At 60.9% G+C, this 124,997-nt stretch overlaps 11 protein-coding genes and 3 long non-coding RNA genes across 21 annotated transcripts; 8 read left to right on the forward strand and 6 right to left on the reverse strand.

The window, feature by feature from the left end:
- Positions 1–25,308: 25,308 nt before the first annotated feature.
- Positions 25,309–34,829, reverse strand: TGFB1I1 (transforming growth factor beta 1 induced transcript 1). The gene is made up of 6 exons (XM_065044300.1): positions 34,625–34,829; positions 34,007–34,180; positions 33,566–33,647; positions 32,926–33,074; positions 28,075–28,152; positions 25,309–27,985 (listed from the first exon to the last, which is right to left on the reverse strand). Exons 1-6 carry the CDS (start codon positions 34,811–34,813, stop codon positions 27,884–27,886), a joined length of 774 nt encoding a protein of 257 aa, XP_064900372.1. The 5' UTR covers positions 34,814–34,829; the 3' UTR covers positions 25,309–27,883.
- Positions 34,830–34,942: 113 nt separating this feature from the next.
- On the reverse strand, positions 34,943–46,013 carry LOC135576929 (serine protease 53-like). Of its 5 annotated transcripts, none has more exons than XM_065044272.1 (15): positions 45,882–46,013; positions 43,475–43,534; positions 43,094–43,126; positions 42,451–42,619; positions 41,707–42,011; positions 41,194–41,357; positions 40,178–40,397; positions 39,771–39,927; positions 38,967–39,199; positions 38,079–38,218; positions 36,295–37,715; positions 36,079–36,183; positions 35,452–35,483; positions 35,193–35,290; positions 34,943–35,079 (listed from the first exon to the last, which is right to left on the reverse strand). In XM_065044272.1, the coding sequence occupies exons 2-11, from the start codon at positions 43,524–43,526 to the stop codon at positions 36,708–36,710; spliced, it is 2,481 nt and encodes an 826-aa protein (XP_064900344.1). In that variant the 5' UTR covers positions 43,527–43,534; positions 45,882–46,013; the 3' UTR covers positions 34,943–35,079; positions 35,193–35,290; positions 35,452–35,483; positions 36,079–36,183; positions 36,295–36,707. The 5 variants fall into 5 exon arrangements, with proteins under 5 accessions (XP_064900344.1, XP_064900346.1, XP_064900347.1 ...); XM_065044276.1 differs by lacking the exon at positions 45,882–46,013 and adding an exon at positions 44,182–44,383 and having other exon boundaries at positions 34,944–35,079; XM_065044274.1 differs by lacking the exon at positions 35,452–35,483.
- LOC135576937 (vitamin K epoxide reductase complex subunit 1-like) lies at positions 44,556–46,177 on the forward strand. Its single transcript, XM_065044303.1, has 3 exons — positions 44,556–44,743; positions 45,032–45,141; positions 45,902–46,177. Exons 1-3 carry the CDS (start codon positions 44,580–44,582, stop codon positions 46,096–46,098), a joined length of 471 nt encoding a protein of 156 aa, XP_064900375.1. The 5' UTR covers positions 44,556–44,579; the 3' UTR covers positions 46,099–46,177.
- A 2,159-nt stretch (positions 46,178–48,336) lies between these two features.
- Positions 48,337–52,627, forward strand: BCKDK (branched chain keto acid dehydrogenase kinase). Of its 3 annotated transcripts, XM_065044286.1 has the most exons (12): positions 48,342–48,476; positions 49,181–49,348; positions 49,506–49,574; positions 49,744–49,854; positions 50,151–50,198; positions 50,400–50,519; positions 50,638–50,736; positions 50,816–50,889; positions 50,999–51,127; positions 51,379–51,468; positions 51,658–51,807; positions 52,253–52,627. In XM_065044286.1, the coding sequence occupies exons 2-12, from the start codon at positions 49,184–49,186 to the stop codon at positions 52,395–52,397; spliced, it is 1,200 nt and encodes a 399-aa protein (XP_064900358.1). In that variant the 5' UTR covers positions 48,342–48,476; positions 49,181–49,183; the 3' UTR covers positions 52,398–52,627. The 3 variants fall into 3 exon arrangements, with proteins under 3 accessions (XP_064900357.1, XP_064900358.1, XP_064900356.1); XM_065044285.1 differs by having other exon boundaries at positions 48,337–48,472; positions 50,151–50,519; XM_065044284.1 differs by having other exon boundaries at positions 50,151–50,519.
- A 1,510-nt stretch (positions 52,628–54,137) lies between these two features.
- FUS (FUS RNA binding protein) lies at positions 54,138–70,601 on the forward strand. The gene is given in 18 exon segments (XM_065044283.1): positions 54,138–54,790; positions 58,640–58,664; positions 58,753–58,904; positions 61,585–61,723; positions 61,823–61,980; positions 63,296–63,458; positions 65,284–65,318; positions 66,085–66,117; positions 66,682–66,788; positions 66,862–66,954; positions 66,956–66,992; positions 68,385–68,480; positions 68,581–68,616; positions 68,619–68,694; positions 68,993–69,104; positions 69,107–69,128; positions 69,609–69,762; positions 70,438–70,601. Coding segments are annotated over 18 exon segments (1,491 nt in total). The 5' UTR covers positions 54,138–54,777; the 3' UTR covers positions 70,478–70,601.
- On the reverse strand, positions 63,553–63,828 carry LOC135576939 (uncharacterized). The gene is made up of 2 exons (XR_010468586.1): positions 63,699–63,828; positions 63,553–63,654 (listed from the first exon to the last, which is right to left on the reverse strand). It is a non-coding gene; the product is annotated as an uncharacterized LOC135576939 (long non-coding RNA).
- Positions 70,602–70,938: 337 nt separating the features above from the next.
- LOC135576925 (serine protease 33-like) lies at positions 70,939–76,717 on the forward strand. Its single transcript, XM_065044267.1, has 7 exons — positions 70,939–70,951; positions 71,154–71,378; positions 72,171–72,212; positions 73,552–73,714; positions 75,435–75,739; positions 76,060–76,229; positions 76,691–76,717. The coding sequence occupies exons 1-7, from the start codon at positions 70,939–70,941 to the stop codon at positions 76,715–76,717; spliced, it is 945 nt and encodes a 314-aa protein (XP_064900339.1).
- An 841-nt stretch (positions 76,718–77,558) lies between these two features.
- On the reverse strand, positions 77,559–85,036 carry KAT8 (lysine acetyltransferase 8). Its single transcript, XM_065044287.1, has 11 exons — positions 84,802–85,036; positions 84,038–84,112; positions 83,797–83,960; positions 83,129–83,182; positions 82,404–82,568; positions 81,130–81,219; positions 80,246–80,386; positions 80,038–80,131; positions 79,338–79,488; positions 78,426–78,580; positions 77,559–77,792 (listed from the first exon to the last, which is right to left on the reverse strand). Exons 1-11 carry the CDS (start codon positions 85,019–85,021, stop codon positions 77,728–77,730), a joined length of 1,374 nt encoding a protein of 457 aa, XP_064900359.1. The 5' UTR covers positions 85,022–85,036; the 3' UTR covers positions 77,559–77,727.
- Positions 79,405–80,366, forward strand: LOC135576942 (uncharacterized). The gene is made up of 2 exons (XR_010468589.1): positions 79,405–79,537; positions 79,593–80,366. It is a non-coding gene; the product is annotated as an uncharacterized LOC135576942 (long non-coding RNA).
- A 783-nt stretch (positions 85,037–85,819) lies between the features above and the next one.
- Positions 85,820–90,984, reverse strand: LOC135576930 (zinc finger protein ZFP2-like). Of its 2 annotated transcripts, XM_065044279.1 has the most exons (6): positions 90,900–90,984; positions 90,695–90,744; positions 90,158–90,216; positions 89,645–89,713; positions 88,265–88,744; positions 85,820–88,138 (listed from the first exon to the last, which is right to left on the reverse strand). In XM_065044279.1, the coding sequence occupies exons 4-6, from the start codon at positions 89,708–89,710 to the stop codon at positions 86,924–86,926; spliced, it is 1,761 nt and encodes a 586-aa protein (XP_064900351.1). In that variant the 5' UTR covers positions 89,711–89,713; positions 90,158–90,216; positions 90,695–90,744; positions 90,900–90,984; the 3' UTR covers positions 85,820–86,923. The 2 variants fall into 2 exon arrangements, with proteins under 2 accessions (XP_064900351.1, XP_064900350.1); XM_065044278.1 differs by having other exon boundaries at positions 85,820–88,744.
- Positions 90,985–93,245: 2,261 nt separating this feature from the next.
- LOC135576936 (translational activator of cytochrome c oxidase 1) lies at positions 93,246–101,738 on the reverse strand. The gene is made up of 7 exons (XM_065044302.1): positions 101,526–101,738; positions 98,416–98,527; positions 95,727–95,923; positions 94,643–94,749; positions 94,385–94,560; positions 94,135–94,339; positions 93,246–93,492 (listed from the first exon to the last, which is right to left on the reverse strand). The coding sequence occupies exons 3-7, from the start codon at positions 95,917–95,919 to the stop codon at positions 93,268–93,270; spliced, it is 906 nt and encodes a 301-aa protein (XP_064900374.1). The 5' UTR covers positions 95,920–95,923; positions 98,416–98,527; positions 101,526–101,738; the 3' UTR covers positions 93,246–93,267.
- Positions 97,567–117,876, forward strand: LOC110364832 (integrin alpha-X-like). Its single transcript, XM_065044271.1, is given in 32 exon segments — positions 97,567–97,713; positions 98,409–98,511; positions 98,595–98,698; positions 98,786–98,841; positions 99,826–99,940; positions 100,883–101,013; positions 101,566–101,711; positions 102,758–102,911; positions 103,861–104,011; positions 104,761–104,834; positions 104,976–105,108; positions 105,730–105,878; positions 107,105–107,452; positions 108,929–109,059; positions 109,152–109,306; positions 109,894–110,048; positions 110,312–110,443; positions 111,313–111,386; positions 112,305–112,446; positions 113,148–113,297; positions 114,017–114,096; positions 114,172–114,249; positions 114,398–114,470; positions 114,935–115,009; positions 115,011–115,041; positions 115,205–115,284; positions 115,935–116,042; positions 116,502–116,594; positions 117,370–117,387; positions 117,389–117,458; positions 117,461–117,480; positions 117,583–117,876. Coding segments are annotated over 32 exon segments (3,471 nt in total). The 5' UTR covers positions 97,567–97,655; the 3' UTR covers positions 117,667–117,876.
- A 497-nt stretch (positions 117,877–118,373) lies between these two features.
- On the forward strand, positions 118,374–121,594 carry LOC135576940 (uncharacterized). Its single transcript, XR_010468587.1, has 2 exons — positions 118,374–118,466; positions 121,375–121,594. It is a non-coding gene; the product is annotated as an uncharacterized LOC135576940 (long non-coding RNA).
- Positions 121,595–123,010: 1,416 nt separating this feature from the next.
- On the forward strand, positions 123,011–124,915 carry ARMC5 (armadillo repeat containing 5). The gene is made up of 2 exons (XM_065044301.1): positions 123,011–123,382; positions 124,090–124,915. The coding sequence occupies exons 1-2, from the start codon at positions 123,082–123,084 to the stop codon at positions 124,311–124,313; spliced, it is 525 nt and encodes a 174-aa protein (XP_064900373.1). The 5' UTR covers positions 123,011–123,081; the 3' UTR covers positions 124,314–124,915.
- The last annotated feature ends 82 nt before the right edge of the window (positions 124,916–124,997 follow it).

A 124,997-nucleotide genomic window follows, 5' to 3' on the forward strand; every position in this document is an offset into this window, starting at 1 on the left:
ACCCTAACCCTAACCCTAACCCTAACCCTAACCCTAACCCTAACCCTAACCCTAACCCTAACCCTAACCCTAACCCTAACCCTAACCCTAACCCTAACCCTAACCCTAACCCTAACCCTAACCCTAACCCTAACCCTAACCCTAACCCTAACCCTAACCCTAACCCTAACCCTAACCCTAACCCTAACCCTAACCCTAACCCTAACCCTAACCCTAACCCTAACCCTAACCCTAACCCTAACCCTAACCCTAACCCTAACCCTAACCCTAACCCTAACCCTAACCCTAACCCTAACCCTAACCCTAACCCTAACCCTAACCCTAACCCTAACCCTAACCCTAACCCTAACCCTAACCCTAACCCTAACCCTAACCCTAACCCTAACCCTAACCCTAACCCTAACCCTAACCCTAACCCTAACCCTAACCCTAACCCTAACCCTAACCCTAACCCTAACCCTAACCCTAACCCTAACCCTAACCCTAACCCTAACCCTAACCCTAACCCTAACCCTAACCCTAACCCTAACCCTAACCCTAACCCTAACCCTAACCCTAACCCTAACCCTAACCCTAACCCTAACCCTAACCCTAACCCTAACCCTAACCCTAACCCTAACCCTAACCCTAACCCTAACCCTAACCCTAACCCTAACCCTAACCCTAACCCTAACCCTAACCCTAACCCTAACCCTAACCCTAACCCTAACCCTAACCCTAACCCTAACCCTAACCCTAACCCTAACCCTAACCCTAACCCTAACCCTAACCCTAACCCTAACCCTAACCCTAACCCTAACCCTAACCCTAACCCTAACCCTAACCCTAACCCTAACCCTAACCCTAACCCTAACCCTAACCCTAACCCTAACCCTAACCCTAACCCTAACCCTAACCCTAACCCTAACCCTAACCCTAACCCTAACCCTAACCCTAACCCTAACCCTAACCCTAACCCTAACCCTAACCCTAACCCTAACCCTAACCCTAACCCTAACCCTAACCCTAACCCTAACCCTAACCCTAACCCTAACCCTAACCCTAACCCTAACCCTAACCCTAACCCTAACCCTAACCCTAACCCTAACCCTAACCCTAACCCTAACCCTAACCCTAACCCTAACCCTAACCCTAACCCTAACCCTAACCCTAACCCTAACCCTAACCCTAACCCTAACCCTAACCCTAACCCTAACCCTAACCCTAACCCTAACCCTAACCCTAACCCTAACCCTAACCCTAACCCTAACCCTAACCCTAACCCTAACCCTAACCCTAACCCTAACCCTAACCCTAACCCTAACCCTAACCCTAACCCTAACCCTAACCCTAACCCTAACCCTAACCCTAACCCTAACCCTAACCCTAACCCTAACCCTAACCCTAACCCTAACCCTAACCCTAACCCTAACCCTAACCCTAACCCTAACCCTAACCCTAACCCTAACCCTAACCCTAACCCTAACCCTAACCCTAACCCTAACCCTAACCCTAACCCTAACCCTAACCCTAACCCTAACCCTAACCCTAACCCTAACCCTAACCCTAACCCTAACCCTAACCCTAACCCTAACCCTAACCCTAACCCTAACCCTAACCCTAACCCTAACCCTAACCCTAACCCTAACCCTAACCCTAACCCTAACCCTAACCCTAACCCTAACCCTAACCCTAACCCTAACCCTAACCCTAACCCTAACCCTAACCCTAACCCTAACCCTAACCCTAACCCTAACCCTAACCCTAACCCTAACCCTAACCCTAACCCTAACCCTAACCCTAACCCTAACCCTAACCCTAACCCTAACCCTAACCCTAACCCTAACCCTAACCCTAACCCTAACCCTAACCCTAACCCTAACCCTAACCCTAACCCTAACCCTAACCCTAACCCTAACCCTAACCCTAACCCTAACCCTAACCCTAACCCTAACCCTAACCCTAACCCTAACCCTAACCCTAACCCTAACCCTAACCCTAACCCTAACCCTAACCCTAACCCTAACCCTAACCCTAACCCTAACCCTAACCCTAACCCTAACCCTAACCCTAACCCTAACCCTAACCCTAACCCTAACCCTAACCCTAACCCTAACCCTAACCCTAACCCTAACCCTAACCCTAACCCTAACCCTAACCCTAACCCTAACCCTAACCCTAACCCTAACCCTAACCCTAACCCTAACCCTAACCCTAACCCTAACCCTAACCCTAACCCTAACCCTAACCCTAACCCTAACCCTAACCCTAACCCTAACCCTAACCCTAACCCTAACCCTAACCCTAACCCTAACCCTAACCCTAACCCTAACCCTAACCCTAACCCTAACCCTAACCCTAACCCTAACCCTAACCCTAACCCTAACCCTAACCCTAACCCTAACCCTAACCCTAACCCTAACCCTAACCCTAACCCTAACCCTAACCCTAACCCTAACCCTAACCCTAACCCTAACCCTAACCCTAACCCTAACCCTAACCCTAACCCTAACCCTAACCCTAACCCTAACCCTAACCCTAACCCTAACCCTAACCCTAACCCTAACCCTAACCCTAACCCTAACCCTAACCCTAACCCTAACCCTAACCCTAACCCTAACCCTAACCCTAACCCTAACCCTAACCCTAACCCTAACCCTAACCCTAACCCTAACCCTAACCCTAACCCTAACCCTAACCCTAACCCTAACCCTAACCCTAACCCTAACCCTAACCCTAACCCTAACCCTAACCCTAACCCTAACCCTAACCCTAACCCTAACCCTAACCCTAACCCTAACCCTAACCCTAACCCTAACCCTAACCCTAACCCTAACCCTAACCCTAACCCTAACCCTAACCCTAACCCTAACCCTAACCCTAACCCTAACCCTAACCCTAACCCTAACCCTAACCCTAACCCTAACCCTAACCCTAACCCTAACCCTAACCCTAACCCTAACCCTAACCCTAACCCTAACCCTAACCCTAACCCTAACCCTAACCCTAACCCTAACCCTAACCCTAACCCTAACCCTAACCCTAACCCTAACCCTAACCCTAACCCTAACCCTAACCCTAACCCTAACCCTAACCCTAACCCTAACCCTAACCCTAACCCTAACCCTAACCCTAACCCTAACCCTAACCCTAACCCTAACCCTAACCCTAACCCTAACCCTAACCCTAACCCTAACCCTAACCCTAACCCTAACCCTAACCCTAACCCTAACCCTAACCCTAACCCTAACCCTAACCCTAACCCTAACCCTAACCCTAACCCTAACCCTAACCCTAACCCTAACCCTAACCCTAACCCTAACCCTAACCCTAACCCTAACCCTAACCCTAACCCTAACCCTAACCCTAACCCTAACCCTAACCCTAACCCTAACCCTAACCCTAACCCTAACCCTAACCCTAACCCTAACCCTAACCCTAACCCTAACCCTAACCCTAACCCTAACCCTAACCCTAACCCTAACCCTAACCCTAACCCTAACCCTAACCCTAACCCTAACCCTAACCCTAACCCTAACCCTAACCCTAACCCTAACCCTAACCCTAACCCTAACCCTAACCCTAACCCTAACCCTAACCCTAACCCTAACCCTAACCCTAACCCTAACCCTAACCCTAACCCTAACCCTAACCCTAACCCTAACCCTAACCCTAACCCTAACCCTAACCCTAACCCTAACCCTAACCCTAACCCTAACCCTAACCCTAACCCTAACCCTAACCCTAACCCTAACCCTAACCCTAACCCTAACCCTAACCCTAACCCTAACCCTAACCCTAACCCTAACCCTAACCCTAACCCTAACCCTAACCCTAACCCTAACCCTAACCCTAACCCTAACCCTAACCCTAACCCTAACCCTAACCCTAACCCTAACCCTAACCCTAACCCTAACCCTAACCCTAACCCTAACCCTAACCCTAACCCTAACCCTAACCCTAACCCTAACCCTAACCCTAACCCTAACCCTAACCCTAACCCTAACCCTAACCCTAACCCTAACCCTAACCCTAACCCTAACCCTAACCCTAACCCTAACCCTAACCCTAACCCTAACCCTAACCCTAACCCTAACCCTAACCCTAACCCTAACCCTAACCCTAACCCTAACCCTAACCCTAACCCTAACCCTAACCCTAACCCTAACCCTAACCCTAACCCTAACCCTAACCCTAACCCTAACCCTAACCCTAACCCTAACCCTAACCCTAACCCTAACCCTAACCCTAACCCTAACCCTAACCCTAACCCTAACCCTAACCCTAACCCTAACCCTAACCCTAACCCTAACCCTAACCCTAACCCTAACCCTAACCCTAACCCTAACCCTAACCCTAACCCTAACCCTAACCCTAACCCTAACCCTAACCCTAACCCTAACCCTAACCCTAACCCTAACCCTAACCCTAACCCTAACCCTAACCCTAACCCTAACCCTAACCCTAACCCTAACCCTAACCCTAACCCTAACCCTAACCCTAACCCTAACCCTAACCCTAACCCTAACCCTAACCCTAACCCTAACCCTAACCCTAACCCTAACCCTAACCCTAACCCTAACCCTAACCCTAACCCTAACCCTAACCCTAACCCTAACCCTAACCCTAACCCTAACCCTAACCCTAACCCTAACCCTAACCCTAACCCTAACCCTAACCCTAACCCTAACCCTAACCCTAACCCTAACCCTAACCCTAACCCTAACCCTAACCCTAACCCTAACCCTAACCCTAACCCTAACCCTAACCCTAACCCTAACCCTAACCCTAACCCTAACCCTAACCCTAACCCTAACCCTAACCCTAACCCTAACCCTAACCCTAACCCTAACCCTAACCCTAACCCTAACCCTAACCCTAACCCTAACCCTAACCCTAACCCTAACCCTAACCCTAACCCTAACCCTAACCCTAACCCTAACCCTAACCCTAACCCTAACCCTAACCCTAACCCTAACCCTAACCCTAACCCTAACCCTAACCCTAACCCTAACCCTAACCCTAACCCTAACCCTAACCCTAACCCTAACCCTAACCCTAACCCTAACCCTAACCCTAACCCTAACCCTAACCCTAACCCTAACCCTAACCCTAACCCTAACCCTAACCCTAACCCTAACCCTAACCCTAACCCTAACCCTAACCCTAACCCTAACCCTAACCCTAACCCTAACCCTAACCCTAACCCTAACCCTAACCCTAACCCTAACCCTAACCCTAACCCTAACCCTAACCCTAACCCTAACCCTAACCCTAACCCTAACCCTAACCCTAACCCTAACCCTAACCCTAACCCTAACCCTAACCTAACCCTAACCCTAACCCTAACCCTAACCCTAACCCTAACCCTAACCCTAACCCTAACCCTAACCCTAACCCTAACCCTAACCCTAACCCTAACCCTAACCCTAACCCTAACCCTAACCCTAACCCTAACCCTAACCCTAACCCTAACCCTAACCCTAACCCTAACCCTAACCCTAACCCTAACCCTAACCCTAACCCTAACCCTAACCCTAACCCTAACCCTAACCCTAACCCTAACCCTAACCCTAACCCTAACCCTAACCCTAACCCTAACCCTAACCCTAACCCTAACCCTAACCCTAACCCTAACCCTAACCCTAACCCTAACCCTAACCCTAACCCTAACCCTAACCCTAACCCTAACCCTAACCCTAACCCTAACCCTAACCCTAACCCTAACCCTAACCCTAACCCTAACCCTAACCCTAACCCTAACCCTAACCCTAACCCTAACCCTAACCCTAACCCTAACCCTAACCCTAACCCTAACCCTAACCCTAACCCTAACCCTAACCCTAACCCTAACCCTAACCCTAACCCTAACCCTAACCCTAACCCTAACCCTAACCCTAACCCTAACCCTAACCCTAACCCTAACCCTAACCCTAACCCTAACCCTAACCCTAACCCTAACCCTAACCCTAACCCTAACCCTAACCCTAACCCTAACCCTAACCCTAACCCTAACCCTAACCCTAACCCTAACCCTAACCCTAACCCTAACCCTAACCCTAACCCTAACCCTAACCCTAACCCTAACCCTAACCCTAACCCTAACCCTAACCCTAACCCTAACCCTAACCCTAACCCTAACCCTAACCCTAACCCTAACCCTAACCCTAACCCTAACCCTAACCCTAACCCTAACCCTAACCCTAACCCTAACCCTAACCCTAACCCTAACCCTAACCCTAACCCTAACCCCTAACCCCTAACCCCTAACCCTAACCCTAACCCCTAACCCTAACCCTAACCCTAACCCTAACCCTAACCCTAACCCTAACCCTAACCCTAACCCTAACCCTAACCCTAACCCTAACCCTAACCCTAACCCTAACCCTAACCCTAACCCTAACCCTAACCCTAACCCTAACCCTAACCCTAACCCTAACCCTAACCCTAACCCTAACCCTAACCCTAACCCTAACCCTAACCCTAACCCTAACCCTAACCCTAACCCTAACCCTAACCCTAACCCTAACCCTAACCCTAACCCTAACCCTAACCCTAACCCTAACCCTAACCCTAACCCTAACCCTAACCCTAACCCTAACCCTAACCCTAACCCTAACCCTAACCCTAACCCTAACCCTAACCCTAACCCTAACCCTAACCCTAACCCTAACCCTAACCCTAACCCTAACCCTAACCCTAACCCTAACCCTAACCCTAACCCTAACCCTAACCCTAACCCTAACCCTAACCCTAACCCTAACCCTAACCCTAACCCTAACCCTAACCCTAACCCTAACCCTAACCCTAACCCTAACCCTAACCCTAACCCTAACCCTAACCCTAACCCTAACCCTAACCCTAACCCTAACCCTAACCCTAACCCTAACCCTAACCCTAACCCTAACCCTAACCCTAACCCTAACCCTAACCCTAACCCTAACCCTAACCCTAACCCTAACCCTAACCCTAACCCTAACCCTAACCCTAACCCTAACCCTAACCCTAACCCTAACCCTAACCCTAACCCTAACCCTAACCCTAACCCTAACCCTAACCCTAACCCTAACCCTAACCCTAACCCTAACCCTAACCCTAACCCTAACCCTAACCCTAACCCTAACCCTAACCCTGTACCCTAACCCGTACCCTAACCCGTACCCTAACCCTAACCCGTACCCTAACCCGTACCCTAACCCGTACCCTAACCCGTACCCTAACCCGTACCCTAACCCGTACCCTAACCCTAACCCGTACCCTAACCTGTACCCTAACCCGTACCCTAATCCTAACCCGTACCCTAACCCGTACCCTAACCCGTACCCTAACCCGTACCCTAACCCTAACTGTAATGTGTACTGTAACTGTAACCTGTACTGTAACTCTAATGATTGTACTCTCACCCTAATGAGTGTATTGTTTCTGTAATGACTGTACACTAATCCTAATGACTGTGTTGTAACGTTATCCTGTGTGCTAATAGTAGTTGTAATCTGTAGTCTAAGCTGTGTTGTGTCATGTATGTTGTCTTTGTCCTGTAAGGAGTACTGTATGTTGTTTGTTATTGTTTATTGAGTTTTTAGTAGTTATTAGTGTTGTATTTTCTAGTTTTTTGAGTTTTTGTATATTTAGTTGTTGTTTGTTTTTTATGTTGGGGTTTTTTTTGTGGGTTTTCTATGTATTGTATTTTTTAAATTGATTGGTGAAATTTAATTGTTTTGTATTGTGTGAGAGGTTTTTCTGTAGGTTTTTTGTTTCTGTAATGTGTCCTATATTTTGTGTTATGTGTTAGTTTTTATTGTGTTTTGATGTGTTTGAATTTTATTTATTGTTGAGATTTGTGTTGATGTGCATGGTATTGTTGGTTTTTTTTTCTTTTGTGATGTGTGTTTTTGTTAGTATTTGAGTATTGTTTTTTGTTTTTCTGTGTTTTGTTTGTTCTTTGATTTTTTTCAGTTTTCATTGTCTGTGTTGATGTATTTATTGTTATTTGTTTTTTGTGGTTTTTTGGAGTGTTTGTTTTTTTTATTGCTGTTTTTTTTTGAAGTTGTTTGTGATATGTGTTTTTTTATTTGAATGAGTTTTTTTGTGTTGCTGTTTTTATTTTGATTGACTTTTGTTGTATAGTTGTTGTTTTTGCTTTTTTTTTGTTTTGTTTGTTTGCTTTTAATGCTGAGTTTTTGTTTTTGTTGTTTATGGATTTTATTGTGTTTTAGTTTTGTAGGTTTTTTTTTTTGTTTGAGAGTGGTTATTTTATTTGTAATATTTTGTATTTTTATAGTTGTTTTGTTTTGTAGATGTTTTGTATTTGGTAGTTTTAAGTGAAGAATTGGTTTTGCTGTATTTCTTTATGTTGTTTTGAGCTGTTTGTTTGTTTTTTTGTTGTGTTATGAGTTGATGGTTCTTGAATTTGTGGTTATTTTATTGTGGTTTTTGTTTTTTTCATGGATTTTTTTTGTATGGAGAAGTGGTCTGTTTTTGTTTTGTTTTTCTATGTAAGGTGTGTGGCAGTGTTTCATGTATTGGATGGTTTTGTTTTTTTTTTTTGTTTGATTTTTGTATTTTTGTATTGCATTGTTGTGTTGTTTCATTTTTATTGTATGTTTTGTTGTATTTGTTGTAAGTTGGTTTTTTGTGATTTTTTGTGTGTTTATTTGTTGTTGTTTTGTTTCTGGAAATACCTTTTGTTTTGTATTGTTGTTTTGTTTTTTTTTTTTTTTTGCTTTGGTGTAGGTATGTTTTGTGGTTGATTTTGCTTATTTTCTGTTTATTTTGTATGTTTGTTTTTTTTTGGTTTGTGGTGGTGGAGAAAAAGTTTTTTTATCTAATTTGCATATTTAATTGGTTCATTTGCATAATTGGGTGATAATTTCCATGACCAGGGGGAGTAGTCTCTAATTATTGATTGTTTGTTTATTAATTAGGGAGTACTCCCCCTAGTCCTGGAAATATGGTGGGTTTGGGCTAGAGTGGTTTGTTTATATGTGTACATAAAAGAATAAAAATAATAAGTTTTGTGCAGCAGTAGGGCTTTGGATGCTCAGGGGGAGTACATGGATTGGATATTTTTTATTTTTTAACTCCCCTTAAGCATCCAAAGCCCTACTGCTGCACCTAAAAAACCAAATAATTTATTGTGCTAAATAAAGAACTATTTCTACCTGCCATGCAAAAAGAACTCTAGAGTAAAAACACACTCAAATACATTCAACCTGAACAATCGGTCACCTCAAACTCCAACACACACACAGCACAAGACAGAAACAAAGTCAAGCACACACACAACACAGGACAGAGACAAAGTCCAGCACGCTCACAGCACAAGACAGAGACAAAGTCCAGCACGCTCACAGCACAAGACAGAGACAAAGTCCAGCACGCTCACAGCACAAGACAAGACAAAGTCCAGCACACACACAACACAAGACAGAGACAAAGTCCAGCACACGCACAAGACAAGACAGAGACAAAGTCCAGCACACAGCACAAGACAGAGACAAAGTCCAGCACACGCACAACACAAGACAGAGACAAAGTCCAGCACACGCACAACACAAGACAGAGACAAAGTGCAGCACACGCACAACACAAGACAGAGACAAAGTCCAGCACACGCACAACACAAGACAAAGTCCAGCACACGCACAACACAAGACAGAGACAAAGTCCAGCACCCGCACTAGACAGAGACAAAGTCCAGCACACACACAACACAAGACAGAGACAAAGTCCAGCACCCGCACTAGACAGAGACAAAGTCCAGCACGCACACAACACAAGACAGATACAAAGTCCAGCACGCGCACAAGACAAGACAGAGACAAAGTCCAGCACGCGCACAAGACAAGACAGAGACAAAGTCCAGCACGCACACAACACAACACAAAGTCCACCACGCGCACAACACAAGACAGACAAAGCGCGGTGCACGCTCACGGTCACAAACTACGCTCTCTCAAACTCAGGTACGTGCACAAAACATCAACCTGTCGCTCCGCTCGGACCAAAAAAAGACACTGGACGACAGAAAGGCGTGTCTGCTTTATTACCTTTGTGATGGCCCTGAGGTAGGACTAACCTCCTCAAACCACATAGTAAAGCATCATAACTAACTCTTTATTTGATATGAGCCAACAAATGAGAAATTGGTTTTCTAGAGACTGTTCCATAATCACAATTCCCATAACATGAAAAACTCTTCCGTATTACAGCTTTTAGACAAAATGTATCACATGGCAAAAGGCTAAAGAGAAAATCATTAGTTCCGGTACAGACCCGTTACAGCGTTTCTCACCCGACGGCGAGCGTTAAACAAACTCTCAGTTCGCGTGTACGTTTGAGCGCGCGGCGGATCGGACTCGTCGCCGTTACGACTCTTACGTCGTTTTGTCAAAATTGACGTGCCGAACATCAAACGCGCACCTTCGTTACGCTTTCAGGGTATTACAATGAGAACACATTCAAGGTATTAAAATTATTTAGAACACATTGGAGATATTGCAATTACAACAGAACGCAGAAAACCCAACTCACCTTTTTCAGAGCTTTTCTCACATCCCGTTACAGATGATAACACACTTCTATTTCAACCCTGTCCCTGTCCTCGGCCGTTTACTCACGCTACTCCTAGGCCGATCGCGAACGCCTTCCCGGACCTCTCCCTAAACGAGCGTCCTGACGAGGACCGACCGTGGCCGCTGTGAAGAACGGGTGTCACCGGAAAGGCTGTTCCTGGGATCCTCGACAAAAACCCTGCCTCTGAAACCACCGTCCCAGACTGACCTGAATATGAACTTTGGCAATTACCTTGACTAGACCAAGCACGGTGGACCTGGACTAAAACGCTCTGCTGAAGGCGGTGGATGGACACGTGGGGAAGGAATCCCCTGGCTGGTGTTTTAATAATCTACTTGAATTTTTTTTTGTCCATTTTCAGGTAAAATAAAAAAACACCCTAGAAAATAAAACATACAACCCCAAACCACAATCATACCAGATCACACAGCTACACCACACCACTCACTCACATACCAAACCCACCACACACTCGCACGGCAACCATTCTCCCGGCTGACACCCTCGCCCCACATCCACGTCACCCCACAGGAACACCGTTCCCAGGAGGCTCTAAACGCTCCCTGCCTGCCTAAACCCCCAATCTCGGCCCAACCCACATCCAAACTTCGGCAATGAACGTCACCTCGTGGAGAGACCGGGAGGAAAAAAAACAACCCAGCCAGGGGAAACAAGAAAATCCCCCAGCTGGAGTTTTTTTATTCTATTTTGGATTTTAAACTTAGCTTAAAGAAAAAACCATTAACCTGCAAAGAAACAAATACAGGACCAAAACGCAATCATTCCACGGCACTCAGCTAAACACACCGCTCATACACCTACAGACACCGCCGTACGCTCGCGCCGCCCCGGTTCTCCCGGTGTGCCTGGACCCCGTCTCCTCGCGGCCCCTTGGGAACGCCGTTCCCGGAAGCCTCCAATATGACCCTGCCTGCCAAAACCCCGGCCCGATGGGCGCCCGCGGCCTAACCTTGGCGATGAACGTCGCCTCGCTGAGCGGCCGGGACCGGGGAAAAAAAAACCCAGCCGGGGGAACGGAAAAAAAAATCCCCCGGCTGGGGTTTTTTTATTCTATTTTAAATTTAAAATTTAGCTGAAAAGAAAAAACCATTAACCTGCAAAGAAACAAATACAGGACCAAAACGCAATCATTCCTAATCACTCAGCTAACCACACCGCTCATACGCCTACAGACACCGCCGCACGCTCGCGCCGCGGCCCTTCTCGCCCTGTGCCGTGACCCCGTCTCCGCATCGCCCCTCGGGAACGCCGTTCCCGGAAGCCTCCAATGTGACCCTGCCTGCCAAAACCCCGGCCCGATGGGCGCCCGCGGCCGAACCTTGGCGATGAACGTCGCCTCGCTGAGCGGCCGGGACCGGGGAAAAAAAAACCCAGCCGGGGGAACGGAAAAAAAAATCCCCCAGCTGGGGTTTTTTTATTCTATTTTAAATTTAAAATTTAGCTGAGAAGAAAAAACCATTAACCTGCAAAGAAACAAATACAGGACCAAAACGCAATCATTCCACGGCACTCAGCTAACCACACCGCTCATACGCCTACAGACACCGCCGCACGCTCGCGCCGCGGCCCTTCTCGCCCTGTGCCGTGACCCCGTCGCCCCTCGGGAACGCCGTTCCCGGAAGCCTCCAATATGACCCTGCCTGCCAAAACCCCGGCCCGATGGGCGCCCGCGGCCGAACCTTGGCGATGAACGTCGCCTCGCAGAGCGGCCGGGACCGGGGAAAAAAAACCCAGCCGGGGGAACGGAAAAAAAAATCCCCCGGCTGGGGTTTTTTTATTCTATTTTAAATTTAAAGTTTAGCTGAAAAGAAAAAACCTTTAACCTGCAAAGAAACAAATACAGGACCAAAACGCAATCATTCCTAATCACTCAGCTAAACACACCGCTCATACGCCTCAGACACCGCCGCACGCTGGCGCCGCGGCCCTTCTCGCCCTGTGCCGTGACCCCGTCTCCGCGTCGCCCCTCGGGAACGCCGTTCCCGGAAGCCTCCAATATGACCCTGCCTGCCAAAACCCCGGCCTGACGGGCACCCGCGGCCTAACCTTGGCGATGAACGTCGCCTCGCTGAGCGGCCGGGACCGGGGAAAAAAAAACCCAGCCGGGGGAACGGAAAAAAAAATCCCCCGGCTGGGGTTTTTTTATTCTATTTAAAATTAGACATTTACCTGAAATGCAAAAACCATTAACCTGCAATAACAAGTAACTACAACCCCAAAACACAATATTACCACATCACACGACTCTAACGCACCACCCATTCGCCTACCGACACCACCGCACCGTCACACCGCACCCATTCTCTGCCCTTCTCGCCCCGTGCCTTCGCCCCGTCTCCGCGTCGCCCCTCGGAAACGCCGTTCCCGGCGCCCTCTAAACTCGCCCCGCCCGGCGAAACCCCGCTCCCGGCCGGACCTCGGTCCGCACGTTGGCGACGAACGTCGCCTCTCGGAGCCGCCGGGAGCGGGGGAAAAAAAAAACCCGGACGGGGCGGGGGGGATAAAACCCCCCAGCTAGGACTCTCTTATTCTTTACCTTCGGAATTTACCTGAAAACGGAAAAAAATTTGAACCTCCGAGGACAAATAACTAAAACCCCGAGCCACGTTCGCTCGAGGTTTCACGCTACCCGAACGTGCTGCGCGTCATCCGCCGCACCGACCCTTTTAAGTACGTGTCTCAAGCTAATTGTCAGAACGGGAAAAGAGTTTGGACTTAATTCCCTTGCCGTCCTTCGTACAGTTCTTGACCACGGTGACCTGTTCCTCCGTGGCTTCCCAATCGTGGCAGTTACCGCAAGTCGGTTCCTCTGACGATCCGGAACTCAAACTCGCCCCGCGTCTCCGTCGCTAAGCGCCGACTAAGAGCCGACGACGCCCGCGACCCCGCCGACGTCGCTTCGTCTCGGGTAACCGACTCGGGGCGCGGCCGACCGAGAGCGGCGTCGGATCGCTCGCGCTGTGACGTCGTGCGATGCGATGGCGAGGGACGCTATCGCTTGCTAAGTGGACAAAATACGACGATCAAAATCAGCTGGAACTTGATTCAGAGTAATTTCTACGTGGACAGTAGATGCCAAAGGCTAGAGAGAGGCCTTTCCGTTGAGTCGTGAGGTTCAGAACGGACCCCCTCGCTTTCTAGACTCCTCCCCGGACGGAAGACTGGGTGCGGCTGGATCCGAACGTAGCACCGCGCTGGATCTACGGTTTGGCTCCCAGACTCACGGAGGATAGGGGAAACACCTAAAATATTATATTTACATAAGGCCAAAGGATTGTGTGTTTACAACTCATTCCTTATATCACTCAGCCTGATTTTCAGATTGGCATCACTCTACACCTCGACATCCCTACCTCCCTTCCGTGGACGTGGGGACGGGTGGGTTGATGAGGCAAAAACCGTGAAAATAAATAACCTAACAGAACGGTACGGCGGGAAGGCTGACCGGGGCTGCTGCTGCTGCTAAAATCCTGGCCAAGCTTAGAAATCCCTGGGTATTTATACCCTTACAAACTATTCACCCACCCCTCTACATTGTGATTCAATCCAGTAGCAATAGCCGAGTCTGGTCTTCTTGCTTCTCGGTAGATCCTCTGCGCTGATCTCAGACTGGACTTGGCTCCTCGCAGCTGTAGATATTGTTTACTATTCGTAGGAGCTTCCTGCCAGCCTCAAATGTGGCATTTTCACTGAAATAAACCTAGTTCTTCACAAAAGTGTAAAGCGGGCCTTATCTCACGAGTGCTGATCAGAGTCTGTAGCTGCTTTTGTTACCATCAAAAAAAGGCTATAACTGAGTGTTACATAGCCTAACAAAATGCCTTTTTACAAGTAAGGGACTCGTATTGACAATGTGATCACCTGCAAAGAAAAAAAAAATTCATTAAAACACACTTCGTCTCTGAAAAAACAGCACACCACAGAAAACGCTAGTCAGTGTTCTTAGTAACAACAGCAAAACACCACTAAAAGGACTCTTGACTCCCCTGCCCACAGCTACTCCATCCCACGTTACTGCACGACCTCTGTCTACGCAATTGAACACGTCAGCATATTAACCGTGAACTCCTAGACCTCAGTCCACCCGCCCCCGACTGCACGCGTCCGGGCAGAGCGGCTGCGAGCCAAATGCGCACCCGCTCAGACAGACTCTCCACAGAACATTATAGACAACACGATGGCAACGCCACCAACAACACCCGACGATGACAACGACTCCAAACCAGACACGCATCGATCAAAAGAACCTGCAGGGACGCAGTGGTGTACAATGAGCCTCCACTACAACCCCAGAAAACAAAGGAGCCAGTGGGGAGGCGAGGAGCCTCTACTGCAACCCCAGAAAAATGAGAGCCGAACATTACGGCCTCTTATGAGACGGCGGCACTGGCGCAAACACACAGAGACGGCGGCACTGGCGCAAACACACAGAGACGGCGGCACTGGCGCAAACACACAGAGACGGCGGCACTGGCGCAAACACACACAGAGGCGGCGGCACTGGCGCAAACACACACAGAGGCGGCGGCACTGGCGCAAACACACACAGAGGCGGCGGCACTGGCGCAAACACACACAGAGGCGGCGGCACTGGCGCAAACACACACAGAGGCGGCGGCACTGGCGCAAACACACACAGAGGCGGCGGCACTGGCGCAAACACACAGAGACGGCGGCACTGGCGCAAACACACAGAGACGGCGGCACTGGCGCAAACACACACAGAGGCGGCGGCACTGGCGCAAACACACACAGAGGCGGCGGCACTGGCGCAAACACACAGAGACGGCGGCACTGGCGCAAAAGCTTCGAGATGCTGGGAAGAAGTGCCAGTCCCCAAGACTGGATGGGTAGAAAGCAGAGCTGCCAACGCAGCCCTCAACTACGCCGTAACACGCAACTGACCAGAAACATCCAAAACGCAAGGACCTGCCACGCTTTCAACTGCTGATACGACAGAACCGGCACCCAATTGGCGCTACGCCAATCGGCACCGGCGTTGCAGATCCCGGAATGGCACCTGAGTAAACTTTTGTGTCCCTCGAACGGGATGAGACCCCAGGATCGTCACACAGGCACAAGGCAGGCTTCCCGAACTACACAGCGACGCAGACGTTGGCTGGAGCTGCCCTGCCCGGCGCACGCTGGCATCGCGCTGTGAAATTCCCTGGACCCCTCACCTGCCCAAGGGAGACTGTTCCCGGATAACCCTTGCCCCGAACGGAACTTAACCCCCCTCCCTGCAGTTTTCAGCCCCTTCCCAGGCCCCCAGCCTCCACTTAGCTTTCAGAGGGCCAAGAAACTGAATCCGTCTTCAACAGAAGAAAACGCCACTTGCGCTGACAGGGATATTCCAGCATCACCGGGTTCCTCCTCAGCATCTACAGCAACACAAGAAAACACACGCTCGCTAAGCAGAGCGAGCGCACAGTATAAAGGCACGAGGCACATCTTCCCTTTGACACCACGCACCGCCCCACCTGCTTACTGGACGGCCCTTGCCCTTAGCGGAGCTAAACCCCCCGTCCCTGCGACTCCCGGCCCCTCCCCAGCCCCCGTGCCTCCACTTAGCTTTCAGAGGGCCGAGGGACCGAACCCATCTTCGGCAGAGGAAAACGCCACGCGCGCTAACGGGGATCTTCCTGCGTCGCCGGGTTCCTCTTCAACATCTACAGGAACACGAGAAAGCACACGCTCGCTAAGCCTTGCCGGCACACGGTGCCGTGGGGTAGACTCCGACCCCTTCCGCGACACCCGCCTCCCGCTTAGTTCCACGGCGTTCCGTGCCGCGGGCGCGGTCACAAACCCTCATCGCTGGTGACGCCTCAGACGGCGAGAAGCAAAAGAACTGTAGCTCTTTGAACGAATCCCTGGCCCCACGCTCCTGCTCGCCCCTACCACGGCTCCGTGCTCACCTTGCCAGAGGAGCTGCGCTGCCGATACCCAGCTTTCCATTTTGCTTCACTCCTAGAAAAGAGAGAAACGACCAAACTCAGCTAGAGCCACACGGCACAGCTTCCTGCTCCCACCACGCACCGACCCGCTTGCTTACGGCGCTCGGCTCGCCTCCTCCGTCGCTCGTTCGTGCTGAGTTGTCCCTCTGCATCTGAAATCAAGGTATTCAACAAGTTACCCAGGAGCTCATCAACAGCTTGACCATTCCACAGGTCTGCTCTCTATTCAGGAATCCCACAAGAAGGTCTAATTGAGTCCCAAAGACCACTGGGGAACGGACTGTCTGCCCCCCTGCCCACGGCTACTCCGTCCCAGATGACCGCACAACCTCTGCCTACGCAGGATAACGTGTCCACAGATCAATCGTGGACTCCTAAACTCAGTCCGCCCGCTCCTGACTCTACACCTCCGGGCAGAGCAGCTCCGAGCCAAACGCGCACGTGCTTAGACAGATGCTCCACACAACATTATAGACGACCCGACAGCAATAACACCAAAAATGCTCCACAACAAAAATTACTCCGAACCAGAGACGGCAACGATAAAAATAACCTGCGGGGAGGCAGTGGGGAGGCGAGGAGCCTCTACTGCAACCCCAGAAAAATGAGAGCCGAACGTCACGGCCCCTTATGAGACGGCGGCACTGGCGCAAACACACAGAGACGGCGGCACTGGCGCAAACACACAGAGACGGCGGCACTGGCGCAAACACACAGAGACGGCGGCACTGGCGCAAACACACAGAGATGCTGGGAAGAAGTGCCAGTCCCCAAGACTGGATGGGTAGAAAGCAGAGCTGCCAACGCAGCCCTCAACGACGCCGTAACACGCAACTGACCAGAAACATCCAAAACGCAAGGACCTGCCACGCTTTCAACTGCTGATACGACAAAACCGGCACCCAATTGGCGCTACGCCAATCGGCACCGGCGTTGCAGATCCCGGAATGGCACCCGAGTAAACTTTTGTGTCCCTCGAACGGGATGAGACCCCAGGATCGTCACACAGGCACAAGGCAGGCTTCCCGAACTACACAGCGACGCAGACGTTGGCTGGAGCTGCCCTGCCCGGCGCATGCTGGCACCGCGCTGTGAAATTCCCTGGACCCCTCACCTGCCCAAGGGAGACTGTTCCCGGAGAACCCTTGCCCCGAACGGAACTTAACCCCCCTCCCTGCAGTTTTCAGCCCCTTCCCAGGCCCCCAGCCTCCACTTAGCTTTCAGAGGGCCAAGAAACTGAATCCGTCTTCAACAGAAGAAAACGCCACTTGCGCTGACAGGGATATTCCAGCATCACCGGGTTCCTCCTCAGCATCTACAGCAACACAAGAAAACACACGCTCGCTAAGCAGAGCGAGCGCACAGTATAAAGGCACGAGGCACATCTTCCCTTTGACACCACGCACCGCCCCACCTGCTTACTGGACGGCCCTTGCCCTTAGCGGAGCTAAACCCCCCGTCCCTGCGACTCCCGGCCCCTCCCCAGCCCCCGTGCCTCCACTTAGCTTTCAGAGGGCCGAGGGACCGAACCCATCTTCGGCAGAGGAAAACGCCACACGCGCCAATGGGGATCTTCCTGTGTCGCCGGGTTCCTCTTCAGCATCTACAGGAACACGAGAAAGCACACGCTCGCTAAGCCTTGCCGGCACACGGTGCCGTGGGGTAGACTCCGACCCCTTCTGCGACACCCGCCTCCCGCTTAGTTCCACGGCGTTCCGTGCCGCGGGCGCGGTCACAAACCCTCATCGCTGGTGACGCCTCAGACGGCGAGAAGCAAAAGAACTGTAGCTCTTTGAACGAATCCCTGGCCCCACGCTCCTGCTCGCCCTTACCACGGCTCCGTGCTCACCTTGCCAGAGGAGCTGCGCTGCCGATACCCAGCTTTCCATTTTGCTTCACTCCTAGAAAAGAGAGAAACGACCAAACTCAGCTAGAGCCACACGGCACAGCTTCCTGCTCCCACCACGCACCGACCCGCTTGCTTACGGCGCTCGGCTCGCCTCCTCCGTCGCTCGTTCGTGCCGAGTTGTCCCTCTGCATCTGAAATCAAGGTATTCAACAAGTTACCCAGGAGCTTATCAACAGCTTGACCATTCCACAGGTCTGCTCTCTATTCAGGAATCCCACAAGAAGGTCTAATTGAGTCCCAAAGACCACTGGGGAACGGACTGTCCGCTCCCCTGCCCACGGCTACTCCGTCCCAGATGACCGCACAACCTCTGCCTACGCAGGATAACGTGTCCACAGATCAATCGTGGACTCCTAAACTCAGTCCGCCCGCTCCTGACTCTACACCTCCGGGCAGAGCAGCTCCGAGCCAAACGCGCACGTGCTTAGACAGATGCTCCACGCAACATTATAGACGACCTGACAGCAATAACACCAAAAATGCTCCACAACAAAAATGACTCCGAACCAGAGACGGCAACGATAAAAATAACCTGCGGGGAGGCAGTGGTGAGGCGAGGAGCCTCTACTGCAACCCCAGAAAAATGAGAGCCGAACGTCACGGCCCCTTATGAGACGGCGGCACTGGCGCAAACACACAGAGACGGCGGCACTGGCGCAAACACACAGAGACGGCGGCACTGGCGCAAACACACAGAGACGGCGGCACTGGCGCAAACACACAGAGACGGCGGCACTGGCGCAAACACACAGAGACGGCGGCACTGGCGCAAACACACAGAGACGGCGGCACTGGCGCAAACACACAGAGACGGCGGCACTGGCGCAAACACACAGAGACGGCGGCACTGGCGCAAACACACAGAGACGGCGGCACTGGCGCAAACACACAGAGACGGCGGCACTGGCGCAAACACACAGAGACGGCGGCACTGGCGCAAACACACAGAGACGGCGGCACTGGCGCAAACACACAGAGACGGCGGCACTGGCGCAAACACACAGAGACGGCGGCACTGGCGCAAACACACAGAGACGGCGGCACTGGCGCAAACACACAGAGACGGCGGCACTGGCGCAAAACACACAGAGACGGCGGCACTGGCGCAAAACACACAGAGACGGCGGCACTGGCGCAAAACACACAGAGACGGCACAAATACGAGAAGCTGCTACAAGACTTAGAACCTTCAAGATGCTGGGAAGAAGTGCCAGTCCCTTAGACTGGATGGGTAGAGATTAGAGCTGCTGTTGCAGCCCAGAACTACACCATAAAACACAACTGACCATAAGTGTTCAAGGTGCAAGAACCGTGTACCCTTCTGACTGCTGATTCAAGAAAACCAGCAGCCGATCGGCGCTACGTCGATCGGCACCGGCTTTCTGGACCCCGGGATGGCGCTTGAAATTACTTTCGTGCCCCTGGAGCACGACGATACCCCGAGATCGTCTGACAGGCACGAAGCGGGCTTCCCGAACTACACCACAGCAGACGCGGGCTGGAGCTGCCCTGCCCGGCACGCGCCGGCGTGGCACTATAAAGTTCCCTGACCCCATTTCTCTGCCCAAAGGGGACTGCTCCTGGACTGCCCTTTTCTGCCTCAGAACTTAAAACCCTCCCTGCAGTTCCCAGCCCCTTCCCAGCCCTCATGCCTCCACTTAACTTTTAGAGGGCCGAGGGACCGAATCCATCTTCAACAGAGGAAAACACGACGTGGGCTGTGATCTTCCTGCAGCTGTCACTTCCTCCATCGTCACCTACAATAAGGAAAGCAAGGACATGCGTACGATTAGGCACCCAAATAACATTTATCGGTACTAGCCTACAAGTCATTGCTCACCTTGGCTGAGTTCCGGGAGGTACGTTTGAATGACCTACCGGGGACCGCTGCAAAGGTTCTGGAGACAAGACACTCTTCTAGGAGAAGAGATTATATTAACAGCTATTAATACAGCAATACAAACCGAAAAACAACACTCCATCTTCATCGTGGTCAGGAATTATTGGAAAATGCAGAACACCTGGGACTGAATCAACAAATGAAACACAATGACAAACAAACTTTCTACTGCAGCTGCTACTGAACCCTTCCTGCGCCCGAAGCTCTCACCTCAAAGGGACTCCTCCGCTTCTCCTGAGACGGCTGCCCACGTAGCTTAAACGGCTCAAAACCTGCCGACTGCCGAAGGAGCGACAGAGAACCGGCACCGAAGGGGTCCTGGAGCGGAATGAGCTCCCTACCTGGGGACTGGGGCTCAAATACCCTGAGCCCCGCCCACCCCTTCCCACAATGCCCTGGGAAAGGGGAGGGATCAGTCACCCCAGACCCCACCCACCACCTTATCTAATTACCTGGAATCTCACTAGAAATGACAGCACCTGCACTTTATTACTGCTCTTGCACTTGCAATGTGACTAAATACAGATTTCAACCTAGATTTCCTAGGGAATAGATAGAAACAATTATATTACTAATAAAATTGTGTATTGAAATTCCCTATAAAAGGGGTCAGAGGTAAGTGTCAAATGTCAGAGGTCAGCACTGTAGGGTCTGAGGTCAAGAGTCATATGTCAAGGGTCATAGCTGAAAGGGCACATGTAGATGGTCAGGGGATCAGACTCAAAATGCAGTGGTCAAAGGTCTAGTGTCAGAGGTCCAAGGTCTAAGGTGGAAGGTCATGGGATCAAAGAACCACAAATGTCAAAGGTCACCAGAGATCAAAAGGTCACCTGAGGTCAAAGGGTCACCTGAGGTCAAAAGGTCACCACAGGTCAAAAGGTCACTAAAGGCCAAAAGGTCAGAGGGGTCCCCCACTGTATCCTTGGCTCCCGAAAACCAGGGTCCCCGTGACATCCTTTGGGTGTCCCCTAGCCCCTATAGACTCTGCCCCCAGCCCCCCCGAGCCCTCGCTTTCAACACCAGGGATGGGGCTGTGTCCCCAGACAGCACCCCAGCCCTGTCCCCCAGAGAGCAGCGACAGCAGTAAAATCCATTACTTTAACGGACTGGGGGGCAAGGGGTGAGCCCCCTGCGAGGGCGAAAAATCACGGACTCCACACAAACCCATATGAATTCACACAAAGCCATTTATTACAGAAATAAGCCTCCTGATATATGCGGTTATGTCTTGATCACGCGTCCACGCTCCGAGCGTGCGTTAGCTGATTGGATATTGTCTATGTTCGACAGCCGTCCACGCGCCCGAGTCTCGCTGTTGATAGGTCTGTTGATTTACGTCGTGTTTTCGGCTTTCTGAGATGGCCTTGAAATTCCTGGGGGCCTGGCTAGTTCAGTAACAAATCTCCGTCTAATAGAAACCCATCCACACATTGACTTCAAGAAAATCCCTCGAATCTCTCACGATGCCCCCATTTTGTCTTTGAACCGGCCGGGCCTTGTTTACAACGCGCTGATTCATCTTTGAAATAAGCCGTGCTTATGTCATTAATCACATGTTGTATGCTGCAGCATAACTGCATTATATGTAATTGTAATTAATAAGATCAAACAGCTACCCAGCTATTTCCAAGCTTTTAAAACATTTGTCAAACCCTAATTCTACTAGGACCATCTTATTAACGTACTGTTTCAGTTTGTCTGAAGTACTATACATAGATTCTGAAGGATCGGACAACTTAATATGACGCATTCTCTCAAATTCTTCACAACCGTGACCTAGTGACAAAAGAAAAGAAAAGATCTACAGGGAATCGGGCGGCGTGGGAAACGCGGCATCTGTGGAAGAAAAAGTAAGAGTGAAAAGTACTCTGCGGCTGGCTGCACGAACAGGAAGATTTTTGGAAAAAGAAGCGGTGGGGCGTCTTTTACTATTGGCCCAGCGGAAGGGGAGTGTCCGATCGAGGGACGGATTTTTTCTCCCGGTACGTGGGAGGAGATCGGGACCGAACTGTGGGAAGCGGTCACGAGGGGGAGCAGCGAGGCCCGCGACCTCGCCGGACCCTGGCGGCGGGGGGTCAGGCGGCCGACGGAGGATGTCTCAGGGGAGCCGGAAGCGTGTGCCGTCCCCTCGGAGCCGCCTGCCGCGAGCTGCCCCTGCTCCGAGAACTCCGAAAAATCGATACCCCTGGTATGTCCCGTATCACATTTGGAGTTCTGGAGCAGAGAGCAAATTAGACCCGCTGCACCCTTTGAGCCATCGCCTGCCTACGAAGATGAACGGCAGCAACCGGCAAGTTTCGACGAGCCGGGACGAGTTAATCCAGCTGACGGGCCTTTGCCGGAGGACCCGATGGAGCGCCGGGACGGAGCGCCGCAGATTCGCCCTGACTTCCGGGAGGAGAGCCGTGTGCGGAGCCTGAGTGACTGACTGAGATGGCAGGAGAGCAGATGCAGGAAGTTTTAAAAGCTAGGAAACCATCAGATGGCAGTAATGGCAAAACTTCGTGGTTAATAGCATGTAAAAAGGCATCATACGCAATTAGGGATGGGTTAGAGGCGATTGGCAGGGAATGTGAAAAACGGGGAAAACGGGAACTGGAGGGGCGGAATTGCACCTCGCTCCTGAGGAGCTCCGTATTAAAAAGGAGCAAATACATAAATGGGCTGGACAATGTGCAGAGGATGGGATGTGGTCTGTGCTTCTGTAAGAGAAGCGGATGAATATTTGAGAGCGCGATATGGAAAAGGGCTGGAGACTGGGTCAGCAGATCTATTTACAAATATGCGACGACTTACTGATCTGCAGGGAAAGACAAGGGAATTGTGTAGGAGTGATAGTAATGATAATTTGGGTGCTGCCCCTATGCATCAGGGTAGAGATACTCCTCGAGATGACTCTCGTAATGCAGGGCAACGCTCACAATGGGTAGTCGGGGATGCGACCGTTGAAGGGATTATGTTACCTGGCGGTATTACATCGATGCCAGCGCACGTAAATAACAGAGGACAAAGGCAGTGGTCGCCCTTTGATTGGAAAACGGTTAAGCGATCGCAAACTGCGGTTATGCGATATGGTATGGATAACAGGCGTGTGATGCAGCTAATGGATTCATTTTTCAAGGGGTGAATACAAACTCCAACAGATATTAAGGCACTGATAGAGTTATTGCTTCCCCCAGTGGGGTATTTGCTGTTCTTGGACAAGTGGCAGGGGAAGGTGGAATTGGCAGTATTAGAAAATGTTCCTTTACCAGCTGATGATCCATTGCAATCAGCTAGCATGGACCGATCACCGGATCGTGGCGACATGCGGATGGTGCCGCTGGGGTGGCGCTTCCTCCGAGGGTTTTGCGGCGAGGGCTTGCTGTGATGGCAGTGAAGGAATTACCGAATATAGGTAACCCTGTACCACCCTATTCTACAATAAAGCAGGATCCTGGGGAGCCATATATAAGTTTGTGGACCGTTTAAAAGAAGCTATAGATGCTTCTCCTAACCTGACTCCAGAGGCAAAAGCTGCGGTGGGGAAAGATTTGGCCATGACAAATGCAAACACTCAATACCGACAGATATTAGCCGGCTTGGGAAAAACAGCTTCTCAGGCGGAGACGGTGGAAGCTTGTACACGGGTACCGATTATGCAACAGGAGGTAGAAAAGGCAAAAATACACGCTCGAGCCGACGCTGAGGGTTCGGCTGCAGCGTTTTTAGCCGGCGATGAAAGGCCGAAGCCCTTCTTGTGACGGCCTAGCGTGTTTTACTTGCGTACAGACGGGACATGTTAAAAGAAACTGCCCTTGATACGCTTAGCAGCGTTACAAAAATGGCATAACTGCTCAATTAATCCGGTAGCAGATTCTCTTTATGTTGTGGGAGTTATACAAAGACTACGTAGAGCGCTTTTGCGGCGAGTTTCCAATGCCTTGTTTTTTGAAGCATTGTTAGATTTGTGGAATGTGTTAGATTATAGGACACTGCCAGTGTTTAGAATGCATATAAAAAGCCACTCTAACCTACCAGGTGGTCTAGTTGAGGGAAACAACGTTATAGACAAATTAGAGCAGTGACAGAAGTATCTCCTTTTGAACAAGCCAGACAGGCTCACGAGTACTTCCGTCTATCCTCAGCATCGCTCCAAGAGCGGTTTGCGCTGACCGAGGAACAAGCTCCATCTGTTGTTACAGCTTGTCCCGATTGTGCCCGCATAATGCCTTTGCGACAAAAAGGAGTAAATCCTCGGGGCTCGCAGCCAGGCCAGTTACGGCTAACTGATATTACTGAATTTGCACCGTTTGGCCGACAAAAGTACATTAGTGCGATCGTAGATACCTGTTCAGGACTGCTGCGGGAGTCCTCAGCAAATGCAAAAGCGGTAAAGCATTATTTATTATGAGCTTTTGCTGTCACGGGTGTTCCTACACAGATCAAAACAGATAATGGTCTCCCATATCGTTCTGACACACTTGCAACCTTCCTCGTCCGGTGGAATGTACAACACCCGTTTGGTGTCCCTTATAGTTCTATTGTCCGGGCAATTATCGAGCGTGCACAGGGCACCCTGAAAAGTCTTTCATGTGTTTTGAAAAAACAAGGGGGAATTGGTCTCAGTCCAGAAGAGGTTTTGATAAAGGGACTGCATGTGCTGAACTGGCTGAATCCTAAAAGTGAGACTAAAATGGAACCTGTTCTTATGCACCATATAAAAAATGTCAGAGACTTTCCCAAGAATGTACTTAAGGTTATAGTGTGTTTAATCTGACAACGCAACAATGGGAAGGTCCTACATGATTAATAACCTGGGGAAGGGGATATGCTTGTGTTTCTACAGGTAACCATAAACATTTGTGGATCTCAATGAAGCGGGTGAGACCTTCCCTAGCGAACAAATAAGAAACTTACTACAATTATGACAACCCTTAACCTCAAAGGTGTTGAGCGGCAATGTGAAATGAATGACAGACGATCGCTGGGGGGGTCCAATTATGAATTTACTAGAAGCGCGTGGTGGTATACAAATTACAGCAATCAGTGACTTGGCAAAAGTATGTTACAATAGCACAAAACTTATCAATACATTGTCAGCAAAAACCCTTCTAAAAGCAGTGGATTGGCAACAATTAGTAACTGTAATGCGAAACTTAACAAGACTTTAGCAGCAGAACTTAAACATATAAATACCATTGTAAGGAAAAGGAAGAGAGAGAGAGAAGAGGAAAACTAAGATACCAGAAAAAGAAAGGCAGAGAGAGAGAGACAAAGAGTAAGACATCACCACTCCACAGGCACGTCGGTCCTGTGACGACCTCTGGAGTGGGGGACGCGTTGAAGATTTACATGCTGGTGACCTGTATCGTACGTGAGGTTGTTTAATAAGCCGGTTCATTTACATGCAAGATAGTATAAGGCGGTTCATCTCCTCCCTCTTCTCGCTCTTCCTGCTAATTAGGAAGACTCTTCTGGAACGCCTCTGGGGTCTTCAAACTAGGAGAAGTTCACGGTACTGAGCAGAAGCGAGATGTCTTGCCCGTCAGGGGTAGCTGTTGGTTCGTGGTCTCTTCTGGTAGTTGGCTGTTCGACAGATGGTTCATCTCTATCATCCCAATTAGGCCGTGAAACCTTTCACGGCAACACTGTCAATTGTCCTTATCTTCCAAGGCGTCTGCCTTCATAGCCATAAAACTTTGGGAAAGATAAGATGAGGTGTCATCTCTCTCTTCCTCCCCACGTAACAAAAACCAGATGTTTAAGGCATAACAAGGTCTTAGTTCTGCTAAGCATGGGGGGCAGTGCTTCAAGATTGTCACACCACTTTGTAAAACAGAGCAGCGATTGATTTTGTGTTATGGGCCACGGTCGCAGCTATATTTTAAGTTCAAACAACACATACAACCAAACTCTTCATAAGATAGAAGATTTGCAGAACATTAAAATAACAGAAGATGTTGGGTTTTCTGAGTTGGATACCCTGCTGGTTAAAAGGAATATTGAAAATGGAACTGTTCTTGTTAATTGTAATCATATTAGCCTTAATGTTCTTAATCTGTATGCTTTGAAGACAGTGTGAAATACAGGGTATTTTTTATTTAATAAAATATTAACGAGGGGGAGATAGCGAGGCAGAGTCCCCCCCCCGCCCCGGGGGGATGGGGTTGTCGCCAGCCTGGCTGAGAGGTGAAGCCAGAGACAAGAGAAACAAAAGGAGCCCCATGAGAAGGTAACAGTGAATGAGCAAGCGCCAGACACACGTGTGCAGAGCACGTGGACAGTGCATGCAGCCTATCACGTTATTGTATAGCATGTGATACAACCAATCACATTGTTGCAAGGCACGTGGAGAGAGCAGCTTTGTATAAAGTCCGACAATAAAGTGAACTCGGTAAACATCACATTGGTGTCTCAGGTCCCATCTGTCACATGGAAAAGTGACAATACAGTCCAATAGCAATAGCTGACTCTGGGGTCTTCTTGATTCTCAGAGGATCCTTTGTACTGACCTCAGACAGGTAGTTGATTAGAGCAGCTGTAGATACTATTTACAGTCATATTAACAATGTGGTCACCTAAAAAAAAAAAAAAAAGTTAGAATACTCTGAAAAAACATCACACTACAGAAAACATTAGTTAACAACAGTCTTGAGTATGAACTGTAAAACACCAGTACAGGGAATGTCCACCCTCCTACCCATCGCAACTCCGTGCCAGATGATCATACAAACTTTGCCTACGCAATTTAATATGTCAACAAGTGAACGGTGGACACCTAGAGCTCAGTCCACCCACCCCGACTCTACAACTCTGGGCACAACAGCTCCCACCCAACATGCACATGTGCACACCAAGACTCCACAGAACGTGATAGACCACATGACTGAAACAGCACCAAAAATGTTCAACAACAAGAACGACTCCAAGAAGAGACATGGCATCGATCAAAACAACCTGCAGGGAGGCAGTGGGAAGGCAAGGAGCCTCTGCTGCAACACGAGAATAAAAAGGAACAGAACTCCACAGTCCCTTATGAAATGGCACCGCCACAACAAACAGAGAGAGCAACACCAGCGCAAAAAGCTGCGGCAAACGCTAAAAACTTCAAGATGCTGGGAAGAAGTGCCAGTCCCTTAGACTGGGTGGGTAGACAGCACGGCTGCCGGCACAGCCCGGGACAACGACACAAACACCCCTGAACAGAAGCGGCCGAAAGGCAAGAACCCACCTCGCTTTTGGCTGCCGACACCAGAAAACCGGCGCCCAATCGGCACCAGCGTTCCAGATGCCGGGATGGCACCCGAGAGGCCTTTCGTGCCCCTCGAACGCAACGAGACCCCAGGATCGGCTGACGGGCGCAAGGCAGGCTTCCCGAACTACACCACAACGCAGACGCAGGCTGGAGCTGCCCTGCCCGGCACACGCTGGCATCGCACGGTAAAGGTCCCCGGGCCCTTGACCCGCGCCAAGGGCGCGGTTCCTGGACGGCCCTTGCCCTTAGCAGAGCTAAACCCCCCGTCCCTGCCATTCCCGGCCCCTTCCCAGCCCTCGCGCCTCCACTTAGCTTTCAGAGGGCCGAGGGACCGAACCCATCTTCGGCAGAGGAAAACGCCCCGTGCGCCAACGGCCGTCTTCCCGCGTCGCCGGGTTCCTCTTCAGCGCCTGCAGGAGCACGAGAAAGCACGCGCTCGCTAAGCCGCGCCGGCACACGGCGCCGCGGGGCAAACGCCGAGTCCGTCCGCGACACCCACCTCCTGCTGAGCTCCAGGGCGGTCCGGTCGGCGTGTCCTGCCGCGGGCGCGGTCACAAACCCTCAGCGCTGGTGACGCCTACGACGGCGAGAAGCCAAAGAACTGTAGTGCTTGGGACCAACCAGAAAGTTGCCACTTTCCCCTTCATCACCCACAATACAAAAACACATACACAATAATGAGCACTCAGATCATGGTTGTCCGTACTAGTTCCCTCGCTATTCCTCGCCTTGATGGAGTTCTGGGAGTTACATTTGAATGATCTACCAGGGTCCACCGCACACTGCAAAGGGTCTGTGGACAGCACACTGTTCTGTGGGTGATCAGGGAGGCGATGAGCCACCCCGTAGCTTGAAAGACACTCTGCCTTATGGTCCTGCTGCTTCCTTCAGAAATGCTAAAACTCCACCTGCAGATACGAGATGCTCATCCTAACCCCTGGTAGATAACCTGAGCATCCTAGGAGGAGAGATTGTATCAGCAACTTGTTACACACCAACACAAACCAAGAATTAACACCCCATCTCCATTGCTATCAGGAATTTAGGGAAAACACAAAGTACCAGGAATTGATTCAATAAATGAAAATTAGTTACAAACATATTTTCAACTACAGCTGCTATTGAAACTTCTCTGCTCCTGAAGGTCCTACCTCAAGCAGACATCTCCACTTCTCCAAACACATCTGCCCATGTAGCTTAAACAGCTCAACAGCTGCCGACTGCTAAAGGAGCAGCAGAGAACCAGCACCCAAGCAGCCCAGGAGCAGAATGAGCTCCCCACCTGGGGACTGGGGCTCAAATACCCTGAGCCCCGCCCACCCCTTCCCACAATCCCCTGGGAAAGGGGAGGGGTCAATCACCCCGGCCCCACCCACCACCCTTATCAAATCACCTGGACCCTCACTGGAAGTGACAGCACCTGCACTCCTGTCGGGCTCTGTCAGACACTGTTGGTTTTTGTGAAGCCCTGTGAGACCTGTTGGGTCTGTCAGGCTGTGTCAGGCTTTGATGGGCTCTGTAGGGCCCTGTGAGACCTGTTGGGTCTGTCAGGCTGTGTCAGGCTTTGATGGGCTCTGTAGGGCCCTGTCGAGACCTCTTGGGTCTGTCAGGCTGTGTCAGGCTTTGATGGGCTCTGTAGGGCTCTGTCGAGACCTGTTGGGTCTGTCAGGCTGTGTCAGGCTTTGATGGGCTCTGTAGGGCCCTGTGAGACCTGTTGGGTCTGTCAGGCTGTGTCAGGCTTTGATGGGCTCTGTAGGGCCCTGTGAGACCTGTTGGGTCTGTCAGGCTCTGTCAGGCTTTGATGGGCTCTGTAGGGCTCTGTGAGACCTGTTGGGTCTGTCAGGCTCTGTCAGGCTTTGATGGGCTCTGTAGGGCTCTGTCGAGACCTCTTGGGTCTGTCAGGCTGTGTCAGGCTTTGATGGGCTCTGTAGGGCCCTGTCGAGACCTCTTGGGTCTGTCAGGCTCTGTCAGGCTTTGATGGGCTCAGTAGGGCCCTGTCAAGACCTCTTGGGTCTGTCAGGCTGTGTCAGGCTTTGATGGGCTCTGTAGGGCCCTGTCGAGACCTCTTGGGTCTGTCAGGCTCTGTCAGGCTTTGATGGGCTCTGTAGGGCTCTGTTGAGACCTGTTGGGCTCTGCTGAGCCCTGTCAAGATTTCTCAGGCTCTGTTGAGACCCCCAGGGCTCTGTCATACACATTGAGGCTCTATCAGGAACTGACAAGATTTGTCAGGCCCTGACGGGTCCTGTTGGGCTCTGCCAAGCTTTGTCAGGCTCTGTGAGGACCCGTCAAGCTCTCTCGGGCCCTGTCGGGCTCTGTCGGACTTTCTCCAGCTCTCTCAGGCCCTGCCTGGCTCTGTTGGTCTTTCTTGAGCTTTGTCTGCCCCTGTCATGCCCTGTCGGGTACATGGCTCGGCAGGGGAGGGGAAGGAGTTGTAGGTCTGTAGGCCACACCCCCTGCAGGGAGCCCACCAATGGGGGTGAAGTGTGGGTCAAGGGGGAGGAGCCCAGCTGGGAGGGTGGGGTACTTGGAAAGGGGGGGGGCCTGGTTGGGGTACACCCCTTCGGGTGTCAGAGCCTGACAAGTCCCAACAGAGCCCGACACGGCCTGACAGGGCCCCACAGAGAATGACAGAGCATGACAGGGCCTGACAGGTCCTGACAGGGCTTGACAGGGCCAGACAGTGCCCAACAGGGCCTGAGAGAGCCCGACAGGGCCTAACAAAGCCAGACAGGGCTTGACAGAGGCTGACAGGGCCTAACACAACCTGACTGGGCCTGACAGAGCCGAACAGGGCCTGTCAGAGGCTAATAGGGCCTGATAGTGCCGACAGGGCCTGATAAGGCTCGAGAGAGCCTGACAGGGCCCAACAGAGCCTGGCAGAGCCTGACAGAGATTGACAGAGCCCGACAGAGCCCGACAGGGCCCGACAGAGGTTGACAAAGCCTGAAAAGGCCCAACAGAGCTTGACAGAGTCTGACAGAGCCCGACCGGGCCTGACAGAACCTGTCAGTGCCCAACAGAGCCCGACAGGATCTGACAGGGGCCCACAGAACACGACAGGGCCTGACATGGCTTGACATGGCCCAACAGAAACTGTCACAGCACAACAGAGCCTGACAAGGCCTGACAGAGCCTGACAAGGCCATACAGACACCGACAGAACCCGACAGAGCCTGACAGGGCCCAACAGGGCCCAACAGGGCCCAACAGGGCCTAACAGGGCCTAACAGGGCCTAACAGGGCCTTGTAGTGCCAAATAAAGCCTGACAGAGCCTGTCAGGTTCTGACAGAGCCTGACAAGTCCTGACAGAGCCCGACAGGGCCCGACAGAGCCTGACAGGGCTTCACAGAGCTTAAACAGAGCCTGACAAAGCCCGGCAGAGCCTCACAAGGCCCGAGAGGGCCCGACGGCTCCTGACAGGGCACACAGACCACGACAGGGCCTGACAAAGCTGGCACTGCTGGCAAAGACACTAACAAAGGCACTAACCCTAACCTAAGCCTACCCCTAAGCATAAGACTAACCCTAACTGTAACCTAAGCCTAACCCTAACCCTAACGTGACCATGACGCTGACCGTACCCCTGACCCAAAACCTAAGTTAAGTTTAACCATAACCCTAAACCTCAGCATACCCGTAACCTAAGCCTAACCCTAACGCTACGTCTAACCCTAAACCAAACCAACCCTAACCGTAATCCTAACCCTAACCCGAACCATAACGGTGACCATAACCCTAACTTAAGTTAAACCATAACTCTAAACCTCACCATAACCATAACCTAAGCCTAAGCCTAACACTACATCTAAACCTAAACCAACCCTAATCCTAACCCTAACGCTACGTCTAACCCTAAACAAAACCCAAACCTAACCCTAACAGTAATCCTAACCCTAAACCTAACCCTAACCCTAATCCTAACCTAGCCCTGGCTCTGACCGTAACCCTGACACTAAACCTAACTTAAGTTTAACCATAACCATAAAACTCAGCATAACCGTAACCTAAACCTAACCCTAACGCTACGTCTAACCCTAAACCAACCCTAATCCTAACCCTAACCCGACCCTGACCCTGACCATAACACTCACCATAACCCTAAGATTTGTTTAACCGTAACCCTAAACCTCACCATAACGGTAACCTAAGCCTAACCTTAATGCTAAATCTAAACCTAAACCAACCTTAATCCTAACCCTAACTGTAATCCTAACCCTAACCCAGCACTGACCCTGACCGTAACCCTGAGCCAAAATGTAACTTGAGTTTAACCATAACCCTAAACCTCAGCATAACAGTAACCTAAGCCTAACCCTGACGCTACGTCTAACCCTAAACCAAACCTAAACCTAACCCTAACCCCAACCCTAACCCCTAACCCCAACCCTAACCCTAACCTATCCCTAACCCTAACCCCAACCCTAACCCAACCCTAACCCTCACCCTAATCCTAACACTAACCCTAACCCTAAGTCAAACCTAACCCTAACCCTAACCCCAACCCTAACCCTAACCCAAACCCAACCCTAACCCTAACCCCAACCCTATCCCTAACCCAACCCTAACCCTCACCCTAATCCTAACACTAACCCTAACCCTAGCTCAAACCTAACCCTAACCCTAACCCTAGCCCTAACCCCAACCCTAACCCAAACCCAAACCTAATGCTAACCTTAACCCCAACCCTAACCCCAACCCTTAACCCAACCCTAACCCTATCCTAACCCTAACCCAACCATAAACCTAGCCTTAACCCAACCCTAACCCAACCCTAACCCTAACCCAACCCTAACCCTAGCCTTAACCCAACCCTAACCCTAATCCAACCCTAACCATAACCCTAACCCAACCACAACGCAACCCTGCCCCCCCTACTGTTATTTTGGGATCACCCTGTGATGTGAGGCACCAAAATCCCTCCAATCCGATTTCAAATGCCGACACTTTGGGGTGTTTTATTGTCCATGTTCAGCCGTGGGGACCCCGGGACCCATCACTGGGGACACCGGGGACACTGGGGACACGCGGCGGTGCCGCTCGCAGACGGGGCGCCCGTTGTCCTCGAAGAAGGTGCCGCTGGGGAATGGGGAGGAGCATACCTGGGGACATGGGGACATTAGGGATACGGGGACGTGGGATGTGGGACACCAGGGATGGGGACACGCAGGGAACATGGGGACACCGGGGTCCATGGGGACACCGGGGATCACAGGGGTGATGGAGACATGGGGACACCGGGGACACCAAGGACCAGGAGACGTGGGCCGGGGGGACCCCAGTGACACAGAGATGCAGGGACACGGGTGGGGGTGTCCCAGGGGACACGGGTGGTGGTTCCCAGGGTGTCACCTGGCAGACGAAGCACCGCGGGTGCCACAGCCCCCCCATGGCGGCCACGAACTCGGTGACAACGGGACCCGAGCAGCCCGGGCAGCGCGGGGAGAACAGGAGCGAGAAGTCGCGGGGACAGAAGGGACGGCCGTCCTGCTCCACGAAGCCTGCGGGCACCGTGGGGACACCACGGGGACGTCAACGGGGTGGGACATCACGGGGACATCATGGGATCAAGGGGACACCACGGGGACGTCAACGGGGTGGGACAGCATGGGGACATCATGGGATCAAGGGGACACCACGGGGACGTCAACGGGGTGGGACATCACGGGGACATCATGGGATCAAGGGGACACCACGGGGACATCACAAGGGCATCATAGGGACGTCACAGGGCCATGGGGATGGGGGGACGGGGGGGACATGGGGGCGGGGGGACAGGGGGACAGAAGGACCGGGGGACAGGGAGACATGGGGACAGGGGGTCGGGGGGACACGGGGATGGAGGGACAGGGGGATGGGGGAACATGGGGACAGGGGGACAGGGGAATGGGGGGACAGGGGGACGGGGAAACGGGGGGACATGGGGACAGGGGGATGGGGGGACGCGGGGACATGGGGGGACATGGGGGGACATGGGGACAGGGCCACCCACCCTGGTCCCCCAGGGGTTTCCCGCAGTGGGCGCAGCAGAAGTGCTGCGGGTGCCACGTGTGTCCCAGCGCCGTCACCACCTCCTGGGGACACGGGGACGTGGGGACGTCACCCCGGGAGCTCCCGCCCCCCCCGTGTCCCCACACGGCCTCCCATGACCCCCGTGTCTCCCCAGTAGGTCCCACATCCCCCCGACCCCCCATAAGGTCCCATGACCCCCCATAAGGTCCCATGTCCCCCCATAAGGTCCCATGTCCCCCCACATCCCACCATGTCCCTCCATGTCCCCCCATATCCCCCCAGAAGCTCCTGACCCCCACATCTCCCTACGACCCCCCATAAGGTCCCATGTCCCCCCACATCCCCCCATGTCCCCCTATAAGGTCCCACGTCCCTCCATGTCCCCTCACGTCCCCATGATCCCCTGTGTCCCCATTGTCACCTGCAGCACGGGCTGGTGGCACTGGGCGCATTTGGGGGCAAAGAGGCGTCCGTAGTCGGGGGGGCAATAGGGGACCCCCCCCCGCTCCAGAAACGGGGACCCCCCCAGGGCCCCCCCGCAATGGCCGCACACCAAATGTTCGGGGTGCCAGAGGCGCCCCAAAGCCACCAGAGCCTGGGGGGGACATTAGGGACACCCTCCAGTTGGGGGACACCCCCACTTGGAGAGGGCACCAAAGGACCCCCCCGTTTTGGGGGTTCAATGAGGGACCATCCCCATCTTGGCCCCACTGAAGGGGCCTCCAAAGAACGCCCAATTTTGGGGTTCACCGCAAGAGCCCTCCCCACAACATTGGGGGTTCCCCACCAGCCCCCCCATTTTGGGGTTCACCAAGTGGCCCCCCATGCTGAGGTACCCAAACACCCCCCACACTTTGGGGTCCACCAACAGACCCCCCATTTTGGGGGTTCAATGAAGAGCCATCCCCATCTTGGCCCCATTGAAGGTACCTCCAAAAAAGCCCCAACTTTGGGGTTCCCCACAAAAACCCCTAACTTTTTGGGGTCTCCCTCACCTTTGGGGTCCCCCCCCGCCCCAGGGGGGCCCCCACAAACCTACCTTGCCCACGATTGGCCGCCGACAACCCCCACAAACCCCCTTGTCCTGCGTGGGGACTCCCCGATTGGCCAGGTCCTGCTCCAATGTCACCAGAAGCTCCTCAAGGTTCCCCCCGCTGGGACCCCCCATTTTTGGGGGGGGCTGGGGGGGAAATGACCCCAAAAGAAACTTATGGGGGGGAGGGGTCATGTGGGGGGGGAAACACCCCAAAACCCCCTGGGACTTACGGGGGGGTGAAGGTTGAAGTCGGCGAGTGAGGCCATCAAACGGTCCAGCTCCTGCATGGCCGATGAGGGGGGCGCCCCCAAATTTCTACGGGGCATGGGGGGAGTTTTGGGGTGAAAATGGCGGGTTTGGGGGGGTCGGGGGGTGGGGAGGTACTCACTGCGCCCCAGATTTGGGGGGAGGTGGAAGCTCTGGGGTCTTCGTGGGGGAGACGTGGGGCTCGAGTTCAGCTGGAGGGGGATTTGGGGCGATTTAGGGGGTGATTTTGAAGGGTTTGGGGGTGATTTGGGGGGATTTCAGGTCTGATTTGGGGGTGATCTGGGAGTTTTTGGGGTGCCGGTACCTGCGGGTCCCCCCTGGGTGCCGTCCAGGTCCTGCAGGAGGCGCTCGAGCTGCCCCAGGGTGGGCGGGGCCCGGGGGGGGCGGGGCCTCCACACCGAGCTGGGGGAGGAGACACGGCCCCGTGGCCCCAATGGCCCCGTGGCCCCATTGTCCCCATATCCCCATTGTCCCCAAGGTCCCCATTGTCCCCATTACCCCATTGACCCCATTATCCCCAATTTCCCCATTGTCCCCCAATGTCCCCATGTTCCCCCCCAGACCTGTAAAGCTGCTCCGTGTCCCCCCCCGGCACCTGGGGACAGAAACATTGGGGGTTAAATGGGGACATGAGACATCGTCACCCCCCAGTGCCCCCAATGTCCCCAGTGCCCCCAATGTCCCCGGTGTCCCCCAGTGCTCCCAGTGTCCCCGGTGCCCCCAATGTCCCCGGTGCCCCCCCAGTGCTCCCAGTGTCCCCAATGTCCCCAATGTCCCCCAGTGCTCCCGGTGTCCCCCCAGTGCTCCCGGTGTCCCTAGTGTCCCCAATATCCCCAGTGCTCCCAGTGTCCCCAGTGCCCCCAATGTCCCTAGTGCCCCCAATGTCCCCAGTGCCCCCAATGTCCCCCAGTGCCCCCAGTGCTCCCGGTGTCCCCAGTGCTCCCGGTGCCCCTAGTGTCCCCAATATCCCCAGTGCTCCCAGTGTCCCCAGTGCCCCCAGTGTCCCCCAGTGCTCCCGGTGTCCCTAGTGTCCCCAGTATCCCCAGTGCTCCCGGTGTCCCCGGTGCCCCCAATGTCCCCAATGCTCCCAGTGTCCCCAATGCTCCCAGTGTCCCCAATGTCCCCAATGCTCCCAAGTGTCCCCAATGCTCCCAGTGTCCCCCAATGCTCCCAGTGTCCCCATCGCTCACATGACCGTAGGGGAGTGGTGGTCGGGGTGGGGGGATGTCCCCGCCGGGGGGGGGAGGGGGGACACGCCAGCCGTGACGTCATCTCCAGGTCAGCCAATAGGGCGTCTGGGGAGGGGGTGTGAGGGGACCCAGGAGTTCAGGAGGGACCCAGGCGTCCAGGTCCTCCCCCCCACCCCGCCCAGGACCGACGGACGGACAGACGGACGCAGTCCTTACCCAGGTCCTCCATGGCTGGGATGGGGTGTGGCCCCCCCGGGTGACGTCACTGCACGCGGGCCCCTTGGTGGCCTTGTATGGAAGCAGCCAGACGCCTGGATCCCCCCCCCGGACGCCTGGGTCCCAACCCGGGAACCGGCCGCATGCAGGATACGGGGAGGGGCCCGAACTCCTGGGTCCCTCCCGAACTCCTGGGTCCCTCCCGAACTCCTGGGTCCCCCCCCCATGAACTCCGGGACTCCGAGGGCTGGAAACCCCAAAACTGGGGCTGGAAATCCCCCCAAAATGGGGCTGGAAACCCCCCAGGTGTGTGGCGCAGGGGGTGGGAACCCCAGGAAGAGGCAGCGACTCTGCTCAGCCCCCCAATTTATTGCTCAGAACTCCTCCCTCCCCCCCCCCCAAAAAAATGGGGGTCAGGCCTGGACAAAGCATTCCAGGACACCTGGGTCCCCCCCGGACACCTGAGTCCCCTCCCGGATGCCTGGGTCCTCCCAGGATTCAGGGTCCCCCCAAGTGTCGGGGTCCTCGGGGAGCTGGGCCTGGCGCCAGGTGGCAGGGTCCCCCCGGCCGCCTGGGTCCTCCCGGCCGCCACGGTCCCCTGTAGTTTCAGGGTGCTCCCGGATGCCTGGGTCCCCTGTGGGGTGGGGTTTTCCCCGGACACCTGGGTCCTCATTGGCTTTGGGGTGCTCCAGGAGGCCTGGGTCCCCCCGGATGCCTGGGTCCCCTGTAGTATTGGGGTGCTCCCGGACGCCTGGGTCCCCCTGGACGCCTGGGTCCGCAGTGATCCTGGGATCCCCTGTAGTATTGTGGTCCTCCTGGATGCCTGGGTTCCCCCGGACGCCTGGGTCCTCAGTGGTCCTGGGCTGCTCTGTGATTTCAGGGTTCCCCCGGACGCCTGGGTCCCCCCGGACGCCTGGGTCCTCTGCAGTATTGCTGTTCTCCCGGACGCCTGGGTCCCGCGTGGTTCCAGGGCTCTCCCGGACGCCTGGGTCCCCTGTAGTATTGCTGTTCTCCCGGACGCCTGGGTCCCGCGTGGTTCCAGGGCTCTCCCGGACGCCTGGGTCCCCTGTAGTATTGCTGTTCTCCCGGACGCCTGGGTCCCGCGTGGTTCCAGGGCTCTCCCGGACGCCTGGGTCCCCCATTGTTGGGGTGTCCCCCCAGTCTCCAGGCTCCTCCCAGCTGTCGGGGTCCCCCCAGATGTCGGGGTCCCCCCCGTCCTCCTCTTCCTCCTCTTCCTCGCGGGGGTCGGGGGGGGTCTGGCTGAAATAGGCCTCCCGGGTGACCCCCAGAATCCAGCGCTCGTATTGGGGGGCGGCTGTGAACTTGGGGGGGCCCTGGGCCCCGCAGCCCCCCCCGCCGGCCACCCCCAGCAGGAACCAGACCCCCCGCTCCAGGCAGAACAGGGGGGACCCCGGCGGCGCCTGCGGGGACACCCCAAAGTCAGGGGCATGGCAGGGGGGGACACCCCAAAAGTGGGGATGGAGTGTCCTGGGGTCACCCCCCCCCAAAGGGAGACACCCCGAGGGACCCCAAAACATCCCAAAAGGGACCCCAAAAAGGGACATGAGGACACCAAGGGACCCCAAAAAGGACCCCAACCCACCCAAAAGGGACCCCAGAATGGGACATGGGGACTCCAACACGGGACCCCAAAACCCCCCTAAAAGGGATCTGGGGACCCCAGAAGGGACGTTTGTGACCCCCCAAAGGACCCAAAAGGGACATGGGGACCCCAACCCCCCCCCCCAAAGGGACATGGGGACCCCGGGAGGCCATTTGGGCACCTGGCAGGCGCTGTCGCTTTCGGGGCCGGCGACACAGACGGTGTCAGGGTGGGTCGTGGCCCCCTCGGTGTCCCCAGCGTCCCCGCAGGACTTGGCCATTGTCACCTCCACGCTGAGCAGCTGCTCGGGGACCCACGGGCCTGGGGGACACAGGGGACATGGGGACGGGGGACATGGGGATCATGGGGGGACAACACGGGGATCATGGGGGGACAAAGGGATGTGGGGATCATGGGGATTTGGGGGGACAGGGGACATGGGGATGTGGGAGGACACGGGGATGGGGGGACAATGGGGATCATGGGGATGTGGGGGGACACAGGGACAGGGGACATGGGGATTTGGGGGGACACGGGGACAGGGGAACATGGGGATGGGGGGACAAAGGGATGTGGGGATATGGGGGGACACGGGGACACAGGGACATGGGGATCATGGGGATTTGGGGGGACACGGGGACAGGGGACATGGGGATGTGGGGGGACACAGGGACATGGGATCATGGGGATTTGGGGGGACACGGGGACAGGGGACATGGGGATGTGGGGGGACACAGGGACATGGGGATCATGGGGATTTGGGGGGACACAGGGACATGGGGATCATGGGGATGTGGGGGGACATGGGGGGACATTTGGGGACATGGCGGGGGACATGGGGATGTCACCGGGCGGGGACACAAGAGATGGCAACAGCAGGGATGGAGGTGACACTGAAACTGGCGACACCAAGGTTGGGGACATCAGGGCCAAGAGTGACACCAGGGTTGGAGACAACAAGGATGGAGGTGACACCAGAAATGGGGACGCCAGGGACGATGGGGACACCAGGGACGATGGGGACACCAGGGACGATGGGGACGATGGGGCTGCCCCCGGTGCCACTCACCCCGCGTCCCCAGGAGGGTCCAGCAGCGCGTCCCCGGGGGCGGGCGGTGGTCCCCGTAGGGCAGGCAGAGCGGGCGCAGGCTCCTCCCGAGCTGCAGGGGGCGCTGCAGCCGCAGCAGCGCCAAGTCGTGGCCCTGCCCGGCACCCACGAAGGCGCCGTGGAGCTGCAGCCGCGACCCCGCGCGGGCGGCGCCACCCGCGGCCACCACCTGCCAGCCCTGCGGGTCCTGAGCCCTGCGGGAACCGGGACGCCGGGGTCCCTCCTGAACGCCTGGGTCCCTCCCGGACGCCTGGGTCCCCTCCTGAACTCCCGGGTCCCTCCCGGACAACTGGGTCCCCTCCTGAACTCCCGGGTCCCTCCCGGACAACTGGGTCCCCTCCTGAACTCCTGGGTCCCTCCCAGACGCCTGGGTCCCCTCCTGAACTCCTGGGTCCCTCCTGGACACCTGGGTCCCCTCCTGAACTCCTGGGTCCCTCCCGAACTCCTGGGTCCCCTCCTGAACTCCCGGGTCCCTCCCGAACTCCTGGGTCCCCTCCTGAACTCCCGGGTCCCTCCCGGACGCCTGGGTCCCCTCCTGAACTCCCGGGTCCCTCCCGGACGCCTGGGTCCCCTCCTGAACTCCCGGGTCCCTCCCGGACGCCTGGGTCCCCTCCTGAACTCCCGGGTCCCTCCCGGACGCCTGGGTCCCCTCCTGGGTCCCTCCCGGACGCCTGGGTCCCTCCGGGGCGTGGGGCGCTGTGGGTGGGTTTCGTGGCTCCCAGCCCCCGTCCCGGGGGTGTCTGCGGGTCCCGCGGGCGCACTCACCCGATGAAGCACTGGGCGGCCGTGAGCACCCAGCCCTCGGCCACCAGGGCCCCCCCGCAGCGCGGCCGCCCCGCCAGCAGCAGCGTCACCGCCCAGGGCCAGGCCGGCCGGGGCGGGAACGGGGGGGACAGCGGGGGCCCCCCCTGCATCCCACAGCCTGCAGGGGAAACAGGGTCACACGGGGCGCCTGGGTCCCCCCCGAACGCCTGGGTCCCCTCCCGAACTCCTGGGTCCCCCCCCCATGAACTCCTGGGTTCTCCCCCCATGAACTCCTGGGTCCCCCCTCCCGATCTCCTGGGTCCCCCCTCCCTGAACGCCTGGATCCCCCCCCCGAACGCCTGGGGGTCCCCCCCACCCCGAACTCCTGGGTCCCCCGCCCCCCCGAACTCCTGGGTCCCCCAGCTCACCCAGGCACAGCCCGTCCTCCAGCCCAGCAGGGGGCGCCTCCCTGGGGCTGGGCGGGAAGGCGGCAGGCGGGAGGTGGCGCCGCAGCCACCGCGCGTGGGCCGGGAGCCCCGTGGCTACAGCCGGCCCCCCCGCGCGGGCACAGCCCGCCGAGAACGACAGGACCCCGGCCTGGACCCACCGACCGCCGGACAGACACACAACCGGGCCCCCCGAGTCTGCCTGGGGGACACAGCCATGGAGACACCATGGAGACACCATGGAGACACCATGGAGACACCATGGAGCGTCTACAAACCCCATAGAGACACTATAGAATGTCTACAAACCCCATAGAGACACCATAGACACTATAGAGCGTCTACAAACACCATAGAGACACTACAGAGCACCTACAAACCCCATAGAGACATCATAGAGACACTACAGAGCGTCTACAAACCCCATAGAGACACCATAGACACTATAGAGCGTCTACAAACACCATAGAGACACCATAGAGACGCTACAGAGACACTATAGAGAGTCTACAAACCCCATAGAGACACCATATAGCATCTACAGGTACCATAGAGACACTTAGAGACACCATGGAGACCCCTACGGACCCCACCGAGATCACATACAGACCCACATACATAAAACAGCCCCCCCCTGAGTCTGCCTGGGGGGTACAGAGCACCTATAGACACCTATAAAGCCCTGTGTATCCATATAGAGCTCTATAGAGCCCCATAGACCAGCCCCAGTGCCCCCAAGTCCACCTGGCACCCCCATAGGGCCCATAGCCCCTCTATGGATTCTGTAGGGGGCTCTATGCATTCTACAGGATCTGTAGGTGAGCCTATGGATTCTGTGGCATCTATAGGGTGTTCTATAGGTCCCTGACAGGCCCCATGCCCCTCCTGTCCGCCCACACTCACCACCCAGTGCCCCGAACCCCCATAACGCCCACACCCCCCATATCCCTATGGGGGTTCCCTGGGGTCTATAGGTGCGTATGTGGTTCTATAGGTACCTGGCAGGCCCCGTGCCCCTCGGTGCCCCCCGCGCACACCATGCCGCGCCGGGCCGGCCGCTCCAGCTCGCGCCGCCGCAGGGTCCCGTGCAGACAGTTACAGGTCGGGGGGCTCAGCAGGGACAGCGCCACCTGCTGGAGGGGGGACCCCGCGGGCAGGGACACTGCGGGGGGACATGGACAATGGGGTGTGGGATAATGAGGACAATGGGGACAATGGGACAGGGAGACATGGGGACAGGGGGACAATGAGGACAATGGGGACGGGGGAAAATGGGACAATGGGGGCAATGGGAGAGGGGACGGGGGGGAAAATGGGACAATGGGGACAATGGGACAATGAGAAAGGGGACGGGGGAAAATGGAACAATGGGGACAATGGGACAATGAGACAATAGGGACAATGAGACAACAGGGACAATGAGACAACAGGGACAATGAGACAATGGGAACAATGGGCCATGGGGGCCATGTCCCCCACCAAGAGGACCCAGGCATCCGGGTGCCCCTCACCGTTCTCGGCCACGTGTCCCCAGCCGGTGACCCAGCAGGTGGTGCCGTACGGGAGGGCGTGGCCGGGGCGGGGCAGGCACACGGGGGCCACGCCCGAGCCCGGCCCCGCCCACAGCGGCTCAGCCAATCGCAGCAGGGCCAGGTCGTGACCGCCAGCCACGCCCCGGAAACCAGGGTGAACCAAGATGGCCGACAGCGCCCGCTGCTGCCCGCTGACCTCATCGCTGACGTCATCGCCATCGGCCAATCGGAGCTGCCCGGCCACCACCTGCCACGCCCGCAGCTCCGCCCGGGGGCCTGAGGGGCTGGGGGGGGAAGGGGGACAATGGGGGAGGGGGGGACGAGGAGGGACGGGGTGACAATGGGGAGGGGATGACAATGGGGGTCTGGGTGTTTCAGGGGGGCTCAGGGGGGCCTAACAGGGGTCTACGTGGCCCAATAAGGTTTTAGGTGGCCCAGTAGGGTTCTGGGTGGTCCAACCAGGTTCTAGGTCGCCCAAGGGGGTTCAAGGGATCCCAGTGATGCTCTAGGTAGCCCAATAAGGTCCTAGGTGGCCCAAAGAGGGTCTGGTGGCCCAAAGAGGGTCTAGGGAGTCCAGTGAGGGTCTGGGTGGCCCAAGGGGGCTCTAGGGAGCCAAATGACATTATAGGTGGCCCAGTGATGCTCTAGGTGGCCCAGGGGGGTTCCCGGGCTCTCCCAGGACCCCAGGGGGTTCCCCAGCCCCCCCTAAACCCCCAGACTCACCCTATGAAGCAGTGAGCGGCCGACAGGACCCATTGGGGGGCGACCAGGGTCCCCCCGCAGAAGTGCTGCCCCCGCAGCTGCAGACTCACCTGCCACGGCCACTGCCCGGCCCTGGCGGCCGAGCCCCCGACCACGCGGCCCCGCTCGCGCTGCCGCCCGCACTCCAGCCCTGCCAACGCACCCGCACGCCTGGGTCCATCCCCCCAGGACACCTGGGTTCCCCTCCCCGGATGCCTGGGTCCCTTTGGAGAGGGTCCCCGGACGCCTGGGTTCCCCCCGCACGCCTGGGTCCATCCCCCCAAAAACCTGGGACCCCCCCGGGACACCTGGGTTCCCCTCCCCGGATGCCTGGGTCCCTTTGGAGAGGATCCCCCGAACGCCTGGGTCCCCTTAGGGGAGGGGGTCCCCCAGACGCCTGGGTCCGTTGCTCCTCCCCCTCCCATTTCAACCGTCCTGGGGGTTGTTGCGACAGCAGGAAGGGGATTGCAACAGCGGGGGGTGGGGGATGGGGTCCCTCCCGGACGCCTGGGTCCCCTCCTGAACTCCTGGGTCCCCCGGGACTCCTGGGTCCCCCCGGACTGGCAGTGGGAGGAGCCATGGGGCTGCTCATGAATATGCAGAGGCTCATTTGCATGTTTCTCACCTGGGGGAGCCTCCCCAGCTGGAATTTCAGCGTCTGTGGGGAAAATTAATGCATAAAAATGGTGGTGGCAGAACCTGGGAGCCCCCCCCGCTCCCCACCGAGGGACCCAGGCGTCCAGGAAGGGACCCAGGCGTCCAGGAAGGGACCCAGGCGTCCGGGAAGGGACCCAGGCGTCCGGGAAGGGACCCAGGCGTCCGGGGTTCATTTTTGGGGGCGATGACCTCAGGATTTTGGGGGGTGGTGACGCCATTGCCCCTTCCGGTCTGACTGGTCCAGCGGGCACCTCGCCCGGATGCCTGGGTCCCTTCCGGCGCCGGACGCCTGGGTCCCCTGGGGGGTCACCCTGCCCCCCCCTCCCCCACCCGTGTCCCCCCCACTCACGGAGCAGCAGCAGCAGCAGGAGGGCAGGGCCGGGGGGGGCGGGGCTCCGCATGGGGGGGCCTGGGGGGGGACACAAGGGGTTGGGGGTCAATGGGGGTCTGGGGGGGTCATTGGGGGTCTATGGGGGGGGATCTGGGGGTCTACGGGGGGTCATTGGGGGTCTCTGGGGGGTCATTGGGGGTCTCTGGGGGGGGATCTGGGGGTCTATGTGGGTCTGGGGGTATATTGGGGGTCTATGGGGGGATCTGGGGGTCTATGTGGGGTCTGGGGGGTCTCTGGGGGGGTCCCTGTGGGTCTGTGGGGGTCATTGGGGGTCTATGGGGGGTCCCTGGGGGTCTATGTGGGGTCATTGGGGGTCTCTGTGGGACTGGGGGTACATTGGGGATCTATGGGGGGGATCTGGGGGTCTATGTGGGTCTGGGGGTACACTGGGGGTCTATGGGGGGGATCTGGGGGTCTAGGGGGGTCATTGAGGGTCTATGGGGGTGAGTCTGGGGGTCTATGTGGGTCTGGGGGTACATGGGGGGGTCTCTGGGGGGTCCCTGTGGGTCTGTGGGGGGTCATTGGGGGTCTATGGGGGGGATTTGGGGGGTCTATGGGGGTCTGGGGGTACACGGGGGGTCTCTGGGGGGGTCCCTGTGGGTCTAAGGGGGGCCTGGAGGGTCCGGAGCGGTCCTGGGGGTCTCCTCGGGGGTCCCCATGGGTACCTGCGTGTCCGTGTGTCCGTGTCCGTGTGTCCGTGTGTCCGTGTGTCCGTGTGTCCGTGTGTCCCTGACCGCGTCCCCGTGTGTCCCCGGTCGCTGCCGCCGCCTCGTCTGCCCGGCGTGGGCCCCGCGGCCGCTTTTTAACCCCTCGGCCCCGCCCGGACGCCTGGGTCCCTTCCTCTGTGGGTTCCCCCCTCAGCGTGCACTACAGTTCCCAGCGGCAGGGAGGGACGCGGCGGCCGGCCAATCAGCGCGCGGGCCGCCTCAGCGAGGGCGGGAGGTGCGGCGGGCGCAGAGGCCAATCAGCGCGCGGGGCGCCTCAGGGCGGGCGGGGCAGTGGGAGGAGCGGCAGGAGGTTTGGCCCAATCGGCGTGCGCGGCGGGGGGGGGGGGGGCGGACCAATGGGAAGGGCGGCGATGGCGGCGCGCGCGGCGGTGTGCCTGGCCGGGCTGGCGCTGTCGCTGTACGCGCTGCACGTGGAGCGGGAGCACGCGCGGGACCCCGGATACCGCGCCGCGTGCGACCTGGCGCCCGCCGTGTCCTGCACGCGCGTGTTCGGCTCCCGGTAACCGGGAAAGGGGGGGGGGAAGAAGGGGGGGGAAAACGGCGGGGGCGGGAACCGGCGCGCGGGTAAACAGCGCCACGCGGCGCGGGGGGCGGGGCTTTGGCGGCGGCCAATGGCGTGCGGCCGAGCGGGGGGGCGAGACTTCGCGGCGGCCAATGGCGGGAGGAGCGGGGGGAGGGCTTTGGGCGCTAAGGGGGCGGGGCTTGGGGCGTGGTCATGCGCGCCCGCATCGGCAGGTGGGGGCGTGGCCACACTCAATGTATGGGCATGGTGGGCGTGTCTCGGCAGGTGGGGGCGTGGCCTCGGGCTGGTGCAGCCGCTGCTGGGTCCCGACAGCGTGGCCAACGTTCCCAACGGCGCCATCGGGGTCGCGTTCTACCTGCTGCAGGGGCTGCTGGGTACGGGCCCCGGGGCACTGGGGGCACTGGAGGGCACTGGGAGCACTGGAGGGCGCTGGGGTCACTGGGAGCACTGGAGGGCGCTGGGGGCACTGGAGGCACTGGGAGCACTGGAGGGCACTGGGGGCACTGGAGGGCGCTGGGAGCACTGGGAGCACTGGAGGGCGCTGGGGGCACTGGAGGCACTGGGGGCACTGGAGGGCACTGGGAGCACTGGAGGGCGCTGGGGTCACTGGGAGCACTGGAGGGCGCTGGGGGCACTGGAGGCACTGGGAGCACTGGAGGGCGCTGGGGGCACTGGAGGCACTGGGGGCACTGGAGGGCGCTGGGAGCACTGGGGGCACTGGGAGCACTGGGGGGCACTGGGAGCACTGGGGTCACCCTGGGGACACTGGGGGACCCTGGGAGCACTGGACGGGCACTAGAGGGCACTGGGAGGGCACTGGGAATGCTGGGGACACCCTGGGGACACTGTGGGACCCTGTGAACCCATCTCAGAGACACTGGGGGGGGGCACTGGGGACCCCTTAGGGACACTGCGGGGGGCACTGGGGACACGCTGGGGACACTGGAGGACCCTGGGAGCACTGGAGGGCACTGGAGAGCACTGGGAGCACTGGGAGGGCTGGGGACACCCTGGGGACACTGGGGGACCCTGGGGACCCTTAGGGACACTGCGGGGGGCACTGGGGACACTGCGGGGGGCACTGGGGACAGTGCGGGGGCACGGCGGGGCTCACGGGTGCTGCCGCGTCCCCAGGGCCGGCGCGCGGGCGCGCGGTGACGCTGGCGCTGCTGGGCTCGTCGGCGGCGGCGCTGGCGGCCTCGCTGTGGCTGGCGGGGGTGCTGGCGCTGGTGCTGCGCGACCTGTGCCTGGTGTGCCTGGCCACCTACGTGCTCAACGCGCTCCTGCTCGTCCTCAACCTGAAACGGCTGCGGAAACACAAAACCGCCTGAAATGAACCCAAAGTGGGGGGGGGGCACCTCATCCCGGTCCCCAATAAAACAGGGGGGGTCACCTCGTCCCCAAAAACCATGGTGGTGTCGCCTCCTGTGTGAACAACGGGCTCCGGATGGGCCCCAATGTACGGCGGCTGCGAAAGCACAAAACACAAAGGATTGAACCCAAAATTCAGGGGGATGCACCCGTGGGGTCACCCGATCCCCCCCAAAACATGGGGGTGTGAGGTCAATGGAGGAGTTTGCTTTAGTGGATGAGGACTGGGTTAGGGAGCAATTAAATAGTCTGGACATCCATAAACCCACGGGTCCGGACGGGATGCACCCGCGGGTGCTGAGGGAGCCGGCTGAAGTCACTGCTGGACCGCTCTCCGTCATCTTTGCCAAGTCTTGGGAAACGGGGGAGGTGCCCGAGGACTGGAGGAAAGCAAATGTCACTGCAGTCTTCAAAAAGGGCAAGAAGGAGGACCCGGGTAATTACAGACCGGTCAGCCTCACCTCTGTCCCTGGGAAAGTAATGGAACAGCTTCTCCTTGGTGCCATCTCAAGGCATATCAAGGATAAGAGGGCTATTAGGGGCAGTCAGCATGGCTTTACCAAGGGTAAGTCGTGCTTGACCAGCCTCATAGCCTTTTATGAGAATGTAACAAGGTGGATGGACGATGGCAGAGCGGTGGATGTGGTCTATACCTTGACTTCAGCAAAGCCTTTGACACAGTCTCCACAGCATCCTCACAGCTCAGTTGAGGAGGTGTGGTCTGGACAACAGAGCAGTGAGGTGGGTTGCAAACTGGCTTAAGGAGAGAAGCCAGAGAGCGGTAGTCAGTGGTGCGGAGTCCAGCTGGAGGCCAGTATCCAGTGCAGTGCCTCAGGGGGCAGCGCTGGGGCCAATGTTATTCAATATATTCATTAACGATTTAGATGAGGGAATAGAGTGCACTGTCAGCAAGTTTGCTGGTGACACCAAGCTGGAGCAGTGGTGACACTGGAGCTGTGCTGCCATCAGAGACCTGGACAGGCTGGAGAGTTGGGCGGGGAATAACCTGATGAAATTTAACAAGGACAAGTGTAGAGTCCTGCACCTGGGCAGGAACAACCCCAGGTTCCAGTATAGGTTGGGAAATTACATATTAGAGAGCAGTGTAGGGGAAAGGGACCTGGGGGTCCTGGGGACAGCAGGGTGACCATGAGCCAGCCCTGTGCCCTTGTGGCCAGGAAGCCAATGGGACCTGGGGGGGCTAGAAGGGGGTGGTCAGTAGGTCAGAGAGGTTCTCCTGCCCCTCTGCTCTGCCCTGAGGAGACCACACCTGGAATATTGTGTCCAGCTGTGGCCCCTCAGCTCCAGCAGGACAGGGAACTGCTGCAGAGAGTCCAGCGCAGCCACCAAGGTGCTGGAGGGAGTGGAGCATCTCCCGTGTGAGGAAAGGCTGAGGGGCTCTTTAGTTTGGAGAAGAGGGGACTGAGGGGTGACGTTATCAATGCTTATAAATATATAAAGGGTGGGTGCCATGAGGATGGAGCCAGGCTCCTCTCGGTGGCAAACAATGACAGGACAAGGGGCAATGGGTGCAAACTGGAACACAAGAGGTTCCACTTAAATTTGAGAAGAAACTTGTTCATGGTGAGGGTGGCCCAGGCTGCCCAGGGGGGTGTGGAGTCTCCTCTGCAGACATTCCAACCCGCCTGGTTCCTGTGTAACCTCAGCTGGGTGTTCCTGCTCCAGGGGGGGCTGCACTGGGTGAGCTTTGGAGGTCCCTTCAGTCCCAAACATACGGTGGTACTGTGTCACCTCAGCCCGGTCCCAAACGAAACAGGGGGGGTCACCTCGTCCCGAACGCAGCGGTTTCACCGTGTGTGTCACCCCCCGCCCAGGGAAGTGGGGTGCTGGGGGGGGACACCCCAAAAAAGGGACCCAGGCATCCGGGACCCCTCACGAGGGGACCCAGGAGGGCGGGGACCCCCCCTGTTCCCGCCCCCCCAAAACAGACCCAAGCGTCTGGGACGCCCTTAGTGCCCCCCCAAAAAAAACCCAATTCAGATCTTGGGAACCCCTACCTGAGGGGCAACAGGTGGCTTGGGGACCCCCACGAGGGGACACGGGTGACGTGGGGACCGCAACACTCGCGGGGTCCCCCTCGGGACTCCATTTCCCGCCCTTCACAGATGACGGCGGCTCCTCCCCCGCCGCGCGCCGTTCCCGCCCTTTCGGGTCACGTGTCGTTCCCGCCCTCTCGGGGAGGGACGAACCATTCTGAGGGGAGCGGGGGGGGGTGTGGAGGGACGGGAACCGTTCTGAGGGGAGGCGAGCGGGCAGGACCACTCTGAGGAGAATCCCGGGGGGGGCGAGCGTTCCGGACGCCTGGGTCCGCTGGTGGGTGAGTCGTGGGGGGCGCCCGGACGCCTGGGTCCCTTGTTTTGGAGGGAGAGGGACACGACACACGGGGACTGAGGGGACAAGGGGGGACCCGGACGCCTGGGTCCCTTCTGAGGGAACAAGGAGGGGCCCAGACGCCCGGGTTCCTTGTGGGCCCGGAACTCCTGGGTTCCCTCTGAGGGGACAAGGGGGGGGCCCGGACTCCTGGGTCCCTTTTCGGGGGGGCTGGAAAGGGGGCCCGAACTCCTGGGCCCCTTTGAGGGGCGTGGGGCCCGAACTCCTGGGTCCCTTTGGGGGGCGTGGGGCCCCAACTCCTGGGTCCCTTTTCGGGGGGGCTGGAAAGGGGGCCCCGAACTCCTGGGTCGCTTGTGGGGCGTGGGGCCCGAACTCCTGGGTCGCCTGGGGGGCGTGGGGCCCGAACTCCTGGGTCCCTTGGGGGGTGTAGGGCCCGAACTCCTGGGTCCCTTGTGGGGCGTGGGGCCCGAACTCCTGGGTCCCTTTTCGGGGGGGCTGGAAAGGGGGCCCGAACCCCTGGGTCCCTTGTGTGTGTGGGAGGGTTGTGAGTCCCTGTGGGTCCCCGTGTCCCCCCCACCATGAGGGGACCCCGGCGTCCGGGAGGGACCCCGGCGTCCGGGAGGGACCCAGGAGTTCAGGAGGGACCCAGGTGTCCGGAAGGGACCCAGGTGTCCGGTTCCCCCCGCCCAGGAGATGCTGCGGCGGGTCCTGGGGGGCTGCCGGGGGGTCCCCGTGCCCCCCCGCCCCCCCTCCCGCGCCGCCACCGACCAGCCCCCCCCGGCCGACTTGGCCCGCGAGCGCTCCAAGGCCGTCACCTCCTTCTACCACCAGCCCGCCATCGACGCCGCCGCCGAGAAGGTGGGGGGACCCCGAAAATGGGGGGTGGGGACGACCTGAAATCTTGGAGGGGGACCCAGGCGTCCGGGGGCGAAGCTCTGGACTGGGTGTCCCAGGGTTCTCGGGGGACCCAGGCGTCCGGGTGACGTCCCCCCACTGTGTCCCCCCCAAAATGCAGCCCTCGGTGCGCCTGACCCCAACCACCATGTTGTACTCGGGGCGCTCGCAGGACGGGAGCCACATCCTGGTGAGTGGGGGGGACCCCGGCGTCCGGGAGGGACCCAGGCATCCGGGTGGGTGGGTCCCTGAGAACAGGGGGAACCTCCCAGTGGCTTTGGGGTCCTGTGTGGGTTTTGGTGGACCCCGGTGTCCCCCCTGAGGGACCCAGGCGTCCTGCTGTGCCCCCCCCCTTGCAGAAAAGCGCGCGGTACCTGCAGCAGGAGCTGCCGGTTCGAATCGCCCACCGCATCCAGGGCTTCCGCGGGCTGCCCTTCATCATCGGCTGCAACCCCACCATCCTGCACGTGGTGAGGGGGGACCCAGGCGTCCGGGGGGAACCCAGGAGTTCAGCAGAGGGTGGGGGGAGGGGGGTGGGAACTAAAGTTTCAGGTTATGGGGGGGGGGGTGGAGGAAAGAAGGGGACACTGAGGTGAGTGGGGAACGGATTAGAGGTGACACCAAGGGAAATGGGGGGACCTAGGTAGACCTGGGGGATCCCAGGAGTTCGGGGAGGGACCCAGGAGTTCGGGGGGGGACCCAGGAGTTCAGGGCGGGGACCCAGGCGTCCGGGTGCTGACGTTTCCCCCCCTCCCCCCCCCCCCAGCACGAGCTGTACATCCGCGCCTTCCAAAAACTGAGCGACTTCCCAAGGGTGAGTGTCACGCGGTGCCCCCGTGTCACCCTGACCCTGTCACTCTGTGTGCACGTGTCACCCTTGTCCTCGCCTGCCCCATCCTCACGTCACCCCCGTGTCCCTGTCCCGTGGGGCGGGGGTGTCACCGGCTGTCCCCATGTCCCCGGGGTGTCCCCGGGATGTCCCCACGGTGTCCCCGCGGTGTCCCTGTGTCCCCAGATCCAGGGCACAGCGGACGAGGCGCGGTTCTGCGCGCTGCTGCGGGAGCTGCTGGACGATCACAAGGACGTGGTGACGCTGTTGGCCGAGGGGCTGAGGGAGTGCAGGAGACACATCCGGGTACGCCTGGGTCCCCCCCCGAGCTCCTGGGTCCCCCCCCGACCTCCTGGGTCCCTCCCGAACTCCTGGGTCCCCCCCCGAGCTCCTGGGTCCCTCCCGAACTCCTGGGTCCCCGCAGGACGAGCAGCTGCTGCGGCCGTTCCTGGACCAGACGCTGACGTCGCGGTTGGGGATGCGCATGTTGGCCGCTCATCACCTGGCTCTGCACGAGGACAAGGTCCCCTATACACCCTATAGATCCCATAGGTCCTATAGGGCCTCCCCCTCACCCCCTATATCCCCCTATATCCCCCCAGCCCGACTTTGTGGGCATCATCTGCACCCGCCTGTCGCCCAAGAAGCTCATCGAGAAGTGGGCCGACTTTGCCCGGTGAGGCGCCTATAGATGTCTATAGGGGGGCTGTGGGGAGCCAAGGGGTCCCTATGGGGCTGTCGGGGCTTCTGTGCACGTTCCCGGGCGTGCCTATGGCTTCCTATAGGCGCCTGTGCGAGCACCAGTATGGAAACGCCCCCCGCGTGCGCATCAACGGACACGTGGCCGCGCGGTTCCCATACATCCCGCTGCCCCTGGACTACGTGCTGCCCGAGCTGCTCAAGAACGCCATGAGGTGCGGGACCTATGGGGGATATAGGGGCGTACGGAGGGTTATAGGGGGTACAGGGGTTATAGGGGCTATAGGTTCCCATCTGTCCCGCTGCCCCTGGACTGCCTGAGCTGCTCAAGAGGTATAGGGGCTGGGGAGGGATGGGGGCTATAGGGTGCTGGGAGGTGTATAGGGGCTTATAGGGGACTGGGCGGGGGGGGATAAGGGCCCATAGGGCGCGTGGGTCTATAGGGTGTGTGGGTCCCTGTTCCCAGGGCCACCATGGAGTGCCACCTGGACACCCCCTACAACGTCCCCGACATCGTGGTGACCATCGCCAACAACGACATCGACCTCGTCATCCGGTACGGACAGACACACGGACACACGGGGGTCCCCGGGGATGGTCCCCATGGCCGCGTGTTCCCCGCAGCGTCCCCGTGCTTGGTTCCCCAAGTTCCCCCCGGTCTCCGGTGTCCCCACGTTGGTGTCCCCATGGGTGTCTCCTGTGTCCCCACGGTCAACGTCCCCACGTGTTTGTCCCGTGTCCGCAGGATCTCGGACCGTGGGGGGGGGATCCCGCACGAGCTGCTGGACAAGGTGACCCAGTACCACTTCAGCACGGCCGAGAGCAGCGCCCAGGACCCCCGCCTGGGGGGGCCCTTCCGCCAGCTCATGGACCTCAGCAACAGCCCCATGCACGGGTAGGGACACGGGGGTGACCCACGGGGGTGACCTGTGGGGTGCTGTGAGCTCAGCAACAGCCCCACGCACGGGTAGGGACACGGGGGTGACCTGTGGGGTGTGAGCTCAGCAACAGCCCCACGCACGGGTAGGGACACGGGGGTGACCTGTGGGGTGTGACCTCAGTAACAGCCCCACACACAGGTAGGGAAACAAGGGGTAACACATGGGGTGGTAAGACTGAGGGGTGTAGCCGAGGGGGTGTAACATCTCAGGGTGTAACCCGCGGGGTGGTGACACCCGCAGGGCGGTGACCCGGTGGAGACCCAGTGGTGACCGGGGGTGTTTGACCCTGGGGTGGTGACCATGGGGGGTGGTGACCCAGGGGGTGTGACCCATGGGCTGGTGTGACCCCCGGGTGTGACCCCCGGGTGTGACCCACGGGGTGTTTCCCACGGTGCGCAGGTTCGGGTTCGGGCTGCCCACGTCCCGGGCGTACGCCGAGTACCTGGGGGGGTCCCTGGCGCTGCAGTCGCTGCAGGGGGTGGGCACCGACGTGTACCTGCGGCTGCGGCACATCGACGGCAAGGCCGAGAGCTTCCGCATCTAGGGCTGGACCCGCAGCACCCGCAGACCCCCAGCGGCAACGCGGAGCTGAACGCGGGGCTGCAGAACCCGGGCCCGGGGTCACTGGGCATCGCGGAGCACCGGCCGGTTCATCTCGGTCAACGTGGAGATCAGGATGGACCTGGAGAACATCCCCGTGTTGGACACTGCTCACCATGGACCTGGAGAACATCCCCGTGTTGGACACTGCTCACCATGGACCTGGAGAACATCCCCGTGTTGGACACTGCTCACCATGGCCCTGGAGAACATCCCCGTGTTGGACACTGGTCACCATGGACATGGAGAACATCCCCATGTTGGACACTGGTCACCATGGACATGGAGAACATCCCCATGTTGGACACTGGTCACCATGGACATGGAGAACATCCCCGTGTTGGACACTGCTCACCATGGACCTGGAGAACATCCCCGTGTTGGACGTTGGTCACCATGGACATGGAGAACATCCCCGTGTTGGACACTGGTCACCATGGCCATGGAGAACATCCCCGTGTTGGACACTGGTCACCATGGACCTGGAGAACATCCCCGTGTTGGACACTGGTCACCATGGACATGGAGAACATCCCCGTGTTGGACACTGGTCACCATGGACATGGAGAACATCCCCGTGTTGGACACTGCTCACCATGGACCTGGAGAACATCCCCGTGTTGGACGTTGGTCACCATGGACATGGAGAACATCCCCGTGTTGGACACTGGTCACCATGGCCATGGAGAACATCCCCGTGTTGGACACTGGTCACCATGGACCTGGAGAACATCCCCGTGTTGGACACTGGTCACCATGGACATGGAGAACATCCCCGTGTTGGACACTGCTCACCATGGCCCTGGAGAACATCCTTGTGTTGGACGTTGGTCACCATGGCCCTGGAGAACATCCCCATGTTGGACGTTGGTCACCATGGACCTGGAGAACATCCCCATGTTGGACACTGGTCACCATGGACCTGGAGAACATCCCCGTGTTGGACACTGCTCACCATGGCCCTGGAGAACATCCCCGTGTTGGACACTGGTCACCATGGACATGGAGAACATCCCCGTGTTGGACACTGGTCACCATGGACCTGGAGAACCTCCCCGTGTTGGACGTTGGTCACCATGGACATGGAGAACATCCCCGTGTTGGACACTGGTCACCATGGACCTGGAGAACATCCCCGTGTTGGACACTGGTCACCATGGACATGGAGAACATCCTTGTGTTGGACGTTGGTCACCATGGACATGGAGAACATCCTTGTGTTGGACACTGCTCACCATGGCCCTGGAGAACATCCCCATGTTGGACGTTGGTCACCATGGACCTGGAGAACATCCCCGTGTTGGACACTGGTCACCATGGACCTGGAGAACATCCTTGTGTTGGACGTTGGTCACCATGGACATGGAGAACATCCTTGTGTTGGACGTTGGTCACCATGGACCTGGAGAACATCCTTGTGTTGGACGTTGGTCACCGTGGACATGGAGAACCTCCCCATGTTGGACACTGCTCACCATGGACCTGGAGAACCTCCCCATGTTGGACGTTGGTCACCATGGAGCTCCAGGATCTTCTGAAGCAGCTTCTCCTGGTGCATCTCGGTCATTGTGGAGGTCCAGGAGCTCCTGGAGCCCCTTCTGCTGGTGGATGTTCATCCTCATCGCGGTCCCCGTGGACCTGGAGACCCCCGGTCACCATCGTCCCCCGTGCAGGTCAAGCTGGGCCTAAAGTCCCTGTTCTGATTGGTCACTGACCCTGGAGACCCTGCTCTGATTGGTCACTGATGCCCGAGCTCCGCCCCCTCATTAGCAGAGCCTCATTAAAGCTGCAGCTGCCACCAGAGGCCAGGGGGAATCATTGGGGACCCTGTAGGCGCCCCTATACTTTGGTCCCCAGCCCTATAGGGGACACTGGAGGTTCTCTGCACATCACTCCCCAGCCCTATAGGGGATACCCAGCCCTATAGGAGGCCTTATGCATCACTCCCCAGGCCTATAGGGGCCAGTGGGGCCTCCCAGCGGCGCAGCAGAGCCCGGCAGGGGTCGCTAGAGGGTTCCTATAGGGCTCCCGCGGCCGCCATAGGGCTCCTATAGGTGTTCCATAGGCTCCTATAGGTCCCTACGAGCGAGCGGCGGGGTGTCTCCCCGAACCACGTGACCCCAGTGGCTCCGCCCACCTCCCGTAGCCCTTTGATTCCCCCTCAGCGGACGGAACCATCGCAGCACCGCGGGGCGGGGGGGAAAAGCGGTTCCCCCCCTCCCCCCCCCCGCCCGGAAGTGGCACGCGCCGGCCGAGGTTATAAAAGGCGGGCGGGGGCAGCGGGGCCGCAGTCGCCACGTGGACGGGGAAGCGCAGGGGCCGCGATGGCGTCCAACGGTACGGGGGCAATTGTGGGGGGGTCCTAATGCCCCCCCATTAAACCGGGGGGGGGTCCCTAGTGCTCCCCTTAAACCGGGGGGGTGGGGGGGTCCCAACAGGCACCCCTCAACCCGGGAGACGGCGCTAAAACCGCGGTGGGGGGGACCCTAAAAGTGGGGGGGTGGCCCCGCGGGGTCCTAGTGCCCCCCCCCACAACCGCGATGCCGCTTGCGCTCGTTTCGTTTTTAAAGGATATTTTATTAAATTGAGCGGGTTTTTGTATTTATTCGCCAGCTTGGTAACCGTGTAACTGATGAATTTTGTGTTTGTTTGGGTTTTCTTTAAATTGGGGGGGGGGGGGCGGACAAAGCGCTGATGGCGCACAAAGCGGTGGAAGGGGGGAATTAAAACATAAACCTCTGGATTAATATATGAGAAGTTTATGGATTAAAGTGTAAGAAGCGCGATTTAGAGGGGAAAAAGGAAAGGGTGGTTTTTTGGGGGGGGTGTATTTAACGGGCCCGTTGGCGCCATTTTGTGCGGGGCGTTTCCCGCCGGCGCCATTTTGTGCGCGCGCGCGCTGCCGCAGTCCCACATCCGGGCACTTCCCGCCTTTTAAATCACACCCCCCCACACCCGCCCCCCCCCCCCACCCCGGGGCTATAAAATTAATGAAAGCCCCAAAAAATAACCCACTCCCCCAGGAAAAATTAACACTAGGCGTTAAAAAAGCGCCTCCCGGGGGGGGGCTGTGGGGTTTAAGAGCTTTATTGGCGCCTGAAACCCCCCCGGGGTCGTTGTGAGGGCGGCCGCTCCGTCCCGCCGCCATTTTGTGAGGGGCTCGGACCCCCTTTTGTTCGCATAAACCCTCAAACTCCCCCGTTTTTGTGCCTTAGTTCGGCTTTTCGGTGCCGAATAAACGATGTTGTTCGCTTCGGGACACAAAATCCTTTGTGTTCGTTGACACACGTAACGATTTTGGGGGTAAATTTCTGTCAGTTTGCTTTAAAAAGCGGCTGCTTCGCTATGGGGCGGGGGGGGGACCCCCTTTTATTACACAAATCTGAAGAAAAATCCTGTATTTCCATTTGTCTTTAAACGCACAACAGTTACATTCATCATTTAGGGGTGTTTTTAAGGGGGATTTTCCCTTTCAAAGTGGGTTTTTCGCTCCCTGAGAGGGATTAGGACCCGCAGCCCCAGTCTTGGCTCTTCCCCTGGTGAACTAAGTCACTGTATTGAGAATCTAACAGCGGTAATTTTAATACCAAGTAACTGGGGGTCGAACAGGGCTCTGCGTGCTCATTGAGCCAATTAACGGCAGGTTTGGATGTATTTGGGGTATTTACCCTCAGATTTGGGATTGTGAGAGGGATCAGTATTCACGTATTGCATCTGATTAACTAATAACGTCACGTATAGAGTTGGCAGCGCTGAATGTATAGGATACGTTTGCGTTTAATGTCTAATAACATCAAGTATAGAGTTGGCAGCACTGAATGTATAGGATACATTTGTGTTTAACGTCTAATTAATAACGTCGCGTATAGAGTTGGCAGCGCTGAATGTATAGGATACATTTACATTTAATCTCGTGTGTTGTGTCTGATTGATAATATGAACTAGAGAGTTGATAGCACTGAACGTATAGGATACATTTACGTTTAATGTCTAATCAATAACATCAAGTATAGAGTTGGCAGCACTGAATGTATAGGATACATTTGTGTTTAACGTCTAATTAATAACGTCACGTATAGAGTTGGCAGCGCTGAATGTATAGGATACATTTACATTTAATCTCGTGTGTTGTGTCTGATTAATAATATGAACTAGAGAGTTGATAGCACTGAATGTATAGGATACATTTACGTTTAATGTCTAATCAATAACATCAAGTATAGAGTTGACAGCACTGAATGTATAGGATACATTTGTGTTTAACGTCTAATTAATAACGTCACGTATAGAGTTGGCAGCGCTGAATGTATAGGATACATTTACATTTAATCTCGTGTGTTGTGTCTGATTAATAATATGAACTAGAGAGTTGATAGCACTGAATGTATAGGATACATTTACGTTTAATGTCTAATCAATAACATCAAGTATAGAGTTGACAGCACTGAATGTATAGGATACATTTGCATTTAATCTCCTGTGATGTGTCTAATTAATAATATGAAGTATAGAGTTGGCAGCGCTGAATGTATAGGATACATTTGCGTTTAGTGTCTAATAACATCAAGTATAGAGTTGACAGCACTGAATGTATAGGATACATTTGCATTTAACGTCTAATTAATAACATCAAGTCTAATTAATAACATCATGTATCGAGTTGATAGCACTGGATGTATAGGATACATTTGCGTTTAATGTCTAATTAATAACATCAAGTACAGAGTTGACAGCACTGAATGTATAGGATACATTTACGTTTAATGTCTAATTAATAACATCAAGTATAATAACATCATGTATAGAGTTGCTAGCACTGAACGTATAGGATACATTTGTGTTTAATGTCTGGTTAATAACATCAAGTCTAATTAATAACATCACATATAGAGTTGATAGCGCTGAACGTATAGGATGCATTTGTGTTTAATGTCTGATTAATAACATCAAGTGTAATTAATAACATCACGTATAGAGTTGGCAGCACTGAACGTATAGGATACATTTGCGTTTAATGTCTAATTAATAACATCACGTATAGAGTTGGCAGCACTGAACGTATAGGATACATTTGCGTTTAACGTCTAATTAATAACATCACGTATAGAGTTGGCAGCACTGAACGTATAGGATACATTTGCGTTTAACGTCTAATTAATAACATCACGTATAGAGTTGGCAGCACTGAACGTATAGGATGCATTTGCGTTTAATGTCTAATTAATAACATCACGTATAGAGTAGGCAGCACTGAACGTATAGGATACATTTGCGTTTAATGTCTGATTAATAACATCACGTATAGAGTTGGCAGCACTGAACGTAGAGGATACATTTGCATTTAATGTCTAATTAATAACATCACGTATAGAGTTGGCAGCACTGAACGTATAGGGTACATTTGCATTTAATGTCTAATAACATCACGTATAGAGTAGGCAGCACTGAACGTATAGGATTCATTTGCGTTTAATGTCTAATTAATAACATCACGTATAGAGTAGGCAGCACTGAACGTATAGGATACATTTGCGTTTAATGTCTAATTAATAACATCACGTATAGAGTTGGCAGCACTGAACGTATAGGATGCATTTGCATTTAATGTCTAATTAATAACATCACGTATAGAGCTGACAGCACTGAACGTATAGGATACATTTGTGTTTAATGTCTGATTAATAATATCAAGTGTAATAACATCACGTATAGAGTTGGCAGCACTGAACGTATAGGATACGTTTGCGTTTAATGTCTGGTTAATAACATCACGTATAGAGTTGGCAGCACTGAACGTATAGGATACATTTGCGTTTAATGTCTAATTAATAACATCACGTATAGAGTTGGTAGCACTGAACGTATAGGATGCATTTGCATTTAATGTCTAATTAATAACATCACGTATAGAGTTGGCAGCACTGAACGTATAGGATACATTTGCGTTTAACGTCTAATTAATAACATCAAGTATAGAGTTGGCAGCACTGAACGTAGAGGATACATTTGCATTTAATGTCTAATTAATAACATCACGTATAGAGTTGGCAGCACTGAACGTATAGGATACATTTGCATTTAATGTCTAATTAATAACATCACGTATAGAGCTGACAGCACTGAACGTATAGGATACCTTTGCGCTTATCGGTGTGATTAACGCCGTTTTGGGGCGTTTCTCCCCAGATTACAGCCAGACGGCGACGCAGAGGTACAGCCCCCCCCGCCCCCCCCTGTCCCCCACGCGGCGCCCTCGGCGCGGCTCTGACCGCGCCGGCGCTCCCGGCCCCGTTCGGCAGCTACGGCGCGTACCCGGCGCCGCCGGGGCAGGGCTACGGGCAGCAGGGCAGCCAGCCCTACGGGCAGCAGAGCTACGGCGCCTACGGCCAGAGCAGCGACGGCGCCTACGGCCAGAACAGCTACGGCTCCGGCTACGGGCAGAGCCAGAGCGGTGAGTGCGCGGCGCGCGTGGGCTCTATAGGGGAACGGAGCCACATCCATACGGGGACGGGCTCTATAGGGGAACGGAACCACATCCGTACGGGGACAGGCTCTATAGGGGAACGGAACCACATCCATACGGGGACGGGCTCTGTAGGGGAACGGAACCACATCCGTACGGGGACGGGCTCTATAGGGGAACGGAACCCCATCCATACGGGGACGGGCTCTATAGGGGAACGGAACCCCATCCATACGGGGACGGGCTCTATAGGGGAACGGAACCACATCCGTACGGGGACGGGCTCTATAGGGGAACGGAGCCCCATCCATACGGGGACGGGCTCTATAGGGGAACGGAACCCCATCCATACGGGGACGGGCTCTATAGGGGAACGGAACCCCATCCATACGGGGACGGGCTCTATAGGGGAACGGAGCCCCATCCATACGGGGACGGGCTCTATAGGGGAACGGAACCCCATCCGGACATGGCCGGGGCCTCTATAGGGGAACAGAACCCCATCCTGAGGGTGTTGGGCCCCGTTCCCAAGGGGTTTGGGGTGTTGGGTCCCGTTCCCAAGGGGTTTGGGGCGGTGGGCCCCGTTCCCAAGGGGTTTGGGTCCCGTTCCCAAGGGGTTTGGGGTGTTGGGTCCCGTTCCCAAGGGGTTTGGGGCGGTGGGCCCCGTTCCCAAGGGGTTTGGGTCCCGTTCCCAAGGGGTTTGGGGTGTTGGGTCCCGTTCCCAAGGGGTTTGGGGTGGTGGGCCCCGTTCCCAAGGGGTTTGGGTCCCGTTCCCAAGGGGTTTGGGGCGGTGGTCCCCGTTCCCAAGGGGTTTGGGGCGGTGGGCCCCGTTCCCAAGGGGTTTGGGGCGGTGGGCCCCGTTCCCAAGGGGTTTGGGTCCCGTTCCCAAGGGGTTTGGGGCGGTGGTCCCCGTTCCCAAGGGGTTTGGGGCGGTGGGCCCCGTTCCAAAGGGGTTTGGGGCGGTGGGCCCCGTTCCCAAGGGGTTTGGGTCCCGTTCCCAAGGGGTTTGGGGCGGTGGTCCCCATTCCCAAGGGGTTTGGGGCGGTGGGCCCCGTTCCCAAGGGGTTTGGGTCCCGTTCCCAAGGGGTTTGGGGCGGTGGGCCCCGTTCCCAAGGGGTTTGGGGCGGTGGGCCCCGTTCCCAAGGGGTTTGGGTCCCGTTCCCAAGGGGTTTGGGGTGTTGGGTCCCGTTCCCAAGGGGTTTGGGGTGTTGGGTCCCGTTCCCAAGGGGTTTGGGGCGGTGGCCCCTGTTCCCAAGGGGTTTGGGTCCCGTTCCCAAGGGGTTTGGGGCGGTGGGCCCCGTTCCCAAGGGGTTTGGGGCAGTGGGTCCTGTTCCCAAGGGGTTTGGGTCCCGTTCCCAAGGGGTTTGGGGCGGTGGGCCCCGTTCCCAAGGGTGGTGGGCCCCGTTCCCAAGGGGTTTGGGTCCCGTTCCCAAGGGGTTTGGGTCCCGTTCCCAAGGGGTTTGGGGCGGTGGGTCCCGTTCCCAAGGGGTTTGGGGCGGTGGGCCCCGTTCCCAAGGGGTTTGGGTCCCGTTCCCAAGGGGTTTGGGGTGGTGGGTCCCGTTCCCAAGGGGTTTGGGCCCCGTTCCCAAGGGGTTTGGGGCGGTGGGCCCCGTTCCCAAGGGGTTTGGGGCGGTGGGCCCCGTTCCCAAGGGGTTTGGGTCCCGTTCCCAAGGGGTTTGGGGTGGTGGGTCCCGTTCCCAAGGGGTTTGGGCCCCGTTCCCAAGGGGTTTGGGGCGGTGGGTCCCGTTCCCAAGGGGTTTGGGGCGGTGGGCCCCGTTCCAAAGGGCGGTGGGCCCCGTTCCCAAGGGGTTTGGGGCGGTGGGCCCCGTTCCCAAGGGGTTTGGGTCCCGTTCCCAAGGGGTTTGGGGCGGTGGGCCCCGTTCCCAAGGGGTTTGGGTCCCGTTCCCAAGGGGTTTGGGGCGGTGGGTCCCGTTCCCAAGGGGTTTGGGGTGTTGGTCCCCGTTCCTAAGGGGTTTGGGGCGGTGGGCCCCGTTCCCAAGGGGTTTGGGGCGGTGGGTCCCGTTCCCAAGGGGTTTGGGGTGTTGGTCCCCGTTCCCAAGGGGTTTGGGGCGGTGGGCCCCGTTCCCAAGGGGTTTGGGGCGGTGGGTCCTGTTCCCAAGGGGTTTGGGCCCCGTTCCCAAGGGGTTTGGGGCGGTGGGCCCCGTTCCCAAGGGGTTTGGGGCGGTGGGCCCCGTTCCCAAGGGGTTTGGGGCGGTGGGCCCCGTTCCCAAGGGGTTTGGGCCCCGTTCCCAAGGGGTTTGGGCCCCGTTCCCAAGGGGTTTGGGGCGGTGGGCCCCGTTCCCAAGGGGTTTGGGGCGGTGGCCCCTGTTCCCAAGGGGTTTGGGGCGGTGGGCCCCGTTCCCAAGGGGTTTGGGTCCCGTTCCCAAGGGGTTTGGGGCGGTGGGCCCCGTTCCCAAGGGGTTTGGGGTGTTGGTCCCCGTTCCCAAGGGGTTTGGGGCGGTGGGCCCCGTTCCCAAGGGGTTTGGGTCCCGTTCCCAAGGGGTTTGGGTCCCGTTCCCAAGGGGTTTGGGCCCCGTTCCCAAGGGGTTTGGGGCGGTGGGCCCCGTTCCCAAGGGGTTTGGGGCGGTGGGCCCCGTTCCCAAGGGGTTCCCGGTCCCGGCGCGGTTGGGGCCGTGTGTCCCGGTTTCTGAGGCCGTTTGTCCCGCAGGCTACAACACGCAGTCGGCGCCCCAGGGCTACGGCAGCGGCGGCTACGGCAGCGGGCAGAGCTCGCAGAGCTCCTACGGCCAACCCTCCTCCTACCCCAGCTACTCACAGCCGCCCACGGGGGGGGGCAGCTCCGGAAGGTACCCGGGGGGGGGCCTGGGGGGAGTTTGGGGGGTTTTGGGCGGGACGGAGCGTTCTGGGCGGGAACGGAGCGTTTGCGCGCTTTGCCGTTGCAGCAGCTACGGGAGCAGCTCGCAGAGCTCCAGCTACGGGCAGCCCCCCCCCAGCAGCGGCTACAGCCAGGGGGGGTACAGCGGGGGCCAGGGGGGGTACGGCCAGCAGGGCTACACCCCCAGCAGCAGCTACAGCCAGCAGGGCCAGTACAGCAGCAGCACCTGTGAGTGGCGGCCGCCCGAGGGGGTTTGGGGAACCCGAGGGGGTTTGGGGGGTCCCAGGGGCTTTGGGGTTGCTGAGGGGGTTTGGGGGGTCTTTGGGGGGTCCCCAGGGGCTTTGGGGGGTCCCGAGGGGCTTGGGAGAACCCAAGGGGGTTTGGGGGGTCCCCAGGGGCTTTGGGGTTGCTGATGGGGTTTGGGGGGTCTTTGGGGGGTCCTGAGGGGCTTTGGGGGGGTCCCAAGGGGCTTGGGGGAACCCAAGGGGTTTTGGGGGGGTCCCCAGGGGCTTTGGGGTTGCTGAGGGGCTTTGGGGGGGTCCCAAGGGGGTTGGGTGCTCCTTGAGGGGCTTTGGGGGGTCCCAAGGGGGTTGGGTGGTCATTGAGGGGTTTTGGGGGGGTCCCAAGGGGGTTGGGTGCTCCTTGAGGGGGTTTTGGGGGGTCCCAAGGGGGTTGGGTGGTCATTGAGGGGGCTTTGGGGTCTCCCGAGGGGCTTTGGGGGTGCTGAGGGGCTTTCGATGTGGTTTGGGGGGGTTTGGGCCGTTTCTGCCCGTTTCGAGGCCGTTTCTGCCCATTTGGGGGCCGTTTTGGGGCCGTTTCTGCCCATTTCGATGCTGTTTCTGCCTGTTTTAGGGCCTTTTGTGCCCATTTTGGGGCTGTTCGTGCCCGTTTTTGGGCCGTTTCTGCCCGGTTTGGGGCCATTTCTGCCCGGTTTGGGGCCGTTCGTCCCCATTTTTGGGCCGTTTGTGCCTGTTTCGGGGCCGTTTCTGCCCGTTTGGGGTCCATTTCTGCCCATTTTGGGGCCGTTTCTGCCCATTTCGAGGCTGTTTCTGCCCGTTTTTGGGCCGTTTCTGCCCATTTCGAGGCCGTTTTCTGCCCGTTTTGGGCTGTTTCTGCCCATTTCGGGGCCGTTTGTGCCCGTTTTTGGGCCGTTCGTGCCCGTTTTTTGGGCCGTTTCTGCCCGTTTTCGGGCCGTTTCTGCCCGTTTTGGGCTGTTTCTGCCATTTTTGGGCCGTTTGTGCCCGTTTTGGGGCCATTTGTGCCCGTTTCGAGGCTGTTTCTGCCTGTTTTTGGTCGTTTGTGCCCGTTTTTGGGTCGTTTCTGCCCATTTTGGGGCCGTTTTGGGGCCGTTTCTGCCCATTTTGAGGCCGTTTCTGCCCGTTTGGGGTCCATTTCTGCCCATTTTGGGGCCGTTTCTGCCCATTTCGAGGCAGTTTCTGCCCGTTTTTGGGCCGTTTCTGCCCGTTTTTGGGCCGTTTGTGCCCGTTTTGGGCCGTTTGTGCCCGTTCTGGGCCGTTCCGACCGGCGTGCGGTTCTCGTGCAGCCAACAGCTACGGGCAGGAGCAGCCGGCGCTGGGCGGCGGGTACCAGGACTCCAGCGGCGGTTACGGGCAGCAGGAGCGGAACCGCGGCCGCGGCGGCTACGGCCGGGGGGGCTACGAGCGGGGGGGCCGCGGCAGCCGGGGCGGCCGCGCAAACAACATGGGGTAGGTGTCCGGGGGGGGACGGCGCTTTGGGGCCAAAAACACGCGGTTTGGGGCCAAAAACCCGCCAGTCGGGGACGAAAACACACGGTTTGGGGTCGAGAAACCCACGGTTTTGGGGGGTCAGAAAGCCCCACAGTTTTGGGCTGAGAAACCCACGGTTTGGGGTCGGAAAACCCACAGTTTTGGGTTGAAAAACCTGTAGTTTTGGGTCAAAAAACGCACGGTTTTGGGTCAAAAAACCTCTAGTTTTGGGTCAAAAAAACACACAGTTTGGGGTCAGAAAACTCACACTTTTGGGTTGAAAAACCTCTGGTTTTGGGTCAAAAAACCGCACAGGTTTGGGTCAAAAAACTGCACAGTTTTGGGTTGAAAAACCTGTAGTTTTGGGTCAAACGCACGGTTTTGGGTCAAAAAACGCAGAGTTTTGGGTTGAAAAACCTCTAGTTTTGGGGTCGAAAAACGCAGTTTTGGGTCCAAAAAACGCAGAGTTTTGGGTCGAAAAACCTGTAGTTTTGGGTCAAAAAAACACAGTTTTGGGTCAAAAAGACGCAGAGTTTTGGTTCAAAAAGACGCACAGTTTTGGGTCAAAAAAAACGCACGGTTTTGGGTTGAAAAACCTCTAGTTTTGGGTCAAAAAGATGCAGAGTTTTGGGTCAAAAAAACGCACAGTTTTGGGTCTAAAAAACGCAGTTTTGGGTCAAAAAACCGCACAGTTTTGGGTCGAAAAACCTCTAGTTTGGGGTCAAAAAGACGCAGAGTTTTGGGGTCCAAAAACCCCCCGGTTTTGGGTCGACAAACCCACAGTTTGGGGCCGAGAAACCTGCAGTTTGGGGTCAAAAAGCCCACAGTTTTGGGTCAAAAACCAGCAGAGTTTTGGGTTGAGAAACTGAGAGTTTTGGGGTGTAAAACCTCACCGTTTTGGGTTGAAAAGCTGCAGTTTGGGGTCCAAACGGCTCCAGGGACCTGAAGGGCTGGAGGGGGTGCGGCCCAGGCGCCGCGTTTGAACCAAAATCGCCACAAACGCCCCCAAAACGCAACCGAGAGCGGGGGAGGGGGGGGGGGGTGTTGAACCCTCCCCAAAACGGGGGGGAAAACGGTGCTTTTTGGGCCAAAAGCCACACTCGGCACAGCTGGTTGTGACGGTCACCGGAGTCTCTGGTCGCCACGGCGTTTTTGGGGCCAAAAAGGAGGAAAACGGTGCATTTTGAGCAAAGTGCCAAAAACCACGCGGTTGGGCTTCAAGTTGACCATAAAAACGCCGGTTTTGGGCGTTTGGTGCGTGCGGCGCACGACACAAAGCGATGGGTCCGCGCCTCGCCCCCCCCTCCCCGTTTTGGGCCGAAAAAGGCGCTTTTTTGGGTCAACGGGAGGTGAGTATTGGGGGGGGGGGGGGGCGCGCCCTTTTTGGTGTTTTTTTTGGGGTGTTTTGAGGGTTTTTTGGGACCTTTTTGTCGTGCCTGTTAACAAACTGTGCGTTTTGTGTGCCGCAGGTGCGAAAGGCAGCGAAACCTGCCCAATGCGACGCTCTTTTTGGGTTAAAAAATGGCAAAAAAGGGGGCAAAGTGCAAAAATAAACACAAAGCCAAAGCGAGGATTAAAAATGTGAAGTTTGAGGGTTTGGGAAGCGACGCCGGGGGGAGGGGGGAGGGGGGGAAAATGAGGGGAAAACAGCCAAATTGGGGGTTTTTTGGGACATCCGGCGGCTGAGAGGAAGCGGCGGCGGCGGCTGGAGGAGGAAACTGCTCAAAAGCGCTCGTTTGGCCCCAAAAATAATAGGCAGGGTGATTAAAATGCAACGTGATTATCTTCCCGTTTATCTCCTCAGCGGTGGTGAGCGCGGTGGCTTCAATAAATTCGGTGGTAAGTGCCAAAAGTTGGGCGTTTGGACCCAAAAAACGCGCCGAGGTCAAAGTGTTTTTAACCCATTTCTCCCCCGTGAAGCACTTTTGGGCTGAAAAACCCCAAAATTGGGGTTTGTAGCGAGCGGCCGGAGGTGAAATATCCATCAAAACAAGGGGGGTAAACGGAAAACGCAAAGCGGCGCACAATGGGGTGAAAAACGCCCGAAACGGGACTCGCAGACAATGGTTTTTTGAGCGAAAATGGTGGTTTTTGAACGGAAATGGTGGTTTTTGAACGGAAATGGTGGTTTTTGAGGTAAAACGGGTGGTTTTGAGGCAAAATGGTTGCATGTGGTGGTGAAAACGGCTCGACAAAAGGTTTGGCGCCAAGTGCGGTCGTGGGGGAAAACGAGGTGAAAAAGGTGGATTTTGGGGTCTGGTGTGAAGCGCCGGTGAGCGGAGTTGGTGAAAATGGTGAAATGTGGGGGTTTGGCCCCAAAACGGGGGCGCGAGCCGACCCCGCACCCTCGTCGTGGGCGTTTTGAGGTGAAAAGGGAGCGTTTTGGGGACGAAACGCAAAGCGAAGCGGTGAAAGGCACGAGTTTGGCCAAAATGGTGATTTTTTCGCCCCAAAAAAGGGGCGCGGGTTGAAGAAAACGAGGCGCTTTTTGCCCCCCCCCCACTTTGGCCCTTTTTGGGGGGTGGGGGGGAGGGGCCGGGGGGTGAGACTAATTAGCTAACGAAGTAATTAACGCTCGGCCTTTTGCTTCTTGCATGTGCCGAAGGACCTCGGGACCAAGGGCTGCGGCACGATCCTGGTAACGAGCGCTAATTAATTAATGGGGCTAATTGGGGGGGGTAACTTGATTGGGGGTTAATGGGGGGAAGGGGCAGTTGGGGGGTAATGGGGGTTGATGGGGGGAGAGGTTTAATTTGGGGGGGTAATAAGGTGATTAATTGGGGTAATAAGATTAATCGGGGTTAATGAGGGGGGGAGAATTAATTGGGATAATGGGAAGATGAATTAGGGGCTAATGAGAGGATTCATTTGGGCTAATGAGGGGGGATTAATTAGGGGCTAACGAGGGGAGAGGATTAATGGGGCAGAAGGACTAATTGGGGGCTAATAGTAGTTAATTGGGGTTAATGGAGAAATGGATTAATAGGGGTAATGGGGGAGAAGATTGAATTGGGGGGCTCATGAGGGCTAATTGGGGTTTAATTAGGGTGATTAATTAGGGGCTCAGTGTTAACGAAGGGTTGATGAGCTCGTTAAGGCCAAAGGGCTCCGGGGGTGGGTTAATGAGGTCGGGCAGGGGGTTAAGGAGGGGGGGGCCGCTAATGAGCGCTAACGAGGCGGCGCTAACGAGCTGTTCCCGCAGGCGAGCAGGATAACTCGGACAACAACACCATCTTCGTGCAGGGCCTGGGCGAGAACGTCACCGTCGAGTCGGTGGCCGATTACTTCAAACAGATCGGCATCATCAAGGTGAGAGCCCAATTAACCCCCCCGCGGCGTTAACGAGGCGCTAACGAGGGGCTAACGAGCCTCCCCCCCTCAGACCAACAAGAAGACGGGGCAGCCCATGATCAACCTGTACACGGACCGCGAGACCGGGAAGCTGAAGGGGGAGGCGACCGTGTCCTTTGACGACCCCCCCCTCGGCCAAGGCCGCCATCGACTGGTTCGACGGTGAGACCCGAAACCCCCGCAATTCACCCCAAAACTTCCCTCCTCATCCACTGGTTTGACAGCCCAACCCCCCCCCCCATCAACTTGGTTCGACCCAAATTTGTCCCCCCCCCAACTTGACTTGGTTTGGTGCAACTCCCCCCTCACCATTGATTGGTTCAACCCCCTGAAATTCACCTCACAATGGCCCCCCCACACACAACTTGGTTCAACCCAACCCCCCCGCTCTACTTGATGTGATCCAACCCCCCCCCCTTCACTTGGTTTGATCCCCCAAGTATTGACTGGTTCAACAGACCCAAAACCCCCCGAATTCAGCCCAAACCCCCTAAAATTCACCCCAAAATGACCCCCCCACACAACTTGGTTCAACCCAACCCCCCCCCGCTCTACTTGATGTGATCCAACCCCCCCCCACCTTCACTTGGTTTGATCCCCCAAGTATTGACTGGTTCAACAGTGAGACCCAAAACCCCCTGAATTCAGCCCTAACCCCCTAAAATTCACCCCAAAATGACCCCCCCACACAACTTGGTTCGACCCAACCCCCCTGCTCTACTTGATGTGATCCAACCCCCCCCCCCCCCTTCACTTGGTTTGATCCCCCAAGTATTGACTGGTTCAACAGTGAGACCCAAAACCCCCTGAATTCAGCCCTAATCCCCTAAAATTCACCCCAAAATGACCCCCCACACAACTTGGTTCGACCCAACCCCCCCCGCTCTACTTGATGTGATCCAACCCCCCCCCCCTTCACTTGGTTTGATCCCCCAAGTATTGACTGGTTCAACAGACCCAAAACCCCCTGAATTCAGCCCTGAGCCCCTAAAATTCACCTCAAAATGACCCCCCCACACAAAATTGGTTCGATCCAACCCCCCCCTTCACTTGGTTTGATCCCCCAAGTATTGACTGGTTCAACAGACCCAAAGCCCCCCAAATTCAGCCCAAACCCCCTAAAATTCACCCCAAAATGACCCCACACACAACTTGGTTCAACCCAACCCCCCCGCTCTACTTGATGTGATCCAACCCCCCCCCCCCCTCACTTGGTTTGATCCCCCAAGTATTGACTGGTTCAACAGACCCAAAACCCCCTGAATTCAGCCCTAACCCCCTAAAATTCACCCCGAACCCCCTCGCTATCGACTTGGTTTGACCCAAAACACCCGTTCTATTGACTGGTTTGACGCTGAGACCCAAAACCCCCTGAATTTATCCCAAAATCCCCCTTTATCAACTGGTTTGACCCCCCCCAAATTCACCCCAACCCCCCCGCCATTAACATGGTTTGACCCCCAACTCCTCCACCACCAACTGGTTTGACAGACCCAAAACCTCCTGAATTCCCCCCAAACGCCCTCCTTTTGGGCTGAATCCGCTGCTTTTCAGGCAAGGAGTTCTCCGGGAACCCCATCAAGGTGTCGTTCGCCACCCGCCGCGCCGACTTCAACCGCGGGGGCGGCCGGGGCGGCCGCGGCAGGGGAGGTGAGACCCCAAAACTGCTGCATTTCACCCCAAAACTGCTGCACGTCACCCCAAAACCCCCTGTTCACCTCCCTGTTCACCTCCGTTTGTCCCCGTGCAGGCCCCATGGGCCGCGGCGGCTTCGGCGGCTCTGGCTCCGTGGCTCCGGCCGCGGGGGCTACTCGAGCGGGGGAGGGGGCCAGCAGCGCGCCGGCGACTGGAAGTGCCCCAACCCGTGAGTGGGAAAAACTGGGGTGGACTGGGAGGGGATTGGGATGGACTGGGAGGGATTGGGATGGACTGGGGGGGACTGGATATACTGGGATGGACTGGGAGGGGATTGGGATGGACTGGAGTACACTGGGGTGGACTGGGAGGGATTGGGATGGACTGGAGTACACTGGGGTGGACTGGGAGGGGATTGGGATGGACTCAGGGGGACTGGGATATACTGGGGTGGACTGGGAGAGGGGATTGGGGGGAGGGGGGGGTCACTGGTCCATACTGGGGGCAACTGGTGTCGCCGCCCCCAGGGCCTGTGAGAACATGAACTTCTCGTGGCGCAACGAGTGCAACCAGTGCAAGGCCCCCAAACCCGAGGGGCCCGGCGCCCCACACATGGGGGGCAAGTACCCCGGGGGGGCGGCCCCCGCGGAGCCAATCACATGGGTGAGAGACTGGGGGAGCTGGGGCGGGCTGGGGGGAGCTGGGATGGACTGGGGGGAACTGGGATGGACTGGGAGGGGACTGGGAGACCTGGGACGGATTGGGAGGGGATTGGGGTGAACTGGGACGGATTGGGAGGGGATTGGGGGGCACTGGAGGAACCGGGAGGGGGCTGGGCTAACGGGGATGGATTGAGGGGAACTGGGATGGACTGGGACGGGACTGGGAGGAACCGGGAGGGGACTGGGGGGAACTGGGATGATTGGGGGGAACTGGGAGGGACCGGTAGGGGACTGGGGGGAACTGGGATGGACTGGGAGGGCATCAGAGGGGAAGGGGGGCAATGGGAGCGGATGGGGGGATCTTGGGGGGACTGGGATATACTGGGAGGGCATCAGAGGGGACGGGGGGATCTGGGGGGGCACTGGGGTGAACTGGGGATAGTGCCCCCCGTGACCTCCCAACGCGGTGCTGGGCCGGCAGGTGGCGGTGGCGGCTTTGGCGAGGAGCGGCGCGGTGGCCGCGGCGGATTCGAGCGCGGCGGCTACCGGGGCGGCCGGGGCGGCGAGCGCGGCGGCTTCCGAGGGGGCCGGGGAGGCGACCGCGGCGGCTTCGGACCCGGGAAGATGGACTCCAGGTAACTGCGGGGGGTGTTCACTCTGGAGACTACTGACAACGGGACTGGGAAACTGCTCGGCGGGGAAAGGGGTGGGTTCCAGAGTTAATGCTGCATCGTAGATGTTGTCAGTAGGTTCCAGAGTTAACGCTGCGCTGTGTGTACTGTAGAGGTGATTAGTCGCAGAGTTACCACCACATTCTGTGCCCCATGGAGGTGCTGGAGGCTGTTAACTCTGGAGCCTACTGACAGAGCTCTTGGCAGTTCCCGTGGGGTGCTGCCATCGTTATGGCCCAGAGTGAACGCCGCGTTGCTGCTTCCTGCCTGCAGGCTGTTGAGACAGCGCGTTCACTCTGGGCCCTACTGACGGTCCCATTGCAAGCTCTGTCACCGTTAACTCTGGTCCCTACTGACAGCCACTGTTAACTCTGGTCCCTACCGACAGCCACTGTTAACTCTGGTCCCTACCGACGGCCACTGTTAACTCTGGTCCCTACCGACAGCCACTGTTAACTCTGGTCCCTGCCGACGGCCACTGTTAACTCTGGTCCCTGCCGACGGCCACTGTTAACTCTGGTCCCTACTGACAGCCACTGTTAACTCTGGTCCCTACCGATGGCCACTGTTAACTCTGGTCCCTACCGACGGCCACTGTTAACTCTGGCCCCTACTGACGCCTGTCCCTTCTCTCCCCAGGGGCGACCACCGGCAGGATCGCCGCGAGCGGCCCTACTGACCCCCCCCCCCGCACCCCCTCACGTTTTTTACTTGGGTCCCCTCTCCCCGGCCCCGCCCCCTGCGGGGTCCCCCCGCTTTTAACCCCCCTCCCCCTCCTGCCCCCATTAAAGTCTGTGGGACAACTCGGCCTGTCGCTGGGGGGAGGGGAGGGGGGGCGGCTGCTCTTTGTCCTCATTAGGCTCCAGAGTGAACGCGGCCCTAATGAGGGGCTTCCGGCCACCGGGCTCATTAAGGTGCTCGTTAATGCCTCGTTAGGCCCTGACGTGGCTCAGGGCGGGGCCTGGCCCCTTCCGGTGCCCGTGACTCAATGTATAGGGGCCTATAGGGGCCCGGAAAGGGGAGGGAAGGATAGGGGAGGCTGGGGTAGGAGGGACCTATAGAGGCAGCTATAGGTATAGGGGGGCTGCGGTGGGGGGAACTATAGGGACGCCTATGGGGGAAGGGTTATAGGGGTAGTTAATGTATGGGAGGGGTTAGACCCTATAGAAAATGTGGCTTCTCTGGATGCGGAGCCTGTGGAACACGTGTGGGGCTCCTATGGCTGGGGAATCCACGTACAGAAAATTCAGGGAACCTATAGGTTCCCTGGGGGTTGCTTGGAATAGGGGTTGAACTCCCTATAGGCTCAGGGGGTTCCATATAGTGCCGGTATGGAGGGCGCTGGGCCCTTTAAGGGGGCGTGGCCGCGCAGGTGGTGGTGGGCGGGGCCCCGGGGCGGCAGGTGCCGCCGGAGCCGGGCTGTGGCGGGGCCTCTGGGCGGCAGGTGCCTCTGGAGCCGGGCTGTGGGCGGGGCCTCTGGGCGGTGGGCGGGGCCCCGGGGCGGCAGGTGCCGCCGGAGCCGCCGGGGCCCGAGCGCGATGGGGCGGCGGAAACGGCGCTGGGGCTGCTGCTGCTGCTGGGTGAGGGGACACGGCCACACGGGGCGTGCGGGGGGACACGAGGGGAGTCCAGGGTCCCGGGGGGACATGGGGGCGTGAGGGGACACAGATCACCTGGGGGACTTGGAGTGACACTGAGGTGTGAGGGGACTTGGAGGATCCTGAGGGGAGCTGAGAGGTTGCGGGGGGGACGTGAGGAGTTGGAGGGTCCTGAGGGGACACGGGTGGTTTGGGGGGACACGGGGGTGCGAGGGGACGGGGAAGGGACACGCTGGGGTGCGAGGGGACGTGTCGGGTGTGGGGGGTCACGGGGGGTGAAGGATCCCGAGGGGACGCGGGTGGATTGGGGGGCAGGGAGGGGACACGGGGACCATAGGGAGCTGTGGAAGGACACGAGGGGACAGCGGGTGACACGGGGGGAGGTGACACGCGTGTCCCCACCGCTCACATTCCTCGGGGCAGGTTTTTCCGGCTCCGGCCATTGTCCCAGTGCGGGGGGGGGGGCGAGGGGTGGCCCCGGATGCCTGGGTCCCCTCCCGGATGCCTGGGTCTCCCCCCGCACTCCTGGGTCCCCTCCCGGATGCCTGGGTCCGTCCCGAACTCCTGGGTCCCCCCTGAACTCCTGGGTCCCCTCCCGGATGCCTGGGTCCCCCCCGAACTCCTGGGTCCCTCCCGCACTCCTGGGTCCCCCCTCGCACTCCTGGGTCCCTCCCGCACTCCTGGGTCCCTCCCGCACTCCTGGGTCCCCCCACCTCCAGCAGGGGTGTCCCCAGCGGGGCTCTGACGTCACCGTTGTCCCCTTGGTGTCCGCAGGTCACTGGGGGGCGGTGGCAGCCGAGGAAGAGTCAGGCGAAGGTGGGGGGGTCGTGGGGTCCCCCCGTTTCACTCCCAGTCTCTTTCACCCCAAAATCCCTTCTTTTCACCCCAAAACTCTTTCACCCCTGATTTCCCCCCTTCTCCACCTTCACACCTTGCGGGGGGGGGGGTGTCCCATGTTTTGGGGTGGCGGTTCTGGGTGCTGGTGTCCCATAGAGAGGACGTGGGGCGGGGGGGGGTCCTGTGATTTTGGGGGGGGTGGGGGGGGCTGTGGCTTGGGGTTCTGCGGGAGCCCCTGACCCCCATATCCCCCCATTTCTGTGCGGGACCCCCTGACCCCCCGTGTCCATGTCCCCCTGACCCCCCCGTGTCCCCCTGAACCCCTCCCCCGTGTCCCCCCAGATCCGTGTGGGACCCCCTGACCCCCCGTGTCCATGTCCCCCTGACCCCCCCGTGTCCCCCCAGTTCCGTGCGGGACCCCCTGACCCCCCGTGTCCCCCTGACCCCCCCGTGTCCATGTCCCCCCAGTTCCATGCGGGACCCCCTGACCCCCCGTGTCCCCCTGACCCCCCCGTGTCCATGTCCCCCCAGTTCCGTGTGTGTCCCCCTGACCCCCCGTGTCCATGTCCCCCCAGTTCCGTGCGGGACCCCCTGACCCCCCCCGTGTCCCCCTGACCCCCCCCGTGTCCATGTCCCCCCAGTTCCGTGCGGGACCCCCTGACCCCCCATGTCCATGTCCCCCCAGTTCCGTGCGTGTCCCCCTGACCCCCCGTGTCCCCCTGACCCCCGTGTCCATGTCCCCCCAGTTCCGTGCGTGTCCCCCTGACCCCCGTGTCCATGTCCCCCCAGTTCCGTGCGGGACCCCCTGACCCCCGTGTCCATGTCCCCCCAGTTCCGTGCGTGTCCCCCTGACCCCCGTGTCCATGTCCCCCCAGTTCCGTGCGGGACCCCCTGACCCCCCATGTCCATGTCCCCCCAGTTCCGTGCGTGTCCCCCTGACCCCCCGTGTCCCCCTGACCCCCGTGTCCATGTCCCCCCAGTTCCGTGCGTGTCCCCCTGACCCCCGTGTCCATGTCCCCCCAGTTCCGTGCGGGACCCCCTGACCCCCCATGTCCATGTCCCCCCAGTTCCGTGCGGGACCCCCTGACCCCCCGTGTCCCCCTGACCCCCGTGTCCATGTCCCCCCAGTTCCGTGCGGGACCCCCTGACCCCCCGTGTCCCCCTGACCCCCGTGTCCATGTCCCCCCAGTTCCGTGCGGGACCCCCTGACCCCCGTGTCCATGTCCCCCCAGTTCCGTGCGTGTCCCCCTGACCCCCGTGTCCATGTCCCCCCAGTTCCGTGCGGGACCCCCTGACCCCCGTGTCCATGTCCCCCCAGTTCCGTGCGGGACCCCCGTGCGCAGCCGCGTGGTGGGGGGCCGGGGGGCGCGGGCCGGCCAGTGGCCCTGGCAGGTCAGCGTCAGCTTCCGGGGGCGCCACGTCTGTGGGGGGGCGCTGGTGGCCCCGCGGTGGGTGCTGAGCGCCGCGCACTGCTTCCCGCCGTGAGTGCCCCCAACCCCCCGGGACCCCCAAACCCCCCGGGACCCCCCAAACCCCCCGGGACCCCCGAAACCCCCCTGGGACCCCCTGAAACCCCCCCGGGGCCCCCCAAACCCCCCCGGGGCCCCCCAAACCCCCCGGGACCCCCAAACCCCCCGGGACCCCCGAAACCCCCTGGGACCCCTGAAACCCCCCCGGGACCCCCAGCAGCCCCCGGGACCCCCGAAACCCCCCGGGACCCCCTGAAACCCCCTCAGTGCCCCCAGCAGCCCCCGGGACCCCCGAAACCCCCTGGGACCCCCGAAACCCCCCGGGACCCCCAGCAGCTCCCGGGACCCCCGAAACCCCCCGGGACCCCCCGAAACCCCCTCGGGGCCCCCAGCAGCCCCCGGGACCCCCGAAACCCCCCGGGACCCCCCCCCGAAACCCCCCCGGGACCCCCTGAAACCCCCTGGGACCCCTGAAACCCCCCCGGGACCCCCCCCGAAACCCCCCCAGGACCCCCCGAAACCCCCCCAGGGCCCCCAGCAGCCCCCAGGACCCCACATTGCCCCCAATCCCCCTGGGGTACCCCCAGGCCCCAAAGAGACCAGTGGGACCCCCGCTCAGGACCCCAAATCCCCTCCTGGGACCTCAAATCCCCCCCTGGGACCCCAATTCCCCCTTTGGGACCCCAAAACCCCCTGGGACCCCAAACCCACCCCTGGGACCCCAAACCCCTCCTGGGACCTCAACTCCCCCCTGGCACCCCAAATCTCCCCCTGGGACCCCAAATCCCCCCTGAGACCCAGAATTCCCCCTGGGTCCCCAATTGCCTCCTGGGACCCCAATTCCCCCCCTTGGGACCCCAAATCCCCCCCCGGGACCTCAACTCCCCCCCCGGCACCCCAAGTCCCCCCTGGGACCCCAAATGCCCCACAGGACCTCAAATCCCCCCCGGCACCCCAAGTCCCCCCTAGGACCCCAATTCCCCCCTGGGATGTCAGTTCCCCCCGGGGACCCCAAATCTCCCCCCAGGGCCTCAATTCCCCCCGGGACCCCAAACACCCCCTAGGGACCCCAAATCCCCTGGGACCCCAATCCCCCCCCTTGGGACCCCAAATGCCCCCTGCGGGACCCTAAATCCCCCCCTGGGACCTCAATTCCCCCCCTGGACCCCAAATCCCATCTTGGGTCCCTAATTGCCTCCTGGGACCCCAAATCCCTGCCTGGGACCCCAAATCCCCCCACAGCACCCCGGGTCCCCCCTGGGACCCCAAATCCCCATTGGGACCCCAAATCCCCCCCCAGGGACCTCAATTCCCCCTTGGGACCCCAAACCCCCCTTGGGACCCCAAATCCCCCCCTTGGGACCTCAATTGTCCCCTGGGACCCCAAACCCCCCTTGGGACCCCAAATCCCCCCTTGGGACCCCAAATTCCCCCCCGGGACCCCAAATCCCCCCTTGGGACCCCAAATTCCCCCCCGGGACCCCAAATCCCCCCCCCCCGGACCCCAAATCTCCCCTGGGACCCCAAATCCCCCCTGAGACCCAGAATTCCCCCAGGTCCCCAATTGCCTCCTGGGACCCCAAGTCCTCCCTGGGACCCCAAATCCCCATTGGGACCCCAAATGCCCCCGGGACCCCCAAATCCCCCCCGCAGCGCTGTGTCCCCATCATCTCCCGGGGGTGTCCCCAGCTCCCGGGGGTGTCCCCAGCTTGTCCCCCCGTGTCCCCCGCAGGGAGAACCCCGTGTCCGAGTACCGCGTGACGCTGGGGGTGCTGCAGCTGCTGTCCCCGCCCCCCGAGGCGCAGGTGCGCGCGGTGGCCTCGGTCACCCGCCACCCGGCCTATCGCGACGAGGACGCGGCCGGGGACGCCCCCGGGGGACACGGCGCCGTGGCCGGGGACATCGCGCTGGCGCGGCTGGACCCCCCCGCGCTCATCACGCGGCTGGTGAGACCCGTGTGCCTGCCCGGCCCCGGCGTCACCGTCCCCCCCGGCACCCGCTGCACCGTCACCGGCTGGGGGGACGTGCGCACCGCCGGTGAGTCACCGCGGGGACACTCGGGTGGCACCCGGGGGCCTTGGGGACATGGTGGGGACATTGTGAATGGGTTTGGTGGCACCCGGGGGGCTCGGGGACATGGTGGGGACATTGTGAATGGGTTTGGTGGCACCCGGGGGGCTCGGGGACATGGTGGGGACATTGTGAATGGGTTTGGTGGCACCCGGGGGGCTCGGGGACATGGTGGGGACACTTGTCCCCGGGTTTGGTGGCACGGGCTGCACCCACAGAGCACAGGGCCACTGGTCGTGGTGCCCGGGGACCCTGGGGGACACGTGGTGACGCGAGTGTCCCCGCAGGGCCCCTCCCGCCCCCCAAGACGCTGCAGCAGCTGGAGGTGCCGCTGCTGAGCACCCGGCAGTGCCGCTGCCTGTACCGGGGGACACTGGGGACAGAGGGGACAGCGGGGACGCCCGCGGGGGACACGCTCTGCGCCGGCTTCCCCGAGGGAGAGCGCGACGCCTGCCAGGTCAGTGCCACCGTGCCACCGTGTCACCGTGTCACCTCCCCGGGTCCCCAGCTCACAGCGTCCCCTGGGTGACTCCGGGGGTCCCGGTGGCCCTGGGGTGACACCCATGGTGGCTGTGTCCCCGTTGTGTCCCCGTTGTCCCCCCAGGGGTCCCCAGCGCTGACCAGCGTCCCAACTGTCCCCACAGTGACTGTGTCCTTATTGCCCCCGGGGTGACTCCAGGGGTCCCCCAGGGTGACCAGTGTCCCCATTGTCCCCACACTGACCCGTGTCCCCACTGTCCACAGGGTGACTCTGGGGGGTCCCCAATGCTGACCAGTGTCCCCATTGTCCCCAGGGTGACTGTGTCCCCACTGTCCCCAGGGTGACTCCAGGGGGTCCCCAGGGTGACTCCGCGGGTCCCCCATAGTGACCAGTGTCCCCATTGTCCCCATGGTGACCGCGTCCCCCCCTGTCCGCAGGGTGACTCCGGGGGGTTCCCATGGTGACTCCGGGGGGCCCCCATGCTGACCCGTGTCCCCCCTGTCCGCAGGGTGACTCCGGGGGGTCCCCATGGTGACTCCGGGGGGTCCCCCATGCTGACCCGTGTCCCCCGTCTGCAGGGTGACTCCGGGGGGTTCCCATGGTGACTCCGGGGGGTCCCCCATGCTGACCCGTGTCCCCCGTCTGCAGGGTGACTCCGGGGGGTCCCCATGGTGACTCCGGGGGGTCCCCCATGCTGACCCCTGTCCCCCCATCTGCAGGGTGACTCTGGGGGGTCCCCATGGTGACTCCGGGGGGTCCCCCATGCTGACCCGTGTCCCCCGTCCGCAGGGTGACTCCGGGGGGCCGCTGTCGTGCCGCCTCGGTGACCGCTGGCTGCTGCTGGGGGTGACGAGCTGGGGCGACGGCTGCGGCGTCCCCAACCGCCCCGGCGTCTACACCCGCGCGGCCGCCCACGCCGCCTGGATCGCGGCCACCGCGCCCGACGTCACCGCGCTGCTCCCACCGGGCACCGCGACCCCCGGGGACACCCCCGGGGACACCCATGGGGACACCCCCGGGGACCCCCTGGGACCCTGCGGGGACCTCGACGGGTGGCACCGACCCCTGGACCCCGCCGGGGGGGACGCGGTGGGGGCGGCACCGAGTGCCCGGGGGGGGGGCGACCACGCTGCTGCTGGCGCTGGGGGTGCTGGGGGGCACCGGGGGGTGGTGACAGGGACACGGCGCCGGGGGCGCCAAAACCACTGCGTTTCACCCCAAAAAGAGCGCGTAGGCACCAAAACCGCCTCGTTTCACCCCAAAAGGGGCTCACGTGACCCAATGAAACACTCAACAAGGAGCCGGTTGCACCCAAAAATAGACATTTTTGACCTAAAACGGACCCGCCGGCCCCAAACCCGCCTCGTTTCACCCCAAAGTGGCAGCGGGGTGGGGGAGGGGGGGTCCCCCGAATCCCGGGCGGAGGGGGAACCCAAAATCCTGGGGATTCACCCCAAAACCTTCGCCGTCCTCGTCACTTCTTGGGCACTTTGGCCTGTTTGTGCTTCGGGGGGGCCCAGCGTAGGCAGATGGAATCCACTGCGGTAATTAGCGGTAATTAGGGAGGGGTCATCAAGGGGGGGGGGGGCAATTAAGGTGTTCGTTAGGGGTTAACGAGTGTTAATTAGCGCTAATTACCCGTGATGGGGGGGGGGGTCTCTTGAGGTGCAAACTGGGAGGTGTGGGGGTTGGGTTACACGGGGTTATCAGGGCGCGGTTCATTAGGGGCTCAGGAATGATTAATTAGTGCTAATTAGTGCTAATTAGCGCTAATTACCAGTGATGGGGGGGGTCTCTTGAGGTGCAAACTGGGAGGTGTGGGGGTTGGGTTACACGGGGTTATCAGGGCGCGGTGCATTAGGGGCTCAGGAATGATTAATGAGTGCTAATTAGTGCTAATTAGCGCTAATTACCAGTGATGGGGGGGGTCTCTTGAGGTGCAAACTGGGAGGTGTGGGGGTTGGGTTACACGGGGTTATCAGGGCGCGGTGCATTAGGGGCTCAGGAATGATTAATGAGTGCTAATTAGTGCTAATTACCAGTGATAGGGGGGTCTCGAGGTGCAAACTGGGGGCACTGGGAGGTGTGGGGGTTGGGTTCCAGGGGGTCCCTCAGGGCGCGGTGCATTAGGGGCTCACAGGCGGTTAATGAGCGCTCATTAGCGCTAATTACCGGTGATGGGCGGCCTCTTGTACTGGGCGCTCTTGAGGTGCTCCTCCACCAGCTTGGGGGTGACGCAGATCACGTGCTGCCCCTTCCAGTACTTGACCATGTTGAGCGACTGCAGCGTGCTGATGATGTCGGACTGCGTGATGCTGGTCATCTGGCTGCGGGCACGGGGGCACCGGGGGGTCACCGGGGGGGTCACCGGGGGCACTGGGAGTGCTGGGGGGGCACTGGGAGCACTGGGAGCACTGATGGGGGTCACTGGGGTCACTGGGAGCACTGGGGGGTCACTGGGAGCACTGGGGGGTCACTAGGGGGGGTCACTGGGAGCACTGGGGGGTCACTGGGAGCACTGGGGGGTCACTAGGGGGGGGTCACTGGGAGCACTGGGGGGGTCACTGGGAGCACTGGGGGGGTCACTGGGTGGGGTCACTGGGAGCACTGCGGGGTCACTGGGAGCACTGGGGGGGTTACTGGAGGGGGTAACTGGGAGCACTGATGGGGGTCACTGGGGGGTCACTGGGAGCACTGGGGGGGGGGTCACTGGGGTCAGTGGGAGCACTAGGGGTCCTGGGAGCACTGAGGGGGGTCACTGGGGGGCACTGGGAGTACTGGGGCTGCTGGGGGGTCACTGGGAGCACTGGGGGTCACTGGGGGGTCACTGGGCGCACTGGGAGCACTGGGGGGTCACTGGGGGGGTCACTGGGAGCACTAGGGGTCCTGGGAGCACTGGGGGGGGTCACTGGGGGTCACTGGGGGGTCACTGGGAGCACTGAGGGTCACTGGGAGCACTGGGGTCACTGGGAGCACTGGGGGGAGTCACTGGGGGTCACTGGGGGGTCACTGGGAGCACTGGGGGGTCACTGGGAGCGCTGGGGGGTCAGTGGGAGCACTGGGGGGGGTCGGTGGGGGTCCCACCTGAGGTCCTTGATGGACAGGGTGCCCCGGAAGTCGCGCAGGATCTCCAGCAGCACCCAGGACCAGTAGCTGCGGTAGCTCAGCTTGCCCAGGTCCGACAGCGGCTTCTCGGGGGAGCCCACCGTGTTCTCCAGCTTGGACAGCTCGTAGCCTGCGGACCCCGGCGTCCGGGGGGACCCCGGCGTCCGGGGGACAGGGAGGTTCAGGGGGACCCAGGGGGTCACAGAGGGACCCAGGCGTCCGGGAGACATGGAGGTTCAGGGGACAGGGAGGTTCAGGGGGGGACCCAGGAGTTCGGGGGACAGGGAGGTTCAGGGGGACCCAGGGGGTCACAGAGGGACCCAGGAATTTTCAGGGGGACCCCGGCGTCCGGGGGACACAGGAGTTTGGGGGACACAGAGGTTCAGGGGGACCCAGGGGGTCAGAGAGGGACCCAGGCGTTCGGGGGAGAAGGAGGTTCAGGGGGACCCAGGCATTCGGGGGAGGGGACCCATTTCAGGCCCCCCCCCCCGCCCCTATTCAGCCCTATCCCCCCCACTTTAGCACCTCCCCCTCTCTAAGAATCCCCCATCCCATTTGGGGACCCCCCAGCCCCATTTTAAGGCCCCTCCCTCCCACTTTATGCTCCCTCCCCCCCCAATTTTCGGGGACCGCCCCACCGGGCGTCCCCCCCCCTCCCCGTTCCGGGTGCGGCGCTCACTGAAGGCGATGAGGAACTTCCCGTAGCCGCGGCGCTGGTACGGCGGCAGCGTCAGGATGCACGCCACGTTGTTCCCGTCCGGAGACTCCTTCTCCTGGGGGCAGCGGGGGGTGACGCGTCCCCAGGTGTCCCCACGCGCCCCCAGGTGTCCCCAGGTGTCCCCACGCGCCCCCAGGTGTCCCCACGCGCCCCCACGCGCCCCACGGACCTTGGAGAAGTAGCCGACGATGTGTGCGCCGTGGCGGTCGACCTCGGTGAGCAGGTAGAACACGAAGGGCTCCACGTCGAAGTAAAGGGTCTTATGGTCCAGGAACAGCTTGGCCAGCAGACACAGGTTCTGGCAGTAGATCTGGGGCCGCGGGGTCACGTGGGGTCACGCGGGGTCACGCACGGGGTAACGTGGGGTCCCAGAGGGACATGGGGTCACACGGGACACACAGAGTCACATAGGGTCACATAGGGTCACACAGGGTCACATGCGGACACGCAGGGTCACATGGGGTCACACAGGGTAACGTGGGGTCGCAGAAGGACACAGAGTCACACGGGGGTCACATGGGGTCACACAAGGTAATGTGGGGCCGCAGAGGGACCCGAGGTCACATGGGGACACACAGGGTCACATGGGGTCACAGGGGACACACGGGGACACACAGGGTCACACGGGGTAACGTGGGGTCACACAGGGACAAGGGGTCACACGGGGACATGGGATCACATGGGGACACACAGGGTCACACAGGGCAACATGGGGTCGCACAGGGACACGGGGTCACATGGGGACATGGGATCACATGGGGACACACAGGGTCACACAGGGCAACATGGGGTCGCACAGGGACACGGGGTCACATGGGGACACAGGGTCACACAGGGTAACGTGGGGTCACACAGGGACACGGGGGGTCACATGGGGTCACACAGGGTAACGTGGGGTCACACAGGGACACGGGGGGTCACATGGGGTCACACAGGGGTCACATGGGGTAACGTGGGGTCAGGGGGGACACACAGTGTCACACGACAGGGGGAACACAGAGAGTCACAAGGGGTCACACGGGGACACGCGGGGTCACCCGAGGTCAAGGTCACCTTGTGGTCCTTCCCGTCCACCTCGTACACCGAGATGTTCCCCTTGCGGTAGATCTCGCGGCCCGGCGGCTGCCGCCACTGGCACTGGCCCTGGGGACACGGGGACACGGCGGCCGGGGGTCACACGGTGCCGGGGGGTCACATGTGCGGCCGGGGGGGTCACACGGTGCCGGGGGGTCACACGGCGGCCGGGGGGGTCACACGTGCGGCCGGGGGGGTCACACGGTGGCCGGGGGGTCACACGTGCGGCCGGGGGGGTCACACGGTGGCCGGGGGGGTCACACGTGCGGCCGGGGGGGTCACACGGCGGCCGGGGGGGTCACACGGTGGCCGGGGGGTCACACGTGCGTCCCCGTGTCCCCAAACACGTGGGGACGGGGCTCCGAGCTGCACGTGGCATCGAGGGGGCAGCTGCGGAACCGCACGTGTCCCCAGATGTCCCCATGTGTCCCCCCACGTCCCCATGTTCCCTGTGTCCCCACGCGTGTCCCCCTGTCCCCACCTTCCCTGTGTCCCCACACGTCCCCACGCGTGTGTCCGTGTCCCCACGTTCCGTGTCCCCACATGTCTCCCCACGTACCCATGTGCCCCCCACGTGTCCCCGTGTCCCCACATTCCCTGTGTCCCCACACGTGTCCCTGTGTCCCCAGGCGTGTCCCCCCATGTCCCCACATTCCCTCTGTCCCCACGCGTGTCCCCCCGTGTCCCCCTGTGTCCCCCCGTGTCCCCAGGCGTGTCCCCCTGTCCCCACATTCCCCGTGTCCCCCCGTGTCCCCCTGTCCCGTGTCCCCATGTGTCCCCCCGTGTCCCCATGTCCCTTGTGTTCCGTGTCCCCACGTGTCCCCCTGTCCCCTGTGTCCCCCCGTTCCCCATGTCCCCCCGTGTCCCCCCGTCCCCTGTGTTCCCCGTGTCCCCCCGTGTCCCCCTGTCCCGTGTCCCCACGTGTCCCCCCGTGTCCCCATGTCCCTTGTGCTCCCTGTGTCCCCACGTGTCCCCCCGTGTGTCCCCCTGTCCCCCTGTCCCCTGTGTTCCCTGTGTCCCCCCGTTCCCCATGTCCCCCCGTGTCCCCCCGTGTCCCCCGTGTTCCCCGTGTCCCCACGTGTCCCCCTGTTCCCCGTGTCCCACCGTGTCCCCATGTCCCCGTGTCCCTCCGTGTCCCCCTGTTCCCTGTGTCCCACCGTGTCCCCATGTCCCCCCGTGTCCCCATGTCCCTGTGTCCCTCCGTGTCCCCCTGTGTCCCCAGGCGTGTTCCCCATGTCCCCGTGTCCCCGTACCAGGTGGTGCCGGTACGTCCTCTCCAGCTTCATGTACTTGAGGCAGAACTCGCAGATCCAGAGCTTGGGCTGCTTCCCGAACTCCTCGGGGAAGGGCGAGAAGTACCAGGCGTCGATCTCAAAGTGCCCGATGTGGATCTTGTCCACGTACTTGACCTTGGTGATCTAGACAAGGGCGGGGGGACGCTTGGGGACACCCCAGGGACATTGGGGACACCCCAGACCCTCGGGGACACCCCATGACATTGGGGACACCCCCGGGACACTGGGGAACCCCCAGGTCTACCAGTGCCCCACGTGGATCTTGTCCACGTACTTGACCTTGGTGATCTGCACAAGGCGGGGGACGCTCGGGGACACCGCAGGACAGTGGGGACACCCCAGGACATTGGGGACACCCCAGGGACATTGGGGAACCCCCAGGTCTACCAGTGCCCCACATGGATCTTGTCCATGTACTTGACCTTGGTGATCTAGACAAGGGCGGGGGGGACACTCGGGGACACCCCAGAACATCGGGGACACCCCAGGACATTGGGGACACCCCAGGACCCTCAGGGACACCCCCAGGTCTCCCAGTGCCCTATGCCGATCTTGTCCATGTACTTGACCTTGGTGACCTGGACAAGGGTGTGGGGGATGCTTGGGGACACCCCAGGACACTTGGGGACACCCCAGGGACATTGGGGACACCCCCGGGGACACTGGGACCCCCCCGGACTCACGGCCTCGTGCTCCTTCTCCAGCGCGGCTGTGGTGGGATCCATCTCAGCGTAGGTCTGTGGGGACCAGTACAGACCAGTAAGGACCAGTAGCTCCCAGTGACCCCCCAGCATCTCACCAGTTCCCCCCACGCCTCCCAGAGCCCCCCAGCCCCTCCCAGTTCCCTCCCGGTGTCCCCCAGTGCTTCCCAGCCCCCTCCCAGTATCCCCCACTGTCCCCCCGTGTCTCCCAGGTCCCCCCCAGTGTCCCCCACTGTCCCCCAGTACCTCCCAGCTCCCTCCCAGTGCCTCCAGTGCCCCCAGTTCCTTCCCAGTTGCCCCCAATGCCCTCCAGCTGCCTCCCAGTGCCCCCAGTTCCCCCCCAGTGTCCCCCAGTGTCCCCAGTTCCCTCCCAGTGCCCCCCAGTTCCCTCCCAGTGTCCCCCAGTTCCCTCCCAGTGCCTCCCAGTTCCCCCCCAGTGTTCCCCACTGTCCCCCAGTACCTCCCAGCTCCCTCCCAGTGTCTCCCAGTTCCCTCCCAGTGTCCTGTCAGTGTACCCCAGTGCCCCCCAGCTCCCTCCCAGCCCCCTTCCAGTGCCTCCCAGTTCCCTCCCAGTGCCCCCAGTTACCCCCCAGTCCCCCCCAGTGCTTCCCAGCCCACTCCCAGTTCCCTCCCAGTCCCCCCAGTGCCACCTTCTGCACGTGGTTGATCTCGTCGTGCCTGCGTTTCTGGTTCCGCGTGATCTTCCTCTCGGGCTGCTCGCCCGCGTCCCCCAGCACCGGGTCCCCGCGGCTCCGGGCGCCCTCGCGCAGCGCCAGCCGCCCCTTGGCCACCCACTCGTCCAGCCGCCGGTTAACTGGGAGCACTGGGCTCACTGGGCGGCCCGGCCCCTCCCAGCGCCCCCCAGTCCGACCCAGCGCCCCCAGTACTCACAGCCCACGTAGTGCACGTAGAACTCCTCCCGGCCCTCCTGCTCGTTCAGCCGCGACTGGATCACCTCGGCGGGGTCTGCGGGACCAGTGAGAGCCCGGCACTGGGACCAGTCACCCCGGCACTGGGACCAGTTAACCCGGCACTGGGACCAGTTAACCCGGCACTGGGACCAGTAAGAGCCCGGCACTGGGACCAGTGAGAGCCCGGCACTGGGACCAGTCACCCCGGCACTGGGACCAGTGACCCCGGCACTGGGACCCGTTAACCCGGCACTGGGACCAGTGAGAGCCCGGCACTGGGACCAGTCACCCCGGCACTGGGACCAGTAAGAGCCCGGCACTGGGACCAGTTAACCCGGCACTGGGACCAGTAAGAGACCAGCACTGGGACCAGTAAGAGACCAGCACTGGGACCAGTGAGAGCCCGGCACTGGGACCAGTCACCCCGGCACTGGGACCAGTCACCCCGGCACTGGGACCAGTGACCCCGGCACTGCGACCAGTAAGAGCCCGGCACTGGGACCCGTAAGAGCCCGGCACTGGGACCAGTAAGAGCCCGGCACTGGGACCAGTAAGAGCCCGGCACTGGGACCAGTAAGAGCCCGGCACTGGGACCAGTCACCCCAGCACTGGGACCAGTTACCCCGGCACTGGGACCAGTTACCCAGTATAACCCAGTCCCCCCCATTCCCCCCAATCCCTTCCCAGCCCCTCCAGTCCCCCCCATCCCCCCCGCCCCCCCCGCCCGTCCCCGGTGCCGCTCACGCCATGTCCCGTCCGCCCGCCGGCACAGATACGTCTCCCCGATCTCCACCGTCACCTCCGCGTCCCGCGGGGCCGGCGCCGCCCCGGGGCCCCTCCCGCCCCCCGCCGCCGCCGCCACCGCCTCCTCGGGGCCGGGGCCGCCCGGGGCCGCCTCGGGAACCGGCCCGGGGCCGCCGGGACCGCCCGGGCCCGCGGGGCCGCCCGCCGCGGCCTCCGCCATCGCCCTGCGCTCCACGGCGCGCCGGAACTGGCGTCACAGCCGCGACACGGGGCGTGTGGGTTGGCGTTGCTAGGAGACGGGGAATACACCCGGAAGTGGCGGGAACTGCGCGTTGCTAGGAGACGGGGAATACACCCGGAAGTGGCGGGGATTGCGCGTTGCTAGGAGACGGGGAATAGACCCGGGAATAGAACCGGAAGAGGCGGGGATTGCGCGTTGCTAGGAGACGGGGAATAGACCCGGGAATAGAACCGGAAGAGGCGGGGATTGCGCGTTGCTAGGAGACGGGGAATAGACCCGGGAATAGACCCGGAAGAGGCGGGGATTGCGCGTTGCTAGGAGACGGGGAATAGACCCGGGAATAGACCCGGAAGAGGCGGGGATTGCGCGTTGCTAGGAGACGGGGAATAGACGCGGGAATACACCCGGAAGTGGCGGGGTTGCGCGTTGCTAGGAGACGGGGACTACACCCGGAAGTGGCGGGGACTGCGCGTTGCTAGGAGACGGGGATTACACCCGGAAGTGGCGGGGATTGCGCGTTGCTAGGAGACGGGGAATAGACCCGGGAATAGACCCGGAAGTGGCGGGGATTGCGCGTTGCTAGGAGACGGGGAATAGACGCGGAAGTGGCGGGGATTGCGCGTTGCTAGGAGACGGTCAGGGGCCCGATCCTGCCCCCCCCCCCCCCCCCCCGTGCCTCCCAGTGTCCCAAATGTCACTGGTAAAACATCCCAAAATGTCCCCAAACCAGCTCCCAGCCCCCCCCGAGCCCTCCCCAGTAACCCCCAGTAACCCCAGTTCGGGACCGGCACCATTCACCGTTTATTGCCAAACCGGGGGGACACGGGGACGGTGCTGGGGGGTGGGGGGTGGTTCTTGATGGGTCTCAAGACGGTTCTTGATGGATCTCAGGATGGTTCTTGATGGGTCTCAAGATGGTTCTTGATGGATCTCAGGATGGTTCTTGATGGGTCTCAAGATGGTTCTTGATGGGTCTCAAGATGGTTCTTGATGGGTCTCAGGATGGTTCTTGATGGGTCTCAGGATGGTTCTTGATGGGTCTCAGGATGGTTCTTGATGGATCTCAAGATGGTTCTTGATGGGTCTCAGGATGGTTCTTGATGGGTCTCAAGACGGTTCTTGATGGATCTCAAGATGGTTCTTGATGGGTCTCAAGATGGTTCTTGGTGGATCTCAGGATGGTTCTTGGTGGATCTCAGGATGGTTCTTGGTGGATCTCAGGATGGTTCTTGATGGGTCTCAGGATGGTTCTTGATGGATCTCAGGATGGTTCTTGATGGGTCTCAAGATGGTTCTTGATGGATCTCAAGATGGTTCTTGATGGATCTCAGGATGGTTCTTGATGGATCTCAAGATGGTTCTTGATGGGTCTCAGGATGGTTCTTGATGGGTCTCAAGATGGTTCTTGATGGGTCTCAGGATGGTTCTTGATGGGTCTCAAGATGGTTCTTGATGGGTCTCAGGATGGTTCTTGATGGGTCTCAGGATGGTTCTTGACGGATCTCAGGATGGTTCTCCAGGATGAAACCACAGCATAGGGACACCATGACATGTCTCAGGATGCTCTTGATGGATCCCAGGATGGTTCTTGATGGATCTCAAGACGGTTCTTGATGGATCTCAAGATGGTTCTTGATGGATCTCAAGATGGTTCTTGATGGGTCTCAGGATGGTTCTTGATGGGTCTCAAGATGGTTCTTGATGGGTCTCAAGATGGTTCTTGATGGGTCTCAGGATGGTTCTTGATGGGTCTCAAGATGGTTCTTGGTGGATCTCAAGATGGTTCTTGGCGGATCTCAGGGTGGCTCTCCAAGCCGGAACCGCAGCCTTGGACACCACACCGGGTCTCACTCCGCTCCGGCGGCCCCGTCGCCGCCGCGGTCACTCGCGGTGCGTGCGCAGGTGCTTGCTGAACGCCGAGCTCCACGCGAACGTCTTCCCGCACCGCGCGCAGGCGAAGGGCCGCCGGCCCGTGTGCGCGTGCCGGTGCTCCAGCAGGTTGCCGCTCTGCCGGAACCGCTTGCCGCAGTCGGCGCAGGCGAAGGGCCGCTCGCCGGTGTGCGTGCGCCGGTGCTTGGCCAGGTGCGAGCTCTGGCAGAAGCTCTTGCCGCAGTCGGCGCAGGCGAAGGGGCGCTCGCCGGTGTGCGTGCGCCGGTGCTGCAGCAGGTTGCAGCTCTGCCGGAACGCCTTCCCGCAGTCCCCGCAGCGGAACGGCCGCTCCGCGCCGTGCGTGCGCCGGTGCTTGGCCAGGTACGCGCCCAGCGCGAAGCTCTTCCCGCACACGCCGCAGCGGTGCCGCCGCGCCGCGCCGTGCGTGCGCCGGTGCTCCGCCAGGTTGGAGCTCTGGCTGAAGATCTTCCCGCACTCGCGGCAGGCGAAGGGCTTCTCGCCGGTGTGGGTGACGCGGTGCCGCAGCAGCTTGGAGCTCTGCGCGAAGCCCTTGCCGCACGCCTCGCACCGGAAGCGGTCGGCGGAGTCGGCGCGGCGCGGCCAGGGCGGCGGTGGCGGTGCCGGGTGGTGGCGGCGGCGGTGCCGCGCCAGCTGCGCGGTGCCCGCGAAGCGCTGCGGGCACAGCGGGCACGGGAAGGCGCCGGCGTGCGCGTGGAGGTGCAGCAGGAACGTGGGCGCGTGGCGGAACCAGCGGCCGCACTCGGGGCAGCGATGGGCGCCGGCGGCATCGGGGGCGCCGCCGGGAAGGTCCTCGGGACTCCCCATGGATCCGTGGGCGCCACCGGGGCGTTGGGGGCCGGGGGGAACACGCGCCGTGGTGGCGCCGGCGTGGGGTCCATCGAGCTGCTCGTGATGTTCCTTCCAAGGTCCACGGCTGTCATGGTCTCCATTGACCTCCTCATGATGCTCCTTCCCATCCTCCGTGGCGTCACCACCATCCTCGGTGTCACCACCGACCTTCTCGTGGTGCTCCTTCCCATCCTCCGTGGTGTCACCACCATCTCCATGGTGTCCACTGACCTTCTGGTGATGCTCCTTCCCATTTTCCATGGCATTACCACCATCTCCATGGTCTCCATTGACCTCCTCATGATGCTCCTTCCCATCCTCCATGGCATCATCACCATCCTCGGTGTCACCACCGACCTTCTCGTGGTGCTCCTTCCCATCCTCCATGGCATTACCACCATCTCCATGGTCTCCACTGACCTTCTGGTGATGCTCCTTCCCATCCTCCATGGCATCACCGCCATCTCCATGGTCTCCATTGACCTTCTCATGATGCTCCTTCCCATTCTCCATGGCATCACCACCATCTTCATGGTCTCCATTGACCTTCTCGTGGTGCTCCTTCCCATCCCCCATGGTGTCACCACCACCTCCATGGTCACCACCGACCTTCTCGTGGTGTTCCCTCCACCGTCCGCCCCCCTCCCGGCGCTGCCGCCCCCCGTGGGCCCCTCTGCGGTGCTTGGCCAGGTCGGAGCTGACGCCGAAGCGGCGCCCGCAGTCGGCGCAGGCGTAGGGCCGCTCGCCGGTGTGCGTGCGCCGGTGCGTGGCCAGCGTGGACCTCCTCCCGAAGGCCCTCCCGCAGTCGGCGCAGGCGAAGGGGCGCTCCCCGGTGTGCGTGCGCCGGTGGTGCGCCAGCGTGGAGCTCTGGCTGAAGCGGGCGCCGCACTGGCCGCAGCAGAAGGGCTTCTCGCCCGTGTGGACGCGCTGGTGCTCCAGGAGCGTGGACCCGCGGGCGAACGCCTGCAAGCGGGACGGCAGGGGCCGTGTGGGGGAAGGGCAGGACCGGGGAGCTAGGGGTGGGGGAGGACCCTGGAGCCCGTCCAGTCTTGGACTTGGTCAACTGGGTCAACTGGGTCAACTCGGCCAACTTGGAACTCAGTCAACTGGGTCAACTTGGAACTCAGTCAACTTGGTCAACTTGGTCAACTGGGTCAACTTGGAACTCAGTCAACTGGGTCAACTGGGTCAACTCGGTCAACTTAGAACTCAGTCAACTGGGTCAACTGGGTCAACTGGGTCAACTGGGTCAACTCGGCCAACTGGGTCAACTCGGTCAACTTAGAACTCAGTCAACTGGGTCAACTGGGTCAACTGGGTCAACTGGGCCAACTTGGTCAACTGGGTCAACTGGGTCAACTGGGTCAACTTGGAACTCAGTCAACTGGGTCAACTGGGTCAACTCGGCCAACTGGGTCAACTTAGAACTCAGTCAACTGGGTCAACTCGGTCAACTGGGTCAATTCAGACAACTCAGACTACTTGGTCAACTCAGAACTCAGTCAACTGGGTCAACTTGGTCAACTCGGCCAACTTGGTCAACTCGGTCAACTTGGAACTCAGTCAACTGGGTCAACTGGGTCAACTTGGTCAACTGGGTCAACTCAGCCAACTCAGCCAACTTGGTCAACTGGGTCAACTGGGCCAACTTGGCCAACTGGGTCAATGTCCCCCGAACCCCCCCCAAGGGACCCAAAATACCTCAAAAGGCCCCAAATGGCCCCTCAAAGCCCCCCCAAAATCCTCACCCACCCCAGCGACCCCAAGGGGACCCCGATACCCCCCAAATCCTCCCCAAACCAACCCCACAGAGCTACCCAACCCCGGTAATTAACAGAGATAACGAAGGTAATTAGCACTGGCCTTGCCGCACTCCCCGCAGCGGTGGGGACGTGGGGGGGGGGGCGGCCACGGTGGCGCCTTCGGCATCACCTGCGGGGACAACGGGGGTCAGTTGTGCCTCAGTTTCCCTGTGACACCCCGGGGACACCAATGGGGACACCCTGGGACACCCGGGGACACCCTGGGGACACCAATGGGGACACCAATGGGGACACCAATGGGGACACCCCGGGGACACCCTGGGGACACCCGGGGACACCAATGGGGACACCAATGGGGACACCCTGGGGACACCAATGGGGACACCAATGGGGACACCCCGGGGACACCCTGGGACACCCGGGGACACCCTGGGGACACCAATGGGGACACCCTGGGGACACCAATGGGGACACCAATGGGGACACCCCGGGGACACCCTGGGGACACCCGGGGACACCAATGGGGACACCAATGGGGACACCAATGGGGACACCCTGGGGACACCCTGGGGACACCGAGGGTCAGTTGTGCCTCAGTTTCCCTGTGACTCACCCGGTGGCCGCGCGGTGGCCGGTCCTGGTCCCGGTGACAGTTCCGGTGTCACTGAGGAGCTGTGCGGATTGGGGGGTCGGGTCCTTGTCCCCAACCCCGTGTCCATGTCCCCAACTCCAACCCGTGTCTCCACCCCCATGTCCCCATCCTTGTCCCCAACCCCATGTCCCCTCCCCATGTCCCCATCCTTCTTTCCATCCTTGTCCCCATGTCCCTGTCCCCATCCCCGTGTGTCCCTCCCCGTGTCCCCATCCCTGTGTCCACCACCCCTATGTCCCCACATCCCCGTGTCCCCATCCTTGTCCCCATCCCTGTGTCCCCATCCCCATGTCCCTGTCCCCCTCCCCACGTCCCCCTCCCCATGTCCCCATGTCCCTGTCCCCATGTCCCCATCCTTCTCTCCATCCTTGTCCACACCCCTATGTCCCCCTCCCCATGTCCATGTCCCCATGTCCCAATGTCCGTGTCCCCATGTCCCTGTCCCCACCCCCATGTCCCCCTCCCCATGTCCCCCTCCCCACCCCCCCGTGTCCCCACCTGCGCTCCCCGTGTCCCGGGCGCGTCCCGCTGCCGCCGCCGTTCCCGCCCTGGGGGTGACAACGGGGTGACAACGGGGTGACCATGGGGTGACAACGGGGTGACAACGGGGTGACAATGGGGTGACCATGGGGTGACAACGGGGTGACAATGGGGGAGTCCTCCCGCCCCCCCGCCCGCAGCGCCCCCTGCCGGCCCCGCTCACCGCCATGCTGCCGCGGGGGCTGCTGGGAAACGGCGGCAGACGTCACGGGGAGGGGCGGGGCTCCCGGGCACTTCCGCTTCCGAACTCCTGGGTCCCCTTCCGGACGCCTGGGTCCCCTCCCGAACGCCTGGGTCCTCTCCCGGACTCCTGGGTCCCTTCCCGGACGCCTGGGTCCCCTCCGCGCCGGGTAAGTCCCCGAAACCGCGGGATTTCCCCCCAAATCGGGCGCAGCCCGTGGGATCCGCGACCCGGCTCGTTAATTAATTAATTAATTAATTAATGGCAGCCCATCCAATTAATGGCGATTAATTAATTAATTGCGCTCGGGGGGTCCGTGGCGGGTCCGGGACTCGCTGCGTGAATCGCGACCCAAACTCATTTAACCCATGGAATTAATTGCCGTTAATTAATTGCGTTCATTAGAACGCATGTAATTAACGGCGTTAATTAGGGTTAATCGCTGTAGCTCTGGGTTTGGGTCGTAATTAATCGATGCAGCTAATTAGTGCAACGGGTTTGCAGTGCAGCGATGGCTTGAAATGCAATTAATGCAATTAATTAATGCAATTAATGCGACTAAATTAAAGGGACGCAATTAACAGCAATTAATCCGATGGGTTATGTTAATTAGGGCCGTAATTAACGCGATGGAATTAGTGTAATGAGTTTAAAGCTGCAACAATGGCTTGAAATGCAATTAATGCAATTAATGCAATTAATGCAATCAATGAAACTGAATTAAAGGGATGCAATTAACAGCAATTAATTCGATGGGTTATATTAATTAGGGTCGTAATTAACGCGATGGGTTCATGCAGCTAATTAGTGCAACGAGTTTAAAGCTGCAACGATGACTTGAAATGCAATTAATGCAATTAATGCAATTAATGCAATCAATGCAATTAATGCAATCAATGCAATCGATGCAACTAAATTAAAGGGCCGCAATTAACACTAATTAATCCGACGTGTTACATTAATTAGGGCCCTAATTACCACAACGGGTCACTGCAGCGAGCCCCGATCACCGCACCGAACGCCTTAATTACACCATCGCTAATTACCCCCTTTGTCCCTCCCCCCCCAGGCCGCAGCTCTCGGCCCCGCCCCCCCGTCACCGCGGGCCAATGGCGCAGCACGGCGCGGGCGGGGGGCGTGGCGAGGGCGGGGGGCGTGTCCCCGGCGGGGAGCGCGGCGCGGGCGGGGGGCGTGGCCCAAGCGGGGGGCGTGTCCCCGTCGGGGGGCGGTACCGGGCGCGCTGGAGCCGGCTGCGGCGCGTGGCGCGGGCGCTGGTGTTCCAGAACGGGGCGCTGGTGGACGAGCTGGCGCGGCTGGAGCGGAAGTGGCTGCGCGCGCGGCACGAGCGGCGCTTCCTGCTGGCGCGGCTGCTGCGCCACGGCCGGGACACGCCCCCCCGCGAGGCGCCGGCCAATGGCCACGCGCCCGCCGCCCCCGCCGCGGACACGCCCCCCGCCCGCGAGGCGGGGAGCAGGAGGGCGAGGAGGGGAGGGGCCAAGGGGGCGGGGGCAACGATGGGGTTGAGGGAGGGGGGCGGGGCGGTGGGGTCATTGGGGGCAAGGGAGGGGAGCGGGTCGTTGGGGTCAATGGGGTCATTGGGGTCAATGGGGTCAAGGGAGGGGGGCGGGTCATTGGGGTCAAGGGAAGGGGGCAGGTCATTGGGGTCAATGGGGTCATTGGGGTCAAGGGAGGGGGGCGGGTCATTGGGGTCAATGGGGTCATTGGGGTCAAGGGAGGGGGGCGGGTCATTGGGGTCAATGGGGGCAAGGGAAGGGGGTGGGTCAATAGGGTCAAAAGATGGGGCGTGGTCAATGGGATCAACCAATGGGGGTGGGTCAAAAGATGGGGCGTGGTCAATGGGGTCAACCAATGGGGGTGGGTCAATGGGGCCAATGGGGTCAAGGGATGGGGCGTGGCCAGCTAATGGAGGTGGGTCAAAAGATGGGGCGTGGCCAATGGGGTCAAGCAATGGGGGTGTGTCAATGGGGTCAGGGGACGGGGCGTGGTCAATGGGGTCAACCAATGGGGTTGGATCAAGGGATGGGGCGTGGCCAATGGGGTCAAGGGTTGACCCAGCCCCCAACGGCCCCGCCCTGGGCGTGTCCCCGGCCGCCATCCTGAGCCCCGCCCACGACCCCCCCGGCCCGCCGGCAGCCATCTTGAGCGGGGGGCGGGGCAAGGTCCCCCTGGGGCCAATCGCGTCGGAGGGCGACGATGACGACGACGACGACGAGGACGACGGCCCCGCCTTCCCCTACGCCTTCCTCAGCAGCCCCGCCCACTCCGACGACTGACCCCGCCCCCCCAATAAACCACGGCGCCGCCATCTTGGTGCGGGACGGGGCGGTGTTTATTGCGGCGGCGGCGGCTCCTCCCATTGGATGTTGTGGTAGCAGCGGGCGACGTCGGGGCGGCCGGCCAGCGCCTGCAGGAGGCGCCGCGCGCGCTCCCCGGCCGGCCCCGGCAGCGCCGCGCGCGCCCGCGGCACAAACTCCACCGCGGCCTCCAGGGGGCGCAGCCCCGCGGCCTCCAGGGCGCGCGCCACGGCGCACAGCGCCCCCGGCGGGCACAGGAACTGCGGACGGACGGACGGACAGACGGACGGGGGCAGCGCGGGGACAACGGGTGGTGGGGTGGGCAAGGGGTGGCCAATGGGGGTTGAGAACGGTCAACGAATGGCCAATGGGGATGGGGATGGTTCATGAATGCTCAAGGTCCATTGGCTGTGACTGTGCCCCAGCCCCACCCACCTTAAGCCCCGCCCACCTTGAGCCCTGCCCCCCCATGCCCCACCCAACTCGAGCCACGCCCCCAGCCCCACCCACCTTGAGCCACACCCCTTCCACCTTGAGACACGCTCCCTCAACCCCACCCACCTCAAGCCCCACCCACCTCAAGCCCCACCCACCTCGAGCCACACCCCTTCCACCTTGAGCCCTGCCCCCTCAAGCCCCACCCACCTCGAGCCACGCCCATTCCATCTTGAGAAACACCCCCTCAAGCCCCACCCACCTCGAGCCACGCCCCCCCAGCCCCACCCACCTTGAGCCACACCCCTTCCACCTTGAGCCCTGCCCCCTCAACCCCACCCACTTCGAGCCACACCCCTAGCCCCACCCACCTTAAGACACACCCCTTCACCTTTGAGACACGCCCCCTCAACCCCACCCACCTCGAGCCCAACCCTCCAGCCCCTCCCACCTTGAGCCCCGCCCACCTTGAGCCCCTCCCCCTCATCATCCTCCTCCACGTCAGTGGCTCCGACATCCAGCGCGGTCTCCAGCGCCCCCTCCAGGCCGAGCGGGCGCCCCTGGCCGTCGCTGGGCGCCACCCGCACCACGCCCCGCTCCTCGAACCCGCCGCGCGGCGCCTCCCACAGCGCCCCCCTGTGCGCGGGAGGACACGCCCTCAGCGCCGGACGCCTGGGTCCCATCCCTCCCCCCCGCCCCTCCCCAATTCCCGGACGCCTGGGTCCACCCCGGACGCCTGGGTCCACCCCCGGGACCCACCCGTGCTGGGCGAGCAGCAGGCGGACGTCGCGCTGGCTGCGCCGCGGGTTGTCGGTGACGATCTCCAGCAGGATGGCGGCGCCGCCGGGGCCTCGGGCCTCGCACAGCAGCCGCGTGTCCGGCGACGGCCGCTCCTGCAGCAGGGGGCGCTCAGCGGGGACCGCGGGGGGGCCCGTCTGTCCGTCCGTCCGTCCGCCCGCCCCCCGCCGGACGTACCGCGCTCTGGATGGCGGCCGCGATGGACGCCTTGGGCATGTTGTTGGCGCGACATTGCTCCACCACGTTGGCCAACTGGGGGTTGAGCGCCGGGTCTGGGCCGCCCTCTGCACGGGGACCCCAGGAGCCAATGGAGGCGCGTCAAACCCCCCAGGAGCCAATGGGGTTCCATCAACCCCCCAGGAACCAATGGGGACCCACCAACCCCCCAAGGAACCAATGGGGACCCACCAGCCCCCCAGGAGCCAATGGGGTTCCATCAACCCCCCAGGAACCAATGGGGCTCCACCAGCCCCCCAGGAGCCAATGGAGTTCCATCAACCCCCCAGGAACCAATGGGGATCCATCAACCCCCCAAGGAACCAATGGGGTCCCACCAATCCCCAAGGAACCAATGGGGACCCACCATCCCCCCAGGAGCCAATGGGGCCCCACCAACCCCCCCAAGGAACCAATGGGGTCCTCCCCAAGCCCCCAAGGAACCAATGGGGTCCTCCCCAAGCCCCCAAGGAACCAATGGGGCCCCACCAACCCCCCCAGGAACCAATGGGGCCCCACCAACCCCCCCAGGAACCAATGGGGTCCTCCCCAAGCCCCAAGGAACCAATGGGGCCCCACCAACGCCCCCCAAGGAACCAATGGGGTCCCACTAGCCACCCAAGGAACCAATGGGGTCCCACCAGCCACCCAAGGAGCCAATGGGGTCACCCCAGCCATGGAAGATTTGGTTGGGTCCCCCCACCCCCCAAAGACCCAGTTGGGTCCCATATGGAAGCCCCGGTTGGGTCCCCAACACCCCCCAAAGACCCCGTTGGGTCCCCAACACCCATGGAAGACCCAGTTGGGTGTTCAACACCCCCCAAAGACCCAGTTGGGTCCCCCCACCCCCTAAAAACCCAGTTGGGTCCCACGGACGCCCCAGTTGGGTCCCCACCACCCATGGAAGACCCAGTTGGATCCCCATCAACCCCCAAAGACCCAGTTGGGTCCCATATGGAAGCCCCGGTGGGGTCCCCATCACCCATGGGTGATGTGGTTGGGTCCCCCCCACCCCCCACAGCCCGGTTGGGTGCCGCGGCCGTACCGCGTGCCGCGGAGCGCAGCAGCAGCGCCAGGCGCTGGAAGGTCCGGCTGCGCTCGGCGTCGCGCGGGCCCTTGACGTTCCTCACCTTGGACCAGCGGTTGTGCCCGGCCCCGCGCCGCGGCGCCCGCGGCCACGCCAGCCGCCCCGCGCCCGCCAGCCGCGGCCACCGCGCCAGCCACCCCGGCACCGCCATGGCGCTGCGGGACGCCGTCAGCGCCGCGCCCGGACGCCCAACGGGGACCCAGGCGTCCGGGGGGACCCAGGAGTTCGGGGGGACCCAGGAGTTCGGGGGGGACCCCAAGGGGGACCCAGGAGTTCGGGGACGCCCCAACGGGGACCCAGGTCAATGGGGACCCAGGCGTCCGGGGGGACCCAGGAGTTCGGGGGGACCCAGGAGTTCGGGGGGGACCCCAAGGGGGACCCAGGTCAAGCGGGACCCAGGAGTTCAGGGGGGACCCAGGAGTTCGGGGGGGACCCAGGAGTTCGGGGGGGACCCAACGGGGACCCAGGAGTTCGGGGGGACCCAGGAGTTCAGGGACACCCCAACGGGGACCCAGGCGTCCGGGGGGACCCAGGAGTTCAGGGGGGACCCCAAGAGGGACCCAGGAGTTCGGGGACGCCCCAACGGGGACCCAGGTCAATGGGGACCAAGGAGTTTGGGGGGACCCAGGAGTTCGGGGGGGACCCCAAGGGGGACCCAGGAGTTCGGGGGGACCCAGGAGTTCGGGGATGCCCCAACGGGGACCCAGGAGTTCGGGGGACCCAGGAGTTCGGGGGGACCCCAACGGGGACCCAGGTCAATGGGGACCCAGGAGTTCGGGAGGACCCAGGAGTTCGGGGACGCCCAAACGGGGACCCAGGTCAATGGGGACCCAGGAGTTCCGGGACACCCCAATGGAAGGACCCAGGAGTTCGGGGGGACCCAGGAGTTCGGGGACACCCCAACGGGGACCCAGGTCAATGGGGACCCAGGAGTTCGGGGGGACCCAGGAGTTCCGGGACGCCCCAACGGAGGGACCCAGGTCAATGGGGACTCAGGCGTTCGGGACCCCAGGAGAGGACCCAGGTGTCCGGGGAGACCCCCCAACAGGGGACCCAGGAGTTCGGGACACCTCAATAGGGGACCTAGGAGTTCGGGACACCTCAATAGGGGACCCAGGCGTTCGGGGAGAGCCCAGCGGAGGACCCAGGAGTTCGGAGACACCCCAGAGAGGGACCCAGGCGTCCGGGAACGCGTCCCCCCCCTCACTCACCCCGTCCCGGGGACCCAGGCGTCCGAGCGCAGCCCCGCCCCTTCCCGCCGCGGGGGCCGCTGGGTAACCCCGTGTCGTCAGCGTGTATTTGCATAAACCCCGCCCCTTCGGCTCGGGGCGGGGCCGGGAGGGAAGGGGGCGGGGCCGGGAGGGAAGGGGGCGGGGCTGTCACCCACCCCCAAAAGCGCCTTTTTCACCCCAAAACGCCTTTTCCCCACAGGCGGGGGCGGCGGATGTGGGGGAGGGGCTGATGGGGGGGGGTGTCGATGATGTGGGGCTGATGGGGGGAGGGGTGTCGATGATGTGGGGCTGATGGGGGGAGGGGTGTTGGTGATGTGGGGCTGATGGGGGGAGGGGTGTCAATGATGTGGGGCTGATGGGGGGAGGGGTGTTGGTTATGTGGGGCTGATGGGGGGGAGGGGCCGTCACCCCGTGTCTCATTGTTGGGGGTCTGGGGGTGACAAGGGCCCAGTGACCCCAACACCCCCCTTCCGGTGACCCCATGACCCTGTGGTGACCCCGTGGGGGTCGCGAAGGTCCCCGGGGTGGGGGTGGGGGTGGGGGAGGGGCCGCTGTCCCAAGGGGACGGGAAGTTGGTGACGTCACCGCGGTTGCACAAGGGGGGGTGGGGGTGCTGGTGACAACCCAACTTCTCCTTCGGGTCCCCATTGTCACCATGTCCGTCCGTCCTGGCACCGTGTCCGTCCGGCGGCTCCTCGTCCTCCTGGGGGCTGGTGGGTGCCCGGACGCCTGGGTCCCCTATTTGGGGTGGGGGTGGGTGACACCCGGACGCCTGGGTCCCCTCCTGGGGTTTGGGTGCCCGGACGCCTGGGTCCCCCATTTGGGGTGAGGACCCAGACACCTGAGTCCCCTATTTGGGGTTTGGGTGCCCGGATGCCTGGGTCCCCTATTTGGGGGTGGGGGTGGGTGATGCCCGGATGCCTGGGTCCCCTCCTGGGGTTTGGGTGCCCGGACGCCTGGGTCCCCTATTTGGGGTTTGGGTGCCCGGGCGCCTGGGTCCCCTATTTGGGGTTTGGATGTCCGGATGCCTGGGTCCCTTATTTGGGGTTTGGGTGCCCGGACGCCTGGGTCCCCTATTTGGGATTTTGGTGCCCGGACGCCTGGGTCCCCTATTAGGGATTTGGGTGCCCGGACGCCTGGGTCCCCTATTTGGGGTTTGGGTGCCCGGACGCCTGGGTCCTCTTCTGTTGTTTGGGTGCCTGGACGCCTGGGTCCCCTATTTAGGGTGGGGTCCTGGACGCCTGGGTCCCCTATTTGGGGTTTGGGTGCCCGGATGCCTGGGTCCCCTATTTGGGGTTTGGGTGCCCGGACGCCTGGGTCCCCTATTTGGGGTTTGGGTGCCCGGACGCCTGGGTCCCCTGTTCGAGATGGGGTCCCGGACGCCTGGGTCCATTTCTCCGCCGCCCAGCGCTGACCTGCGGTGGCACCGGCGTGGACGTGGAGTCGGTGACAACGTTCGCCGGTGACGCCGGCGCCGCTTTCGGCCACAGCGTCGCCCAGTTCGGTGACGGGTGAGGAGACACTGTGCTGGGGGGGGGGATACACACCCCAAATTAACCCAAAATCGCGCTAAATCACCCCAAAATCCCGGCAGGGTGCTGGTGGGCGCCCCGCTGCGCCGCAACGGCGACAACCGCTTGGGAGCCGTCTATTGGTGCCACCAGCGCCTGGGGACGTGCCAGGAGGTTCCTGTCACCGGTGAGACCCACCCCATGTCCCCCCGTCCCCACCCGGACGCCTGGGTCCCCCAGGAAAAGGGGGTGACCCCCCCCCATGTCCCCACAGGGGCCCCCAATGCGTCGCTGGGGCTGGCGCTGGCAGCCGGGGACACCGAGGCCATGGTGAGTGGGGGTGGCAGCTCATGGGGTGACAGCTCATGGGGTGACACTCATGGGGTGACAGCTCATGGGGTGGGGTGACACTCATGGGGTGACAGCTCATGGGGTGACATCTCATGGGTGTGACATCTCATGGGGGTGACATCTCATAGGGTGACAGCTCATGGGGTGACATCTCATGGGGTGACAACTCATGGGGTGACATCTCATGGGGGTGACAGCTCATGGGGTGACACTCATGGGGTGGCAGCTCATGGGGTGACAGCTTATGGGGTGACACTCATGTGGTGACAGCTCATGGGGTGGGGTGACACTCATGGGGTGACAGCTCATGGGGTGACATCTCATGGGTGTGACATCTCATGGGGGTGACATCTCATAGGGTGACAGCTCATGGGGTGACATCTCATGGGATGACAACTCATGGGGTGACATCTCATGGGGGTGACAGCTCATGGGGTGACACTCATGGGGTGATACTCATGGGGTGACATCTCATGGGGGTGACATCTCATGGGGGTGACAGCTCATGGAGTGGAATCTCATGGGGGTGACACTCCTGGTGTGACATCTCATGGGGGTGACAACTCATGGTGTGACCTCTCATGGGGGTGACAACTCATGGGGTGACAGCTCATGGGGTGACAGCTCATGGGGTGACAACTCATGGGGTGACATCTCATGGGGGTGACAGCTCATGGGGTGACACTCATGGGGTGATACTCATGGGGTGACATCTCATGGGGGTGACATCTCATGGGGGTGACATCTCATGGGGGTGACAGCTCATGGAGTGGAATCTCATGGGGGTGACACTCCTGGTGTGACATCTCATGGGGGTGACAACTCATGGTGTGACCTCTCATGGGGGTGACAACTCATGGGGTGACAGCTCATGGGGTGACAGCTCATGGGGGTGGCAGGAGATGAAACCCGCCCCGATCTGTCACCTGATGTGTCCGCGTGTCCGTCCGCGTGTCCGTCCAGGTGTGCGGCCCCACCGCCCCCCAGCTCTGCGGTCACAACGTCCACGTCCGCGGTTCCTGTGTCGTCCTGGATCCCGCGCTGCAGCTGCTGCGGCGCCTCCCGGCGGCCACGCCGGGTACGGGACACGGGGACACGGGGGACAGGGGGACATGGGGGGCGGGGGGGACAGGGGGACATGGGGACATGGGGGACATGGGGGGCGGGGGGGACAGGGGGACATGGGGACATTGGGGACGGGGGGGACATTGGGGACATGGAAACATGGGGACACGGGGGACACAGGGATATTGGAAGGACATGGGGGACATGGGGGGACATGGGGATATGAGGGGACATGGGGACATGGGGGGACAGGGGGGACATGGGGGGACATGGGGGACATGGGGATATGAGGGGACATTGGGACAATGGGGGGACATGGGGGGACATGGGGGGACATGGGGGGACATGGGGGACATGGGGGACATGGGGACATGGGGAACATGGGGATATGAGGGGACGTGGGGACATGGGGCGACATGGGGATATGAGGGGACATTGGGACAATGGGGGGACATGGGGGGACATGGGGGACATGGGGGACATGGGGACATGGGGAACATGGGGATATGAGGGGACGTGGGGACATGGGGGACATGGGGGGACATGGGGGACATGGGGGACATGGGGATATGAGGGGACGTGGGGACATGGGGGGACATGGGGATATGAGGGGACATTGGGACAATGGGGGGACATGGGGGGACATGGGGGACATGGGGACGGGGGGGACATGGGGGACATGGGGATATGAGGGGACATGGGGACAATGGGGGGACATGGCGATATTGGGAGGACATGGGGACACAGGAGACATGGGGGGACATGGGGGGACAGGGGGGGACATGGGGCCGTGGTGACGTCCCACGTCCCAGAGTGCTGGGTACGGGACACAGGAACATGGGGGGACATGAGGACACAGGGAAACAGGGACATGGGGACATGGGGACACAGGGACATGGGGACACGGGGACACGGGGACATTGGGACCCGGGGCCGCGGTGACGTCCCTCCCCAGAGTGCCCGCGGCGCCGCTCGGACATCGCGGTGCTGGTGGACGGGTCGGGCAGCATCAGCCGCCAGGACTTCAGCACCATGAAGAACTTCGTGCTGGAGGTGATGAGGAGGTTCCAGGGCACGGACACGCAGGTGCGGGGACACGGGGGACACGGGGGACACGGGGGACAGCTCATGGGGTGACAGCTCATGGGGTGACAGCTCATGGGGTCATGTCTCATGGGGGTGAGGTCTCATGGAGGTGACGTCTCATTGGGGTGGAATCTCATGGGGTGACATCTTGTGGGGTGACATCTTGTGGGGTGACATCTCATGGGGGTGACATCTCATGGGGTGACATCTCATGGGGTGACAACTCATGGGGTGGAATCTCATGGGGTGACATCTCATGGGGTGACAACTGATGAGGTGACATCTCATGGGGGTGACATCTCGTGGGGTGACATCTCATGGGGTGACATCTCATGGGGTGACAACTGATGAGGTGACATCTCATGGGGGTGATGTCTCATGGAGGTGACATCTCGTGGGGTGACATCTCATGGGGTGACAACTGATGAGCTGACATCTCATGGGGGTGACATCTTGTGGGGTGACATCCCGTGGGGTGACATGCCATGGGGGTGACATCCCGCGGGTCCCACCTCTCGCGCCGCCGTCCCACGCGTGTCCCCGTGTCCCCAGTTCGCGCTGTCCCAGTTCTCCCACCTCGTCTTCGACCACTTCAGCTTCTCGGCGTTCGCCGCGGCCGCCGACCCCGCGGCGCTGCTGGCGCCGGTTCAGCAGCTGGGGAGGACCACGCGCACGGCCACCGCCATGCGACACGTGCTGTGCGTCACCGTCACCCGCGTCACCGTCACCCCTGCGTCACAGTCCCCCCCGGTCACCGCCACCCCCGTGTCACCGTCACCCCTGCATCACCATCACCCCTGCGTCACTGTCCCCCTCGCGTCACCGTCACCCCTGGTCACCGTCACCCCCGTGTCACTGTCCCTGTGTCACCGTCCCCCCCGGTCACCGTCACCCCCGTGTCACCGTCACCCCTGCATCACCATCACCCCTGTGTCACTGTCCCCCTTGCGTCACCGTCACCCCTGGTCACCGTCATCCCCGTGTCACTGTCCCCGTGTCACCGTCCCCCCCGTGTCACCGTCCCCCCCGCGTCACTGTACCCCCTGAGTTCACTGTACCCCCCGTGTCACGGTCCCCACCACGTCACCATCCCCCCACGTCACCGTCCCCCCTGTGTCACTGTCCCCCTGTGTCACCGTCACCCCCATGTCACTGTCCCCATGTCACCATCCCCCCCGCATCACCGTCACCCCCGTGTCACCATCAACCCCGTGTCACCGTCCTCCCGTGTCACCGTCCCCCCCAGTCACCGTCCCCCCTGTGTCACCGTCACCCCTGCATCACCGTCATCCCCACGTCACCATCACCCCCGTGTCACCATCACCCCCGCATCACCGTCCCCCCATGTCACCGTCACCCCGTGTCACCGTCGCCCTGTGTCACCATCCCCCTCCGCGTCACTGTCACCCCCGCATCACCATCACCCCCGTGTCACCATTACCCCCACATCACCATCCCCCCCGGTCACCGTCACCCCTGTGTCACTGTCACCCCTGTGTCACCATCACCCCGTGTCACCGCCCCCCCTGTGTCACCGTCCCCCCCGCGTCACCGTTGTCACCGTCACCCCGTGTCACCGCCCCCCCTGTGTCACCGTCCCCCCCGCGTCACCGTTGTCACCGTCACCCCCGTGTCACCGTCCCCCCCGCGTCACCGTTGTCACCGTCACCCCGTGTCACCGCCCCCCCTGTGTCACCGTCCCCCCCGCGTCACCGTTGTCACTGTCCCCCCGTGTCCCCGCCAGGACGAGCGCGTTTGTCCCCGGCAAGGGCGCGCGCACCGATGCCACCAAGGTCCTGGTGGTCATCACGGACGGGAAGAAGTTCGACGACCCGCTGGGCTACGAGGAGGTCGTCCCGCTGGCCGAGCGCATGGGGGTGACGCGCTACGCCATCGGGGTGAGGGCGCGGCCCCCGTGTCCCCAGCAACGGCCCCACGTCCCCAACGACGGCCCCGTGTCCCCAGTAACGTCCCCTCGGCCATCCCAACGTCCCCTTGGCCATCCCAATGTCCTCAACATCTCCTTGGCCATCCCAACGTCCCCTTGGCCATCCCAACGTCCCCAATGTCCCCTTGGCCATCCCAACGTCCCCTTGGCCATCCCAAAGTCCCCAACGTCCCCTTGGCCATCCCAATGTCCTCAACATCTCCTTGGCCATCCCAACGTCCCCTTGGCCATCCCAACGTCCCCAATGTCCCCTTGGCCATCCCAATGTCCTCAACATTTCCTTGGCCATCCCAATGTCCCCTTGGCCATCCCAATGTCCCCAACGTCCCCTCGGCCATCCCAACGTCCCCTTGGCCATCCCAACATCCCCAACGTCCCCTTGGCCATCCCAATGTCCTCAACATCTCCTTGGCCATCCCAATGTCCCAATGTCCCCTCGGCCATCCCAACGTCCCCTTGGCCATCGCAATGTCCCCAACGTCCCCTCGGCCATCCCAACGTCCCCTTGGCCATCGCAATGTCCCCAACGTCCCCTTGGCCAACCCAATGGACTCTTGTCCATCCCACCATCCCCTCTTCCATCCCATCACCATCTGTCCGTCTGTCCATCTCCAAACACTTCTATCCATCCATCCCACCTCCATCCATCCCCAGCATCTCCAACCTTGTCCATCCGTCCATCTGTCCATCCATCCCCAACATCTCCAACCTTGTCCATCCGTCCATCTGTCCATCCATCCCCAACATCTCCAACCTTGTCCATCCGTCCATCTGTCCATCCATCCCCAACATCTCCAACCTTGTCCATCCGTCCATCTGTCCATCCATCCCCAACACCTCCAACCTTGTCTGTCCGCCCGGTCGGTCCGTCCGTCCATGTCCGTCCGTCCGTCCGCCAGGTGGGCGGGGCGTTCCGGGACGCCGAGGCGCTGCGGGAGCTGCAGACCATCGCGTCCCCGCCCCCGGAGCAGCACGTGTTCCGCGTCGACAACTTCCAGGCGCTGCGCGGGATCCAGCAGCAGCTGCAGGACCAGATCTTCGCCATCGAGGGTGGGGCTGGGCCGGGGGCGGGGCCGGGGGCGGGGCCACGGGGTGCGGCCACACCCACCTGCGGGGGGACAGGTTGGAGGGCGGACAGATGGCTGGAGGGGTTTGGGGTGGGTGGACGGGGTTGGAGATGATGGATGGACAGATGGATGGAGATGGGATGGATGGATGGAGATGGGATGGACAGATAGATGGACAGGTGGATGGATGGACAGATGGATGGACAGATGGATGGAGATGGGATGGACAGATGGATGGACAGGTGGATGGATGGACAGATGGATGGACAGATGGATGGAGATGGGATGGACAGATGGATGGACAGATGGATGGATGGATGGAGATGGGATGGATAGATGGATGGACAGATGGATGGACAGATGGATGGATGGATGGAGATGGGATGGATAGATGGATGGACAGATGGATGGACAGATGGATGGAGATGGGATGGACAGATGGATGGATGGACAGATGGATGGATGGATGGAGATGGGATGGATGGATGGATGGACCGATGGATGGAGATGGATGGACAGATAGATGGACAGATGGATGGATGGACAGATGGATGGACGGATGGATGGACAGATGGATGGACAAATGGATTGATGGATGGATGGACGGACAAGTGGAGATGGACGGACAGATGATGGGTGGATGGAGATGGATGGACAGATGATGGGTGGACGGAGATGGACGGACAGACGGACGGGTGGCCGGACAGATGGACGCTGGTCCCCGTGTCCCAGGCACCCGCTCGGCGCACAGCAGCTCGTTCCAGCTGGAGATGGCCCAGGAGGGGCTGAGCGCCCTGCTGACCCCCGTGAGTGTCCCCATGTCCCCACGTCCCCGTGTCCCCACGTCCCCATGTCCCCGTGTCCCCACGTCCCCCTGTGTCCCCATGTCCCCACATCCCCACGTCCCCACGTCCCCGCGTCCCCACGTCCCCGCTGTGCGCTGGCAGGATGGGGCCGTCCTGGGAGCCGTGGGCGCCTACGACTGGTCGGGCGGAGCCGTTGTCACCGGCGCCGGAGGGGACACCGCGTTCGTCAACGCGTCGCGCGGGGACGGCGGGGACACCAGCGACGCCTACGCGGGTGAGGGGCGGGGGGCGCCGGTGTCACCGCGGCGCTCTGGGGACACCGGGGTCCCCATGAGGGTCCTGGGCCATGTTGGTGTCCCCGCGAGTGTCTTGGGGACATCGGTGTCCCCAGGAGATGTTGGTGGCCCCACTGTGTTCCTGGGGACACCACTGTCCCCACCAGGATCCTGGGGCTCCCCAGTGACACCCCAACCCCATGTCCCCCGTGTCCCCCCATGACCCCGATGTACCCCCTGACCCCATGTCCCCGTGTCCCCACTTTCCTGTGTCCCCATGTCCCTGTGTCCCCATGTCCCTACATCCCCATGTCCCCACGTCCCCGTGTCCCCATGTCCCCCTGTCCCCATGTCCCCCTGTCCCATGACCCCTGTCCCCCTGTCCCATGTCCCGTGTTCCCATGTCCCATGTCCCTACATCCCCGTGTCCCCACATCCCCGTGTCCCCCTGTCCCCGTGTCCCATGTCCCCCGTCCCATGTCCCCCTGTCCCATGTCCCCCGTCCCATGTCCCATGTCCCGTGTCCCCTGTCCCGTGTCCCCTGTCCCCTGTCCCCTGTCCCGTGTCCCCTGTCCCACGTCCCATGTCCCGTGTCCCCTGTCCCCTGTCCCGTGTCCCAGGGTACGCGGTGGAGCGCCTGTCCCTGGTTGGGGGGCGCGCGCTGGCCCTGGGCGCCCCCCGGTTCCGCCACGTCGGGCGCCTCCTGCTGTTCGTGCAGCGCCAGCCCGGGGACACCTGGGACCTGCGGGCAGAGGCCACCGGGACGCAGGTGAGGACGGGGGGACGCGGGGGACACAGGGGACACGGGGGACATGGGGGACACGGGGGACATGGGGGGGTGTGGGGGACATGGGGGACATGGGGACACGGGGGACACGGGGGACATGGGGGACACAGGGGACACGGGGGACATGGGGGACATGTGGGACACGGAGGACATGGGGGGTTGTGGGGGACACGGGGGACACGAGGGACACGGGGGACACGGGGGACATGGGGGACAGGGGGGACATGGGGGACGGGGGGACACGGGGGACACGGGGACGGGGGGACATGGGGGACACGGGGGACATGGGGAGTTGTGGGGGACACGGGGGACACGGGGACACGAGGGACATGGGGGACATGGGGGACATGGGGGTTGTGGGGGACACAGGGGACACGGGGGACACGGGGGATGTGGGGGACATGGGGGACACAGGGAACGCGGGGGACACAGGGGGACACGGGGGACATGGGGACATGGGGGACATGGGACAGGGAACATGGGGACGGGGGGACATGGGGACATGGGGGACACAGGGGACACGGGTGGGGTGTTGAGGTGCTGGAGCTGCTGCTGTCCCCATAAAGCCCTGGGGACGTTGGTGTCCCCATAAAGTCAAGGAGATGTTGGTGTCCCCTTGAGGGACCTGGGGGACACTTGTGTCCCCATGAAGTTCTGGAGATGCTGGTTGAGGTTCTGGAGATCTCAGTGTCCCCGAGAGGAACCTGGAGATGTTGGTGTCCCCATGAGGTTCTGGAGATGCTGGTTGAGGCTCCGGCGCTCTTGGTGTCCCCAAGAGGAACCTGGGGACACTGGTGGCCCTATGAGGCTCCGGAGCTCTCGGTGTCCCCATGAAGTTCTGGAGGTGCTGGTTGAGGCTCCGGAGCTCTCGGTGTCCCCATGAAGTTCTGGAGGTGCTGGCTGAGGTTCTGGAGCTCTTGGTGTCCCCATGAAGTTCTGGAGATGCTGGTTGAGGTTCTGGAGCTCTCGGTGTCCCCAAGAGGAACCTGGGGACCCTGGTGGCCCTATGAGGCTCCGGAGCTCTCGGTGTCCCCAAGAGGAACCTGGGGACCCTGGTGGCCCTATGAGGCTCTGGAGCTCTCGGTGTCCCCAAGAGGAACCTGGGGACCCTGGTGGCCCTATGAGGCTCCGGAGCTCTCAGTGTCCCCAAGAGGAACCTGGGGACCCTGGTGGCCCTATGAGGCTCCGGCGCTCTCCGTGTCCCCCAGGTGGGCTCGTACTTCGGGGCGTCCCTGCTGGCCCTGGACGCGGACGGCGACGGCGCCGCCGAGGCGCTGCTGGTGGGGTCCCCCATGTTCTTCGGGGGCGGCGGCGGCGGCCGCGTGTCCGTGTGTCCCCTGCGTCCCCGCGGAGGGCGGCTGCCGTGCCCTGGGACGCTGCGGGGACAGCCCGGGCACCCCCTGGGCCGCTTCGGGGCCTCGCTGGCCACGCTGGGCGACCTGGACGGCGACGGCAGAGCCGAGGTGGCCGTGGGGGCGCCCATGGAGGATGAGGGGGCGGGCGCCGTCTACGTGTTCCCGGGGGACGGCGGCGGCGTCAGGGACACCTACAGCCAGGTGGGACAGGGGATGGGGGACACGTTGGGTGGGGGGACACGGGATGGGGTGACACCTACAGCCAGGTGGGACAGGGGATGGGGGTCACGTTGGGTGGGGGGACACGGGATGGGGTGACACCTACAGCCAGGTGGGACAGGGGATGGGGGACACGTTGGGTGGGGGGACACGGGATGGGGTGACACCTACAGCCAGGTGGGACAGGGGATGGGGGTCACGTTGGGTGGGGGGACACGGGATGGGGTGACACCTACAGCCAGGTGGGACAGGGGATGGGGGACACGTTGGGTGGGGGGACACGGGATGGGGTGACACCTACAGCCAGGTGGGACAGGGGATGGGGGTCACGTTGGGTGGGGGGACACGGGATGGGGTGACACCTACAGCCAGGTGGGACGGGGGATGAGAGACACGTTGGGTGGGGGGACACGGGATGGGGTGACACCTACAGCCAGGTGGGACAGGGGATGGGGGTCACGTTGGGTGGGGGGGACACGGGATGGGGTGACACCTACAGCCAGGTGGGACGGGGGATGAGAGACACGTTGGGTGGGGGGGACACGGGATGGGGTGACACCTACAGCCAGGTGGGACAGGGGATGGGGGACACGTTGGGTGGGGGGGACACGGGATGGGGTGACACCTACAGCCAGGTGGGACGGGGGATGAGAGACACGTTGGGTGGGGGGACACGGGATGGGGTGACACCTACAGCCAGGTGGGACAGGGGATGGGGGACACGTTGGGTGGGGGGACACGGGATGGGGTGACACCTACAGCCAGGTGGGACAGGGGATGGGGGACACGTTGGGTGGGGGGGGACACGGGATGGGGTGACACCTACAGCCAGGTGGGACAGGGGATGGGGGACACGTTGGGTGGGGGGACCTGGGATGGGGGGACACGTTGGGTGATGGGGACACGTTGGGGGATGGGGATGTGTTGGGTGTTGGGGACATGTTGGGGACACATTGGGTGGGGGGGATGTGTTGGGTGTTGGGGACACATTGTGTGATGGGGACATGGTTGATGGGGACACGTTGGGTGATGGGGACATGTTGTGGACATGTTGGGTGATGGGGACATGATGGGTGTTGGGGACACGTTGGGGACACATTGGGTGGTGGGGACACGTTGGGTGTTGGGGATCCATTGGATGATGGGGACATGGTTGTAGGGGCCATGTTTGGTGTTGGGGACCCCGTGTCCCCCCGACATCCCCATGTCCCCTGACGTCCCCATGTCCCCTGATGTCCCTATGTCCCTGATGTCCCCAATGCCCCCATGTCCCCTGATGTCCCCATGTCCCCAGTGTCCCCTAACATCCCTATGTCCCTGACGTCCCCATGTCCCAAATGTCCCCATGTCCCCTGACATCCCTATGTCCCTGACGTCCCCAATGTCCCCATGTCCCTGACGTCCCCAACGTCCCCAACATCCCCATGTCCCCAACGTCCCCACGTCCCGTGTCCCCAGCGCGTCCCCGGACGCGGCTTCGCCGGCGCGCCGCGCTTCTTCGGCCAATCGCTGAGCGGCGGGCGCGACGTGACCGGTGACAACCTGCCCGACGTGGCCGTGGGCGCGCGGGGACAGGTCCTGCTGCTCAGGTGACCCCCGCGCACCCCCGGGGACATCGGGGACATCGCGGGGGGGGGGGGACACGCGGCCACACGACCCGCTCGTGTGTCACCCCCCCCAGGGCCCCCCCGCTGCTGCGGCTCCGCGTGGCCGTGACCTTTGACCCCCGCGAGGTCCCCGCGGTCACCGAGTGTCCCCAAGGGGACGCGGCCCCGCGGGAGGTGGCCCGGGCCACCCTGTGCTTCAGCGCCACCAAGAGGACCCCGGACGCCTTCGGTGAGACCCCGGGGTCCCCAGACCCCCCACGTGTCCCCAAGGCCACCCACATGTCCCCAGACCCCCCACATGTCCCCAGACCCCCCACATGTCCCCAAAGCCCCCGAGATGTCCCCAAAGCCACCCACATGCCTGAGGACCCCCAAACCCACCGTGTCCCCCTGTCCCCTCACGTCCCCAAGTCTCAGTGGCCCTGGACCCTGTGTCCGTGTCCCCCACTCCCGTGTCCCCCATGTCCCTGTGTCCCCATGTCCCCAGGTTTCCATGTCCCTGCGGTACCGGGTGTCCCTGGACCCCATGTCCCCGTGTCCCCATGTCCCGTGTCCCCAGGTGCCCACGTGTCCATGTCCCTGCGGTACCGGGTGTCCCATGTCCCCACGTCCCAGTCCCCATGTCCCCAGGTGTCCATGTCCCTGCGGTACCAGGTGTCCCATGTCCCCATGTCCCATGTCCCCATGTCCCCAGGTGTCCATGTCCCTGCGGTACCAGGTGTCCCATGTCCCCATGTGTGTCCCCAGGTGCCCAGGTGTCCATGTCCCTGCGGTACCGGGTGTCCCATGTCCCCATGTCCCCGTGTGTGTCCCCAGGTGCCCAGGTGTCCATGTCCCTGCGGTACCGGGTGTCCCTGGACCCCGGGCGCATGAGGGTCCGCGCCGTGTTCCCCGGGGACGTCACCGTTGTCACCAGGACCCTGAGCCTGCGCCCGGGACGGACCTGCCAGAGCCTGCCCGTGGCCTTGGCCGTGGGTGACACGGGGACACGGGGGGGCACGTGGGGGGGTCATGGGGGTCACAGGGGTCACCCGTCCATGGGGACATGGGGGGTCCTGAGGGTCCCAGGGGTGACATGGGAGGGTCACAGGGGGGTCACAGGGGGTCACCTGTCCATGGGAACATGGGGGTGACATGGGGGTCCCAGGGGTGACATGGGGGGGTCACGGGGGGGTCACAAGGGTCACCTGTCCATGGGGACATGGGGGTGACCTGGGGCACACGGGGGTCCCAGGGGTGTCCCCAGGACACGCTGACCCCCCTGAAGCTGCAGTTGAGCTACGAGGCCACCGGGGACCCCCTGGGGATGGCCGGGGGGCTGAGACCGGCGCTGAGCCCCGACTCGGACACGGTGACAACGGCCACGGTGAGGGGACATGGGGACATGGGGACAGGGGGACATGGGGACATGGGGACATGGGGACACGGGGACAAAGGGGGCTGAGACCGGCGCTGAGCCCCGACTCGGACACGGTGACAACGGCCACGGTGAGGGGACATGGGGACAGGGGGACATGGGGACAGGGGGACAGGGGGACAGGGGGACATGGGGACACGGGGAAAAAGGGGGCTGAGACTGGCGCTGAGCCCCGACTCGGACACGGTGACAACGGCCACGGTGAGGGGACATGGGGACAGGGGGACATGGGGACATGGGGACATGGGGACACAGGGACAAAGGGGGCTGAGACCGGCGCTGAGCCCCGACTCGGACACAGTGACAACGGCCACGGTGAGGGGACATGGGGACAGGGGGACATGGGGACATGGGGACATGGGGACATGGGGACACGGGGACATGGGGACATGGGGACATGGGGACAGGGGGACAGGGGGACATGGGGACAATGGGGACAATGGGGACATGGGGACAATGGGGACATGGAGACATGGGGACAGGGGGACAGGGGGACAATGGGGACAGGGGGACAGGGGGACATGGGGACATGGGGACAGGGGGACATGGGGACATGGGGACATGGGGACACGGGGACATGGGGACATGGGGACAATGGGGACAATGGGACAGGGGGACAAGGGGACATGGGGACAATGGGGACATGGGGACAGGGGGACATGGGGACAATGGGGACAATGGGACAGGGGGACAATGGGGACATGGGGACAATGGGGACATGGGGACATGGGGACATGGGGACAGGGGGACATGGGGACAGGGGGACATGGGGACAACGGGGTGGCCGGACAGACGGGCGGACGCCGTGTGTCCCCCAGCTCCCGTTCCAGCAGAACTGCGGCTCCGACGGCGTCTGCAGCGACGACCTGCGCGTCACCTGCGCCCTCACGGGGTCCGTGTCCCCAAGTGTCCCCAACCCCTGTGTGTCCTCAACCCCACCCCCCGATGTCACTGTCACCCCCCGTGTCCCCGCCAGGCCGGACATGCTGGTCCTGGGGGTGTCACCGTCACTGTGTCCCTGTGTCGCTGTCCCTGTGTCACCGAGTCCCTGGGTGTCACCATCGCTGTGTCACTGTCCCCGTGTCACTGTCCCCATGTCACTGTCCCCGTGTCACTGTCACTGTGTCACCGTCACTGTGTCACTGTCACTGTGTCACCATCGCTGTGTCCCTGTGTCACCGTCCGTGTCACCGAGTCCCTGGGTGTCACCATCGCTGTGTCACTGTCACTGTGTCACTGTCCCCATGTCACTGTCACTGTGTCACCGTCACTGTGTCACTGTGTCACCGTCACTGTGTCACCGAGTCCCTGGGTGTCACCATCGCTGTGTCACCATCGCTGTGTCACTGTCACTGTGTCACCATCCCTGTGTCACCCACCGTCACTGTGTCACCGAGTCCCTGGGTGTCACTGTCACTGTGTCACTGTGTCACCGAGTCCCTGGATGTCACCATCACTGTGTCACCGTCACTGTGTCCCTGTGTCGTTGTCCCTGTGTCACCGAGTCCCTGGGTGTCACTGTCACTGTCACTGTGTTACTGTGTCACTGTGTCACCGAGTCCCTGGGTGTCACCATCACTGTGTCACCGTCACTGTGTCCCTGTCACTGTGTCCCTATCCCTGTGTCACTGTCACTGTGTCACCGTCACTGTGTCACCATTGCTGTGTCCCCGTGCCACCATCACTGTGTCACTGTCCCTGTGTCACCGAGTCCCTGGGTGTCACCGTCACTGTGTCACTGTCCCTGTGTCACCGAGTCCCCGGGTGTCACTGTCACTGTGTCACCGTGTCCCTGTCCCATTGTCCCCAGGTTGGACACGCTGGTGGTGGGTGTCACCGAGTCCCTGGCTGTCACCGTCACTCTGGCCAATCGCGGCGAGGACTCGTACGGGGCCCTTGTCACCCTGGGCCACCCGCGGGGGCTGCGCTACCAGCGCGGGACGGTCCTGCAGGTGACAGCGCCGCCTCGCGCCCCCATGTCCCCAGGATGTCCCCAGGGTCCCCAAGAGTCCCCAAGTTCTACAGGGGTCCCCAATGTCCCCCCAGGTGTCCCCAAGACCCCCCAGATGTCCCCAAGGTCTCCAGGTGTCCCCAAGACCCCCAAGTGTCCCCAAGACCCCCCAGATGTCCCCAAGAGCCCCCAGAGTCCCCAAGACCCCCCAGATGTCCCCAAGGTCTCCAGGGGTCCCCAAGACCCCCCAAGTGTCCCCAAGACCCCCCAGATGTCCCCAAGACCCCCCAGATGTCCCCAAGGTCTCCAGGGGTCCCCAAGACCCCCCAAGTGTCCCCAAGACCCTCAAGATGTCCCCAAGGTCTCCAGGGGTCCCCAAGACCCCCCAAGTGTCCCCAAGACCCCCCAGATGTCCCCAAGACCCCCCAGATGTCCCCAAGGTCTCCAGGGGTCCCCAAGACCCTCAAGATGTCCCCAAGACCCTTGAGACGTCCCCAAGGTCCCCCATGTCCCCAAGACCCCCCAAGTTGTCCCCCACGTCCCCAGGCCCCCCCAGATGTCCCCAAGGTCTCCAGGGGTCCCCAAGACCCTCAAGATGTCCCCAAGACCCTTGAGACGTCCCCAAGGTCCCCCCATGTCCCCAGGTCCCCCCGGTGTCCCCCAGGTCCCCGTGTCCCCCCGCTGACCCGCGTGTCCCCTCAGGCCAGCGGCCGCTCCGTGTCCCTGCGCTGCGGCGCGGACGCCCCCGAGGGACACGGGGACAGGGGACAGGGGGACGGGGGACAGGGGGACGCGGGGCGCGGGGCCACCTACTGCCTGGTCAACCCCCCCATCTTCCGCGCCGGCTCCGAGGTGGGTGTCCCCATGTCCCCATGATCCCCATTGTCCCATTATCCTATTGTTCCATTGTCCCCTTTATCCCATTGTCCCCAATGTCCCCGTGTGCCATTATCCTATTGTTCCATTGTCCCCTTTATCCCATTGTCCCCAATGTCCCCGTGTGCCATTATCCTATTGTTCCATTGTCCCCTTTATCCCATTGTCCCCAATGTCCCCGTGTGCCATTATCCTATTGTTCCATTATCCCATTGTTCCATTGTCCCCATGATCCCATTGTCCCCATTATCCCCATGTCCCCCATTATCCCATTGTCCCCATTATCCCATTGTCCCCATTATCCCATTGTCCCCATTATTCCATTGCCCCCATTATCCCCCAAGATCCCATTGTCCCCATTGTCCCCATTATCCCCCATTGTCCCCCATGTCCCCCATTATCCCATTGTCCCCATTATCCCCCATGATCCCATTGTCCCCATGATCCCATTGTCCCCATTATCCCCCACTGTCCCCATTATCCACCATTGTCCCCATTGTCCCCATGTCCCCCATTGTCCCCATTATCCCCCACTGTCCCCATTATCCCCCATTGTCCCCATTGTCCCCATGTCCCCCATTGTCCCCATTATCCCCCACTGTCCCATTGTCCCCATTGTCCCCCACTGTTCCATTGTCCCCATGTCCCCCATTGTCCCACTGTCCCCATTGTCCCCATGTCCCCGCTGTGCGCAGGTGACGTTTGCCGTCACGCTGTCGGTGTCCCCGCTGGCGGAGCTCGGGGACGTGCTGGAGGTGACGGCCAACGCCAGCAGGTCGGGGACACGGGGACACGGGGGTGACGCCCGGGGGCCCGCGGGGCCCCAGCGTGACGTCACTTCCTGCCGCAGCCACAACGCGGTGACGGGGACGCGGGGACATCGCGCGACCATCCCGGTCAAGGTCGGGGTCACCGTGGTTGTGGCCAGGTAGGGACGGCGCCCCGTGCCACCCAGTGTCCCCATGTCCCCATGTCCCCCATGTCCCCCATGTCCCCCTATGTCCCCCATGTCCCCCATGTCCCCCCATGTCCCCTGTGTCCCCATGTCCCCCTGTGTCCCCAATGTCCCCCAACAGCTCCCCGGACTCCACCAAGTTCGTCACCATTTCCAAGGGAGAGGACAGAGCCAATGTCACCCACACATACCAGGTGACGCCGCCCAGACGCCTGGGTCCCTCCCGAACTCCCGGGTCCCCCCCGAACTCCTGGGTCCCCTGAACCCCTGGGTCCCCCCCGAACTCCTGGGTCCCCCCCGAACTCCTGGGTCCCTCCCGAACTCCTGGGTCCCCTGAACCCCTGGGTCCCCCCCGAACTCCTGGGTCCCCCCCGAACTCCTGGGTCCCTCCCGAACTCCTGGGTCCCCCCTGAACTCCTGGGTCCCTCCTGAACTCCTGGGTCCCTCCCGAACTCCTGGGTCCCCCCTGAACTCCTGGGTCCCTCCCGAACTCCTGGGTCCCCCCCGAACTCCTGGGTCCCTCCCGAACTCCTGGGTCCCTCCTGAACTCCTGGGTCCCTTCCCGAACCCCTGGGTCCCTCCCGAACTCCTGGGTCCCTTCCCGAACTCCTGGGTCCCTCCCGAACTCCTGGGTCCCCTGAACCCCTGGGTCCCCCAGGTGAAGCTGCTGGGGGGCCGTGTCCCCCCCCTCAACATCACCATCCTGGTCCCCACGGCGCTGGGGGGGGACGCGGCTTTGGGAGCGGCTGGAGGTGACACCCGAGGAGGGTGACGTCCCTGTCCCCCCAAAACGGGGTGACCCCCCACCCAAAAACGGGGTGACCCCCCCCCAAACGGGGTGACCCCCCACCCAAAACGGGGTGACCCCCCACCCAAAATGGGGTGACCCCCGACCCCAAACGGGGTGACCCCGACCCCCCCGTCCCCCAGGACGCGGTTGAGTGCCGGGCGGTCGCTGAGCACCCGGGGCTCTCCCCGCCCCCCCCGCTGCGCGAGCGCCCCCTGCTGGTGAGCAACACACGGGGCCCAACCTACTGACCCCTGACCTCTGTGACCCCGTGACCTCTGTGACCCTCCTGATCCCCTGACCTCTGTGACCCCCGTGACCCTCCTCACCCCTCTGACCTCTGTGACCCCTGTGACCCTCATGACCCCCTGACCTCTGTGACCCTGTGACCTCTGTGACCCTCCTGACCCGACCTGCGACCCCGTGACCACTGTGACCCCTGTGACCCCATGACCCTCCTGACCTCTGTGACCCTCCTCACCCCTCTGACCTCTGTGACCCCATGACCCTCCTGACCCCCTGATCTCTGTGACCCTCCTGACCCCCTGACCTCTGTGACCCCGTGACCTCTGTGACCCTCCTGATCCCCCTGACCTCTGTGACCCCGTGACCTCTGTGACCCTCCTGATCCCCCGACCTCTGTGACCCTGTGACCCTCCTGACCGCACTGACCTCCCTGACCCCTGTGACCCCCTGACCCCTGTGACCCTCCTGACCCCTGTGACCCCTGACCCCCGTGACCCTCCTCACCCCTCTGACCTCTGTGACCTCTGTGACCCTCGTGACCCCTGTGACCCTCCTGACCCCTGTGACTCCCTGACCCCTGTGACCCCTGACCCCGTGACCCCTGACCCCGTGCCCTCGCCCCCAGGACTGCGCGGTGGCCGGGTGCCGGGAGCTGCGGTGCCGGGTGCCCCCCCTGGAGCCGCCCCGGAGCCTGGCGGTCAGGGTGGGGGGCACGCTGCGGCTGGACTGGATGGTGAGGGGCGGGGGCGGGGGGTGGCTGGGGGATGGGGGGATGTGGGGAGATGTGGGGAGTGTGGGGGATGTGGGGGCTGTGGGGGGATGTGGGGGGGATGTGGGGGATGTGGGGGATGTGGGGAGATGTGGGGCTGGGGGGGGGATTTGGGGCAGTATGGGGGATGTGGGGCTGGGGGGATGTGGGGGGATGTGGGGCGGTGTGGGGGATGTGGGGTGATGTGGGGCAGTATGGGGGGGCTGTGGGGCTGGGGGGCTGTGGGTTGTGGGGGATGTGGGGCGGTGTGGGGGGCTGTGGGGCAGTATGGGGGGTGTGGGGGATGTGGGGCAGTATGGGGGGGCTGTGGGGATGTGGGGCTGGGGGGCTGTGGGGCTGGGGGTTGTGGGGGATGTGGGGCGGTGTGGGGGGGCTGTGGGGCAGCCCCCCCGAGGGCCGCGGGTGCCCCGTGTCCCCCCACAGGCCGGGCCGGCGCGGGCGCTGCTGCGCAGCTCGGCCCAGCTGCACTGGGACCAGCGCAGATACCGCAACAGCGCGGGGGGGCAGCGCCTGCAGGTGCGCCCGGACGCCTGGGTCCCTCATGGCTTGGGGGGCCCGGACGCCTGGGTCCCGCCGGGCTTGGGGGGCCCGGACGCCTGGGTCCCTTGGTCGGGTGGTGTGGGGGTCCCGGACGCCTGGGTCCCTTGGCTGGGGGGGTGGGTACCCCGGACGCCTGGGTCCCTTGGCTGGGGGGGTGGGGGTCCCGGACGCCTGGGTCCCTTGGTCAGGGTCTGGGGGTCCCGGACGCCTGGGTCCCTTGGCCGGGGGGTGGGGGTCCCAGACGCCTGGGTCCCTTGGCTGGGGGGGTGGGTACCCCGGACGCCTGGGTCCCTTGGCTGGGGGGGTGGGGGTCCCGGACGCCTGGGTCCCTTGGTCAGGGTCTGGGGGTCCCGGACGCCTGGGTCCCTTGGCCGGGGGTGGGGGTCCCAGACGCCTGGGTTCCTTGGCTGGGGGGGTGGGGGTCCCGGACGCCTGGGTCCCTTGGCTGGGGGGTGGGTACCCCGGACGCCTGGGTCCCTTGGCTGGGGGGGTGGGGGTCCCGGACGCCTGGGTCCCTTGGCCGGGGGGTGGGGGTCCCGGACGCCTGGGTCCCTTGGCTGGGGGGGTGGGGGTCCCGGATGCCTGGGTCCCTTGGCTGGGGGTGTGGGTACCCCGGACGCCTGGGTCCCCTTGGCTGGGGGGGGTGGGTACCCCGGACGCCTGGGTCCCTTGGCTGGGGGGGTGGGGGTCCTGGACGCCCTGGGTCCCTTGGTTGGGGGGTGGGGGTCCCCGGACGCCTGGGTCCCCGCAGGTGCAGACGGAGCTGGAGCGCCCGGAGCCCCCCCAACCCCCTGCCCCACATCCTGGGGGGCACCGCGGGGGGGCTGCTGCTGCTGGGGCTCGCGGCCTGGGGCTCTACAAGGTGAGGGGGCGGGGCCTGGGGAGCCCCGCCCACTCGGGGGGATGGGGCGGGGCCTCCTGCCCCCCCCCCCTCACACCCCCCCCCCATTTCCTGCCCCCCAAGTTGGGGTTTTTCAAGCGCCGCTACAAGGACCTGATGGAGGGGGAGGGGGCGCCCACGGCCCCCCTGGGCGACCCCCAGCAGTGAGGGGACCCCCGGACGCCTGGGTCCCTCCCGGACGCCTGGGTCCCCCCCCTGAACACCTGTGTTCTCCCCCCGGACGCCTGGTCCCCTCCAAGATTCCAAAGGGGTGACTCCGGACGCCTGGGTCCCTTCTGAGGGGGGGTCACCTGGACGCCTGGGTCCCTCCCCGGACGCCTGGGTCCCCCCAGTCTGCCAATAAACCCGTTTGGCTGCTCCTGTCTCAACTTGAACTTTTTAGGGGGGTCGGGGGGGTCACACACGGACGCCTGGGTCCCTCCCGAACTCCTGGGTCCCCCCCTGAACTCCTGGGTCCCTCCCGAACTCCTGGGTCCCCCCTGAACTCCTGGGTCCCTCCTGAACCCCTGGGTCCCTCCCGAACTCCCGGGTCCCTCCCGGATGCCTGGGTCCCCCCCTGAACTCCTGGGTCCCCCCCTGAACTCCTGGGTCCCTCCCAAACTCCTGGGTCCCCTCCCCGAACTCCTGGGTCCCCCCCGAACTCCTGGGTCCCTCCCGGACGCCTGGGTCCCCTGGGGATCAGTGTCCCCCCTCAGCCCACTCCTCCAAGGACCCAGGTGTCCGGGGCCCCCCCGTGTCCCCCTCGCCCTTGAGCCGGGTCCATAGTTAAGCCGGGTCTATATTTAGGCCTGGTCTATATTGGGGGGGGGGGCGGAGCCTCCGCCCATTGGCTGGGGGGGGGGGGGGGCAGGGGCGGGGCCACACTTGACCTTGGCCGGGCGCTGGTGGGGCTGCCACCACAGCGGGGGAGGGGATGGCGGCCGCGGCCCACGGCACGGCCGGAGGAGGTGGGGACGGGGCATTTTGGGGTGAATCGGGGGATTTGGGGCATTTTGGGGTGGATTTGGGTCATTTGGGGGGATTTGGGTCATTTTGGGGTAGATTTGGGTCATTTTGGGGTGAATCGGGGGGATTTGGGTAATTTGGGGTGGATTTGGGCATTTTGGGTGAATCGGGTGGACTTGGGTCATTTGGGTGGATTTGGGTCATTTGGGGATCGATTTGGGTCATTTGGGGTGGATTTGTGTCATTTTGGGGTGGATTTGGGCCATTTGGGGGGGATTTGGGTCATTTTGGGTGGATTTGGGTCATTTTGGGTGAATTGGGGGGATTTGGGTCATTTGGGGTGGATTTGGATCACTTTGGGTGGATCGGGGGGATTTGGGTCATTTTGGGGTGGATTTGAGTCATTTGGGGTGAATCGGGGGGATTTGGGTCATTTGGGGTGGATTTGGGTCATTTTGGGCCATTCCCCACCCGTTTGGCGCCATTTTTGGGGCCGTTTCCCGCCGTTTCGGGGCCGTTTCCCGCCATTTTTGGGCCGTTTGGCGCCATTTTTGGGGCCGTTTCCCGCCGTTTTTGGGCTGTTTCCTGCCATTTTTGGGCCGTTTCCCGCCATTTTTAGGCCGTTTCCCGCCGTTTCTGGGCTGTTTCCCGCCATTTTTGGGGCCGTTCCGCGCTGTTTTTGGCCCGTTTCCCGCCATTTTTGGGCCGTTTGGCGCCATTTTTGGGGCCATTTCCCGCCGTTTTTGAGCCGTTTCCCGCCGTTTTTTGGGCCGTTTCCCGCCATTTTTGGGCCGTTTCCCGCCATTTTTGGGCCGTTTGGCGCCATTTTTGGGGCCATTCAGCGCCGCTTTTGGCCCGTTTTGGCGCCGTTTTTGGCCCGTTTGGCGCCGTTTTTGGGCCGTTTCCCGCCATTTTTGGCCCGTTTCCCGCAGTTTTTTGGCCCGTTTGGCGCCGGTTTTGGCCCGTTTGGCGCCGTTTTTGGCCCGTTTGGCGCCATTTTTGGCCCGTTTGGCGCCATTTTTGGGGCCATTTCCCGCCGTTTTTGAGCCGTTTCCCGCCGTTTTTGGGCCGTTTCCCGCCATTTTTGGGCCGTTTCCCGCCATTTTTGGGCTGTTTGGCGCCATTTTTGGCCCATTTGGCGCCGTTTTTGGGCCGTTTCCCGCCGTTTTTGGCCCGTTTCCCGCCGTTTTTGGCCCGTTTGGCGCCGTTTTGGGGCCGTTTGGCGCCGTTTTTGGGCCGTTTGGCGCCGTTTTTGGCCCGTTTGGCGCCGTTTTTGGGCCGTGTCCGGTCCGGGGGGGGCGCTCGGCGTCGCGGGGGCGCGTTTTGGGGCGGATTCCGCAGGTTTGGCGCTGCAGGGCGGCTGTGGCGGGCGCTGTCGTTCCTGGTGGCGCTGCCGTCGGTGGGCGTCTGCATGGCCAACGTGTGGCTGGCGCAGCGGGGGGGGGCACCGCCCGCCCCCCCCCTTCCGGCCCTACCACCACCTGCGCATCCGCACCAAGGTGGGGGCCGGGACCCGCCGCTTTGGGGCAGAAACAGGGGGTTTTGGGCAAAACGGGGGGTTCTGGGGGGAAACGGGGGGGTTTGGGGAAAAACAGGGGGGTTTTGGGCAAAATGGGGTGTTTTGTGGGGAAATGGGGGGGGTTTGGGGGAAAAATGGGGGGAGTTTGGGCAAAACGGGGCGGTTTGGGGGGAAATGGGGTGTTTTGGGGGGAAAACAGGGCGGTTTTGGGCAAAACGGGGTGTTTTTGTGGGGAAATGGGGGGCAGTTGGGGGAAAAATGGGGGGAGTTTGGGCAAAACGGGGCGGGTTGGGGGGAAACAGGGGGTTTTGGTGAAAAACAGGGGGTTTTGGGGGGAAAACAGGGGGGTTTTGGGCAAAACGGGCAGGTTGGGGGGAAAATAGGGGGGTTTGGGGCAACACGGGGGGGTTTGGGGGGAAATGGGGGGGTTTGGGGGGAAAACAGGGGGTTTTTGGGCAAAATGGGGTGTTCTGGGGGAAACGGGGCATTTTTGGGCAAAACGGGGGGTTTGGGGAGAAAACAGGGGTTTTTGGGCAACACGGGGGGGTTTGGGGAAAATGGGGTGTTTTGGGGGGAAAACAGGGCGGTTTTGGGCAAAACGGGGTGGTTTGGGGGGGAAACGGGGGGGTTTGGGGAAAAATGGGGGGACTTTGGGCAAAATGGGGCGGTTTTGGGCAAAACGGGGCGGTTTGGGGGAAAATGGGGTGTTTTGGGGGGATATAGGGGGGTTATGGGGGGAAAAGGGGGGTTTGGGGAAAAACGGGGTGGTTTTGGGCAAAACGGGGGGGTTTTGGGGGAAAATAGGGGGGTTTGGGGGGAAATGGGGGGGTTTGGGGTGAAACGGGGCGGTTTTGGGCAAAACGGGGTGTTCTGGGGGGAAAACGGGGCGTTTTTGGGCAAAATGGGGCGGTTTGGGGCAAAAATGGGGTGGTTTGGGGTGAAAACAGGTGTTTTTGGGCAAAACAGGGGGCTCTGGGGGGAAATGGGGGGATTTGGGGGGAAAAAAGGGCAGTTTTGGGCAAAACGGGGCGGTTTGGGGGCAAATTATACGTTTTGGTGGGGAAATGGGGTGTTTTGGGGGGAAATAACGATGTGTTTTGGGGGGAAACAGGGCATTTTGGGGCTAAATCTGCCGTTCTGGGGTGTGTTTGGTTAAACGTGTCATTATGGGATGTACCCGCTCGATTTTGGGGGGAATTGGGGCGAATGCGGCATTATGGGGCAAAGATGCCATTTTAGGGGCCGTATGTGCGATTTTGGGGCGATTTATGGCGGTTTTGTGGCAACTGGGGGGTTTTTGGGGGTGTTTTAGGGGGTTTTTGGGGTGTTTTAGGGGGATTTTGGGGTGATTTGGGGTGATTTTGGGGTGATTTCCTGTGTTTTTGGGGCAGCCGTTCCCGTGGGGCGACGGGAACCACTCCCTGTTCCACAACCCGCGCACCAACCCGCTGCCCCACGGGATACGAGATTTGAGGCGAAAAACGCCGGAATCGGGCAAAAAGGAGCCCGAGGAGGAAGCCGCGACACGGGGGACGCGATTCGGGGCGAAAAACGCCAGAATCGGGCAAAAAAAAAACGGGTGAAAATAAACCCCAAATCGGTCAAAATGAAGCGCCGCAATGTGCTGCTCGTGGGGCACGAGATTTGAGGTAAAAAACAGTAAAATCAGGCAAAAAAACCCCTGAGAATGAACCGACACGACGCGCTGCACGTGGGGGGGTGAGATTTGAGGGAAAAAACACTAAAATCGGGCAAAAAAAAACCCTGAGAATGAACGACACGACGCGCTGCACGTGGGGGGTGAGATTTGAGGGAAAAAACACTAAAATCGGGCAAAAAAAACCCTGAGAATGAACCGACACGACGCGCTGCACGTGGGGGGTGAGATTTGAGGGAAAAAACACTAAAATCAGGCAAAAAAGCGGTGAAAATGAATCAAAAATTGGTCAAAATGAAGCGCCACAATGTGCTGCTCGTGGGGCACAAGTTTTGAGGTAAAAAACATCAAAATCGGGCAAAAAAAACCCTGAGAATGAACCGACACGACGCGCTGCATGTGGGGGGTGAGATTTGAGGGAAAAAGCAACGAAAATGGTAAAAAGAATGGTGAAAATGAGGCAAAAATTGGTCAAAAATGAAGCGCCACAATGTGCTGCTCGTGGGGCACGAGATTTGAGGTAAAAAACAGTAAAATCAGGCAAAAAAAACCCCTGAGAATGAACCGACACGACGCGCTGCACGTGGGGGGTGAGATTTGAGGGAAAAACACCGAAAATGGTAAAAAGAATAGTGAAAATAAGGCAAAAAATTGGTCAAAATGAAGCGCCGCAATGTGCTGCTCGTGGGGGGTGAGATTTGAGGGAAAAAGCACTAAAAATGGTGAAAATAAATTGGGCAAAAATGGGGGGGGAAAGGCCAAAAATGGGGGGGGGGGATGGCAAAAAAAATGGCGGGAAAACCACCTAAAAAATGGCAGGAAAACCACCTAAAAAATGGCGGGGAAAACGGCCAATTGGGCTGAAATTGAGGGAAACGCGCCCAAAAAAGGGAGAGCTGCCCCCGAAAAGCGGCTGAAATGGTGGAAAATCGCCCAAAATGGCGAGAACGGACAGGAACTGGGGGAAATTTGCCCCGAATTGGGTGAAATTCGCCTCAAAGTGGGTGAAACTGGCCGCGAATTGGGAGGAGTGCGCCCCGAACTGAGTGAAACTGGCCGCGAACTGGACGAACTTGGCCCCGAATCGGATGAAACTTGCCCTGGATTGCGTGAAATTGCCCCAAAGCGCGCGTCCCGGCCCTTAAATTGGGTGGAAAAACGAGAGAAAAAATAAAAACGTCATTTACCAACACGATCGCTCGCCCGGCGCCTCAAGATGGCGGACAAACATGGCGGACCAAAATGGCGGACGAACCAGCGAGGCGGGCGGGCGGCTGGGACTACATTTCCCATCATGCCTTTCCGCAGCGCGACTACATCTCCCATCACCCCCCGCGGGGCGCGGCATCCAATCACAACAGGACTACATTTCCCGCCGCGCCGCGGGTTGTCCCGGCCCGGCCGCCGTCCGCCCGTTCCCGCCGTTCCCGCCGCCGCCGCGATGGCGGAGCCGCTCGGCCGCTGTGTGGACGCGGTCCGGGCGGCGGCGGCCGCGCCGGGGCCGGTGCGGGCCGAGCCGGGGCTGCTGCGGGCGCTGCTGAGCCTGCGGAGCCGCCACACGCGGCGGCCGGGCGGCGCCGCTCGGTTCCGGGAGCGCGGCGGCTTGGGGCCGCTGCTGGAGCTCCTGGGGCCCGACGGGTCGCGGCGGGTCCTGGACCTGGCGCTCAGCGTCCTCGGGAACTGCTGCACCGAGCCCGGCTGCCGCCGCCAGGCCCGCAGCCTCGGCGGGATCCCCCGGCTGGGTGAGTGCGGGGAACGGGGGGAGACGGGAACCCCCGTGGGGACAGTGGGACGGTCCAGACCCCCCCTGTGGGGACAGTGGGACGGTCCAGACCCCCCTCTGGGGACAGTGGGACGGTCCAGACCCCCCCCTCGGGGACAGTGGGACGGTCCAGCGTGCCCTGTGGGGACAGTGGGACAGTCCAGACTCCCCCCCCCGTGGAGATAATGGGACAGTCCAGTCCCTACCGTGGGGACAGTGGGACAGTCCAGTCCCCCCCCATAGGGACAGTGAGACAGTCTGGACTCCCCCCACCTCTGCCGGGCACAATGGGACAGTCCAGACCCCACCCGTAGAGGTAATGGGACAGTCCAGAGCTCCCTGTGGGGACAGTGGGACAGTCCATTCCCCTCCGTGGGGATAATGGGAGAGTCCAGACGCCCCTCCCTCCCCACCCAGGGGATACCAGGTCAGTGTCCCCCCCCATGGTGACAGTGGTTCAGTCCCAGCCCCATTGACCCCAATGGAGAATCCACCCCCCTTCCCCAGTGGTTCAGTCCCAGCACCACTGACCCCAATGGAGAATCCCCCCCCATCCCCGGTGGTTCAGTCCCAGCACCACTGACCCCAATGGAGAATCCCCCCCCATCCCCGGTGGTTCAGTCCCAGCCCATTGAGGCCAATGGGGGCTCTCCCCCCAGCCCCACTGACCCCCCCGTGTCCCCGCAGTGGCCCTGCTGTCCTCGTCCCCCCCCGAGAGCGTCCTGAACCGGGTGGCCCGGACCTTGGCCAACCTGGCGCTGGAGCCCGAGGGCGCCCGTGACGTCCTGGAGGCCGGTGAGTGTCCCCAGTGTCCCCCCGTGTCCCTTGGGGGGTCCCCTTGGTCCCTTATTGGGGTCCTTGGGGTGTCCCCAGGGGTCTCTGAGTGTCCATGGGTCCCTTGGGCCCTTTAAGGGGTCCCCAAGTGTCCCCTGTGTCCCTTGGAGGGTCCCCTTGGTCCCTTATTGGGGTCCTCAGGGTGTCCCCAAGTGTCCCCTGTGTCCCTTGGAGGGTCCCCTGGGTCCCTTATTGGGGTCCTTGGGGTGTCCCCAAGTGTCGCTTGGGGTGTCCCCTGGTGTCCCTTGGAGGGTCCCCTTGGTCCCGTATTGGGGTCCTTGGGGTGTCCCCTGGTGTCCCTTGAGGGTGTCCCCAAGTGTCCCCTTGGTCCCTTGGGGTGTCCCTTGGGACGTCCCCTGGTGTCTTTTGGGGTGTCCCCTGTGTCCCTTGGAGGGTTCCCTTGGTCCCTTATTGGGGTCCTTGGGGTGTCCCCAAGTGTCCCCTTGGGGGGGTCCCTTGGGGTGTCCCCTGGTGTCTGTTGGGGTGTCCCCTGTGTCCCTTGGGACGTCTCCCGTGTCCCTTGGGGTGTCCCAAGTGTCCCCTGGTGTCCCTTGGGACGTCTCCTGTGTCCCCTTGAGTGTGTCCCCTTGAGTGTGTCCCCTTGGGGTGTCCCCTTGGGGTGTCCCTTGGGGTGTCCCCTGGTGTCCCCTTGGGGTGTCCCCAAGTGTCCCTTGGGGGGTCCCTTGGGGTGTCCCCTGGTGTCTGTTGGGGTGTCCCCTGTGTCCCTTGGGACGTCTCCTGTGTCCCCTTGAGGGGGGGTG

The sequence above is a fragment of the Columba livia genome, chromosome 35 (genome assembly GCF_036013475.1).
Source record: "Columba livia isolate bColLiv1 breed racing homer chromosome 35, bColLiv1.pat.W.v2, whole genome shotgun sequence".
Taxonomy (NCBI): domain Eukaryota; kingdom Metazoa; phylum Chordata; class Aves; order Columbiformes; family Columbidae; genus Columba; species Columba livia.

Coding starts and splice junctions, on each gene's coding strand:
- TGFB1I1 (XM_065044300.1), bottom strand. CDS start 34,813: ATGACCCCTCCCCCCCATAAGTTTCTTTTGGGGTCATTTCCCCCCCAG. Junction 34,181..34,624: donor GGCGGCCAATCGTGGGCAAG/GTAGGTTTGTGG, acceptor TGTCCCCCCCAG/GCTCTGGTGGCTTTGGGGCG. Junction 33,075..33,565: donor GAAACCCCTGGGGGACCAGG/GTGGGTGGCCCT, acceptor CGGTGCCCGCAG/GCTTCGTGGAGCAGGACGGC.
- LOC135576929 (XM_065044274.1), bottom strand. CDS start 43,526: ATGCGGAGCCCCGCCCCCCCCGGCCCTGCCCTCCTGCTGCTGCTGCTG. Junction 42,620..43,093: donor AGCTGGGGAGGCTCCCCCAG/GTGAGAAACATG, acceptor GTGCGTTGGCAG/GGCTGGAGTGCGGGCGGCAG. Junction 37,716..38,078: donor AAAGCGACAGCGCCTGCCAG/GTGCCCAAATGG, acceptor GTGTCCCCGCAG/GCGCCGCCGGGGTCCCCCCT.
- LOC135576937 (XM_065044303.1), top strand. CDS start 44,580: ATGGGAAGGGCGGCGATGGCGGCGCGCGCGGCGGTGTGCCTGGCCGGG. Junction 44,744..45,031: donor ACGCGCGTGTTCGGCTCCCG/GTAACCGGGAAA, acceptor GTGTCTCGGCAG/GTGGGGGCGTGGCCTCGGGC. Junction 45,142..45,901: donor CCTGCTGCAGGGGCTGCTGG/GTACGGGCCCCG, acceptor CCGCGTCCCCAG/GGCCGGCGCGCGGGCGCGCG.
- BCKDK (XM_065044285.1), top strand. CDS start 49,184: ATGCTGCGGCGGGTCCTGGGGGGCTGCCGGGGGGTCCCCGTGCCCCCC. Junction 50,890..50,998: donor AAGTGGGCCGACTTTGCCCG/GTGAGGCGCCTA, acceptor GGCTTCCTATAG/GCGCCTGTGCGAGCACCAGT. Junction 51,128..51,378: donor CTGCTCAAGAACGCCATGAG/GTGCGGGACCTA, acceptor CCCTGTTCCCAG/GGCCACCATGGAGTGCCACC.
- LOC135576925 (XM_065044267.1), top strand. Junction 72,213..73,551: donor CGAGGAAGAGTCAGGCGAAG/GTGGGGGGGTCG, acceptor ATGTCCCCCCAG/TTCCGTGCGGGACCCCCGTG. Junction 73,715..75,434: donor GCCGCGCACTGCTTCCCGCC/GTGAGTGCCCCC, acceptor TGTCCCCCGCAG/GGAGAACCCCGTGTCCGAGT.
- KAT8 (XM_065044287.1), bottom strand. CDS start 85,021: ATGGCGGAGGCCGCGGCGGGCGGCCCCGCGGGCCCGGGCGGTCCCGGC. Junction 82,569..83,128: donor TGGAGAAGGAGCACGAGGCC/GTGAGTCCGGGG, acceptor GCCCTTGTCTAG/ATCACCAAGGTCAAGTACGT. Junction 79,489..80,037: donor GAAGTTCCTCATCGCCTTCA/GTGAGCGCCGCA, acceptor CGGGGTCCGCAG/GCTACGAGCTGTCCAAGCTG.
- LOC135576930 (XM_065044278.1), bottom strand. CDS start 89,710: ATGCCGAAGGCGCCACCGTGGCCGCCCCCCCCCCCACGTCCCCACCGC. Junction 88,745..89,644: donor GCTGCGGGGAGTGCGGCAAG/GCCAGTGCTAAT, acceptor TCCCGCTTGCAG/GCGTTCGCCCGCGGGTCCAC.
- LOC135576936 (XM_065044302.1), bottom strand. CDS start 95,919: ATGGCGGTGCCGGGGTGGCTGGCGCGGTGGCCGCGGCTGGCGGGCGCG. Junction 94,750..95,726: donor GCTGCGCTCCGCGGCACGCG/GTACGGCCGCGG, acceptor GTCCCCGTGCAG/AGGGCGGCCCAGACCCGGCG. Junction 94,340..94,384: donor GGCGTCCGGGGTGGACCCAG/GCGTCCGGGAAT, acceptor GATGGGACCCAG/GCGTCCGGCGCTGAGGGCGT.
- ARMC5 (XM_065044301.1), top strand. CDS start 123,082: ATGGCGGAGCCGCTCGGCCGCTGTGTGGACGCGGTCCGGGCGGCGGCG. Junction 123,383..124,089: donor CGGCGGGATCCCCCGGCTGG/GTGAGTGCGGGG, acceptor GTGTCCCCGCAG/TGGCCCTGCTGTCCTCGTCC.